Genomic DNA, 143,469 nt, shown 5'->3' with positions numbered 1-143,469 from the left:
AGGCTTTTTTTTTCCTCTTTCCCTTTGCCAAACATGGAGCAGTTACCATGGCAGTGGAAAGTAAAGTTTAAAACACACACACACACACACACATGCACACACAACCAAGTGGAGAGGCACGCCTTGCCCCAGCTGTGCCACGGGAGCCGACCGAAGAGGCCGCTCCCCGACCCATCCGGCCCCCGACTGGAGACAAACATGCTGGAAGGCTGGCCGCCGGGCGCGGGGAGGTGACTCCGGGATATACGGAGGCCCGGGCCGCTGTCCGCAGAGAGAGGGCCCGGCTCCCAGGCCCCCGGGGCCTCCCACACACCCCTCCCCACCCGCCACCGGCCCCCGCCCTCTCTCCCTCTCCTTTCCTGAGGCATTGTGGAGGATGTAATGTGAAACGGAAAATGTCATGATTTCCACTGGGAATGCGTCCACGGTTTTGAGAAAGCTCCAGAAACCCGGGGCCGTGGAGCACTAGAGAGGGCAGGAAGGAGGAGGAGGGGTGCGGACGGTCACTGTGGCCCCTAGTCACCAAGGTGAACCCCAGAGCCAGCGGCCAAGGCCTGGAGGGCCCTGCGGGCGGCTGGAGCAGAGCCTGGCCGTGACCCTGGGGTTCCAGGCCATGGCGGGGGAGGGTGGTTGTGGGGTGCCCCACCGGAGGGTGCCGCGGCCTTTGGCGCAGTGGGAACCCGACTGGCCACTGGGTCCTGGAACCGAGGGGCAGGGCAGGCCTTTCTGCCACTTGGCAGAGCACGGGTTGTTTCGCTTTACTAGGGGACTCTGTGAAGAGTCCAGGCGACTATTTTTAATCGGGTTCATTTTTCACCTGCTGGAAAGTGGAACATCTCCTGGGAGGTGACAAGTCATGATCAAAGGCCAGTCTCCAGGCAGAGGGCTGGAAGGCTTCCGAGGTAAAGGTTACTTGGAAGTGGAGGCCCGGTCGCCCGCGTTCCCCACTGCACAATGTGACACTCCTCACCCTCAGGGCTCAGCAAGATTCTCGGAAGGGCCTCTTCTGGTTCTAGGAGGTGTCGCGGCAGGGGCTGACTTGGCCATTTCCTGGAGTCTTCCGTTGGAAGCCGGAAAGGCCAAAGCAGGGGCCACTGTCATGAGGCCTGCCAGGGCCTCCCTCTGCAGCGGCTGCGCCACAACCGGCCCTCTGAAAGGGACTCCTCTGCCTTGCGAGAGCGGGCGTGCCTGCCTCCCCTGTGGGCAGCAGAAGTGCCAGGCAGGAAACAGCTCAAGGTCATGGAGGAAAAGGTTGGCAAGTAGGAGACAGACCCCAGAGTCCCCGTTCCTGCTCCTCTCTGCTTCTATCCCAGGCCCAAGTGCCTTTCTCGAGAAGCATGGGGCTCCCTGGGGCAGGTGGGGGCGCCATGACCTCTTTGGGGGATGCCCCCAGGCAGAGCAGTGACCTTCAGAGGGCAGTTCCCCTCACGCATCCCTGTTAAGCAGAATCTTAGCCCTCTTGCCTCCCCGGGCCCCTCAGCCCCTGTACCCCACCCCTGCCCTCACTGTCAGCAGAGCCAAGGATGTAGCCATGTAGGTGGTGACGTGAGGAGGTGAGTCCCTTTAAACAGCACCCACAGCCCTGTGGTCGCAAGGGGGTAGCAGAGCCCGGGAGCGTGGGAGCAGGAGGTTAGCAAGGGACGCACTTCTGTGGCAGGCGGAGAAGACAGAGCAAATAAACACTTGCTGACAGGCCCACCTGGTCTGAAGACAAACTCCACTTGCTTGTGACTTAGGAGACGGAAGGGTGGTCTGGGGCTAGAAGCAAAGCCACGACCTTGCCGTCCCCTATCTCCACAGGGGACTCCGAAGCAGGGGCAAGCACTCCTGGGGTCGGTGGAGTAGCAGCCCAGAAGTGGGGAGGGCCTGGCCCGGTACCTGGAGCTGACTGCCATGAAGGAAACGCTCACTAGTGCCTCTCGAGAAGCAACTTGGGGTCCCTTCGGCACAAGAGACCTGGTATCTTGGGACGTCTGGTCCCATGAAAGGCGGCATGTCCCCAACCCCATTCCCTCTGCCTGTCTCGCCAGGTGTGTGTGGCCTAGAAGACAGCCTGGGGCCGCACTGTCTGAAGCCGTTCTCCTCTCCTCCAGGAGGGTGGAGATCCAGGTCCCGGCCTCGTGTTGGGACCGGCGGTGTTCCATTCTCCATCTCAGAGAAGGCCAAGTGGTGCAGGGGACAAGACAGACGCCCCCCCACCCCAGGGCAGCGGCAACCCCTTGTCTGCCTCACCCAGCACCTCCACGGGGCGGGTCACCTGGCCCCACAGAGGTGAATCTGGTTCCCCCAGGGGCTCCTCCTTCCTCAGGATCCATGAATTTGACGGGGCACACATGAAACAGCAGAAAAACCATTACCCTCACGTACAGATTAATGTACGTTTCCTATTAGGTTTGTCAGGCAGACAGAAAAGGAAGATCCTGGGGGATTTTTCTTTCCTGAGAAACCAAGGGAAAGCAAAAACAGATCTATCTGTAGTGTGTCTGTGCGTGTGTGCATGTGTCTCTGTGAGTGTGCATTGTGTGCCTGTACATGTGTCTGTGTGTGAATGCATGTGTGTGTCTGTACGTGTGTCTGTATGTACATGTGTGTCTCTCTCTGTGTGCATGTGCGTGCGTGTGTCTGTGTGCGCATGCATGTGTGTGTCTCTGTGTGTGCGTGTGTCTGTGTGACTGCACATGTGTGTGTGTCTGTGTGTGCACATGTGCGTGCATGTGTGTGTCTGTGTGTGGCAGGAGGAACGCCCAGCATCAGAGGCCTAAAGCATGAATGGTACCTGCAAACACGTTAGCTGCTCCAACTCTCCTGTGATCCTGTATTTCTGGGCCTGGTTATCCTCCCTCATTAAGAAGCCCAATTTAATTTCTTGCCTCATCTGCATGGTTAAAAATAATGACATACAGATGCGAAGCCTTCACTAAAAATCAAAGTACAGAGAGGTTCTACCTGTCATCCCAGCACTTCATGGCCGTCCTGGAAAGCATTTAAGACACTGGTCCTTGCAGACACACAAGTGAGACTCGTCACTAGCCCCGTCACTGAGAGAAGCCTTTGTATGTCCGTGAAAGCCAAGGGTGGGAAATTCAGATCAGGCTCTCATGTGGATTTCGTGGCGCCGGGGGCCTGGTGGTTGGCCAGGTGAAGGATTCTAGGATGACCATGTAAAGAACAGTCCAACTTCCGAGGTGGTCTCCAAAGTAGCACGGTGACTGTCATGGGTACAGGACTCCTCCTCCTTAGCCAGAGCTTGAGTCTGAACCAGAGAGGGGCATAAAAGATGAGGCCTTGCCAGCACCAGCACCCCACACCCCCACACATACCCCCTTGTTCACCCCCTCTCCTGCAAGCGGCTCTCCCCGGAGTCCGGGCATCTTCAGCTCTAGGGGCTTAGGATGGGTCATTTGCCTGGGGAGGGAAAGACTGTGGCCCTTTGTATCCATGTCTTTAGGGCTCCAGCCTGTTGGGTGTGATGAGTTTGAAGACTGACCCAGGTGCGGGGAGCTGCTTATAATAGCCATCCCCAAATCAATGTTTTGGAGCTCACAGAATTAGCTGTGCCCAAAGAAGCCTCTGCGGCTGTTTCTAGCAGGAGGGAATTAGGAAAACTGCCATTTATCAAACTGGTTTTGAGGATTTTGAGAAGACACTCGAGGGTTTGCCCGAATGTTTGACTGTTCCTAATACACTGTCCTGAATCGTGTATCTTCCTGGGGCAGGCGGTCACAAGGCGGGTCAGCTGACGCACGCGCACGTGAATCTTTGGGTAGAGTCATATGTAAAATCGTGCCACCTAGGATTAGTCAACAGGTTCATCTTTCTTATCTCTACAGCTGGTTTTACGAGTGCCACCAGACAGATGGAGAGGAGAGCTCTGCTATCTTTGTGCACAAGGCCAGTGCACACCCACCCTGGGCCCATGACCCTCCCCACATCCCAGAAGACCTCAGGGACAGTGTCTGTCCTTCTCTCTTCTCAGATGAGGATGAGGGGCAGGGGTGGGCCTAGGGCCCAAGTTCTCTACAGGCCCTGAAGACCACCCATGAGGTAGGCCCAGATAAAGACCCACAGAGGACGCTACCTGGCTCCTTCCCTAAGGAAGCCCGACCCAGAATGCCAGGAGGAATGTCTCATGTGACCACAGGCCTGGCCCAGATTCTTGGGTTGCTTCCTGGTCCTTCTGTACTTGCACAAGAAGGCATCTGTGAAAACTAGGAATGTACTTTCTGGCCACAGAGTGAGTCTTGGTGCATAAATCTGGGCTGAGGTCACACAGCGCTTCCATCTGCCCGTCTGTGACCAACATGGGACAGGACCGGAAGGGGAAAAGGAATGTTTCCCTCACATGTGTGCAGAGAGGGGCCTCGGGGCTCTAGAGGGGAAGCGGACGCTGAGTGAACCTCCCTGGAGGGTCAGGCCCAAGGGCTTAGTTCTGGGGTCTGCCTGCTCTTTCCTCCGGCCTCGGGCTGGCTTCTCAAGGCCCCGCAAGGCCCCTCCCATAAACGGAGAGCCTGGTGACCTTGGGAAAATCTCACACTTCTCGGGTTGTCTCAATTTCCCCACTTAGGTAGGTGACATCTCTAAAACATTTAATGATTAAGAGAGAGCTACGGGCCAGAAACTTCACAATGGCCCGTGGCAATGGATGGGGTGCCAGATGGGTAGGGCGGATGGCAGAGGCCTGCAGGTTTGGGGCGCAGCAGGGGGGGTTGTAGGGGGAAGAGGAGAGAAACGCTTACTAACTCTGTCAGTGAATGAGCCAGATTCTGAGTCTGCACTGCTGGACCCGGGGCTCTGTCCCTATAGGTCCTACATGTGTCCGGGAGCAGATCCTGCTGCAGAAGTCCCTGGGGTGGGTTCCCTAAGGGCTGGTGCCGTGCTTGGCGGCCTCTGGGCTCATCTTGTTTCTTCAGCCACTGTGTGAGCTCTTAGAGGGCTGAGGCTGCATTTCAGCTTTCCCCCGTGTCCCTGTAACCAGCAGGACACAGTGTCGTGTGGGAAGTCCCAAACATCTCTTCTTGGCAGACTGAACATTAAGGGAAGGGTAAGCGCTCGAGAGGCACATGGGCTTCCCTATGTCATTTGGACTAGGGAACAGTGACACGGCTCCTCAGATGACCGAGTTTAGCCTTAAAGACAGCAGAAAGCCAGGTGGTCTCAGGGCCGCCCTACACATTTCTACCACTTTATGTGCAACGGCAGAGGAGGGGTTGGTCTCAGTTTTTTGTTTTTAAACATAATAGAAAAGGCTCAAATGTTCAGCGGGAAGGTATCCTTGCAGACCGTGTAGGTTTTTACCAAGCAACTCTGTGTATAATCAGGAAAAGGCAAATGTGTGTGTCACTGACATCTCCCTGTAACTGCGGCAAATACCAAGCAGAAGGAATAAAGGCTTCTGTCTATCCAGCCCTGGCGTGCCCTCCCTCCCCTTCCACAGATGTGGATGGGCAATGCTGGGCCAGGCTCCTATTCCCTGAGTCACAGATCACCTTAACATCTATGCTGTTTTGTATCTGTTGGAGTTTAGGTTAGGCCCATGGAGTTCTTCCCGCAGTTCACAGGCTGGCTTTGGCTGTAAGCATTTTTTCCACCTCATGCACATTCATTGAACCTTATATGCAAAGCCCAATGCAAGGAAATGTGACCCTTAGGGGTCAGGAAATGTGATGGAAACAGCATGCCTTGATTCTTTGGGAGAATTTCTGATTTAGCAGTATGACCTGATTAAGGAGGATGATGCCTTGTCTCCAGGTGGGGATTTCTGCCCACACTCACCAGCTACAGTTGAGCAGGAATGTGGTCCTCGTCAAGTTCCCCCAGAGACATTTATTGCATGCCCACCCTGCGCAACTGTCCACAGCAACCCCGATCTGCTTGGCAACAAGGATAGACTGCCTACCTGAGGCTCAGCTTCTTCAAGGCTGCAGTAGGGGTGAGGAGAGACTCTCCATGGCACATCCAAACCCAGAGATATTCGGCCTGACTCCAAGGGAAGAATCTATAGCTGTATTTTAGGCCATAGTAGGGGCTATTGATGGAAATCAGTGGATGAGCTAAGTGAAATCTGGGAAGTAGACCCAACCTGCATTGCCGCCGCCGGCACCGCAGAGAACGTGGGTTTCTGAGCCAAGGACTCATTGTGAGAATGGCTCTTAGGTGTGTTTTCTCCCTCCAGGGCAGCCTTCTTTTCCTGCCTTCCTTCCGAGCTAGGGCAGGGGAAGCCTCAGGCTTGCCTCTCCTGGAGACGTACAGTCCCTGGACTGGATGGTCAGGAAAGCCTGGCAGCTTTATCACGACAGAAGGAATGGGCCAGCCTGGGATCAGTCCCCACCAGGAGGAAGGAACCACCACCAACCAAATTCCTTACCACGTGTACACTTTACAATTTCCAAAACACTGTCAATGCTCTGACCTCAGAGGGAGAGGCAAGGCTCGTTCTCTCTGAGCACGTTCCTGATTTCAAAACCGAACCACCAGAAACATGAAGAGCAAACAAAAGGAACCACCAGGAACAAGCAGGGTACCCAGCCTTTCACGGGACCCGCTCCACATTCTGATGGCGAGGAAGGCAGAAAAGACCCACGGGCGGATGGTCTGCAGCGCTTGCTGGTCTGAGTCTTTTACCATCAAAAAGGAATGCGGTAAGACCAGCAGGGGAGGGAAAAGGGAAAGAACAAGAGTGAATAGGCAAAAACTGGTACCACGTTTCCTGTGCTGAGTCATGAATTTAGAGGGACCCGGGCCTGCGGCCTTAACTGGGGACAAATCATGAAAATCCACATACATTTCTCTTGGGCATCGTCTCTGGCAAGCAAGGCAAGAACTGACCTATTGGTCTATATTCGCATCGACACGGCACATGAGAACTCACCAAAAATATTTAGACACCCAGCTGGTCGTGCAGCAACCGCCGAGTTTGCAGAAGAGCACTGTTGACAGCGCTCTCAACAGGACTCTTGAGATACGCAGAGGATGTTGGGACAGAGACGGAGCTTGGTCGGGATTCTCAGCCCACCCAGCCCGCCCAACCCTGTGCAGGGGGCCTTGTGGGGCCTGGTTCTGTCAGGATGCTGTCCTCTCCATCCCGGATCGCCCCTACGAGGCATTGTTTGGTTCCTAATCTCCCAGGTTTGGCATCTTTTTGGTTCCCAATCTCCCAGGCTGCTTCTCCCACTGGCACGCCTCCTATGGAAATCTGGCTTTTTCAAGTGTGCTTTCAGGTCCTTCGTTGGACATGGTAGACACAATGTTGTCCCCACCCTGGGCCACCAAGGAGAACTTCCCTGGGAACCTAAATGTCCCCTTGGGCCCTGGGCCCACTCCCAGGGAGTTCCCAGTCTAGCCGGCAGAGCAGAGAACCAAAACAGGATGGGTTGGCACCTGGGCAGGCAGGGTAGGCCTCTCTGCAGAGGTGACCTTCAATCCTGGATGGGGGAGGGAACCAGCTCTACAAGGTGTGGGGAGCAGCATTCCTGGACAAGTGACCTGCTGGGTCGGGGCCTCAGGGCAGGAATGGGTCTGCTGCGTATAAATCAGAGCAAAGGTGACTCAGGAGGAAGGTAGGGAGCCTGCAGGACTTCCAGGGTATGTCCTGGCTAGGATGGAAACCGACCAAGGCTGGAGGGCCTTGAGGGCCGGGTTGGGTTTGATCTGCGGTGTTTGGCCATCACTTTGGTGGTTGTGTGAAGAAGGTGTGTGGGGGGGAGCCCAAGGGGAGGCAGGAGAACAGGCTGGGAGGCACGTTCTTGGTCCCAGCGAGGTGGAGAGCTCTGATGGTGGCCTCCACAGGACCTTTGCCGCCACAGGGGCTCTAGCACTAGCCTTGGCAATGCTCCACTCGGTTGGGAGGCAGCGCCTTTCCCCATGTGCCCTCCTCCCAAGCTCTCCCACCACAGAGCTTGATTAAAGTCAACTGAAGGAGAGTGCTCCATCATTTCTGGCTTTCAGTGGCCTCACAGAAAAGATACACCTTGCCAGAAGCTTCTCTCACTTAACCCAGCGAGCACCACACGGCCACTTCTCGGCTTCCCAGCCCTATCTCATGCAGAACCTGGCTGCTGCTGGCGTCCGACCCTTGGTTCCATCTCCTGGCCTCTCATCCCAGCTATGCCCCTCAGCCCATGGGCTCCAGGGACAGAACATCCAGCAAGGACCCTCCCATTCGACTTGGCCCAGTGGCTCCAATACCGGTCCCCACCATCCTCCTGGGAGGTGTATCTCATCCAGGCCTGGCCTTGCTGGGAAGACCACCAGACCAGGCTCAGAGGTGAGACAGGAGAAAGGAAAGAGATTCACCTGCTGAAGGGGGTGGAGGCAACGGAAACACGAAATACTTCCCTATGGCTCTCCAGAGGGGTATTCTAGAATGATTGTCAGAATAGTAATAAATACCACCCCTGGTTGAGTGTTTGCCCTGTGCCTGCTCCCGGAAGGCATTTTGCATTTTCTAATCTCACCACAATTGTGAGACGTGGGGATTGTCCCTACATCACAAATGAGGAAACTGAGGTTTGGACAGCCTTAGAAGCATGCGAGGATAGCTCAGCTAGCGGCGTGGAGGGACGCTCCATCCCAGGCCTGGGCCTCCGTCAGAGTCAGCCCTGCCTGCTTATCTGTCTGGTCTCTGTGGTCGTATTAATGGGCTCCAGAGTCTTTCTCAGGCATGTCTGTCCTGTTTCCCTCCGCTTCCCAACCTCTCGGGGAGGGACTGAACGCGAGGCTTCTTGTGTCTGGTTCCTCGGCTCCGGGCCGGGGGCTGTGGACCCAGGGAGCACTCAGTGAGGGCCATGGACTGGCTGACTCAGGCCCTGTCTGCCCACAAGAGCCATTTTGAGCAGCTTTGACTGAAATACGGAGGGAGCCCCTTCGAGTCGAGCCAGCCGTCTGGTCGATTCTCCTCTTGCTCCAGCCGCCTGCCGACTGCGGGTTCTCTCCTTCGAGAAGGACGCAGAGGGGCGGCCTAGCAGCCCTGCTCCTGGCAGAAAGGCAGTCAGCGCTCTCTCCTGCCTCGTAGCTTGTGGGAGGGATCCTGGTTCTCCCAAGTGGGCTGGCTCTTGGCTGGCGACGGTTGCCTCCCACCACCCCTGCCATCTTCACCTGGCAATGATGAGCGAACACCTGCTCCTTGCCAGGCAGAGAGCAACACGCACAACCTGGCTCACTGTGTCCCTTCTCTGTCATCCTGGGAAATGACAGGGGAGGGAGGTGATTCTTAAAATTAAAAAAAAAAAAAAAAAGAAAGAAAAGAAGAAGAAGTCTGTGATTATCTAAGAACTTACTTATTTAGTTTGTACACAGAGAGTTGAATCCAGTATAGACTTCATTAATAAAGTAAATTGGATCCCAAACAAGTCGGGAGATGTTCCCTGGGTAGGACCATCTCAATCCTGCAACCCTACTTTTTAGGACTTGGGATTGAAAGGAAAAAGAAAAAACGCACACATGCCTCTGAGCCTTTGAATGTGTCCAGTACAAACCGATGACAGGAGTCGGCTCTCAGAAGGGGAACGGGTGTCTGGGGCAGAGGAGCGGGAGGGAGACTTCTCACAATAAATTCTTTAAAATATTTTTAAATCATGATCATATGAATAGATGGCTTATTTAAGAAATAAAGAGACAGACTTTTTTAGAAAGCAGGAACAGGGAAAGCAGAGCTACACAGAGATGAAGCGATCGAAGCTCTCGGCGACACCAGCAAAGAGTCTCCTAAAAAACATGCCATTACCATAATAACCTCATCATTTTCAGATTTTGGTGGCACTTACAAATAACTTTTTCTGCAGGGACCAGCTCTTTGAGAGCTGCTGGTTTCCTTCCTCATGCTCGGTCAGGCACAGAGCAGAAGGCACGGGTAGTTACTGTTATGGGGAGGAGAAGCGGCGGAGGGGAGGTGAACCGTATTTGTGACTTCTCACAACTCTGCAAAAACAGAGCGGGAGGTAAGAGCAAAGGGGCAGAACGATTGCCTCTCCAGTTGGCCTCTCCCCAAATCAACCTTGAACAAGCCCCATCCTTGACCCGGCCTGTTTCGTCATCCAATGCTTTGGGCCCTGGTATGGACGGCAGGACGAGAATTTGCCAACAAGAGAGAAAGAGAAGCAGATGAGAGAGAAGAGAAGGAAGTGACCGGAAGGCCAAGGGAAGGCTGTGGGTGCTCAGCTGTCGGGGCCAGGAGAACTCCATCTTGCCTCCCCTGGCCCCCATCCACCTGCCCAACCCCAGGAAGTCAAGGGAGCTTGTAAAAGCCCGCAGGCTAATTCCCTAATTCCATAGACTTTAAAGAAAAAGTTCTCCTGTGCAAAGGTCAGATGCTGCGGCTGGTTCCCAGCCTTCCCCAGAGGCCCCACCCGCCTGAGGCTGCTCCTTCCACCGACAGGTGAGGGAGTGCAACCCGCGGGGAGGGAAAAGGAACTTCGGGGGAGGGATATCCCCCCAAAAGAAGGTCTCCTCTTCCCTCCTTCCAGAACCATCAGCTTCAGGGTGTCGTCACTCCTGAGCTGCTTTCCACTTACAGATAAAAAGAGAAGGGGGAGAGAAGCGAGCACAGATGTGAATTACTGGGTAAGGCTGAGTGGCTCCCCTACTGAGCCCGTTGCCATGGCAACACACTCTGGTTCTGGACCACTTTGGGAGGGGAGGGGGTGCAAAGAATCACGGGGAAACAGCATGAAAACAGCAGTGCGAGTCTGGGCCTAGGCTTTCTGTATTTCTGGAAGCTTTTTTTTTTTTTTTTTTTTTCCAGATGAATTTTTTTTTTTTTTAAACCCGGCCCCAGCCCTAAGCCTGTGTGCTGAGCCGTCATGGGGCATGCCCAGAGCTCTCAGACCTTCCCCACCTTCTTTTCTGTCCTTACACCTGGCCATCATTCTGTGTCTCTCCAAGCCTGTCTTCCCTAAATAAAGCAGGAGGCTGGGGGATGTTTCCTCCAAACATGCTTTATTATACTTGCATATTCAATGTTGCTGCAGTCAACCTTGCATCTGTAATTTGGATTTACTAAATTTCCTGCTTCTCTCACATTTCTACTTGGTGTGAGTTCTCTGAGTGTTCCTTTGTTCTGTGCCTTCGTCCTACAGTGACGACTCTGCAGTGTGACCAGGCACGGGGAGGCAGAGCTCTGTTTCTGCAATGCCAAGAGCCGACTCAGGCGACTTGTAGGGTGGGGGGTTGGCAGGTGGCTAGGAGAAGAGGGCGACGTCACTGCAGTCACAGATCTCAGACATGAAGAGGCCTGAGGGAGAACTGGTCACCCACCAGAGCATGTTCCTTTTCTCCTGGACTAGCTCTACCTTCGTCAGGAGAAGACGTCTCAATTACCGAGCCACTTCCTTCTCAAAAACGCAAAAAGTGCTGATTATCTCATGGGAGGGATTGTTCTCTCAAGTCTCCAGGTTCTTCTAGGATACACTGAGCACCCAGTGGGTGGGGATAATGTGCCTGGTATTCCATTTAATTCTCCTATAAATTCCACTGAAGAGAATCTTATCGTGCCCATTTTACAGATGGGAAAAGTAAGCAAGCAGCAGAGCTCAGACTGGGCCCCATCATGTCTGATTCTGAAAACCAGGCCGTTCTGCTGCCCCTTGCTGCCTCCTTGGAGTGTAATGATGACGAAGAAGCCAGTTGGAACCAGCTAGAGGGGGGAGGAGCGGAAGAAGGAGCCAGGCTCTGTCTGCCAGCCACTGACCTGCTCTCAGGGCTGCCGTTTAAGTTGTGGGGATCGGAGCTCAATGTCACTGAGCGAATTATCGACACACCTTCTCACCACCTCCCTCTTGCTAAACAGAGGAGCCACAGGGATGGGCAAGAGGGAAGCATGGCAGGTGCCAAAGACCATTCACCGAGTCCTTAGTTTATGGTCCGACGTGGGAAGGTGAGCTTCCGTAGGTGCTCCTTTGAGGTCATTGCCGGGTTATAGCAGCTGTTGGTGTAGACGACAGTAATTACAGTACCATGAAGTGCCATTTATTGAATGTTTACAGACGTCAGGCACTATCTTAGGCACTTTATAGTCATGACTTTACATACTGGCTTGAGAAGGTAAAGAGATTTGCCCAAGGTCCCACAGCTAGTAAGTGGCAGGACTTCAGCCTGGTCCACAGAGTTGCAGACCCCTACCCTTTGCAACACCAAGCACGGGCTCCCTGAGCCATCCATTCATTCCACAAACAGTTATTAAATACCTAGGATGGCAGAAGCTGCTTCAGATGCCAGGGATGTATCAGTAAATGAAGATTCTGGACCCACGGGAGGGGAGAAGGAGTGCTATGGAAAAAAAAAAAAAAGAAAAAACAAAAACAAAAAATCCCCAAAACCAGAGTGGGAGAAGAGGGCTGAGGAGGCAGGTGAGGCCAGTGAGGCCGGCGAGCTCAGTAAAGTAATTACAGTACCGTGAAGTGCCATTTATTGGCACTTCAGGGTGGGCCCACCGCGCCGGTGAGAAGGGACCTCGTGCTCAGGGAGGGACTTAGCCCCAGCACCGTCAGGGCAAGAGCGGCAGATCGAAAGAAGAGACGGGACAAAGGTTCCACAGGCCACGTGTTGATTACGGCGTCCCTGGGTAGCCAGAGTCCTTGCGGGGCTCCGAGCAAGTTAACACTACCTCCTTTACGCTTTCAAAGGGTCACGGCTGGCATGTTGAGAGTAGTGTCGGTGTCAAGGCTAGAAGCAAGAACGCCTGTTGGAGGTCACAGCTACGATCCACGGTGACATGATGGTGGGCAAGCGTGACGGTTCGTGGAGCTGATGAGCAGCAGTCAGATTCTGGATGTATTTTGTGGAAGGGAGGTTTCCCGACAGTGTAGGTGGAGGGGCTAAGAGAGTGAGAGAAGTCAGTATGCTCAAGCTTTGGGACTCAAACAGCTGGAAGGAAGATGTTCCCACCCGCTGAGATGGGAAGGCTGGGGATGGGGCAGGTTTGTGGGGGAGGGGCCCCGGGGCTTGACGAGGAACTCCATTCTAGACATGCTGAGTTTAAGATGTCTATATACCTCGCAGAGATATCAAAAAGGCCTTTGGGTATATTTTGAATGCGGGAAATATTTTAGGACATCTATAAATACGGATGACTTTTAAGATGTCAGGTGTAAGCTTCATTCACCAGGGGAACAAAAAAACGATACCAAACTTCTTATTTCGCATAAAACGCCTCATGGATTAAGTCCCATATTATTCAGTACAATAGAAATTCCTGACCAGGGTGGGCAGGAAAAAAGGAGGAAAATCACCCAGAAGCAGAAGAGGAAGCTGGGCTAGCATTAGTAATTTTTGTTCCAGGTAGTCAAGAGCTCACTGAATAACATTCAAAGAAACCTTACGTCTGAGGGATAAAGGACATTTGAAATGAGTACTTTATCTGCACGGAGAATTAAAATTTTCATATAGACCTGGAAATAAAAAGCCTGATTAACTTCGCATTAGGTTAACAAAACTCCAGGGACCTAGTCATTGACCAGAAGTTAGCCAGAGGGCCAACAGGTGATTATCGGTGGTGCTTTTTCTGAATTAAGAAGGGATGGGAAGTATTGCTGTTCTACCTGCTCCACACCAGACTGACATTAAAGTGCTTCCAAATTTCTTGACTCATTGCTACAAGACTCAGAAAAAGGGCAGAGCTGTCACCCAAGGGTTGGAGCTCCTGCTTTATGAGGTTAAGTTACCGCCCGCAGCGCCATTCCACGCTGAGCCCATGCTGTTCCGCGCACTTTTTGATATCTCTACTTTTTGATGTGTGGGAAAGAATCTCATCAATTCAGATCTTGGAAAATCACCAGCCAAGGCTGTGAAGTCTCGGGTATAAAATAATCATAGAGACTTTGAGAATCGGCCGTACCATCTCAGTCTGCACAAAGTTCAGAGCGCACATGTAAAACACTTCTCAGCAAAGCAGAGCTGAGACCTCAGGACGGCAAGCAAGATTTTAAGTCTTGTTTGGAGAAAGCTGGGTGCCTTGTCATTAAACCCACCATAGACATCTTGATGTTCTCATCGTTTTTGTCTTGGGCTCTTGATTCTGTTTATCAAAACTTTCACCGTCATCACCAGCAGGATGTATGACTAAGGGGGTCTGTGTGCACTGAGTTAAACAAAGATGCCTGGGCCTTGGTGAGCACTGGCAAGGTTTTTTGGGGGGAGAGGGACAAGGAAACTCCCCGAGTAGTTCATCTTGGCTCTTCTGTACACATCACTGCCTTGGCTCCTCTGTACTTAAGAGTGGCAGCCTCTGTCACTGCCCCAGCTTAGAATGTGGAAGGAGGTTTACAGGCTCCAAAGAACCAGGGGACACTCCTGACAGAGGGTGATGGGTGTCAGACCACACACACACACACACACACACACCATTCTCCTTGAGTATCGAATGTCCACTGACATTACCCCATCACTGCTAGATCTGGAAGCCAATGAAAACTTTTCCAGTTGAGAAACATTACATATACAGGCTTTCTATACGACGATGATAACTTTGCATATCCCGGTCCTCCCCAGTCTGTGAGACCCGTAACGACAAGGATGGGCCCTTCAACTTTATACCCACAGCAGACAGCCCTCAGCTGGTACACAGCGGGTACCCAATGAACATCAACTGCTTGGATGGGGAAACTAAGGCACCGGCCTTGTCCTGAGAGTCATTACTAGACCACAAAGTCTGGAAACAAGCTCAGAATATTTCCATTTGCCAACCAGAGGGCGGTTGAGAACATGTGCTCGAGGTCGACATGTTCCACAAAGAATGTTTTCTAAGCTCATTTCTAAGAAGCGGGCCAAGGAGCGAGGCGTCTTTATCCCCTGGACTCGGGCCTTTGTGCCTCTGCCCCGTGGAGGCGGTGCGGCCGTCCTGTGGAGTGCTGCTCCCGCATCGTCTGCTGGGAACGTCACAGTGGAGGCTGCCCCCCCAGCTGCAGGATAAATGTCAGGGGGAGGGAAGTGCTGCAGCATCGGCAGACCACATTCTACTCATTCTGCTGAGGGTCAGGCTTTGAAAATATCTCTAATTTTGTTTTCATAGCTTGTTAACCTTTTCCTTCCCAAAACAATGCCCGTGTTTGTTTTGGCTCTTTTCACGTACTGAGGACTGGTCTGAGTTGCTTGCACAAAAGCATTTTTCCCTTAATCTCATTACAAGGGCTCCTCAGTCTTGAATTCTTCCCAGGGCTCACTTACTGTGAAGTGATTTCCTCTTGGAATCGGTTTCTCTTTGTGAAGCTGGGAGAGCAAGCGTGTTTGGTTTTGTAGGGAAACGGGGACAGAGAGCAAGGACAAAGGCAAAAAAAAGCAAAAACAAGCGACACTAGGAAGGATGGGGAAGCTCCAATGTCAAGCCGACCCAACCTCAGACTTCTTCTTCCACAGCTTCCAGCCGCGATGTCCAAGTTCAAGTCTGTGTTAGGATGCCGCCCTGGGGCCACTCTTCTGGCTGTTGTTTCTCCTCTACCTGAAGTTTACAAAACATGTGAATGATATGGCCAAAGCTTTCACAGCGGCTATTTCCTATGTGTTCAGAGTACCTGATTGCATCCTTTTTGCCCCTCGAATGTTGGGCAAACATGCAGCATGTTGACCATGCTGGCTTGGTACTCACACACGCGTGCGCACAGACACACACACGTGACATTTCCAACATGTTCCTTCTAAGCACTCTGGACAAATTCATACTGAATTTTTATTCTTATGTTTTAACATTCACCTTCAGTTCTTGGGCAATTTTAAATGCAACCATGTTTGAGGGGTGACATTTTCTATCCTTCACTAATATTTCTTTTACCTTTCAACTGTGTCACAGATTATAGCTGCACATACAAAAGCGAAAATGAGGGCCAGAGTATTCTGGAAGATGAGTGGGGGAGCTGGGGGGAACTAACACCCAAAACTAATTAAACCAATCTGCCCTAGCCTGACTCACTGCATGACCAAGGAAAGAGCAAAGTCATGTTTTCCCTACCATGTGTTGTACAGACTTCTATAGACTATGTGTAAATCGGACGCACGCTATCATATAGAATGGCAGAAGTGCCTTCGCCATTCTCAGGCCCACACTTTACTTCCTACGGCGAAGAGAGAAATGGGGTGACTGCTCTTCGAGGGGCAGCACAGCCAGCGGTGAGAGCAGGTGCACTCAGCATTCTTTCTGGGCCTGAGCCCCAGCTCCTCCTGGCTCGTTTCTTCCTCATCTAGCAGGTGGGGCTAATAATAGTGCCTGCCACCTGGGACATCAGGTAGCATTTTTTTCTTCTCCCCTTGAGCATGAATCTGGATGTGAACCGAGAGAGAAGAAATAATAAAGCAGGGGTCCCTGCTCTTCAGGAGCTTTGAAGCCCATGAAACTTAGAAATGAAAGAAGAGACTACAAGAAAAATTCTTGACAGCATCTCCCATGTACTCACACAGGCTCGGCCACTATCTCTTTACTGAGTGCTCATGAGAAATGTGTGTGGGTGAGGGAAGGAGCCTGGGAAGCCAGAGTCCTGGTCCTGCAGCGGCTTATCAATCACCATTCGTCTTGGAGGCTCACAGCCCCCATGCCCATTTGTTGAAGGGGAGTGACTCATCCTGACGCCAGCCTCCATGGTGACAGTTAATTGAATTCCAGAGCTGACGTTTCTTCCTACCTACAGCAATTCTTCAAGCTCCCAGCTCAAGATTGCTCTTAGCAAGCGGCTGTGTTCATGAGAGAGAGGGGGAGAGAGGGTGTCTTTCTCAAGTGATTGAAAGGTCAGTGCTCATATGCAAGGTTTCATTTTGCTGTGACTTTCGGTCTTATAACTTACGCAAATTCTGTCCAGGACCAAATGGACCGGATGGTTTTTACGGCCAAAGATTGCTGTTTGCGTCTTCCCATGAGGTGCAGGAGAACGACAGACCCACAAGCAGCTGGCCCCTGTTTTGATAGTCCTTTATCTTCCCAGTGATGACCAAGGGCAGCTGTTATTTGCCAATTGCCTGGTTGCTGGTTGGGAGTGTAGAAACTAATTCATGTGTAGAGAATTTTTTTTTAGCTAAGATTTATTTCTAGAGTCCCTTCACAGAGTGTGTATATTTCAAAAGGAGAGTGACTATGCAAGGTGAGGAAGACCAGTATTTCTATCTGGAGCCCCTCGTGTTTGGGGTGGGCTTGACTGGGTTGGTGGAAGTCAGGTTGTCCTGGATTACAGAGGAAGCAGGTGGCAAAAAATGGGGGTAGTAGATGATTCATTGATGTGTTTAGCAAACGGCCTCAGAGATCATGTGCACACAGAAGCAAATAAACTTTTTGGGACATTCCAAGCTAGGCAGTAGATTCTTGGAAAGGGACCGCCCTCATGCCCCCACCATGTGGGAGGCTTGGCCCCCTCCAGATGGTTCTTCAGAAGCTCTGTCTGACGGCGATGTTTCCTTGTGGTTTTGTGGTTGGTCATGGCCTCTTTCTCTTTCGTTCCTGGTTGTTCAGGATTACCAGAGGCAAAATGACAACATAGGTGAGCTCCTTGGGGCCATCCCCTCTGGAAACCCTCTTTGTTCCGAGCGAAGCCTTGGTTCACAGTGTGCACCGGCCCAGTCGGTTAGGGACCCCGCACAGGTGGAGAGCTCACCACCGCAGGGGCAGGAAGAAGCGTCGGGCTGGGGGGATTGAGTGGGCAGAGGTGAGGCCAGTGTGCAGGGATGGTCTCGCACCCTTGCAAAACGACATAGGGGTCCCTCCCGCTTCTGACTATTTCCCTGAGGATTGGAGGAAAAATGTTGACACTGGCAGAAAGCTTGGTGACCCACATCTCCAGCTCTCTGCTGTTACAGAAAAGACATCTGACTCACACGTGTTCAAAATAAAGCTCTGCTTCAGACTTGTTCTAAATCCCTCTCAGATTGCTGGTAGGCCAACAGTGCGCCGGGAAGGGGGTTTGGGAGGGCTTGAGACCAGCTGGTTTGGTTCGGTGACATTGGTCTTCCAGTCATTTCTATCCAATAGAATCCTTCCTCCTTATTTTCCAATATGGAAATCCATGCGAGAGAGGCAGCTTTGTGTCCTGGTTAGTCATCTGCAGTTTCTTCGGAAAGGTTCTTAACTCTTTGGGGTCTTGGGGGTTTTCCCCTGAAAATTCTGGAATAATAGTGGTACTAATACTGCTAACGATAGGAACAAAACCTAACCGGCTGAGCTGTCAGGATTATTAGGAAGGGTCTAACAACATAACGAATATGAAATCCCTCAGACAATATAAAATTCTCAAAGCGTCATGTAGTGTCATCGACAATAAGAATTTTACTGCATTTTAATCCCGTAGAAACAAACAACAAAACCCTATTTCTATGACTTGAACAAAAACGGCTCTCTCTGGCCTTTACACTCTGGGATGTTTGCACCTCCCATGTTTTACCACCTGCTGTGCAGAAAGACCACAGTTGTCAGAAGTCAGGGCTGAGTCCTGACTCTGACGTTCACCTCTGGTGCGACCATGTTCAATTCCTTACCCCTATTAGCTTCAGTCCTTCTCCTGTGTCACTGATGTAATAATTCTGAGATGGAGGGGGTTTTGCCTTATAAGGGGGATAGCATCGAGTAAGTGTTTGACGGGCTTGTAATACGTGTTCAACTTGCATTTGGGTTTCCTAGCTTGGCATTCAAGGCCCGCTGTGTGGTCTGAGCCTGTCCTGTCTTCCCAGCCCCCTGTATCTCCCTCCATGTCTCACACTCTGCTCACACCCACCAACCAGCTGCTTCTGGCCATCCCAGTGCTGCTTCTGTGACTTCGCTCCCCTTCCCTCTGCCGCTGATGAGCCCTACGTGGTCAGTTCACAGTCCATCCCCCTTCTGAGACCTGTACGTTTGCTCCTTCTCACAGATTTCCCCGAGCGGCTCAGCAAAAGACACCACTTTGCTCTCTGTTTCCGTGGATCCTCTTTTGAATTTCTTTTACGCCACATTTTACTTTCTGTGCTGTGTTTTTAGATATTCATAGACATGTCCTCTCTCTTCCCTAAAATAAACACTTGCCGAACGAAGAGATGAATGTATTGCCTTGGAGTAATTGATTCATGTTTGTAGCAGCCTCCATAATTAGATTATAAGACTTTAACAGGCAGGGACCGCATCTTATCCACAAATATAATTCAGTGAAGCAAGACATTTGAGAATCCAATCCAAAACGGCCTTGGGTAAGGTGTTTTGGGGTGGGGACAGAGTATGGGAGACACATTCCCACCCTTAGGCTCACGGTCTGGCTGGAAAGGCAAGACCAGAAAAATGCATGGAGAAAACCATCTAAATGTCCCTTAGTAGAGAAAGAGATGAAAAAAATAATTCTGTACTTATGTAATATACGACTCCTCAACAATGAACATTAACAAGCTACAGATACATTCGACATGGGTAAATCCCAAACAAACGAAAGAAACAACCAAAGCAACGTTGAGCAAAAGAATCCAGGCACAAAAGAACATCTACTACCTGATTCCGTTCATATGACATTCTGGAAGAGGGAAAATGGAGCTAGGATCACAGGGATCGGGTCAGTGGGGGCCTGGGCTGGCTGACTGGCAGGGTGGTGAAGGGGTTGACCATGAGGGCAAGGGGCACTCGGGAGCTCTCTGAAGTGACAGGATGTTTTATTGTGTTGGGACGGTGACTGTGTTTGTGTGGTATGCACATGTATCATCAAAATGTATACATTTCAATTCTGGGCATTTTATTGTACGTAAATTATACCCTAATTAAGTTGATTTAAAAATAGCTAGAGAACTAAATAGTACTTTAAAAATGTAAATAACGGGGCACTGTTTTTTTACTGAGGTGGCTCAGTCAGTTCAGCCTCTGACTCTTGGTTTCTGCTCAGGTCATGATCTCAGGGTCGTGAGATCGAGCCCCCGTGTCAGGCTCCGTACTCTGCAGGGAGTCTGCTTGGGATCCTCTCTCTCCCTCTTCCCCTCCCCACCCTGCTCTCACGCTGTTCTCTCTCTAACGATCAAATAAACAAATAAGCAAACAAATAAATAGTAAATAAGAGTTCAAGACAATGGAAGGGTTATAGCCTGTCCTGACCAATGGTGAAGTTTATCAGGACGTTGAGAGTTGTGAGGACAGCACTGTCCCTTCAGGCCATGGCAGTCTTTAAAGCAGAGACCAGAGAAGAATCTGGAAAATAAGGGACATGGGTCAGCTGGGGAGCATCGGGTGCTCCTCCTGTGTCCATCACGGTGCTCATCACAGACTTAGAACCCCAGAGAGCCTTGAGATAATTTTTTTTTTTTTTTTTTTTAATGGATAGGTGAGCTCAAACCATGCCTTCTTCCACTTTCTGTGCAGGAAGTGTAGCCATATGCCAAGCGAAGGCCATGTATGTCCACACTCTGGTGGGCACTTTGTGTCTCTGCCCCTTGTCCCAAGCTATTCCCTCTGCCTGGAGCTCCCTCCCTCCCACTCCTCTGTCTGGAGAAATCCTGCTCATTTCTCAAGGCTCAGCGCTGCCTCCCTGGGGTCTTTAAGGGCCCACCCCTGCTGCCCTCCAGGCAAGGTTATCTCTTCCCAGGCCAGGCCAGGCCATCATAGCGACTGATTCACCCACCTTCCCGGTCCACCCTTTGCACCGCTGTTAACAGTCCCTGAGTGGGTCTGGAGCAATTCCTAACCGGGTGCTTGACAAGTAAGCAGAGTCTTTTTTTTTTTTTTTAATGTGTGCAAGAGGCAATACCATGTAACCCAGCCTTGGCTGGAAAGGTTTCATTTTCATTCCAACCTCTGCTCCTTGGTGAGATACTGAGCCTCTCCAAGGGCCCACCTCTGCAGGTGGCTGTTTCCTGTGCCTCCCTGCCTCTCCACTGTCCCAATGCCCGGTTCTCTAGAAGGTTCTAGAGGGTTCAAGGGCCCAGGATCATGAATTCGGAGGGCTGGGAACCATGTGCTGTCATGCACGTGTGCAAGTAGTAAACCACGTGTGGTCAATTTCCACTCGGTCCATCTTCCTGCCAGTCAGCCCCCGGCAGCCTCTGGGCAGGAGACCAGAATAGGGGCTATGGCTCACAGACTCATAGGATGTCGAAATGGTAGAAGAATCTAGAAGGCTTGTCTGGGCCAACAGATGGGGAGACCGAGTTTAAAAAGGTAGAACGATAGTCTCACTACGGGGACCTTAAAAAACGGAACAGAGATGCGAAAGAAACCTTTTTGCCCTCCTCTAAACCCAGGGGGTAGCAAGGGAAAAAAATAAATCCATCATAGTCACCCGGAACAGGACCCATCCATAAGGAAAGACATGCTATTTTCAGGTTTCTAAAAGGATATTAGTAACAGTCAGGGGTGGGGGGAGTCCACATAAGACCTGAATTGACAGACACCCTTTGGAAGCAGATAAAGGTGTGTGTTGCTGCCTTGTGGCCTTAAGCCTTTTCACTCTGCTTTGTGAAGATTAAGGTCCGGGAATGTGATTGTCTCTTCGTTCCAGCTGATACTGGAATTGTTTGCTTTGAACAATGTGACTTTGTTCCTTTGTCGGATGTGGCCGGCAGCAAAGCTGTTGCTTAGGAAAGATACAAACACAGAACTTGCTAAAAGTAAGACAATGTTTTGTATGTGGCAGGGTTGGCACACGAGCAGGGGTGCCAGCCCAGGCAGCTTGGTGCGGCTCTCGAGACACAGATCCCCTCTCCCTGTGGCAGGGAGAGGCCTGGATGACTCCCTTTCCAACGCCACCCCAAGGCCCATGTGCTGGCCCTGGCTTATTGCCAAGAAGGTTGCTTAGAACAATTGATCAGAAGCCAGCAAAGAGAGACTCATAATATTTAAAAATCATTTGCAATTGGCTTCCTCCACAGGAAGATCCATTAGCTGTTTTCAAAGGGCAAGAAGAGAAGCCCCCAAGCTGGGAACCCCAGCTGGTGTGAGGTACAACCACTATAAACTGTATGCCAGCCGCTGTGCTCGGAGCTGCCTATGACTTCCCCAGCTAAAGCTTCCCATAACTTCACTGGACAGGGTCAGGCGTGGACTGGAGCCAGCTCTCAGAGGGTCCCCTCTCCCCAGCTCCACATCAGGGTGCGCTGGCTTATAATTAGCTACGATGCAAGTATTTACACCACAGACATTGGCGAATGCTATCCCATCGGAACTACCTTCCTTCCTCTCTTTTAGAACTAACATTCAACATTTTCAAGCACACCACTGGACAGATACAAGAATGTCCCCACATTGCCGATGAGAAATTGAGGTCTTGAGTAATGTACCAGAGGGGTCTCACCAAGTTCAAATTCAAGTCCTCTGAGGACCAAGGCGTCTGCTGGCAACTCCTGCAGCGTGGGTTTGGTTCCTAGCAGAACAGTTAGAAAAGGCTGTGGAGGCCGGAGAGGAGGGGTAGGAAAAGGAATGCTTGCAGCTAAATTCTTAGGAAGAGGGAGGGGAGTGACTCTGTTGTCTGCCGCAGTTCCGCAGGACTTGCTCAGGGACACCTAGGCCACCCCAGGAGCTCCTGGGGACAGAGACAAATGAGATCTTTCTGAGATGAGGGACAGAGTGAGAGGTGGGCAGTACAGGAAGCCCTCGGGACTCCTGGTGAGCAGATCCCCCGGACCTGCTCTGAAGGGCCCCCAGGAAGCTAAGCTGGGGGTAGGGGGCGGTGCAGAGAAGTGACTGTGGCTGGCTCCCCAACCTCTGGGTTTTTTTGTTTCCTCTTTGGGACAAGAAACTGAGACTCCATTCCAACAGCCCTCCAGGTGCCCCGAGGCCATTCTTCGGTCCCCAATGTCTCAGGAGGGAGGCGGGGAAGGCAGGCAAGGCGTGTCCGCAGTGGCCACAACTCCGGTTTGCAAACCTCAGTGCTTTGTGACTGGCCGGGACGGGGCTGGGGACAGGCAGGTGGTCTGGAAAGTGGACCACAGATGGTCAAGACACTTCTGGGTGTGATTTCCAGGTCAACCGCGTGGACTTGTCACATGTGTCGGGGGAGTGCCATCCGGGAAAGCGAGGGACGTTGAGAGGACCTGTGCGTTCTGGGTGGGGGGTAAGGATGTAGCAGACACCAGGGGTTCTTGAGTGGAGCGGAGCAGCTGCAGAGGCATCTCTCACCCACCTCTGTCTCCCCATCCCTCCCTCCCCCTGCGGACAGGTTCCTGGATCCTGGCGCAAGGACGGAGCGCGGCCGCCGGAGCAAACTGGCAAGTTTACTTCTCGGCCATGAAGACCCCCAGACTATCTCCGGGGCTACCTTGGACATCCACAGTACATGACTGCTGGCTTTCCATTCAAACTGTGCTCTGGAAAACCCAGATTTAGGTCACAGAGAAAAATCGCCACACTTCCAATAAAGCACTCTGACAGATACGAAACACTCCCGAAATGCTGGTTAGCACCATTTTGCTCTTCCTTGTGTAAATCAGCACAGTCACGGGTGCCATTATAAATTGCCTCTTGTTGTGCATCAATAAACTTTACAAGATAATGGAGATAGAGTAGTGATGTGGTTGGTACGTTTTCCCTTCCTTTCTTAACTTTCTAAATCCTTCCTGGCTTTGTGGAATTGCTCCCTAGTACGGTCGTAAATGATGTATGAGATGAAGGATTGCCTGCCCCCAGCAAAACAGTGGTGTCGTCATCCTTGTTCCAATATTTATTATTTGGAGTCGTGTTTGGGTTGGCTACAGTCAGAAAAGCCCATCGATGTTAAAAAAAAAAAAAAAAAATTAAGCCAAGAAAGAAGGTGGGGAATAAGGAGAAAAGCTGAGAGAGATTCGCATAATAAGAAAAAGAGACTGGGCTTCTCATATCACAAGACTGGGTTGCCTGGCTTTCCGCTGATGTGGTACGATGGTCGGAGAACGGAGCAGAGGCCTTCCCTGTCACCATACTGCACACTCCGCCCTTCCCTGTTGGTCCTACTAGTCGGAGCAGATGGCTTGCTGCATCTGGGCCAAAGATGGGCAGACCTGGTTGCATTCATGGTTGAGCAAAATGTCACAAAAATGTGTAACTGGTCCATCGAGACGCAGGAAAAATGTCATTTTTTCCATGGGGCTTCCCCCACAGCAGTTGTGATCCACATGGTGATTCCTACCCCTTTCTTTTTTTCCCTTCCTTTTTTTATAAGATTTTACTTAGTTGAGAGAGAGGGAAAGAGTACAAGCAGGAGGAAGCACAGAGGGAGCGAGAGAAGCAGACTCCCTGCTGAGCGCAGAGCCTTATGCGGGACTTGATCCAAGGACTCTGGAATCATGACATAAGTGGAAGGCAGACGCTTAACCTACTGAGCCACCCAGGTGCCCCTTCCTGCCCCCTTTCAATTCTCACTCTTCATGTGTTTGTTGTCTGGGATCACGTAATTAGCCTCTGATCTGTCCATTCTTGAATTATCCATTTACAAAATTTAGCTTGTTTTTGATCCCAGCACCTAATAATTAGGACTAAGACACTCTAGGATCTTGTCTGAGTTCAAACTGAAGTTTTGCTTCTTACTAGATGTGTAACCTGAAAACACTCAATTCCTCTGTGCTGAGCTTCCTAGATGCGGAAGCAAATTGTAGCATATAATGTATTTGCAAAAGACATTCACTTTGTACATCACGTGACACCTCCATGTCTTCTTTCCAACTACGCCTCACAGACTATGAACTCCATACATTCAAGAATCATTCTGCAAATTTCTCATATCTGTTGTAGAATCAAGCACAGTTCGGGATGTTTATTGATTGACAAGCTGTTTGTTCAGGGAAGGACTGAAAGCTACTTCCAAAACTCTCTGTTTGTTTGTTTGTTTGTTTTTTCCTGTCAGTTTGGGTATTAGCCAGCACATTCTTATCAGCCAAACAATTACTAGAGTCACTAAAAGCAACACAAAATATGCTCCCGAGTTCAATAAGCAAAAGCAGTAGATCTAAATGACAAGCTCCATGTACCAAAGGAGGCCACACATTCATCTTTCTGGGTGATCAATTTTGGGCAGATGTGATATACTTTTCTTGTAAAACAAGCAGTGATTTTGTGTTCCATATAATGGATGTATTCTATTTCTACATTTGGAATCAACACGGGTTTCACCTGAGTTTACTAATCATTAGCTATATTTACTGAGTGTCTTCTCTGTTGGAACGTGCTGATAAGCAGGCTCTGGGGAGACAAAAAAGTAAGCCCTCCTTTCTAGCGTTTGCCGACTTCCATGGAGGAGACACTTACCATGTCTCGTTCCAAGCAACCGACGTGACGTCACAGAGCAGACAGACAGCTCTCGTCCTGGGGCAGCAGGGGCCTCTCCAGCCCCTCAACCTCTCCCCTACTCTGACTGGGGCTACCTGTGTATTAAGAACAATTTTCACAACAAACCCACAAGGAAGATATTGTGGTTCCCATCCTGCCAACGAGGAAATAGGCTTGGAAAATACTTTGCCCCATATCACATAGCAAGGAAGAGGTACGTTAGGGTTGAAACCAAGGTCTGCATGCCTCCCAGCCCACAGTCTGTGTGGCTCACTGCATTTCCTTGTCATATCACTGCGTACGGATGGATGGATGTGGGGGCCCCATGCCACAAATCGTGGCAGGACTGGGGAGGCAGGATTGTGTTCACACGAAGATCCGAGATTGCCCAAGAACTCCAAACCCAACCTTGAGAGACAGGAGCTTTCTCACAGCCGACAAGACGGGCAACTGTTGAGTTCATTGGGGCAGTTGGCACCTTATTTATTTCTGGCATGTTTCCACGTGATGTCATCAACCCGGTCGTGTGGGACCAGCAACGTGTCCAGTGGCACCGTGGGTTGTTACTGTGTCTGGAGCAAGGTGATGAAGGGGTAGGAAGGGACAGAATCGTTCCTGCCCTTCCAACAGCAACTGGCCAGCAAAGTGTGTCGGCTTTCAGGGGTCCTGTTGTGCTACCAGAAAGGACACTGTCAGCACTTTCCAAAAGTCTCAAGTAGTCCCACAGTGCAAGGGAACTTTCTTCTGGGAAGTCCAAGGTGGTTCCCTGTCTCTAAAGCTGGGAACAGTCATGCTCATGTCTCTGTGACCCTGGGGAATTAATGAATTAATGTCCATGAAAGCTGCAAACCCTTCAGATGACCAGAGGCACACAGACGTGGAGAGCTTTTATTTTCCTCCTGTGACTTGGTCTTTGAGACATCACACCTTGCTATCATAAGACTCAGATGTATCCAAAGCAAAATAATAATAATAATAATAATAATAATAATAGCATTCCATAGTTACTGCCGTTTTAAGAATCCTATGCTAATAAATAATGATAATGACAAGAATAATAAAACCTTGTGTTTAGAGAACACGGTTCTTCCAAGGAGCCCATGGCACTTTACAGACACAAGAAGAGCTATCGACAGACTATTCATAGGAAAAAAATTGACTGTGTTTTAAGAAGTTACTCTGTGGGAGATAATGGTTCTGTGATTTTCAAAAATCAACTGGCAAACGCAATCTCCATTTCTGGTGCAGACCAGGAATGGAAATGCCAAATGGAAGGAGGCAGAGAGAGTTGGGGAGAGCAGGGAAGTCAAGAGGGCTCCTCTTCCTAGTCATTTACTCAAACACGGTCTAGACACAGTCTGGGACAATTTTGACTCCAAGTGATCCCGGGACAAAGGGCCATTCAGGGGCGTGGACATTAATATAAAAGGACAACTGCCTGTTTTCTAGAACGTCCTTGGGCTTATCTCTGGGGTTCAGGTAGAGCCCATCAGATCACCACAGCAGACACTGGGAAGAAGGTTGAAGTTGGAAGGCCACCCCAGAGCACCTCTCTCTTTTTTTTTTTTTTTTTTTAAGATTTTATTTATTTATTTGACAGAGATCACAAGTAGGCAGAGAGGCAGGCAGAGAGAGAGAGAGAGGAGGAAGCAGGCTCCCTGCTGAGCAGAGAACCCGATGTGGGGCTCGATCCCAGGACCCTGGGATCATGACCTGAGCCGAAGGCAGAGGCTTTAACCCACTGAGCCACCCAGGCACCCTGCAGAGCACTTCTCTTAAACCCCAGACCCCACCTTGCTTTTTGAAATACATCCCTCCCTTCACTTCCCACTGCCTTCTGAGGACACAATCCTGACAATCCCCGCCCCGCACCCTCACGCCATGCACAGCAGGGGAGGGGAAGGAGGAGAAGGGGGAAAACCTTGCGTCCCCAGCATGCTAGGTCTATTACAGGTACCCTCCCTTTCGGTTCTCACCAAAAACAGGATGATAGAGACATATTATCCCCATTTTCACAAGAGGAAATCAAGGCTCAGAGAGGTTAAGTAATCTGCCAAAGGCCACACAGCTATGGAGAGGCAGAACCAGGATGAAAACCCAGGGAGGCCTGGTCTCCCAGTCCTGTAAGAAGTTTGGGAGGGGAGCTGTAGTAGGCTGGGGCAGCTGGCCCCAGAGCCCCCTGCCGTAAACATCACGGTAAAGGTCAGAGGTGGAGAACATGTCACAAAGCCAGGCACCTGAGGACTAACATCACACAGAAGGGAAACCGCAGGTGAGAGAGAGACTGGGAGCAGGAAGGAGCACGAGTCTCTGAGCTGACGTCACCTGGACAAGCGGGGACAGGCTGGATCTGGGGGCACTGCAGAGAAAGAATTTGGGGACGGATTGTCCGCGGGGATAAAAGACAAGGGTCAAAAGTGACCCAGGGCAGCGGCTCTTAATCTTCACTGAGTCCCAAACCCCACTGACACTCCTGTGAAAGTGGTGGACCCCTCCCCTAGAAGATGAGACGAACTCACAAATGCTGACGTCATCTCGTGGGGATGGCTCCTTCCAGGTTAGTGATCCTCGTTCTGGGAAGGAGCCTAATGGAGTGGGAACATCAGTACCGTGTATTTTCGGCTTGGAGGGTTTTCAAGACAATTGTGCATTTATTTTCAGAGAAGAGAGGAAAGCTCTCTTAAATAGAAATTTTAAATCTTCTTTATTTTTAATGTAAGGGAGGAGCCGCTTTCCTTTTCTGTTTTCTCTTCCACAAATCTGACAACAGGACAGCCACAGACACCCCTCAAAGCCACTTCCCAGCTCCTCGGGGGCCCCTAGGCTTGGAGATGCCTGTCCACAAAAAGGATAAAAATCCCAGTTACTGGAGAGAGAACATTTGGGGACAAGGGTCAAAAATGAGGGGGAGCGGCGGGGTGGTTCTAAAGACACTCCGGAAACGCTGGCGTCTCAGACTCGCCAGCAGACATGAGGCCTTAATACAGCCAAGTGTGCATCCGGGATACGGAGTGTTTGCAGCACAGGGCGGTTACGTAAGAAAACACCCCCTAAACACACGAGAAAGATCCAGGATGGGCAGAGCTCGGTTGGGAAGGGGGTGTTCTTGGATGTCCTTGGCAAGCCCTCTCCTCCCCTTCCCGCAGAGGCAGAGGAAAGGAAGGGAAGCTAAGGGTGCCGGGAGAAGACCACAAGAAAGTCACTCCGTAGCAAGAGAGGAGAAACAAAAGTCCCCAGATCCAACTTGGAACCCACTTTGCTTCCCGCAATCCCGTGTTGGGAGGGCAGCCCAGATCCTGCTCTCCACTCAGGGGACTCAAGTCCAGGGATGGAGAAGAGCCACTACACGGGGCAGTGCTGCCTGGAGCCCAGCCTCGTGATCCGCACACCAGCTTCTGCTGGAAACGCTCCTTTCCAGGGCTTCCCAGGGCATCTTCTGCCCAAACGATGCGCCGATCCGTCAGCCTCTTTCTCAAGCCAGGTCGACGGGTCTTCATGAGAGGCGGCTGGGCAAGGACCAGCAGGTGAGGCTGGTCATGGGTTCTCTACACCTGCTCCTGCTCGGCGCTCCATGCAAGGGGCTGTGTGTGTGTGTGTGTAAGAGCGAACAGGATGTGTGGGTGCACACATGTGCTAACCATCAGAGCAAAGGACAAGGGCCAGAGGCTTCCTTCACTAAAACCACGAGTTCCCATTTATAAGTACGTGTTCACTGTCTGTAGGACACTATAGGATGGGTGCTGCGTGTCAGCTCTCTGATGCAGGTGACAATGGCTTAAGCCATTACTCTTTCCAGACCTTTCTGAAGCCCCGAAAGACTGTAAGACTCCAGATAAATGGATCTTGTGGAATCTGAGGCACCATCTTGGGCCAGGAGGTGAAACAATTTCTTGTAAGAAGAGGAGAGACGAGTTCCAGAAGAGGTTGCCTAAAATCTGTCTGTACCCCAGCACTTTAGAGGGTGCCACTGAAGTACGGTTACTGGTCCTGCTGGCTCCCCCAAACCGGCTCTTCCTCTACCACCACCCCCATTAGCTTTACGTGGACACCGGCCAAGAGCAGGGCACACATTTGACCAAAAAATCTCAAACCGGAGCTGCTTTTCTAGAAACTTCTATTGATGTGATGCATCCTAGATCATGGCTGTTTAACTGGGACATACTAAAAATAATAAAAGCCAGTGGACACTGAGCATTTAATATGTGCCAGATTTGGTGCTAAGTGTTTTACATACATTACCTCATTTTGTCCTTAAAACAGCCCTATGAGCGAGATACTATTATTATCCCCATTTCTTGGTTGAGAACATTGAAGCTAGGAGTTCAGTAACTTGCCCAAAAGCCACACAGTCCGTGGCTTTAACGACTCTGTCCGATTCGAGAACTTCTGCTTGAACCTTCTCCATTGTACAGAACAATATTTTCTGGAAGGTTCCAAACCTTTCCTGCATTCAGTCCTAGATACCAGCAGCAGAATAGCCTGGAACACACAGCGGCAGGAACACACACGGGCAGCAGGGATGGGTGGCCTCTGTGACAGGTCAAAAATCTCAAAACCCCTCCCACCCGGCCACTCACGTGCAGCCCAGCCGCGCGTAGATGCGTCCCAGCAGCCTTTCCCTCTGGAAGGGCTGTGGATTTGACGACTGCCCCCCCACACTGAGCATGAGGTCCCCTCTGAAATGTTCCCAGAAAATGCTTCTATGGCCACACTCTCTCCCTCCCATTCTTCCTGTCAGCCTCTTCATGCCCCTCCTTTCTGCTCTACCCGAAGGACACCGCTGTGCTGTGTGACCTTGACAAGCGGTACCATTCTGCGTCTCCTTCTTCCTTCAGTTTGTAAAATGAGCGGAGTCATTCCCACCCCTCAGAGTGGTTGTACGAATGAAAGGCCGTGCAAAAAATATGTGTAATGTTCCCAGCACGTAGCAGGTGATCAGAAAAGGTGGGTGTCCTCCCCTTCTTTCTCTTTCCTTCTTTTTTAAAAATTGTCTTTGTTTGACAGAGAGAGAGAGAGAGCATGAGCTGGGGTAGCGGCAGAGGGAGAGGGAGAAGCAAGGCAGCCTGATGCAGAACTTGATCGCAGGACCTCCCAGGACCCTGGGATCATGACCTGAACCGAAGGCAGATGCTTAACCCACTGAGCCACCCAGGCGCCCTCTCTTTCTTTCTCTCTCCACTTCCTATTTTGCTCTCCTCCGGGCAGTGGACCACAATGGCAATTTCGACCCCCTGGATCTTCCAATCACTTCTGTGATGTTGTGAGTCATGGTCAGCGGGGACCAACCATGACCACCATCTGGCATCTTCCTTTTATAAGTAATGATTTTTGCTATCTGGGTGCTAATCTCGGTCTCGATGCTGAGGGAGCTCACATGCTGTGAACAGGTAAAAATGTGAAACTCTCTTCTAAAATAATTTTAAGATTTTGAATTGGAAGGTGACCTCCAAGAACACATCTTCCCCAGACGCTGCTGGGAAGGAGGGTGAAACAAGTCAGCGGGAGCTGCCTCAAATGGAGCAGCCTCCGGGGCCTCGGGGGAGGGCTCAGTCAATTGAGAGTCAGATTTCAGGGTCCTGATTCCAGAGTCCCACATCGAGCTCTGCACTGAGTGTGGAGCCTGCTTGGGGTTTCTCTCTCTTCCTCTGCCCTGCTCCCTAAAAAAAAACTGTAGCAGTCTCCATTTCTGGAAAGGTTCCATCTGGGCTGCATGGCGCAGCCCCTCGCTCATCCCCACCATATCCTTGGGAGATGGGCGGGCTCTCAGCCCCTCTCCCCCTGACCGCTCGCAGCCTTCTCGTGGGTGGCAGGGCATTCTCTCTTACCAAGATGGTGACCCTGGGGCTTGGCTGTGGTGGACTGAGTGGACCCAGGAGAAGGGGACTCACCCCATCAACCACAAGGAGCCGAATGAGGCTCAGACTCCAGGGGATGGACCAGGTGGGGACTTCCAGGCACCCAGGTTGGGGACATTCTGGCAGACTGGAAGGTGACCTGGGGAGAAGAGCTCTGAATGCAGGGTGGTGGTGGTTTTGTGTGATTTTTCAGACCATCGTACTCATGGGTTGATTCTTTCTGATGCTGCTCCAGGCCTGCAGGCTTCACAGATGCTCTGGGGACACTCTAACAGCAGGGCTAGATGTGTTTTTGCAAACCATAATCCAGAGCCCTGAGGTTCCCTGCAGAGTTATCTCTGAACCCTCCCCAGTCTCCAAGGACAGCTAGTCCTCCTTAGTAGTGGGTTTCATCATAGGAAGAGCTCTGCCACCAGGAAAAACTTGAAAGCTTTTGCCTAGACGATATCCAAGGTCTCTGCCCTCATTGTGAAGGTGACTCGTGCACCCTGGCTCTTTCTGGAAACACAGTCAGCCCCGGGAAAGTGTCCCGGGCTGATGCAGCTCAGACAGGCTGCCTCCCCAGCCCAGCAGAGCTGAAAGCTATGATTTTCATTTTTAAAAGCTTAAGAAAAAATGTGCAAGGGCCAAATGTCCCGGAACCTCTGCCGAGGAAGGCCCCGCTGTGTTAACTGCAGGCGGTCTTACCATGAGCCCTGAAAATGGATGCTGGGGACATGAGGAAAACCCTGCATGTCTACCTGCAAGAGCGTCCCTGCTCTCCTGCGAGGAGCCCCCCATCACCACCCTTGGGCTCTTGCTTAGCGTGGGTGAGGAGTCAGGCTGCGACGGGGATAGGGGTAACCCTCCTTTAGTCTGATTTCAGGGGTGAGGCATAGAAAGTTCACCCAGGACAGAGCCAGAATCAAGAGAAGAAGGTTGTCTAGGCTCAGGTTAGGAATCCCAGACCCAGGGACAGACAGCGTCAGGACACCATGGCCCCAGGTGATATTCCGGGGTTGTTAGGTTCCTGAGTTTGGCCAAATGTAGTCCAGACCCACCTGCGTTGGTGTCGTCAGAAACACAGTCACGGGCGGCTCTCTGCCCGGGGCTGCACAGAGCAGTGTAGATAGGACACTGCCCTTAAGAAGTTTACTAACGGCAGCCACTCCACGAGCAAACTCCCTCTTTCTCCCCGGACCCCGCAGAGATTATGATGCCCCGGCTGCTGGGACCCCACCACGCTCTCCCTCTCCCTCTCTCTGCCTCATCCATGTCCCTCTTTTAAAGCTCTGCTCCTATCCCACGGCCCCGCTTCTTCCAGATGAGAAGCAGATGTAAATGCTGGGTACCCATTTGTCAAAACTAACAGGAAGGTGGGATACGGGTCTGGGCGGGCTGGTGAGAGAGAGAGAGAGAGAGATGGGGTGACACTGTAGGGCTGGGGCTTACACGCTCCAGCAGGAGGGTGGAAGGGAGCAGGGAGGGAGGGAGGAAGCCTGCCAGCTCTGCAGAGACAGGTGGGCTGGGATCCCTGCGCGTCCCAGGAGCCAGAGCACTGCGGAGTCAGGCTCAGAAGCCCCTCACAGCCGGTGCACAGTCACCCACTCAGGGATGTTTCTCATCTTTCCTGTTACTTCCGGACGGCACATATATGTGGGTGTGTTGTAAACGTAAGCTCACAGGTATGTGTGCCTGTACTCTTACGATCAAGACGTATCCTCTGTAGTAAAAACAAATGAAACCAAAACAGTATTAATTGTGCTTTGGATTGACTCACAGAGATCTGGGAGCATCATTTAAATAAAAACTAGACTCGTGACTCCAGGGCTATCATTCTTATTTGAATTTTAACGGAATTTTCCAACCTTTCAGCCAGACCCACACTTGGGCGGAGGTTATTTCAGTTTTCAAAAGCTGAAATCATTCCCGTCGGCTCCCCACTTGGACAGGTCTGGGATTCTGGAGCTCTGGCCCGATCACGGCCCTGCGTGTGCGCTTCTCCCCATGGTGTCCCGTAGCTGCCTGCCTCGCAGCCAGCCCTCGGGTGGGCCGGACGCCCCCATCGTGTCAGCAGATCCCCCTTGGAATCGAGTGTACGCTCACGTCCACACTGCCCCTTGCTCCTTTCGGCGGGCCCGGGCCCCTGACCCCATTCACAGAGCTCCAAGCAAAGTCCATTCTGTTCTTCTGCCCTCCCGGCTCCCGGCTCACCAGACCTCCCTGGGGCCGGCAGTCAATGACAGGGACTCCTGCCCACCCTACTCGCAAGCCCCTTCCTGATACCTCGGAAAGGTCCAACGGTCCCTGGAAACTGCCTGGGGATTAGGGACTTGGGAAACCCTGCTTGCCAATGGATTGAGCCGAGAATCCCAAATTCAGCAACCCCTGTGACAACCAAACCATGGGGTGTCCCTTGACTTCCTCATTGTTATGGGAGAATATTTGTAACACAGGGGCACCTGGGGGGCTCAGTCGGTAAAGCGTCTGCCTTTGGCTTGGGTCATGATTTTGGAGTTCTGGGATCAAGTCCTGCTTCAGGCTCCCTGATCAGTGGGGAGCTTACTTCTCCCTCTTCCTCTGCTGCTCCCCCTTTCTCTCTGTCAAATAAATAAATAAAATCTTTAAAAAAAATTTGTAACACATGTCCCCTTATCTGTTCACATGGAAAACACAGGTATGTGTATTATATAACTCACACAGATACAAATACACAATATCTATATGCAAAATCTGTAACATACATATTCTAGGACCCAACAGAGACTCTCACAATAGCCATCCCCTAAGGCCTCCACAGCCCCCCATGTGTCAACCAGCCACAGGTTCCCAGAGGCCCTCCTTGCCTCCGTAAGTCAGCTCTGTGCATCCATAATTGTATCTGCTGCAATCCTAGGTGGCTTCCTGACAGGAGAGAACTTTCCTTTTGACCCGGTGTTAGTGAAAACAGAATTTCCTCTGTACGGTTTTACACATCCGATAACTGGAAGAGCTCTCCGCAGCCCGGATTCTGATGTCTCGCATTGCAAATTCTGGTCCAGGACACGGATGCCACGGGATCTGCGTGGGCTGGGATAGCACTCAGGCCCGTGGCTGCACATGGCGAAGCCGCGTGAGCCCGCGCAGGGGCCGGAGGGGTATCCATGGAAGCCCCTTCTATACCAGAACTGTAAGGGATGACTTAACGCAGCTGGGGAGACTATGAAATGCATGTTCATCTTACTGAAGCCACATTAAGTGTCCTGCCAGCTCCGTGTTCCCTCAGCCAGATCCCCAACGGCTCAAAGCCCCTTCGACACCGTAAGAAACTCGAGAAGCACATGGAGGCCACGTTAGGGCGGAAAAGGACAAACATCTTAACCTGCTTACTTTGCTTTTGCCAATTTTGCAAAACACATGCCCGTGCGACCCAATGGCTACAGCGTCTCTGAGTCCTCGGAAGGGATGGTGCATGGGCGGGGGGGCCTGAGGCTTCGGGGTTCCTGGGCCGCTGTTGATACAGGGGGAAGAAATGCCCCCCTGCAAGGCAGAGCAGGAGCCAGCACGCGGAAAGCTCGGGGCTGTGTGGAGCAGGAAAAGCGTGGCAGGTGGAAGACTTGCAGTAGATCCGAGAGGCAGGCCAAGTGCGAAGAACAGAGGGGGCAAATGCGGGGGAAGACGTCTCGATGTCAACTCTACAGCAAGAAGTTTCGAAGACCAAAACCCCTGGCATCATCAATGGTTCCCACTTTTTCTCACTCCCCGTATCGAACCCACCAGCAAATCCCGTAAGCTCTACCCTCGAAATACAGCCGGAGCCAAACCCCTTCTCGCCACCCCACCGCTGTCACTCACCCCACGCACCATGACCCTGTCTGTTGCCTCTTAAAATATCTCCACTTTTTGTCCTTCTACCATCTATTTTTCATCCGGTTGCTAAAGGCATTCCTTCAAAATGTCAGCCGGACGACTTCAATCCTCCCGTCAAAACTTCCAGTGGCTTCTCATCGTAATTAGAGAAAAAGCCCCACAAAAGCCCTGAGTCATTACCACAATGAGATGACCCATCCCATGGCCTCCCGTCCCACAGCTCGGGCTCACATCTGCACATCTGGCCCCACTGGTCTTGATTCTTCCTCCAACATCCACTGGGTTCTGTCTTGGGGCCTTTACCCTACAAATCGTCACACCAAATGTCACCCGGTCGAGAGGGCTCCCCCAGTGATCCTGTCACACAGACGCTCCAGCCCTAGTCTGCTGATTCGGCGTCCCCACTGCTCACCCACTCAGTGCTGCCTGACCTCACATTTTCCGACTCTTTCCTGGCTGGTTGTCTGTCTCTCCTTCTAGAGTGCAAGATCCATGAGGGCAGAGAGGGCTTTGATGGCTGCTGTTGTCCCCAGGCACGGGATAGTGCAGGCACAGAACATGGAACCCAGTGGGACTAAAGCCCCCACATCATGAGGTGCACGAGCACGTCTTTGTCTTCAGGCTGGTTCAGGTCTGTGGACGCAGGGAAAGGAGAAAGGGCTGAAATCCGCTGGTGAGACACATGGACAGATTCGGTCAGTGCTTTGGGATTCCAGGGGTCTGTGCCTCAGGACCCTTAACTTGTGGGGTCAGAGCCATCCCTGTCGGCATAGTGGAGGGTACATGCAGAGGTGATTTTAAGTACTGTAGGAAGGCTTCGGGCCCACAGACAGCTTCATCACCCACTAACCTACTGTCATATCTTCAGTTTCACCATTAGTAATTCTTTTCTTTGCTTAGTTCTCTTGCAAAACTTATACCCACTTGGCTCATGAGAAACCCAGGCATCCAGTCATCCAGCCCGTGTAGCAGAGCTGGAGTTCTGGGGTCCATGTCTTCTCCGCCAGGTCATCCCTAACCTCCCCTCGAGTGTGACTGTTCAGGAAGAGCTCTGCGCGGCTCTCTCCCAATATGATGTAGTCCTCGCAGTGCTAAGTTTTCAAGATGTGGAATAGAGGGCGATGGATGCTTAAGGAGGGGCGGAGGGTCAGTGTCTGGAGAAATAGAATCAAAAACAGCTTCCAAAGTGCTCCCTGGCGGTTTGGGGTTTGAAAACTCTTTGTTCTGCATGTCAGAACTTTGGGGTAAACCTGGCATTGTGTCCCAATGACAAACAGTCCTCACCGAGAAGAACGCGAAGCATCTTGGAAAGAAGTGGTTGCATCGAAGGGGCCCAGTTCTCAGTCACGTCATGGAACTGGGATGGAATTCTTCCAGAAACCCATCTCTCCTCTTCTGGTCACTTGAACTTTCAAAATGGTCATTTGTTTCAGCGCCACAAGGGTGACCACAGAACACGTCGTCCAAATAAGGGTGCTTCTGTGAGGGGAAGGCGGGGTATTCACAGTTACACTGGAATGATGGCAGGGGGGTCCTGTCCAGGCCAACGGGATGCCAGTCCCCTAGACAGCTCTTCTAACCAGGAGGAATTGAGTCATGATGTAGCATATTAATGCGCCAAATAAGGAAGTGAGAGTCCCCAGCCCCTCCTACGCTGTTCAGCCTCACCATGGTCACTGGCCCCCCCGATCTCTCCTTCTCCTGCCCTGTGCTCCTGGGTCTAATCCGGGCATTTTCCCTAAAAGTTACCCCTGCGTCTCCTGCATTACACATCAGCACAGGAAAGCCCATTTCACAGACCCTTTCCTCACCACCACTGGTTTTCCTGGGAGCTCCCCTTCGTAAGGGCCTTTTCTGGGTCCTCCGGGCACTCCCTAGTCCCTAGCAACATGCTGACCATCTGATGGGGGAGCCTGTCCTTCTGGTGTTGCCCCATGTCCCTGGCCACGGGCTTTGGAAAAATCTCTTTCGCAGAGCGCTGCTTACACGGATCTGTTTAGAAATTTGTTCCCACGCCCTGAGGAGGAGCTGAGCAGGCCAGAGCTGCTGAGTGCAACTTTGCTAAGATCAAAGTTAGAACTTGCTGAGGCTTTGTGTCTGCAACTACCCAGAAATCCCTTTGTCCTCCCCTGGTGAGCAGAAGATGGTAAGCATGTGTGCAGGGGACAGCAAGGACTTAGCCCCAAAGACCACTTTTCTGCAGACCACGGTATCTGCCAATGGACTGACCTCACTGCAGCCCAGCACACAGTAGGTGCTCAGTAAATATCACCTGCACGATCATCTCCACGGGCCTGGAGTTGTCAGGTCAAGGCTGTGGCCTTTGGCTTCAGGCAGATTCTAGAACATCGGGGCCCTTAGAGAGAGATCTTAGACAATGGTCAAATCCAGTCCCTCCTACGCTTCAGATAAGAAAGCCAGGTGAGGGTCCTGAGAGGTGAGGTGACCTGTTCGCTTTCACTAAGGTCAGAGGCAACACTAGTCACGGGCCTCCTGCCTGGTCCTCTGTCCATACCACACGGCCGCAGGCCAGCTGGCCCTCTGACACCTGGCCTCGTGCCTCAGACCCATGACCCAGAAGCTCAACCTCAGCCCCAGACACCCGCCCCTGGCCTGTAAGCTCAGTGCCATGGCTGTCCACACTCCCTCAGGGTCCCCTGCCCCCTCAATTACTCTCTCCCTCCTCCAGGTGTGATACATCCTCCTGGCACACTGCCGCCCTGTCCCTTTCCCCACCGTACTCCTGTCCATTTTACCAGGGATGATGTCTTTTTCATTTGTGTTCTCTGATGCTTCAATGGTGCCTACCCCTCGTTCATTCATACATGAATGCTGGGTGACCATGAGCCGGTTGTTCCCTGTCTCTGGGCCTTCTGTTGGATCTGTGAAATAAATACAATGCCGCCAACCTGTCATGCAGCAGGGCCCTGTTCTGCTAGGTATGCTATTGCGTGAATATCTTGGAAACACAGAGTCCGACGACGGTGCTCAATGGTAAATGGCTCGTGCTGAGATCATTTCTTGGAGGACTTGAAAGGGGACTTTTCTATCCAAGATGAAAGAAACAGAGGGTGGCCCTGTGCAGTTCTAAGCTCTGCGCACTCTGTGTGTCTGAGCCTTCAGCCCAGAGCCCAGCAGCGGCTCTGGGTAGGGGCGGGAGGAGGAAGGAACTGGAAAAGGTTAGGGGTGAAGACGTCGTGTGGAGACTCCTCTTTGAGGGGCCCCAAGTGCTCCTTCTCAGGGTCTGTCCAGGCCACCTGCCCCCAACGCTGGCCCGCGAGGGGGAGCGGCCTTCCCTTCTCAGTCGGGCACCCGGTGCTACGGATGGAGCTGGGAGCTGCTGTTAATTAGAGGCGCTCCTTTCCTGTTTTCCACTGGCGGCTGCTTTCTGAGTTTCCCGCACCCTCTGCTGCTTCCCAAAAGCAATTTTTTTTTTAAAGAATCCAAACTGTCTGGAATAGGAAAGGAGAAAGCTATCATTATGTGCGCTGCATGGTGGCTTCTGCTGGCTTCCCCAGTCATTTGGAAGTGGCCGACAGGATGACTTTATGGTCCAGGCATGGCCTAGGGAGCCTAGTACCACTTTGTCCTTCCCAGGCCACCAGCTCTGTTAGACCATATCGAGGACCTGCTACACACCAGGCCTGCAGATGAACCAATACTGTCTTAGCCTGAAGAAGCTTTTGGGTCTAGAACCTTTGCTAATAACACTGGCGCGCCAGGACAGAGGTAGAGATAGTGTCCGCCAGGACACAGAGCAGGGCCAAGGAGGAAGCAACAAGGGAACATCTAGCCCGTGGGTTGCCTTCACTAGGGCCTTGTGGGGAAAACACAGCCCTGCCAGGCTCAGATGCAGACTAGAAGCTGCTGCCTCACACAGCTGATGGAGCCCGTGTTCACTCAGGACGCAAGGGGCTCTGGGAGAGCTACCAGATTTAGCAAATGAAAATACAGGGTGCCCGGTTAAATGTGAACTTCAGACAAACAACACATAACTTTTATAGCGTAAATATGTGCTGAGTATTTCACGGGACATATTTTTCTTAACATAGTATTTAGGACATATTTGCACTAAAAACGATTCATTGTTGATCCGAAATTCACATTTAACTGGTCATCTCGTATTTTATCTGGCAACTCTTCTCTGAGGCCAACAGAGAGTCCCAGACCATAAACCAAAAAGTCCACTCGACCCAGCGCTGGGTTACATGGAATGTGTCCCACTTGGGGAAGATCCGCAAAACCAGGAGAAAGAAAGAGGCGAGCGGCTGCCGCGGGTCACCAGGGTGGAAGAAGACAGGGTTCGAATTTCAGAAGCATCCACATTATGGGTACCTAGGCTTGTTATAAACTATTAGCGTCCAAGGAGAAAATGCCAGTGATGGTCCCAGGTGGGGCCTTGTGGGTGGGCCTGGTCCACTCAGCAGGAGGAGGAAGAGGAAGGATGGTGGCCACGTATGAGAACTCAAGCCTTAGCCTGGTAATTCCCAGCCCTTCTCTTACTGCTGTTCCCATCATAGTCTGTTTTGATGCCTACTCTAGTCCAACCCCAAATATGTGCCATACGGCTGAATTGTTAATTTTCCCTTAGCTCGAGTTTTTATTCTGTTTGAGCATGGTTTCTGAATTTAGACAACTCTCGGACATCAAAAGAGTACAGTCAAGAATGTTTGCCGAGTGCAGAGCCTGACATGGGGCTCAAACCCACGACTCTGAGGTCATGACCTGAACCAAAACTGAAAGTCAGACCCTAGACTGACTGAGCTGCCCCTAAAGTTTGTGTTCCTTAAAAAAAAATTTTTTTAAAGTTTAAAAAATAATAATAATAAAATGCTGAGACTTTTGCAAAAAAAAAAAAAAAAAAATTCTGCATGGTAAACAGAATGTTCTAGAAGATCACCAAAGAGAGACAGGAATGGGAGCTGAGATAAGGAGGACAAAGCCTCAACCACCCAGGGTCTCCTTCTGGGGGAAGTGACAAAGTGGAGTCTGGAAGAAGAGAAGCAACCCGAAAACCAGCCGCAGCCAGGCCCAGGAGTGGTCTGCGGGGAGAAGAGAGGCCCCAAGCAGCCTCTCAGCCCCAGCACAGTACAGACCAGCCCTGCTTCTCAGGAGGAAGAAGGTGCGACCTGTTCTGACCTCTGACATTGCCGTGTGGACTGTGAGGAGCGCTCCTGTGCATTTCCTCTGTGCACTTTTGTTGTTTCCTCGGGGTTTTTTTAGAGAGAGGGAGAGAGAACCTCGGTCAGGCTCTCCATCCGGGGCCCGACTTGACTCAGGGCTCGACCCTCGAGATCATGACCTGAGCTGAAATCCAGAGCCTGACGCTTAACCCACGGAGAGGCCCAGGCAACCCCCCTCCACCTTCACCCCCACCCCCAGCTTGGGGTTCCTCTTATGTAAACGACAGTCAGCAATGCCCTGGGCCCACACATGGCATAAACCAGGTCTGATATTTTAAACCCTCTCTGTTCACGGGGCATTTTATGTTTGGCTTTGTTCTCCTCTCCAATTTCCCACTCCACGAACAGGGCTCTGAGGAATCACACGTGGTCGATAGGGAAGTGCCCTTTGAGCGGTTCTAAGAGGCCATCCCCTCTCTGGGCTCATCTCTAGTTTCGCGTGGATATCAATTATAGGCTTTTACATAAGAAGGCTAATGCATTTTCAAAGCAGGCAGATCACCCTCCCGTGTTTTGACAGTTTGGCTTTAGTTGAAATATAATTAAACTTCTCGAAGACAAGGGCTTTGAAACTCCATCTCCACACTGTTTACATGCCTTTTTTTTTCTTTTCTTTTTCTTTTTTCTTTCTTTTCTTTCTTTCTTTTTTTTTTTTTTCTTAAGAGTTAGGTTTTTACTTGCTGCTGTACAATTAACTCGCCCTTCACTTTCTGCACTCAAAACAAACACTGGTTTTCAGCACTGAGCTTTTATAGTCTGCAGAGCAGAGAGTGGAAAAAATAACATCTGAAACAGGATGGGCTTTTGATGCTACCTCCTTATGACAGACACATTTGAAAACCACCGCTGGTGAGTCACTCACATTCTGCACATACCCTCTCCAAGGAGCAGGAAGTGTGGGTATTTGAAACCCTCAGGCCATGAGAAGTTTTCAGATGCGTCTTAAGGCTTGGCTGGCTCCCCTCCCCATGCGAGCCAGCAGTGGCCTTGCTAAGTGTGGCCCAGCCTTCTGCCAGCCTCTCTTCCTTTGTTCTCCTTGCCCTGGTTTTGCTTTTATGCTAGCAGGCCGGCTCTGAAAAGTACAGAGCTAGCGAATTTCTAAAACCAACAAAAACTTTAAAAAAAAAAAAAAAATTAGCAATGACAACAATCAGAGCCCAGCGGTTGGTAGGGGCGGGTGGGGGCGGGCAGATGGTGCTGCAAGATGTCCTCAGGCGGCTCGTTGGGGACCCGGCCTTGTGGCTCTGTGGCCAAAAACAAATAAAGAAGTCGGGTCCCAGCCAGGGCTTTCACTTCTAACCCGACTCATCAGCTGTGGGTAAGGAGCCCGCGGGCCTCTGCTTCACTATCGCCAAAGGCCAGAAGGACAAGAAAGGGGAGAGGAAGGGTTGGGGCAGGTTTCGGGGTTGGGGGTGGGGGGCGGAGAAAGGAGATAGAACTGAACGGAACTGAAATGACTTTAGATGAGGGATTTTTAAAAAGGAAAGAAAGAAAACAAGAACTCAATGGAAATGCGCCAGATGTTGCCATGAAAGAAGTTATAAATCCTAACCCTGTTTGGGAAAGGAAGGAGGCCCCGGGGAGGGGTGAGCTGCTGAGGATGGCGAGCCCCCAGAGGGAGACCTCCGCTCCCCCGTGTGGAGGGGAGTCTCTCCAGAACACCGGCCTCTGATATCACCAGTGCGTGACGTGGCAGGCGGTGGATTCTTGGGACAATGCATTTTGCGCATATGCTTTTTCTGTTATTGGTGGTTTCCTTAAAGAGAAGGAGTCGGGTGGGAAACAGAAGGCCAGCCTCGAGCATCTGTGGCCCAGTAATGCGAGATGTGCCCTGAATGGCTTGGGGGCTGGGCAAGCCACAGGAGCAGCCCTAATACTACAGGCTACGAACGGCAGGCACCTCCCAGTCCTAGGAGAACCTCAAGCCCTCGTTGATGGAAGAAACTCCTGGAGTAGTCTCCATCAGCAGCTCCAGAATGGATGCAATGGCCGGGGGCATCCCATCTTCCTGGAGGGGCTGGTAGTGAAATGCACGCTTCTTGGGCTGGCAGTGGGGATGTGCGACCGTGGGGGTGTCCCAGCACAGCACGGGCTGTCCTGAGCATTCGGGCTCAGTCACAAGGCAGCATGTGGGACACACAAGGGGTAACTTCGTGTATCCTCTCTGTGCTGCTGCTGAAACAAATCACCATAAATTTGGCAGCTACAACAACACATATGACCTTACAAGTTCTGTAGGATAGATGTCTGACGTGGGACTCACCGGGCTATAATTGAGGGACGACAGGGCTGGGTTCCCCCTGAAAGCGCTGGGGAGAAGTTGTGTCCTTCCTTCCCAGTGTTTAGAGGCCACCTGCATTCCGTGGCTTGTGGCCTCCTCACTCTGCTCTGTACCTTTTCTCCATGATCACTTCTCTGACTCTCCTCTCCTGCCCCCTCGTCCCCTTGGAAGGACCCTTGTGATTACATCGGGTCCACTTGGAGAATCCCAGATCTTAAAGTCAGCTGATTCGCAGCCTGAATCCTTTCTGCAACCTTCTTTCTGCTTTGCCACATAACGGAACAACTTCCTGGACCCTGGGGAAGGATGCGGACATCTCTGGGATCCATTATTCTGTGGGAAGCCATGGGATCCTTTATCTGTGATTCTCACATGAGAACATGAGATCATTTTTTGTTTGTAAAATACAAATAATACCCATTGACTATGTGCCAGGCATTGGTTTAAGTATATCATGTGCTTTCAATCTCCATGACAGCTCTAGGAGGCAGGTATCGTTACTGTCCCCAAAATACTAATGAGGAAAAGTACAGACAATGTCCACGGCTATGAAAGGGTTCAGATAGGACCAGCACCCAGTCCTCTGGCCCAGTGTCCTCCCTCAGAGAGAGAAGGTTCCTTCTGTTATGCCAAAGGCCCTTCTCAGCCAGGAAAGGTGAGTTATCAAGTTATGTTCATCCTACTGGCCTTGACACTGTCCAAGTCCTGACCGCAGAGAGCTGAGTTTCCAGCTAAGAGGTCGAAGGAGCCAGAAACACAGCTAGGCCTGTGCTTCCACCAGGATAACATAAGCCCAGGGACAGCCGATGCGTGGAAATGGCTTCACAGCTAGTTTCCATGGATGGAGAGGGCCTCTGAATGGGAGAGGAAACGGTGTCATAAAATGAAGGATGGACCACCCTTCGAGGGACCCAAGGCTCACTTGGTTGACGGGGAGAGCTCAAAGTCTTGCAGGGGGGGGGAAGTTGGCTGCTCTTTTGTGTGGCCCTCGGCAGTGGAGCCCCGTGGAGACAGCAGGGCTGGCCTCTGCACAGGGGACCCACCACCCACCTCTGGTCTGCATGACCTTCCTATAACAACAGAGGGAAGGCAGAGCCGGAAATCCACACCAGAGGTTGCCTCCTTGGCTCAAGATGCAATGTACGGGTCCCGGTTGGCCCGATCAACCATAAACCGGAGAGAACGGAGAGCCAGTTTGAAGCTCCGCGGGGCCCCAGGGAAGCAGGACTAAGGGAACCTCAACCGCCAAGTTCCGCAAATTTCACAAGTTCATTACAAACCCCAGAAGTGTTTGGTTGCTTAAAAACGATTTAATTTTTGCAATCTCCCAGAGAGAGGGTGCCTCACATTAAAACTGGTGTTGAAAACTGTGGCTCTGGGGGATGAAGGATGTTTCTTCTCCAAGAAGGGGAACAGGCAGGCACAGAGACGTACCCCAGGGTCTGAGCCCTAGGAAACCCTGAGTTCTGACTCCTGAGGCATAAGATGCCCATTCCCATGGTGGAGCCAAGCCTCCTGGTATATAACCAGAATGGCCCCCTTCTCGAGGTTCACCAAGAAGTCTGAGCAATTCTTGTCCGAACTTTGTGCCTAGTGAGAGAGAAGACAAGGCAGACTCTTGTCACCGTGGAGAAAGGAGAGAGCGCTGATCTCAGACGGGACGGGTCTGAATCACAGCTCGGCCACTTCTTCCCCTTGCCCCTCTGACAGGTTCCTTAGTTGGGCCTCAGGTGCCTCAGTCGCCAAGGGAAGAGACACAGGCCCTACAGCACTGGCTGTTGGGGGTGACATTTGTGCCCGGAGGAGCGTGATTGCCAAGAGCTAGTGATCTGTGGGGCCCGGACAGTGGTTGTCACGACTCTGCTGCTTTGCACAGCCCCATCAGGATGACCTTCCTACGGCAGAGGTCACCTAGGGTCATGCTGCTTGTATAGTTGCCACGAGTCAAGGGGGCAGAGATACTGGCTACGTGAGGTGCTCTATGCAAGAAGCTCTGTGCAGGCCTGGGAGGGGCACACGGCAGCTGGGGAGCAGGGTTCCAGGCCCTCAGGCCCACGGGTATAGACAGATGGCACAGCTGGCCACTGCCACCACCGGCACCCCGCGGACATGTACCAGGGACATTCCTTCCTTTCCAGCCACTTCACTTGAGTGAAATGCTCAGGGCACAGAACTTGGTCCCCTATTTTCTTTCTTTCTTTTTTTTTTTATTAAAGATTTTATTTATTTATATAATTGACAGCAAAAGAGGGAACACAAGCAGGGGGAGCAGGGGAAGCAGACTCCTCACCGAGCAGGGAGCCTGACACGGGGCTCGATCCCAGAACCCCAGGATCATGATCTGAGCCGAAGGCAGATGCTTAACCAACTGAGACACCCAGGTGCCCCTTGGCTCCTTATTTTCTAGTTTAACACCAGCTCGCTGTGTGGACCAAGTGGCTTTTGACATACTTCCGTTGTTTGGGCTGCCTAACCCCATTCGAATCACTGGTGCTCCCCCATGTTCCCTGGTGCTGGCCAAGCACACAGGGAGGTTTGGTGGTCCGCAAAAGGACAGCCCGCCCTGGTCCGCAGAGCCCTGGCTTGCTGAGCAGTGAGGTACACGCAACGCACACAGTGCCTGCAGGTAGGAAAACCGAGTCATTTCCAACCTGGGGGTACTCAGCCAGGCAGCAGGTGGTACGGCCAAAAGGAAGCGTGATCAGGGCCTGTGGCAAATCCCACGTGTCCACCTCCGCTCCGTCGAGCCCATGGCCAAGTGCATGTGACCACGCGGTTGCTGTTTGCTAACGGCCTCTCAACCAACGGCAGTAAGGATACTCTGTGCACCCCTGCGGTGGGCACGCTTGGGAGACATTGCTCCGTGCCAGAGAGGGGGAAAGGCACAGGGAACGCACAGTGTGGGAGAACCAGCCGGGCCAGTTCCCGAGAATGGGGCAAACTCGAGTGGCCACCCACACTTGTCGAAGCGGTCTCTGCGGGAAAGAAAATTAGCAGAACGGGGCTGGGCGTGCTTTCAAAAGTTTTGTGTGTCTGAACCCATTCACGGCAACCCTGCTTCACAAAGGGGGAAACCGAGGCAGGTCAAAGAAGGGGCCCTCGGTTATAAAGCTGGTGAGGGCCGCCGCTGGGACCGGAGCGCTCCATCCGACTTCTGACGCCGGCATCCATGTGCTTCACCTTGGCAGTGACTTGGCCAAACACAGGACATCTTGCAAAGCAAAGAAAGAGGAATCTGAAGATGCCTACACCCTCCCCCAAGCACAGGGAAAGGGCCGCATGGTCCACAGCTGCAGGTGACGGAGCAAGAGCAGGTTTCTAACGGAGCCTCTGCCCGGGAGATCCCATCTTCCCTCAGAGTCTGAGAGGACCCGGAGAGATGGTCCTGCTTCCGCCCAAGTGCATCTCCCAACGGGCGGAGAGGCGCAGCCACCCCCTCCTGTTCCCCAAAACACTGTCCCCAGTGCCATTATGCAAGGGCCTATTACAGTGGCCTGTGGAAGTCACTTTCGTGGTCATGGTTTTCAACTGCAAATTAAAGAGGAAACCACTTCAGGAAGAACACATTTACCCACCCCGCGTCCAGGTGTGCAGGAACGCCCGCTGCAGATGAGCCTGGGGGCACTGCCGTGGGCAGCAGACAGCCTGGCAGATGGTCTGGCCTGGAGCGAGGGTGGGAGCCAGCGCGGAGGGACGCCGGCTCCAGATGTCGAATCTCCGTCTAGAGAGCAGGGCGCTTCCCGGGAGCTGGCCTCTGCCCCCCAGCCTCTGCCCCGTGGCCCCTGGGGATAGTCCTGAGCAAACACCCAGGGGCCTGTCCCAGGCCCTCTCAGCAGGTTTCCTCCAGCACACATCAGTGCTTTAACAGTCACCGCCATAGCTAGTGACATTCTGTCCCGGTGTCAGCCAAGCGGCCCAGGGACACTCCGGGAACATCCCCCGTAATTCCCACCATCTCCTGGAGCCTCTTCACAGCCTCTTGGGTCTGCCGGACATCTTAACTTCGGCAAGGGCTCCTGAGGGCAGGACGGGCAATGACGCACCAGGGGTCTTAAGGGTCTGACAACACTTGGGGCTGACACCCGGGTAGATGGGTTCACCCGGAGGGAGCGGACAGCAGAAGTCTTGCCGTGAGACGGGGGCTCATCACTTACCCTCAAGGAGGGAGGGCGGTAACGCCCACCCCACAGGAGTCTATGGGTGTAACATGAGGTACTGGTTTCTTCGTTCACCGAATATTCCAGCTTCCACTTTATGGAGATCCCTGGCCGTGGCAGGATTTGGAAAACCCTGGCTGGAAGGAGGAAGGGTGGTTCTCCTGGGGTAAAGGGGAGAGGCCTGGAGGGGCTGCTGGCCTCAGGAGCATCTGCCCACACAGCAAAGGGTATAGGAATCGGGGGTCTCCCACATCTTCGGGGTGCCACGTAGCTTCTGCCAACGGGGCCCCTGCTTCCCTGGCCTTTGGGTACCTTCCTCTGATCAGGCCCTAAGGGGGCAGACTGCCCTCTGTCCCTGGGAGCAGCCCCGGAGCCAGCTTGGGCACGACCCGCGTGCAAGCCGGAGGCAGACTGCACGCATGCGGCCGGATTCCACTCCTGTCCCAGGCACCACAGCCGTGTGGACACGCCCCACACTCTCCAGATGGTGCTCCAGGCGCCCCACAGCTGCAGACCCAAGACAGGCTCCGCGGGACACAACCAGGCCTGGGGAGCTCCCTGCTTGCCGAAGTCCCACCCCAGAGACCACCAGCTTCCCAGGCTCTCCCACTGGCCTGATGGATGCTGGAAGACGTTGGCAACTGAGGAGCTGACGTAGACCATCGCTGAGTCCAGGCACCGTCTCCCCTGTCCCAACCTTGCTCAGCCCCATCGAATGGGAGCCAACAAAGCAGCTACAAGTGATCCGGAAGGAGCCGCCTCTTCCCGAGAGAGGATGCCCACACCTAGAGGCAGAGGCAGTGTCTACGGGGGTTGGCCACAAGCCAGCAAAAGAGCGTTAAGCTAAACTCTGTAACCCCCGGTCTTGGGCCAACGCAGCTCCCCAGGACGGCAAAACTAACTAGGCTCCTCAAAGGTTCCCATGAGCCCTTTGCCCTTTAGGGAGAACATTCCAGATCTGATGCAGAGAGTGCCAGGCATGAAATCGGCTGATCTGAGCCTCTCCTCTGCCAGACTTACTGGCCCTGTGTCTCTGGGCAAAACTTTTTGTTCACCCCTGGTGTCTCCAATTCCTCATCTGTCCAATGGGCACAGTAATGCTTGTGGGTCAAAACTACATCCTGCAAAAATGCTTTGTGATTATAAGGAAATTTAAGAGCTTATTAGACACAGCCCTCCCGAGGGTTGGAGGGGAGCAGGTAGAAGGTGCCTACACCTGTTTATACTTCTGAATTCCTGGAAGCTTAGCTTGCTTTTGCATTTCCCTCCTAGCCCGCGACAAGCTCTTCATGAGCATCTAGTCTGCTAACTAATTCCCTTCTGGAACACGAGACCACAGTTGACCCCAGCCCTACATCCCATGCACGCTTCCAGGGTGGAGCCCGGAGTGGCATGAAGGGAACATGGATTGTGTGTCGGGACGGACCGCCACATTAAACATCCCTGGTCTCTACCTTTAGAGACCAGATAAAACTAGCTGGAACCCAGAATGAACTGGACCTTGGTCAGTGGGTACTTCAAAGTAGACTGAAACTCTAATCTATGTTATCCATGCCAAGCATCTCCACGCCAGCGACGCTCCCTTGCCAGGACACAATGCATCAGTGGGTCCTGAGAAGCGTGGGGCACTTAATGGGTTGGTGACCTTGGGCAGGCTGGTGAAATTTTGGACTCTGTGGTGCAAGGATCCATTAGGGAAATCCTACGCTGATCGATTGGCTCTTCTGGGTAAAGTTCAAGAAAGCAGAGGTCTTCTTGGTAGGGATCTACGAGAACTGATATCATGGTTGTGTTGGGAAGAACATGGCCTTCAGAGCCAGATAAATCTTGATATGGTGTGGTCTCCAGGGGGTCTGTGTAGACAGGGCTCAGGCCATCAGCTCTCTGAAAGGATGCGGCAGGGGAATACATAAAGGTTCATTTTATCCCTGCATATTCTCCTTACTCAGATTGTATATTTTGAGGGGGTCATGGGAAAGGGGGAGCTGGAGATTATGGCTGCAGTGACAGCCTCCTAACTGTCTCCCCACCCCCACCCCACTGATGTCACTGTCTTGGTTCAAATTCAGGAACTACTGTTTCCCATCTGTGTGACTTTGGGCAAGGAACTCAGCCTCTCTGAGCCTGTTTTCTCATTTGTAAAAGGGGAATATATTCCACTCTGGCAGGGTTTCTGGGAGGGAATTATCTGATGTAACATATGGAAAAGGGCTTAGTACAATGCAGGCATATCGTAGGCACTCAACATGACCAGCTATCACTGGTCCCCAGATGTCTTAGGATCCTAATGAAGTATCCAGATGGGTACCGAGACCCGGAAAGCTTAAAAAAAAAAAAAAAAAAAAAAGGTAGAAGAAGAAGAAATTAGTTAGATTTGCCTTTGGATTTGGTTGCCCACCAGCAAGTGTGTTCCAAGAGGATGCCACATCTGCCCTCCACATTGTAAGACCAGAACGCCAAGCAGCTGTCCTACTTGAAAGCAAGCCTTCCCAGACAGAGCTACCCAGGCAGCGCCAAGCCTGCGGATGAAAAAGTCGCCATAGTGAATGAATTAGACCAGTGGTTTTCCCCATGTCTGGAGGCAGTGGAATCTTCTTACCATGGAAGATTCTGGGGTTTTTTTCTGAGTTGCCCCCCCACCGCCACAGAACTCCCAGGGTCTGGACAAAACAGGATGAAGGAGGGGTACGTGATAAGCCTGATCTTGACACCAGGTTCTCCAGACGCAGGAGCAGTCTGGTTTGCGAGGGAGCTACTGAATTTGCCAGCGGCCAACACAATGAGCTCACGATTTATTCATTCATTCAAGCATTCGTTCAAGGAGCACTTGCTGAGGGAGGCCCCACAGCTTTCCTAGAGATACTAAGAGAACACGGACACGGTCGCCATCCCCACACTTGAAAGACTTGTCCCGAGAACAAACAATGCTGGCTGCGTTAGGAAGGAAAGTTGCAAGATATCTGCTTAGAGACCCGAGTCCATGCACAGCAGAGCTCCCTGTTGTGTCCTTGCGGGGAGCCAATCCCCCTCCCGAGAAGGCAGGTCGCCAGCTTCCGCTCCACCACACCCCTGGGGATGCACAGTGTCTGCCGGTGTCAGGCTCACAGCAGCCTCAGTGAATGACCCAGGGAGTCCCTTTCCTGCCTGCGAGTTGCAGCTTCCCACGGACTGGGAGTAAGGAGAAAAGCCATTTAAACAAAACAGCATTTGGAACACAGAGGAGTTCAAAATCTAGAAGAAAGAGTGCTTGGCAAGAGACATTTGGGATTGGGCGGCTTCTGCCGCTCACGTTGTTTGATGCTCCCATAAACCAGCTGCTTCCGTCGCTCCCTGAACATCAGCTCCCGAGGGACCAAGTCAGCCCAGGGCTCTCTGAGCAATAGCGGTTGCCTGGAGAACACGCAGCCCATCCAATCAGCGCTCAGCACGGGACCCCAAGGGAAGGCAGCACCCATCCAGAGCCTTCATTCCCCTCCTCTCCATGGTTTCCCTAACAACAGACCGCGCACACTCACACACACACACACACACGCATACACACATGTGCACACACACACACACACGCCCCCAGAAGTCAGTTCAACGAAGCATGGTTCCCAGGAGTCGACACAATAGACCTCTCCCCAGGGAGCAGAGCTGTCTCCGTACTTGGGGTTTCCAGAAGCCCCTGCCTCTAGGCACCACCGGGGGATGTGACACAAGCAGCCAGCCCTGGGACCCTCCGTCTTCTCCCACCAAGGGACATTGGTCACCACTCTCATCCCCAGACTGTTCTCTCCACGCACGCAGTCCTTGGCTTCCTCTGAGAAGCCCCAGCCAACAGGACACTTACCCTCGTCTTCTCTGATTCTGGGGCTCTTTCCAGCCCCTCCCCAGCACACCCCCAGTTCAAAACCAGCTCACAACCAGGACCTGACCTTTGGCAGGCTCTGATACAACAGCCCGAGGAGAGAACCCACTGCGACTTGGGTTCCGTGAGTCAAAACGGGATCAGAGGCTTCTGGGGAAGTTTGTCAAGCTAGGAGAGGCCTAGTCAAGGCCTCATAAGGAAGGAGGCTTCATGCAGCCTCAAGGCCACTTCCAGAGGCCTGGGTCAGAAGGAGAAAAGTAAGCCTTCCCTTCTTGGTTGGCCACTCCGCGCTGTGTGGTCTTAAAGCCTCGGAATCGGTGAGGAGGCCTCAGGCCAAAATTTCGGGCTCAGACCTCCAGGCCCAAATGGGTAGGCTCTCATGATGGTGGAAAAGGTATAAATTCAGGGGATGGTTTTTGTTTGCTTCTGTTTTTAGAATATAGATGGGGTTTAATACAGTTGTCTTGAGGGTTTGGAATAGAAAAACATGCCCAGCCGAGTTCTTGGCCCCCGACAGGAGCTCACGCCCTGGTAGCTAGCGATCTCTCCGATCTGGGCACTGGGATGGCTCCGGCCCCGCCCTGCCTGGTGTGGCCGGACTCCGCGGAGCCTGCCGCAGCTCGCAGAGAAGGCCGCCGGGGCTGCCGGGCCGTGCCTCTCCACCTGTAAGTGGGTCGTGTCTTACTGGGCCGTCTCATCCTCCGATGAGAGTGTCCACTGAGCACTAGGCGAGTCCCAGCTACTGCTCTTTTCTGGTGTGCTTTATGAGAATGTAAGGCAATCCAGCTTACCGCGGGGTTTCGGTGTCACCGAGAGTTCCAGGGCTTTGTGGCCGGGCGCATTCATTGCAGACAAAGCACAATGAGGAGCATCTCACCTTACCTAATCACAGGGCGGCCCAGCGCAGCCCTGGGCACGGCTGTGGTGTGCTCCAGCTGAAGCTCAAAGGGCTTAAAGAAAACCTTTTCTTTATTCGGGAGGTATTATTATCCGGGGTTTACAGCGAGAGATAGGGAGAGGTGGAGTGACCTGCTTTAAGACCACACAGTAAGAAGGGGCTGGGCGGCCAGTGGGGCCCAGGCAGCTGACTGATGGAGCTTCTTGGCAGGAAGAACACAAGCAGAAAGCTGCCCTCCCAGGAGCAGCCTGAACTGAGTTACAAAGGCCAGTGTGCGTGCAACTGGAAAGCCTTGGCTTGAGGAAAGGTGTGCAAAGGGCACCTTTAGCCTCGAGGAAGTGGAATGCAGGATGGGGCCGTTGCAGGAGGAGAACGTTAAGACCTGAAACTCCGGATTAGGGGACGTTCCCTCAGCCCCTAGCAGAGGCCCACAGCCTGCCTCAGGGACTGACCTCCAGAGAGGACATGGTGTCACCCCTGCTCCTGCATGACCTTATTTTTAACAATAATGACAAATGCAGAAATATTAGTAATGGATCAAAAAAGAAAAGCAGAGAGTGATTTTTTTTTCTTTTTCTGATCCTTCTATCGATGGTCATGCTTGTCCAACATAAAAAAGAAAGAAACTCAAACCCAAAATACAATAAATAGAACAATATCATAACATATCTAATGGATTTGAACTTTAAATTACATTAATTTCATTTTAGGGACACCTATGAATTTTTGGAGGAAAGAAAAAACCTTATACTTACATATTGGTGTATTGCAATAAATGCAATATTGATAGTTTCTGGTTTTGATACTTACTTTCTTTCATTTGTCCATGACTTTGTAAAATTGATATTCATGCTTTCATACTCACATGGCCAGTGTGACCAGATTTGTCCATCTACCTTTGCTCCTGGTTGATCGGAGCTCTTGATCAAAATCGGAGCTTTTGATTTTGAAACATGTTTTTCACATACAGCAATATCTAGTTATGAATGGTCTTAAACAACAGAATATGTAGGGCGAAGATTCATGAAAATCTAATTTCACAATAAGTTCTAGAAATTACAATACTGTTCATATCTTTGTTTCTCCAGGATCTATTCTGTTTTCGGTCAAATGTCTCCATAGCTGAAAAAAGATTTTTAAAAGATTTTATTTATTTATTTGGCGGAAAGAGAGCACAAGCAGGGAGAATGGCAGAGGAAGAAGGAGAAGCAGACTCCCCGGTGAGCAGGGAGACTGACACGGGCTCAATCCCAGGACCCTGGGATCATGACCTGAGCTGAAGGCAGACGCTCAACTGACTGAGCCACACAGGCGCCCTGAAAATTTTTAAATAAATAAAAACTCCAAGTGGTTACATAGATGGACAAAATTGAAGTAACTCCAGTTTCATGTAAAGTCACAGAGAGAGACAGAATAATATTTAAAATATATAAAAATAAAGAAAATTCAGAACTAAGGAAAAGAGAAATAAGAAGTCTAGCTGGGGAGGAAAAGTCACATCCAGCCTCTACACACAGACATAGCAGCTAGAGATGACCTATAAATGTAGCTCTACACTCTGGGCTTCCTGGCACCCAGAGGGAAAAAGGAAATGTGGCCAGTCAGGGCATTCACATTGAGAGAAAGGAAGTCACCGTGGGAGAACCCTAAGAAAGGCTCCTCGTGAATCCTTGCAGAGGATTCCCCTCAGGGACCATCACGTCTACCAGGGGAGATAAAGAATTACAAGACAGTGTGATTCTGCTTCTGCTTCCCATACAGTTTGGTATTGGTTTCAGACCTAGAAAGGATGAACTTAAAAAAAGGCAGCAGGGCTCCCCAAGGCCCTGTGAACAACCATCAGAAAGGAAGTGATCCAAAAAGAATAATTTTATTAAGAAATTTGGAAATTTATGGGGTCACCTCGGTGGCTCAGTTGGTTGGGCATCTGCCTTAGGCTCAGGTCATGACCCCAGGGTCCTGGGATCGAGCACCACATTAAGCTCCCTGCTCAGCCAGAGGCCTGCTTCTCCTTCTCTCTCTGCCTGCTGCCCTCCCCCACCGCCTGCACCACAGTTGTGATCTCCCTCTCTATCAAATAAAATAAAAATAAAATCTTTAAAAGAAAAAGAAATTTGGAAAATTTATATTTAGGACATTTTAAAAGTGGGGTTCAAAAAATGACACTGTTTTAGCCAAAGGACTAGGTCAAGAACAATGAAGAAGGTAAAGCAGAGAGCTGAGCAGCCAGGATGGCTTCACATTGCCTTTGAACTCCACTTTCGGGCTCTGAACTTTGGCTTTGGGCATGCGCAGACCTGGACCTAAATCCCAGCTCTAGGACAACTTCCCTGGAGGCAACGGCAGACTGGCTCATCTCAGACTATCTACCTGGCAAGAATGGATAATGTGGACAAGATACTTTTTAAAAATCTACTGGAAGCCATCAAAAAACTACCAATGTAATGAGAAACTAAAGAGCTAAAATCCCAGAAACAAGGCATGAGCTCCGAATGAGCATCAGACATGTTTTTCCCTGGCACCTGGCACTGTCCAAGCAGTGGCTGAGAAGCTGAGCGGAGCTTCCAGGAGTCTTATGGGGCTGGGGTGACAAAAAGGGAGCTCAGGGCCTGGCAGGGAGAAAAGGCCTGGTTAAACACCTCAGACTTGCAGCTGAGACTCCTCCAAAAGGGTGATCCAGAAAGAGAGCTAGCTGGAGGAAGAAATCCAGAATCATTTTGAAAGAGCCCAGTGCTTGACTAGATTAATGTGATGTAAAATGAAGCAATAGATTTCTAAACAACCCATGAGTCAACATAGAAATCACAGTGGAAATTGGAAAATATTTTAATGAAAAGATAATAAAACCGAAACATATCAAAACTTATGGGATGCAGCCAAAGCATGCTTAAGAGAAATTTATAGCCTTAAATGCATCATTACAAAAGAAGAAAGGATTGAGAAACAATGAACCAAATTTCCATCTTAAGATTTTTAGTAAATGAATTGCAAATTCAACTATGACATAATACAAGAATGGAAGTAATAAACAGCAGGAATTAATGAAGGAGAAAATAATAATACAACAAAGAAAATGGACAAAGCCAAAAATTGTCTTTTAAAGACTAGTAAAATTGATAAGCTCCTGACAAGACTGATGTCTTTTTAAAAAGGAAAGGCACAAATAATTAATATCAGGAATGAAAAAAGAAAGATATATCAATAAAGCCTGCAGCTATTAAATGAGAGGATGTTCTGAACCAACTTATAGTCTTTTATCTATTAAATAAATTAAATCCATAACGAAAAGTCTTTCCACAAGGAAAACTCCAGAACCAGATGGTTTTGCCAGTGAATTCTTCCAAATACTTAAGGATGAAATATAATTAATCTTATACAAATTATTCCAAAGAATAGAAAATGAGTAACCTGTCAGCTCATTTTTGAGAGATATATTATCTTAATATCAATTACCTTCATAAACCTGACTAGGAGGGAAAATTGCAGGCTATTTCTTTCTCCAAAACATGGAGGCTAATCCTAAACAAAACATTATCAAACTGGATCAACAAACAAAATGGGTTTTATTCTAAGAATATGAGATTGTCTTGATGTTCCAAAACCATCCGGAATGAAGAAGGAAATCAAGATCAACTCAATAGATTCAGAAAAAGCACTTAATAAAATTAACCCTTCATGATAATAATAAGAAGAAAGAACTTTCTTAGGAAACTAGAAAGAGAGGGAAAATACCTCAATATGATGGAGTATCTATAAAAATATCTCTAGTATATATCATACTTAATGTTCAAATAGTAATACTTTTCCCCCAATATCCAGAATAAAAGAAGGATGCTGGCTTTCTTTTGTTCTAGTCATCATTATACTTAAGGTTCTAGACTTTGCAATAAAATGAGACCAGAAAATTAAATTCTTAGAATACAAATGAAAGAATAAAACTGACATTTTTCACAGGCTATGCAATTGCATGTGTAGAAAGTACAAAATATTTTGTAGAAAAACTGTCAGAATTAATGAGGAAATCAAGCAAGGTTGTTGGATAAAAAATGCCAGTATACAAGAGTCAGTCGCATGTAAGAGGAACAAAAAGCAGAATGCCCAAAGAAAACATTGATAAATTGGACTACATTAAAATCTGAATTTTTGTTTCATCAAAAGAAATCATTAAGAATGAGAAGGGAAGCCACAGAGAAGAAGGTATTTGCAATCTATACAAGTGACAGGGGATTCATAGCCAGAAACTATAACGAGAAACTACATCTCCAAGAAAAACAGACCACCCAATACAAAAATGGGCAAAAGACCGAACCAGGCCAGTAGATATCCAAATGACCAATAACATTTGAAAAACGTATTTAATTTCTCTAGTCATCAGGGTGATGCAAACTGAAATACATTCACAAGAATGCTAAAACTTTTAAAAGCCCCAAAGTGTCAAAGGTTGGTAATTATATGGACACCCCCAGGCTCTCGTAACTATCTGTTAGGAGTACAAATTGGTGCAGATGCTCTGAAAAACTGTATATCTACTAGAACTGACATAGGCATATCCTATAATCCAGCAATTCCAGTTCTCAGTATGTACACCCCAGGAACATATCCCCTGACAAGATATAGAGGAGAATGTTCCAAGCAGCATTATTTGCAACAGATGAAAAGCTACCGAAATGACCAGCAGTCCATGAATGTATAAATAAATTGTGGTAAATTCATACATGTAAATTTTTACAGCATTAGAAATGAGAAAACTTCTTGTACCCTTAGCAATATTAGATCAACTTTACAGAGATAATACTTAGTGGAGAAAAGGCCAGAAAAAAAGAATACAGGGTGTACGATCCCATTTCTATACAATTCACAAACAAGCAATCAAATCTTTGGTGAGAAAAATGCTTACCATGGAGAAGAGGCGATTATTTGGAGAGGCCCTGGGGAGATTTCTCTCCTGCTGGTGAGATTCTGGCTTTGGACTTGGGCAATGTGTTCACACTTGTGATAATCCAAAAAGTAGCACACTATGTGTTTCTTTATGCATATTATATTCTTTTTTATGCATATTATATTTTGTTGTTAAGAAGTTTCTTTACTAGCCAACTGTGGAGTAATGCTAAGTTCCTTAACTATGTCGAGATTCTGTCCTCATGTGTAAAATCAGTGTAATAATAACTACCCCCAAGAATTGCTCTAAAACGCAAAGTAATGTACGTGAAAAGGACAACACAGGAGTGGCGAACACATGGTCCCTGCTTTGTTATCACCCATTTCATTACCTCCTTCTGGGGTTACCTGGGCTGGGCTGCTTGCAACAGCATCCAGTCCCCTTCGTGGGCCCACCAGCCGGCAGCAAGCCTAGGATTTTCAAGGTCTCCTGGGATAACCAGCCCCCAAATGTGTGCAGGCCCCAGGTTCTCACATTCACAGTGGGATCAGCTGTTTGGAGGTGTGATCGGGATGGGGCTGGAAATTAAGCTTCTGTCATCTCAGATGACTGCAGGCCTCGGGCCTCCCCATGGGAATCTCAGGGCCAGGCCTTCAGGAGGCCCCAGGAAGGGGAAATGTGGTCATTTGATCCAGAGCAAGTCCGCAGAGCAGAGGCTAGTGAAAGAGAAAGGGAGTGCAGACAGCAGCCCTTGCAGTCTGTCAACCCCTGGGAAGAGAGAAGGGAGTGCATCCAAGGAAAACCAACCTGGGACTTTGGGGGACAGGGGAGATCATAAGGAATGGATCACCAGGGCACCTCAGCAATAATGGGGACATTGTGATGGCATCCTGAGGAACACACAGACTCCATTCATCCTGCAGATGAACAGGCATCTGCAGACTCAGCTTTTTTTTTCTGGAAGTCATGGGAAATCATTAAATGCGGGCTACAGCTGCTTTATGCCAAGTCACTTTTTTTTTTTTTAAGATTCATGTTGTTTTTGTTCTTGGACCTAGCTTGTCAAGCTCCTTCTTCACCTAGGGAGGGAGCATCCCCAAGCCCAGAGCTTGCCCACATCTTTCCCAATTATAAAAAATCGCCTGGGGGGGTCTGATAAACATACAGATTTCTGTGCCTCCACCTAGACCTGCCTAATAGAATCTTTAAGGAGGGCATATCTGGGAAGCTACAGTGTTAAAGAGAGCCTCAGGTGATTCTGATCATTGTTCAAATCGGGAGACTCACACTCCAGCCCGGTGGTTCCTTACACATCCCAAGAACTTTCTCTGGCAATGCTTCTCATTGGGCAACATAACCTGTCCCTCATTTTTTTTGTTTGTTTTTTTTTAACCAAGTCTCTCTTCTTCTATGGAATGACCTCTCCCAGTGGTAGTTCCAAGCTCTGTCCACCAAGTTATGTAGCTCTTCCCTTCTGTTTAGACCCAGAGCCTCAAACTTGGGGGCTGTGGTCCCTACTTGCATCCCCCTGGTGCTGAGCTAATGCCTCCCCACCTCAGTCTCACACTCCTATGCTGGGGAAATCAACCAAATGATGTACTATAGCTCAAATGCAGTTGATTTCTTTTGAGGATTTTAGGATAGTTGGCAAGACCATGAGGTAACTCAAAGCCATCCTCCAGAATCATTATAGACTTCCACAGTGGTATTTTGGGAGTTACCAACACTACCACTAATCTTGCCCTAAAGCACCACTCTAGACCAGGGAAGGGTGCCTTGCCTCATCAGTATTTCTCACTAAGCATTTATCCAAGGGCTACTCTCAGACTTACAAGTTAAACTGAGTCTTAATCAAAGTTTTTGTAGCAATGAGCTGTGGGAGATAGCTTTACCTAAATGGGTTTCTTCATCGTTAACATGCACAGGTGGGAATGGTTTACCTGCTTTCCAGAGTCTTCGTCATCAGACGGGACCAAAGTTCTCAGTACGTGGACAACAAAGCTTTAATTGAGTAAGTGAAGGAGTGAGAGAGTGAGGGTATGGTGCTAGATTAAGAAAGTTTTGTTAAGAATAACTAAGAACAAATGTTGGGTCTTTAAAAAAAATAATAAATTCCATAAGGTACGAGGCTGAGATCCTCTGAAGTGGTGCCTAATTTAGAGATGGAGTCCTGCCAGGAGAATGTTCTTCTCTGCCGGTGTCTGTGCTGACCCTCTGTGCAATCTGCTGGTTGCCCGAAAAGACTCGTTGGCAACCTTCACTTGGGTTTCAACTTCTTTTGTCTCTGAGCACATTGTTGAATTGAGACTGTCAGGGAGCAGAATTTGATGACAGCTTTCGGGTTTGATTTGCCAGTGAGAACGTTTGGCTGGGTGTGGGGCTCCCGTGGTGTTGCTGGCCCATGGCCTTGAATTTCTTCCGGTTTCAGTGGGCCCACTGCATTCCCCAAATGGCCTCTTACAAATGGTGTCTCACAAATGAGAAAATGTGTGTGTGTGTGTGTGTGTGTGTGTGTGTATGTGTGTGTAACTGTGCATGTACACGTACATAGGGAAGATGGTCCTCGGGACATCCAACCTCTTAGACGCCTAGCCTTCATCACCATCTGCAGACATGTCTTGAGCATGTATTACTTGAAAAGCGCTATTGCAGATGTTGAGGAGTGCAACAAGATATGGGACCTGCTGTGGCCTTCAGAAGTTTTCTGTCTAAGTTAGGTGGATAAAACATATATATTTGGTCAACCAACCCTATTCCACTTGTATCAGATTTCTTCATTGCCTGCCCTACAAACCAATTCTGGATAATTTAAGCAGGATATGGAATCGTTGGCAAGGCTAACAGACCAGGCTTGGTAAATGGGTGTAAGCCAAGGGAGCCAGGAGGCAGAAGCGACCTTATGCCATCAATGGACACAGCCATGATTTCTGGGCCACCATCAATTTTAACCTCATCATCTCTGCATCATTAGTTCATTCACTGAGTAAATAATTTCGTAGGAGGCTAGCAGTGTTCTAGACCTAGGGATTCAAGCCTGTACCAAAAGACACTAAGCTCTGCCCACATGGAGTTTACATCGTTGTGGGGTCATCTTCTCGCTCAGGTTTGGCCAAGCTCTGTCATACAGAGTTGCTGTGGCTGCTCAGTGCCCCACAGGTGCACCTGGTGCACCTGTGCACAGGTGCAGTGAATTCCTTCAGCTTAGAAGAGGATATAGATACGTTTTCTACTATCCCTTAAGTTCCAATCCAAGTCTAGATAATGAACATAGAAGCTTTCAGGAGACGTCAGGTGCCCCTCCGGGTGGGATGACATAGTGTGGTCATGCATCTAGAATGGGCTTTGAGGAGTGTCATTTGCGGGGGGGGGGGGGGGGGGGGCGTGTGTCTAAGGGCCCAATTGGGAACGTGTCCTCCAAGCCCACTGTATTAGAAGAAATTCACAGAACGTGACTGTAAAAAAAAGATCCGGAACAAAATACCTATCCTTGAAGGGCTGGGTAGGAGAGTGTTTTGCCAAAGCTGCTTAAGTAGATGTGAACAAACCATTTATGTGTGACCTCCTCCTAACCCAGAAGTGGCTGGTGTGAGCCCCCGGCAGACGCAGAGGGCACGCTGGAGCCAAACGACCATCATGGCACTGACAATGACAGTTGAGATTCTGGACTCTGAGAGCAGCAATTACCCTGCAAAAGGATTCCTTGCCCTTCAGCAAGAAAGGGACGTAATGCCATCAAAAAGAGAGCATTTGTAAAAGGCAGGAGCCAAAAAGTTTAATTACATCTTTGTGTCAATTTGTTCTTCTGTAAAATGGAGATACTACACCCTTCCCTGCCAAAAGCAAATGGATGAGAACGATAAATGGAGATACGAGAAGTAGAGTGGGAAGGGCCCAGGATATGAGAAGACATGGCAGCTGGTGTGACGTCTGTGATTTAGGTCTGTGCGACCTTGGGCAAGTCATTTTTCTGAGTCTCGTCACTCATCAATAAAATGAAGATCGCAATTCTTGACAGGTGTGCAAAGAACAAATGAGATAATGTGTGTGAAAGTCCTTTACAAATTATAAAGGGCGTTGCCAGTATAAGGAAAGACACTTATTATCCTGTAATAAACGCATATGGATATTACTAGTAAACTGCGATGGAGGGTTTTGAAGACGTTCATTAGATAACCAATTCCCACTGTTCCCTTCCCTGACTTACAGTTCAGCTGCCAGCCTGCTGAGACCCCACCAGCCTCCAAAAACCTAGTGGCCACAGTACCCTGGAACCCTTGGAGCCATACGCTTCCTGGGCCAGCACGGTGTGATAAATCTTGCATATTGACCCAGGAAAAAGCCCCGACAACAAAGCCCAATTTATTATCTTAATAAATCACAAATTGTTCCTGCAGCAAATTCCTAAGACCATGCAAAGCATCCCAGTCCCCAGGATGAAAAAGGGAGGGCCTCGCTGGACCAGAGCTGAACCGTTGCCCATCGAGCGCAGGCAAACTTAGAGTACGCCCAGCTGACCACATGAAACAGTCCTATGAAATGCAGATGTTCAGTAGGACTGAGCTGTTGCCCACTCCACCCCCCCATAATCTAAAAGCCTTCTGTGCCTGCTGCTTATGGACAGACCTCTTCCTCCCCGGACTGGCGGAGTGGGTGAGAGAGGCTGTCGCTGGGGGCTCGGGTACCGGTGCATCATGGCGGCTTCATTTTTTTACATTGACCGTTCTCCTCCACCCCTGCAAGGTCCTGCCTGCCTAGCCCATATTTAATGTTTAAATTAAAGCGAATTAAAATTAATTTTGTTTGGGGAATTCCACAGCTCCCTCTTGAGATAAGTGGAAACACCCTGGGGTGATGTAAAATTGAGGCCGGGAATTGCAGTGTTGGAGTGCTATGCTAATGAGATGAAGGTCAGGGGTTCAATCCCTATGTGAAGGGAGCAGTTAATGTCACTCTGCCTCGTGGCCTCAGATTTCACCCTTAACCCTGGCCATCTGCCTCAGAGATGAGCCACTGGTCACCAGCAGGACAAAGTGAGAGAGAAGGGCTCGATCCGTGCAAATCCATCAATGCTATAGGAAGACAACCCAAACATGACCTGTGGGTAATGTGCCAGGATTTTTAATTTTGCAGATGAGAGCACTATTCATTATTACTTTATGTTAGGGTAAACACATAAAAATATGGATGGGTCCAATGAATCAGATGTCACGTGGTCCATGGTCTCTGCGGCATTACTCTTAGCTCCCAAGCCAACTTAATAAACGTGACGTGTATGTGATAGTCACACAGCCGACTTTTGTTTATCCTTCAGAGGGAGAGAAGTGGTGTGGATATCCACAAACAAAATACAAATATCCCTCCTATTGAGTTTGGAATAAATGCTCTAATTTAGGGACAACAGATTGCCCTTCTTAATTATGTTTTTCTTTAGCTAATAGTAATATAAATTTCCATTCCCTGAGCATGCTGACTGATGGCAGAAAAGAGAGCCCAAATGCTCAGCTGGTTAAAGAAAGGGAGGAAGTCCAGGATGAAGCATTTGTCAGAGATAATCCACAAAACAGAGATAATCCATGTCCTTAAATCAAAAGCTAGTTGTGTCCTGCTAATTATTGGCTTACCGTCATTCTTGTTGGAAAACGGAATTTCAAGTCATTTAGACTTCCCAAGTTCTCTCTCTTACTTTCTCTCTCAGGTTCTACTCATTCCCAGAGGCCAGTCTATGTACTACCTCTGGTCAGGTCATTACTAGCCTTTTCTGTCTTGGATCTTCTGCAGTTGACAATGTATGCTCAATAGTAGAATGGAAATTGTGGCTCCTTAATGCTTAAGGGCAGGGTCAAGTCTCAAGCTCCTATGTCTCACAGGGCCTAGCATAGCATATGGTGTTCCCTCAATCAATAACATGCCCACCGAGGGACTGATTTCACTAAGGAATTTGGAATAATGAAAGAGTTATTGCCCTTTCCCAAATTTTCCCATTCATTAGAAAAAATCTCAGAAAAATGGAAACTGAGAGAGAACTTCCTCAACTTGCTAAAAAGCACCTATAAAACCCCATGGCTAACGATAATTTTAACAGTAAAAGAAAAAGGAAAGAGCATCCACTCTCACCGCTCCAATTCAGTATTCTACTGGAAGTCCCAGACCACCAAAAAACAAAAAACAAAAAAACAAAACCAAAAACAAACAAAAAAACACGGTTTGGAAAAAAATAAAATAAAGTAAAATTTGCCCTATTTGCAGATGGCATGATTATATACAGTCAATCGCAAAGAATAAAAAAAAAATAGCCTAGAATTAATAACTGAGTCCAGCAAGGTTTCGAGAAAAAAGATAGACATGCAGACTACACTGATAGTCCATAGAGGCTGGAAAGCTAACCCATGGTGCTACCATTAGGAATCAGGGTATTATGGCTGGTGTTCATGGGCTACCCCAGCCGAAGTAAAGTCTCAAGGCAGGGAGATGCTGCAGAACAGGCAACCGGCAAACACTCTCGTTCGGTGGACCAAAAAGAACTGTGAGCCAGATGGGCCAGCACTCCAGGTCATCGTTCCCTGGGAGAGTCATCCCTCTGGAAAATCTATAAGGCCCAAGTGGATACTTTTATCCTCAGAACTCCAGGTCTATCTGATGGGCCTCCTGTCTCTGCTGGCACTCTATCAAATGGACCTCAGATATGGATGAAGGCATCATCTCCATCAAGTTGGGAAGTCATGTGAATCCTTTAGATAACTTTCTGTTTATTCAACAGATGGAAGATTATATCGTCTAACCTCATTCGAGGCTCACACTCCCAAAGGGTGCTCCAGCTGGACTGGAACTCTCTGCCTCTGACTTCTCATTTCCTTAGGACATTCCATACTTGACCCATGACAGAGACCATAATAGTCCAAGTGAGCAATGTATCAAGAGCCACCCATTCTTTGGAAAGCAGAGGTAAAGACGCCAGAGTAAAACAGTAACTCATTTCATACTTTCAACAAATATTTATTGAGCATATACTATGTTACCAGCTCTCCGTACCAGTGACCCAATGGTGAGCAAACCATGTTCTCTGTCTCACGTAACCTACAGTCCACTAAATCAAAGAGCCTGAAGAATATATTTGCTAGGATGTAGGTTCATCAGTTCCAAAAGGCCCAAGAATAATAGGATTTAAATAAGATAGAAATTTCTTTCTCTCTCATAGGTCAGTTTAAGGAGTCCAGGGCTCACGTCAAGATCCAGGTGTTTTCCATCTTGTTGCTCTGCCGTCTCCAGGATGTTGCTTTCATTCCTTTAGTCCAAGATGGCTGTCCACTAGATCCACGTTCCAACAGCAGGAAGGAGGAGAAAAGTAGAAGAATAACAGGCACACACCTCTCTCCTTAAAAGCGCGGAAAGCGCACACACCCCTTTAGCACGAGATCTATTTAAGAAATTAGTCACATGACCCTGCTATGCTGCAAGAGAGCCTAAGAAACAGTCTCTAATGGCCATGTGCCTAGCCACACTGTAAGTTGTTGTAGAGAAAAGCAAGAGTGAATAGGGGGACAAGCAGTCATCTCTAATTAAGCAGGGAGGTAAGGAGTAAGAGGACACACCTCTCCAAGAACAAAACAGATAAATGATCCAAAGCTGAGGAGAAAAGGGAAAGCCTACAAATACGCAAGAACTAGTCAAGAGGGAGAATGGAGGGGTGTATCAAAAGACAAAGGGAACGGTGACTCTTAATCAAGGCTTTGGAATTTCTAAGAACTTCGTCTGTATTTCCTTCTGAGATAAGCATCACCTCACACAACAGGACAGGAGGGAAAGGGATGAAGGGGTCGTAGTCTGCGGCAGTTCGGATACAATGAGCTCCTCAAGGGCTGACCCTTCTAGTTCCAGAGCTGCCCATTGTGAAAAATCACTCAGAAAACTAATGGTGCCGCCCCTTGCTAGTTCCAGCCCATTGCCTTGCCAGCAGTCCCAATGGTCATCATGATGCTAACGATGATGCCAATGTTGATACTGGATGAGCCCTCTGTCTCTCTGGAGCAGTGGTGAATTCCTTAAGCATCCTTGGCTGAAAGATGCAGTGAAGTAGAAACCTTAATTGGAGCAAGGGAGAAATTCACATTTGTGGGCACTGCTCACAGGGGCTGGACCTGTAGTGGTCCCTCTGACACTGGACAAGCCCAGACTCCCAAAACATGCTCACCACCCCTCACTGGGTCTCCAGTGCATTTCAGATTTATCTTGCTTCTCATATTTTCATATAAGAAGCACAACAATAGTCCATAACAGCTTCCAATGATCATGCCCTACTATGTGCCAGGCACTGTGCTCAGTACTCAGTAGCATTTCCCATGGGTTTTCAGCTTTGCAAAATGCTTTCACAACATCCTCATTGGTCCTTGCCCTGTAGGATAACCATACTGGGAATTAGTTATTCTTGTTTAATGGATAAGGGAAATGTGATGGGTGATTCACCTAAAATCACGTAGTCAATCCATAACCAAGCCTGGCCAGAACCCCTCTTTTCCCTCTGTCACTTCCACTGAACCAGCCTCTTGTTTGGGACAGTTCACTTTGGACTTTCTTCTCCAGTACCATTTGGTAAACTACACAGTGATTTTCTAATATAGGTCAAATCCCAGAGCAGGTATATTCCACTCATTATCTCTAAACACTAAATTATAAAACAGAAATTAGAGGGTGACAATTCTCTTAAAAAGAGTGTGGTTTGCAATAGTAACAGTGCAATTACAATATCGTATACTCTAAAATAATTCATTTTCCATTCTGCTGTCCGGAATGCACCTGCTGCGCGGAGGGAGCACACAGGTTGGGGAACTTGAAGGCAGCACCATGATGCTTGGATTGCACTGAGTGGTTTAATGAAGTCAAATGTTAAGTACACTGTGGTTTGGGGCTTGGAATTTTTTCTGTTAACAGTTTTTGGCGTCTGTCATCAGTCAAATACTGAGGGAGTGAACAGTGCCCACTAGCTTTGGGCTGCACAGGGCTGGGCTTCATCTCGGTTCTCATTTTTATGTGACCTGCTAGCAACATTTGATCCAGCTGATTTCTCCATCCTCCTCCTTCTCCTCTGCCTCATCTTCCTTCCCCTCATCACCTTCCCCTCCTTCAGTCGGCTCTGTCCCACCTGCCTGGTTTTCCTCCTACCTTCCTGCTTGCTCTTTCCCACCTCCTTTTCTGGTTCCTCCTCTTCCCTCCCGACCCCACCAAACGCCTCAGCGCACAGTCTTTGGATCTCTTCTTTTCTCCGTCTACCTTCCCAGTCTCCATCAATGAGCTCATCCAGCATCAGCATTTCAAATGCCTTATCTACACGATGATACTGGTGTCCCATCTCCAGCCTCCACCTCTCCCCTCAGCTCCAGACTCAGAGATCCAACCATCTGCTCGGCATCTCCACTCGAATGTTTGACTGGTATCTCCAACGTAACGTGTCCAAAACAGAGCTCTTGCATTTCTCTCCCAATTATCCTTTCCCCTGGTTTCCATTTCAAGGAATGGAAATCTCATTTTCCAGTTGCTCAGGACAGCTCCTTCTCTAACATCTCACATCCAATGGATTGGCAAATCCCACTGGCTCTAGTTTCACTCAGAACCTGACCCCACTACAGCCCTGAGTTGAGCCACTGTCTTCCTTCCTGGGATTACTTTCCCAGCCATCTGATTAGTCTCCCGGCTCTGTCCAGGTCCTCTCGGTCTGTCTTCTGCCCAGCAGCCAGAAGGATGCTGTTGAAACCTCAACTGGATCATGTCACTTCTCTGCTTAAAACCCTGCACGGCTCCCATCTCCGTGGGAGTACATTAAGATCCCAGGGACAGTTTACAGGGCCCTTTGTAATCTCTCTCTCCCTTTGCAAACCCTCACTCCGACTTCACCTCATCGTACCTTGCTGTTTCTAGAACATACTGGAATGTTCATGCCTCTGGCCCATGGAATTCACTGCTCCGTCTGCCTGGGACCCTCCTCCCAGAGCTCTCTGCTGTTTTTCCCACCTCCTTTAGGTTTGTAGTCACATGTTACCTTCTGGATGAGGTCTTCCTTGAACCCCCCCACCAACAAATTGCAGCAGCCCCTCACCGCCCCCATCAGCCCTCCCCCTCCCCCTTCTCTATTTTACTTTTCCCCTCATACTTACCAACCCCCAATATACCATATATTTTGTTAATTATCTTGATCACCATTTTATTTCCCTCCACTAGCACTGAGGGTCCAAGAGAGCAGGAATTTCTGTCTGGTTTTTACTGCTATTCTGAGTGGCACTTGGGGCTTGCCATATAGTAGGCACACAATAAATATTGGCTGAATAAGTGAACTGAACTAGTGGATGTGCCACTTTTTAGCCTTAAGCAGGATACCCGATCTCGCTGAGTGTTCATTTCCACATCTGTGAAATGAAGATGATAATACCCTCCAGTGTCCTTATAAGGCATAGAGACAGCATGTGCAAAAAGCCAGTGCAATGTCTGGCAAGCAGGAATTCACCCCTCCTGCTGTTACTATTTTAGAGGAAAACAGAGCTACTTGAAACACACAACCCTACATAATCCAGTACATGAACATTTTCTAGTAGATGTCAAAGCCCCCTTGACCTGGTTGATCCCTAGCTGGGATACCATTACCACTGTACTCTCCCTGCCAGGAGAGAGGGGTCCCAGCTAGGATGAAGCCCCCATTGCCACTCTGTTCAACAACTTAACTATAGCATGTCCGTCATTCCATCAGTAGTATTTCTTGAAACTTACAGTATCTCAGAAGCTGCAAATCCAAAGAAAAAGAAGAGTTTGCCCCTGTCCTCATGGAGCTCATTCTCCTTCACAAGGGATGAGCAGACAGCTGAAGTCAGAAAGTACGGTAAGCTCCAGGGAGTGCTGGGGCCAGTCCGTGGCCTGCCTGACACCTCCCACCCCACCCCCATCTCACAACTTCACACACACAGAAGATGTTCATGGTTCCAGACAATCATAAATAAAACAAAACAAAAAATGGACACACACTGGCACATCCCAACGGCAGACACGTTAGTCCGGGAGCCGCAGCAACGACACAAGCTCTTGGGGATTCTTCTCAGTGCTGGGAGTTGAGTGCTTCCCCCCAGGGCTTCAGCACTGTGGCCGCAGCCTTGCACTGAAGTAAGCTAGTCTAGAACAGAACGATGGTCCTCAAGGAAAGGGTTGTATGTGCCTCTCTGCGCCGACCCAAAACCCTAAGGGAGCTTAAGGGAAGGCCAGGGGAGGTCCTGGCTGGCCTTGCTCCCCAGTTGAACGGGGAATGCACCGAGCGTTCTGGCTCTTTCTGGACACAGCTTCCTTCCCCCTCTGCCTCCTCACGGAACTTCCTGCCTAGTTCCATAGGGAGGTGGCCTAGGATGATGGAGAAGCACAGGCTTGGGAGGGTGCCCATCCCCGCATTCCCTGGCTCTGCTCCAAGGCAGGACTCCAGCCCTTCACGTCTCGGCTGCCATTTTGCCTGTGGGGCCAAGGTCTTTCCTCAAATGGGTGCCCAGCTTGGGGGGCAGGGGAATGATTCCCCTGAGGGATGTGGGACAGCCTTTGGTACTAGGGCATTTGGCTCCCCCGTAAAAGCTTAAGCAAGGACTGTTGTCATGAGGCCATAGCCGAGGGCTAGCCCTTGTGTGCTGGGGAGAGTCTTTGTTTGACTAGGATGTTTTCCTCACTGTTGCCGAGGTGCCAGCAGCTCCTACAAGATTCCACTTGATAAGGCAGGGCTGGGAGTGGGGGCGGGAAGGGGAACACAGGGATTCTGGTTGGCAGGTGGCAAGTGGCAACCTGCGGAATATTTTGGCACCCCAGGCCCTCCTGCTGCCATGCGCAAGTGGCTCTCCTCCCAGAGCAGGCTCCGTGGGGCACATCCGGAGTGCACGTGTATGGCCCCAATACAAGCCCTCCCCCTTAGGAGTGGAAGGGGCAGAACTCAGCGTGGTCAGCAGGGCCCCGTCGAACTTCAGAAGCTTCCCTGGGTGCCCCCTAATACGGCCATCCGTCCCGAGACACGCAGCCTCTGGAACCCCAGGGCTTGGAACCGCCCGTGGGGCCAGGTCTGCACCACCCACAGCTTAGCTGGGAAATGCACCTCCAGCAAATGGGAGGGGTGCACGTGTCGGTTGGGGGCCAGGGCATGGGGGCAAATCGGGCTCAGCTTTCCCGCAGACCCACCACCCACATGGTGCCAGGAGTGCGGGTTTGAGTTTTAAGCAGACAGCACTGGGATCTCAGCAGCTGTTGGAGATCGGATGCATTCTGGCCCTTCTCGGAGGCTCATCTGAGATGGGGTGCTGACAGTGATGTGACAGTGTTGTCGCAGGAAGGGAGGAGAGGGACTGTGTCCTGCTGCTGACCTAGTGCCCGGGGAGGAGGCGTGAAGCTGGGCCCCCAAGAGAACCTACTCTCCTGCTGCTCCCACCCAGAACAGGCTTCCCCCAGCTTCTTCACAGAGCAAACTGCAGCATCTTCAAGGTTTCCTCCGTGTTGCCCAGAATCCCCCAGGCAGAGTTTGCAGTGCCTAACTTATAATTTTGGCACAACACTCTACGTCCTGTATTCACGGTGTCTGCCTCTCCCAAGTGTCCCCACCACGGGGGTGTAGGGCCTCCGTGTCGCTCAATGTCATCTCTCCAGGTCCTGTCCCTTCCTTAGCACAGAGACACCCATAAATGCGAATCTACCCTGGGCTCCAGCTCTGCCTCAGAAAACACCAGCAGCCCCAGGAATAAGGATCAGGCAGGTTCATGCCTCCTCCAAGCCTGTCTCAGTGGGGCAAAGGCACTCCCCACTCCCAACCACACTTCACTCCCCACCGGGCAGATTGTGGTTCATCGGCGGAACCCACGGCATGCGGGGAGGGCAGGAGAGTTCTCAGAGGGCACTGACCATGGGCGGACTGAAGATGAACACCCAGCTCAGCGCCAGGCTGAACCCACACCACATTTTTTCCCACCACCAAATGACAACCTCAGACCGTTCCCCAAAAGGAGGGGCATGATAGAGCTCAAATCTGGGTACCTCCTTGTGCAGAGAACGTTTCTGTCATTGAAACTAGAACCAAAAGGAAGCATGTCTCATCCTCATTTCAGCTCTGTGTCCCCCCGATGGCTCTGCCTGACCCCAGAGTCTAAGCTAGGTCCCCTGGCTCTCCTCGGTCAACATTCTCTGGTGTTCCAATGCCATAGCACTCACCAAGGAACCCAGTCATGCCTTAATGGGTAGAAGTATTTGTTTACTATCCAGTGCTCTTCCATACTCATAGAGACGAGGGTAGTGACATATCCAAAGAGGCCAGCTTACCACACAATATATAACAAGCTCTCAATTTATCCGTCCAACAAAGAGTTAAGTGTCTTCTACATGCAGTATACCACTCTAGATCTTACTCAACAGAAATGACAGACGGATCGTTTGTTAAATTAATACAAGACAGGAAACTGGGCTGTGTGACTGTATTAGCTTCCTGTTGCTGCTGTGACAAATTTCTACAAACTTAACGGCCTTAAACAAGATAAATTGATTTATTCGAAGTGAAAAATGCATCTCACTGGAGTAGGATCAAGGATCAAGGGCTGGTTCCTTCTGAAGGCTCCGAAGGAAGAGTCTGCTTCCTCGAATTTTCAGGTGCAGAGGGCTGCCCGCGTTCCTGGCTCTTGTCCCTCCCTCCATTTTCCAAGCCCGCAGTGCAGCAGCTCTAAATCCCTCTAACCTCTCTAACCTCTGCACCTGCAGTCACGTCTCCTTCTCGGATTCTGAGTCCTCCATCTCCCTCTTATAAGGACCCTCGTGATGACATTGGGCTCACTCAGATCATCCAGGATTGTCTCCTTGTTTCAAAATCCTTAACCTAATCCCATCGGCAAAGTCCCTTTTACCATGGAGAGTGACACAACCCCAGGTTCCAGGGCTCAGGACGTGGACATCTCCTGAGGGGCCACGATTCAGCCTGCCATGGCGACCTGTGTAACACATGTTGGGAAATCTTTGAAGGAAGGAGGCTTCCCAACCTCCAGCAGGCTCTCACTCCAAACCTCAAAATGTTTTGGTGAATTGCATATCCCATACTCGGAAGTCACATCTTACTCAAGCTGGAGGTGAGGTTTCCTCATCAGCTCGGCATGTTTGTGACACACACATGTGACATGACTACCCGCATAGGAGCGAGGGGACCCCTCCTATGTGGGATGAGTTGTGTCCCCCAGAAAGAGATGGGGACGGCCTTACTCCACTACCTGTGAACGGGACCCTATTTGGCAAGGGGGTCTTTGTAGATGTAAGCAAGTTAAGATGATGCTGGAGGAGGGTGGGCCCTAAACCCCATGGCTGGGGTCCTTATGAAGACATCTGCACACAGACAGGGACAGAGGGAGGAATGCCACGTGATGATGACGATAGAGATTAGACCAAGGCAGCCACCAGCCAAGGAATGCCAAAGATTTCCAGCCACCCGCAGAAGCTGAACAAGGCAAGGCGGGATTCCCCACTAGAGTTCATGCAAGGAGCGTGGCTCTGTAACACCTTGATTTCAGACTGCTGCGCTCCAGAGCTGTCAGTGGGTACAGTTCCAGTTTTCTAAGCCATGTGCTGTGCCGCCATGACGGAATCTGGAGGCACCCCTTCCCCAGCCCCTGCCCCCGGGGCCCCATAAGCACCCGCTGAGGACCCCGCAAGAACAACAGCAAAGCACTTCGACCTCCCAGGCTCGGCAGCCCTTTCCTTCACTGCCTGTGCACTGGGCGACAGGGAAAGCTCTGCACTTGGGAATGAACCACTGACTGCCCCTCGGCAGACTCAAAGTCACTGCGAGTTCATTTTTTTTTCTTATTTCTTGGAAAGCACCTCTCAGGACCATTTCAAGAAAAACAAATTATGAGTTTTGCTTCGGATCTGTTTAACGTGAATCATCGGTGCTCGTTCCAATAACAAACCAGAGGCCGGTCAGAGCTTTAGGACAAGATGGGAGTGTCTGGAAGTATGCGTGGCTTGCCCAGGGCTCCCGCACCCCCATCATCCCCATGCACCCCTTGGTTCGCTGGCCGCCTTCCCAGGCCTCTGCCCAAATGGACATAGAACTGTATAGTCAGCAAACACAGACTTTTGAGCAGTATTGTTGTAAGGTTTACGGTGTTGGCTAATTTAAGGGGAACACTGTGAACTCATACAGTTCCTTTCACCCCAAAGTCCCACACTGCTTGGTTCCCACCGGTCCTGTGTGCAAAGCCTCTTGCTAGCCCCCCAGGGGCTCCACCAGGTGAGTGGGAACGCTCCATCTAAGAAGGGGGCACTCAAGATGAGACCTAAAGGAAATGAAGGAGCCATGGGATGACTCAGGACATAGTCCTGGAGGCAGGAAGAGTGTGTGCAAAGGTCCTGAGGCTGGTTTCAAGAAACTGAAAGAAGACCAGTATGGCAAGAGTGATGCAGGAGCACAGAGCTAGAGAAGCTGGAGAGGGGGCAGGGGCCAGCTCTCACAGAGCTTTGCTCGATTCTAAGTACAATGGGAAGCTGTTGAAGGGTTTTGATGAAGTGCAGGGAAGGATGATATAATAAATTCTCCTTCTCCTTTTTTCCCTCCTCCTTCTCTTCCTTCTCCTCTTCTTCCTCCTTCTCTTCCTTCTTCTCCTGCTCCTCCTCCTTCTTGCCCCCATCACTTTTGCTGCTGTGTTGACAGTAACTAGAGATGGGCAAGAATGCAGGGAAGGGGGCATCTTAGGAAAGATGGGACAGAGCCTTGCACTTGGCTAGTGGCCGCAGTAAGGAGCAGTGGGCACAATCAGCTGTGGACCGGGGATGGATTGATAACATTTGCTGATGTGCTGGGCAGGGGCAGGACTGGGGGAGACAGTGATAGACCGTGGCTGCCCTTCACCAGGTTTCTGCCCCAGGGCCGAGAGATACATCCAGCTCACCAGCTCATAGGTGACCCTGGGGAAGCTGTCCCGAGATGGCTGTCAGAGTCCCACCAGGCCTCACTGTCACTCATCATGTTAGATAGCCCTGCTGCTCCCTGGAGCTCTCCTCAGTCCTCAATCAATGACATTCACCTCCCATATGGTAGTTTTCCCAGATTTGATGCTTTCCCTTCATACACAATAGGGCCACCTTCCATTTTTTAATTGGCACTAAACATCTTGCCTGGAAGTAGCTCCCTGCCCTAAGCAGGGTTCTACCTCCAAATCCGTGGTGAGCTGGTAAACCAGCTAAATGTTGAGGGAAAAGAAAACCCCGATTTGTAGCATTTACCAGTTTCTGTGGTGCGAATCCTCTCCCCAGAGCCGCATTCACGTTATCACCAGTTAAGTGACGCCCAAGATTCCTGAATCGTTGACCGTTGGTTCTGGCCAGTGGGCCACAGCTGGCCCCGGTACAATCCTGCGCGACTCCTGGTCCAGAACACTCTACCAAGGGACCCCCTCTGCTCCACGGCATGCAGAGTCACCCAGGTCAGAAGCAGAGCCTCCAGGAAATGTGGTGATACACAGAGGCCATGCAGGCCAGGGGATAGACTTAGTGACAAGCATAAGTATAGCACAAAACCACACCTATTACTCCGCCGGCGGTGACGAGAACGGCCTGGTAGAACGTTCCCCATAGGTAAGTTTGGGGGGGCGCATAGAGAGAGTCAGGAAAGCTGGGTGCCAGCGCTGGTTCTTCTCCAATTGGCTCAACGGCTCCAGACAAGTCATATGACCTGGATGAGTCTTGGGCTCCGTGTCTGCAAAATAAGAGGTAGATAATGTCTCTGGACTCCACGTCGCCATTTTCCCTGCAGAATCTGCTTTTGACCCACGCCCCCGAGGCCTGAGAGGCCCGCAGAGATGGCCGAGCACAGACTTTTTGGGGTCAACGGCCATAAGTGTTGAGCTCAGTCTGTCCCTTCCCCCTCAACACTGTACTCTGAGACCCAGGGCAGAGTGAGGGGACAGGAAGGGAGAGCAGACAGACAACTCAGGGAGGGGTAATGAGGTCCGGTGACCGGGTGGGTCTGGGAAATGCCAAGTAAGGACGCCAAGGTGGCTCCCAAGGTTGACTAGACCAGTAGTTTCCTGGGCCGCATGGCAGATGGTATGAGCATCTTTGGGATTTCTCTGGACAGTGGAACTGTTCAGTGACTGTCAGAGGTGATGAGGAGCCCCTAGAATGTCCTCCGGTGCCCCTGCTATGAGATAGACCAACACAGCCCTGTGACCTCGCCCAGAGGGGCATGGCGGCAACCACAGTCTACCGCATGAGCCTAGGAGGCCATGGACGGATCTGTGCTGACAGAATTCGCCCACAGGTCACTGGACCCCCCCTTCACAAGCAACTCCCCATCCCCCATCCCTTCCTCTCCCTCCCCAAGCACACCTTGAGCCTTCCCTCCATAACCTACACACCCAGTATCCTCCTTCTTTCCAACCTGCCTTCTCTCCCTTCAAAATCACAGAAGTGAAAGTCGGCAAAGGAGGTCAGAGGAGGGGACTGGAGGTGTTGGAACACCTAGGGGCAAGGACTGAGCCTTTTCCTTCCTTCTTTGCCCTCAAGTTCGGCTGTGCATCCTTGGAACATTGGCTGTTGACACAAAATATTGAGGCCGCCTTGTTTATGCTCTTGGTGCCTTATTTGGGTGAACGTGCATTTTCAAAATCAAGATGTTCTGGGGCTCTTTTTAATAAAAAAAATATGAAAAATATCCCCCAAACAGAAAGAAGTCGTGAGGGTAACCATATAAAAGCAATTTAAGCCGAAAAAAAATAAATAAATAACAGTCCCACCAAGTTCCAAAGAGAACTTCGGTTTCCAGGGCTGGTTAAAAGAGTGTCGAGCTCCTAGCACTGGGTGGCATGGGACGTTTGCTCTCTGTCCAAATAAGCAAACACTCTCCCTGAACCCAGCATCCGCACCCCACACGCTGTCCTTCCAATTTGTTTCCTGTTTTCGTCCTCCCAGAAATACATCTCACAGCCCTTTTTTACTCTCAGCTCCTCACCTTGAAAAGCACAGATTTGCAAGTGTGAGTAGCTTAGCAGGGAGACAAAGCCAGCAGGCATTCAAGACATTCAGGCGCGAAGAAATGCATCTCATCCGAAAATTTCCACCGCCAGCACTTTTTTTTTTTTTAATTTCCAAGATAAATGCGTTTTTACTTATAAGACTAAGGACCCCATTATTTTTCAAATACTTCGCTGCTGCCAAGGAGCTAAGAAAATTGCTCATGCACCTGGCCAGCTGCTCCAACCGCAGAAATCTTCTGACCTTAATGAAAAGGGTCTAATTTTTCCTCCCCTTTAATGAATGTTGCTTTTCTCCTTCCCGGCAGCATTCAGCGTGTGGGGCAGGCAGGCACAGTGCCCAGGTCGTGCAAAAGGGCAGGAACACCTGATTCTCCAGGATTCTTCCCACTGCCTCCAAACCAGGGCTCCCTGCTTGGGAGGGGTTGGGAAGGGGAGCAGGTAGATGACTCAGCACCTGACTCCAGGGGGCCAAAGAACAAAGACATTCTGATGTGGATTTGAATGTGCGCACAGGCGTGCGTGCATGCATGCGTGTGTGTGTGTGTGTGTGTGTGTGTGTGTGTGTTTAAAGACCAAAGTCTTAGAGAATGCTTGAAGGTGTCATAAAAGCTAATTCAGGTGGAAAACTCCCTGGAAAAGAAATTCATTCCCCTGCCCTACAGATGCCTCCATCCTGTCTTCCAGAACCTGGGAGAGAGAAGCCAGGATTTGGATTGGGGCCTGCAGGCAAAATTTGCAATTTCCCAAAGAATAAATTGCAGCCCCCGGGCTAGAACAGGCAGGTGCTATGAAATCGGGCTGACAGGTCAACTTCAAGGTGATCTGCTTGCCGCGTCTTCTCTCTGTTCAGCTAATCTCCCAGCACACCTTTGGTGCCTGGTAAAGGTAAATCATTATGACTAAGTGTATGAAGCAGGAGGGTCTTTGCACACCTGTAATTACTACCTGACAAGTCTCTGCAGAACCTGGGAGTTTCCCAGAGGGCCAGCGGGGCTGTTTCTGGAGACGTTAAGTCAAGGTGGGTCCCCCAGAGAACATCTGGCTCCAGGAACCAAAATTCAAACCTACAGAACTGGACGTATGTTCTGTTGCACGGCTGGAAAACTCAGAGTCCAAGTTTCCAGGCTCCAGCGCTGTGATAAACCTGGCTGAGATGCTCACCTATATCTGTAATTGTGTCAGAATAAATAATGCATCCTTCTCTTGGAGCAGCACTGCCCCATAGAAATAGTGTAAGCCACATAAGCCATTCTCAATTTTCTAGTACCTATGTTCAAAAAAGGAACCAGCGCCTGGGTGGCTCAGTCCTTTAAGCGTCTGCCTTCAGCTCAGGTCATGATCTCACGGTCCCGGGATCGAGCCCCGCATCACATCGGGCTCCCCGCTTCCTTCTCCTTCTCCCTCTGCCTTCTCCCCACTGCTCATGCTCTGTCTCTCGTCAACCACTTTCTCTGTAAAATAAATAAATAAAATCTTTTTTTTAAAAAAAGGAACAAGACTAATTATAAACGATATAACTCGATTGAAAAAATATAAAATATTAAAATATTTATAATAAATATAAACAATCATTAGTGAGATATTTTACTTTTTTTTTATCCTTTTTTTTTCTCCAAACCCAAGAGCATGTTATATTTCCATTACATCTGAGTTTGGAGTAGCCACAAATCAAGTTCAAACAGCCACAGGGGACACAGGTACCATGCCAGACAATAGTCTGACACTGACATGTCTAACTCATGACATTTTGACTTCCCATGAATGCTGCCTATAGAACGAAATAAATTGTGATACATGGCATTTTATTTGATTTAAAATCCTAGTGCTCTTAATAAAAGAAGAACTTCTCAAAGTTTCTTTTGAGTTCTACCGAACAGGTCTGAAGCCCAGACCCGGTGGACACTTTCTCCCAAGTGCCGGTAACTGCAATCCAGTCGTCCTGACTTAGGCTCATCATTCTGTGCCGCTTGCAATAGAGAAATAAAACCGCCCACATTTAGTGCTGTCTGCCTGGGACTGGGTACAGCCTCCTGACCCCCAAACAGTGGGACAATGTCTCAGCGTGCATATGCAGGTGGGGTGGTGGCCACAGGAGGCTCTATCCCAGAGTCTGCCCTGATAGGAGACGTAGGAGACGCGGGCCCTGGGCCCTGCAACATGACTTCGAAGCTCTGCAAGGAGGGAGGCAGAAAGGAGGAAGGAGCCAGAGCTACACAGCCCGGAAGCACCCTGCAGTCCCGGACATGCAGGACAAGGACGCATGGTTGCAGGGACTGTCTAGAACCACACTGTCCCCCACAACACAGCACAAGGCGCGCATGGGACCGTTTCTAGTAGCTCCATTAAAAAGTAAAAAGATACAGGTAAAATGAATTTTCATAACATTTTATTTAACCCACTTTATCCAAATTATCATCATTTCAACACGTGTCATTTTTTAAGTAAGCCTCGAATTCCCTGGCCTCCCGAGTGAGCACTGACAGCCCAGCTCCCGTCTGGACAGCCCCCCTTCCAGACCCGCAGGGCCCCCGGTGGCTGCCATATATGCCCCGGCAAATAGAGACCTGGGGTTGTGTGTAAGGAATAATCAAGGGAACTTAAATTATCAATAATCAAGGGAACTCAGACCAGCTTCAAGGGAGGGGTAGGGATGAACAGGGAGGCGAAGTCATCCAGCCTCTTGCGCCTGTGAAACTGGCTGGGCGCGGTCACCCGTGCCCGCCGAGGCCCGCAAGCTCGGCTCACAGGTCCCCGAGTCTGTGTCAGTAGCGCGAGGGTGAAACCCGGCACCAGAGAACTTTTGCTAAATTTTGCCAAGTGCCTGGACACCCGATCACAAGGGCGACCCAGAAAACAGCCAGAGCACCTGTGGGGAAGGCTTGGCTCCGAGCCCGCCGCGGAGGTCACCCGAGGTCACGGCCAGGGGCGCGGAGTGCGGGGAGGCAGCCTAATGTGGAAATGTTCGGGTTGGAGCGGCGCAGGCGCGTGGGCAGCCGCGGCCTGGGGACTGGCCAGGCCGGCAGGGCCCGGAGCGCAGCCCCTGGCAGTAACCAGACGCGCGGGGACGCCGGAGCCGCCGCGCCGCGCCTGCCAAGACCCCGCCGCATCTTTCCTAATAAGTCTGGCCGCGCCCTGCTCCGGCTGCGGATCTCCCCTCCGCAAGGGGCGGGCGGGGCGCTGCTGCAGGGGGGAGCGAGCCAGCCCAGCCAGAGCGCGGACAGCGGCTCTCCCTCCCCCGGGCCTCCCCCTCCGCAACAGACCCGCTTAGTGAATGAAGGGGCCGTTTTCTCCAAGGTGGTTCTCCCACCCTCGGGCGCCCGGGGGCGCGATCCGGATGCGGAGCTGGGCTCAGCGGCTTCAGCCCCACTCCTGGGGTAGGGAAGGGGCGGCCCCGGAGCCTCCCTGCTCCCCTTCGGGCTCCTCTCCTCCAGCTCCTGCTTCCCCTGCCCCGGAAGGGCGCCACCCACCCAACTTCAGAAGGAGGTCTCTCTCCCAGCCACTGGGTCTGGAGGGTGGATCTGGCCACTTGGAGCCACGTGGGGGTGGGGGGTGGGGGGGAACATCCGAGCGGCCGTCCCAGCCCCGCACAAGGGAGGGCAGGGTTACAGTCCGTGTTTGGGTCAGCAGTACTTTTGAACTATGGCTCCGGGAAAGAACAGCCTGTACAGCCACTCAGAGTCTCCCAGCAACGAAGAATGTGCGATAGATTAGCCCTCGCTTGCAAAACAATTTGGGGGTGGGGGGGGAAAGTGCAGCCTGGTCTCTTTACAGGGTCCTGGAGCAAGGGTGACGGGATGGAAAGGCATCCTCCCGCCTGGGAAGGCAGAGCATGAGGGTCACCCTGGCCCAGCGCTTTCTGACCTTGGCTGATGAACAGCCCTTGTAACACCCTCACGGTCTGGGTTTCACCAGCTTCTAGGTCCGGTTTTCGTTGAAGGTCAGCTGCCAGGGGACAGGGGCTCTCCCGCCACTGGGACAAGGTTACACAGAATAATTTCCCTGCCCCAGGGCTTGTAGATGATTAACACGATTCTGTTAACCGGGAGTTAACAGTTATTCAAGCACGCTTTGATAATGGGGGCGGAGGGGAGAAAATGACTGTGTTAGCCATTCATGCAGGAGCTGCCAGAAACATTAGGATGGAAAGCACAAAGTCTGGGAGGGGAGCTCACAGCCAGCCCTGGCGGGGAAGGAGAAGCACAAGGAGCCAAGGGAGGCCATAAAGTTTGTGCATACTTAGAGCAGGGTTTTTTGTTTTGTTCTGTTTTTTAAATTCTTTTCCCTGTCCCATTGCTCAGAGGAAACAGAGTAGGGCTTGACAAACTGACCAGGGCGGGTGCATTACAAGTAAGGTGGGTTTTGTTGGCTTTTGTGCTCTAGTCTCGCTGCGCTGAGTCTGTCCCCCCCGGGGGAGTCCTTTCTCAACCCTCTTTGGGAAGTGGGAGGGGAGTCCCAGGGAACTCGTGCTGGAGGAAAGTGAGGGTGTCCAGGAGGGCCCACACGGAAAGGGGCCACCCTGACCAGGGCTCTGATCCCTGACCCAAGTAACCCCACTGGGCCCCAGTGCGGCCTTGCCTGGAGGAGAGGCTGCCCATTCCCTGCCCTCGAGATGCGCAGCTTCTTGCTGCCTGGCTGCTATCCCAGGAACCGTGCGGCCATGAACAGCTTCCCAGCAGGCCTGCCTAGGCCCCGGGAAGACATAGGGGCAAAACTCCTGCTTTGCACAGCCTGCCGGCTTCTGGGCACTGCTGACGGCACTGTGAGTCTGTGCAGGGCCAAGAGGAGCTTGCGAGAGCGCGTGTCCCTCTGCAACCATCATGCAGAATGGAGCCTTCTCTCTGTGCAAAGCTACCACGGAGCGCTTGCAGGGGAGAAAGGCCAGATCCGGCCCTCAAGGGGCCTACAGTCCATTAAGGAGGGAAGAAAATCGATAGTAAGTCTGGAAAAGCAGCACATGCTGCTGAACTGCAGAACAAAGTCATAGAAAGGTGCCCCCCCTTCCTGCTAGGCTGGTCATGGGGCTCAGGTTGGGCATTGAACTGGGCTCTGAGGCTGGACGAGGCTTTGACGGGGGGAAACGAGAGACACAGAGGGATGGCAGGAAATGTTTAAGGAAGAGATCTAACAGGACCAGAGAAGACAGGAGGAGAGGTGGTGTTCTAAACAGAAATTCAGGCCTAATCTGTGAGGAAGCTTGCAGGGCCCCGTACATTTGTTCTGCTCACTGGAAGGTTGGCAAGAGGTGTGGAATGACCACATGGGCGTGGGAGACGGGGGGCAGCGCTGAAAGATGAGAATAAGCCGGTCGGCTGTGAGGCCACCAGGATGGCCCAGGGCCTGAGCGTGGGGCCTGGGAGGCAGAGACATTTGGTGCGAGTGACGGCTGGGAAGTCAGAAGGGAGGATGCGCGCGGGTTCCAAAGATAGCAAATGATGGAGGGTGCCACCTGGGAACTGGGACTAATGTCATTCCAGGGGCTCAGGCTGGGGAGGGGAGCCTGAGGCAGAATGAAGCCTCAACCTTCTGTGTCCGAAAAGATAAAAGATCAAGGAGTAAAGGCCCTGAGACCTTTGGGGAGCCACAGAGACGGGGGAGGCCAGCCAAGGGATCTTGCTCTGGAGATCCTGGTCTCATGGGTGGGGGCTGGGCCATCTGCTGAGAGCATGGCAGATGGGGGCAGGTGGGGGAAACTTCCACAATTCCTGGGAAGGAGTCAGGCCATGAGGGGGGCTGAGGACGGCAACTGTGAACTCATGGGGCCAGTGGGCCAGGTTATCTGGCTCTTTCTAGCATTCCAGGACTCCAGACAGCCCAGAATAAAAACAATTATTTACTCCTTGACACTTAATGAAAGCTGACTGTGGGCCAAGCACTATTCTAGGTGCTGAGGGGAGCTGGCGAGTCAGAGGTCATGTTCCCTGTTCCTCACGAAGCTCGTTGCAGACCCAAGACAATGGAACAGGTGGCTGCTATGCGGCATATTGGGTCTTGGTCCAGCACATCAGTTTCACCTCTGGAGATTTTTAGAATGATGGACTCGTGCCGACTGTCCACCACCACCACCAAAAATATCCCTTAGGATCAGGCACGAGCAAGAGTGGTTTTCAAAGGCCAATTCAAATGCAGCTAGAATCGTGAAAACTTGTAGCATCCTGAGTCCAACTGCCTCAAGTCCAGTTCCCGCCACTTACCAGATATGTGTGTATGTGACTGTTCTCACCTTTGCTTCCTCGTCGGTAGAATGGGGGGATAATAATGGCATCTTCTTCTTAGGGCTGTAGTGACGACTGAATGTGATCATGAGTAAAGCCTTGAGAAACAGCCTAACACAGAGTGAGTGCTTAGGACGTGTGGGCTGTCAGCTAGATGATGGTGCTGGGGTTCTGTGGGGGGTGGCATGGTGCTGTGGGAACCCAGGTGGGAAATCTGCCCCAGATCGGAGGGTCGGGAGAGGTTTTCTGGGGAAGGTGACTTCTGGGCTGCGACACACAGAGAGTATGGGGTTAGCTGAGCCAGAGTGGATGAGATGGGGAAGGGGGTCACATTTCAGGCAGAGGGAACAGCGCGTACAAAGTTCCCAGGCAGCAGAGCCAAAAGCACAGAAGGGACAGGAAGTGGTTTGGTGAGACGGGAGTGCAGGGAGAGGCCAGACCGCAGAGGGAGCGGGAGGAAGACGGAGACCCAGCAACGCGTGATTTTTATCCCGAGGCCACAGGGATAAGGAGGAGAATGCTCAGATCTGTGCGTTAGAATCATCTCTCTTGCTGCAGTTTGGATGTGGAGTTGGAGAGGAGAAGCCTAGAGAGTGAGGTGAGCTCGGGGGAGAGGCCGGCGTGATCCCAATGAGGGAGGCCAGTGGCCTGGACCACAAAGGACCATAGAAGACAGCAGAGAGACAGAAATGGGCGAACTAAGATGTCCCCGGACGGTCAATTGGAGGGAGACTAAGGGAGATGAGCTTGCCAAGCACAATACCCGGTCTTGGGTTTGAATGACCTCCTGGGTAGATGGTGGCACCATCATGGCAAGAAAGGGAACATAGAAAAAGAGCAAGTTTGTTGCGGGCAGGGGGCGGTGCCTGGGTGGCTCAATAGATCGAGTGACTGGTTCTTGCCTTCTGCTCAGGTCCCGCATGATCTCAGAGTCATGAGACTGAGCCCCCTGTCGGGTTCTATGCTCAGCCAGGAGTCTGCTTGAGATTCTCTCTCCCCTCTCCTTCCGCTCCGCCCCCCACTTGCTCTCTCTCAAATAAATAAATAAAGCTTAAAAAAAAAAAAAAGACAAGTTGGGGAGAGAACAGTGAATTCATTTTCAATGTGTTGAGTTTTCGGTGCTCATGAGATGTCCTGGCGGAGCTGTGTGTCCAGCAGGCAGTTGGACATCAGGGTCTAAAGCCCAGGGAATGTGACTGATTGCAGGTATGTCTTGGAGCAATTAGAACCGAGGCTGGGGGAATGGTCAGCAAAGAATCAATGAGACGTGGAAAGGGTCTCCTGTGCTCAAGGAGCGGTCGTAAAATGGACTGAAAATGGCCTAGAGTGGAGGGGGAGGTGGACAGGCCAGAAAGAGTTCCTGGCAAGGGGCAGCAGCAGTGAAAGTCTGTAGTCAGAGAGGGAGTCCTCTGAGTCCAGAATCTTTGAATCGAGGCAGTTCTGAGCACCGGCCAGGGAAGGCCGACTCCAGGAGGCATATCCCAAGAGCACGCAGCAGCGGACATTCAGAGTAACTCATCTACATGTGCAACATAGAGAGATGGCTTCCCTTCTGTGCTCTGTCCCTGGCTCGCTCCATCAATGACAGCCTTCAGTTTTCCATCTGTCAAATGGGATGGTGACCCTTGACCTCTGCTTGCCTCACTTGGACGCTATGACTGTAAATGTTTTCCCAAGGACTTCAGGTTCACATTAAAAGGAACGACCTAAACATGAGTGCTCTCACCGCTGGGTTTCCTTGGACGACTGACTCAAGTGGATAATAATACATGCCCCTACCTACCTCTGTTGAGAGATTAAAAGAGAGAGAATCCCACAAGGCCTTGGTTCTAGAATTCTCTGTTCTATAAAATCTCTTGGAAGACGAGGGCCCAGGGCCAATAGATGGCAAGAGCTATCTCTGGAATTGACTGGCTTTAAAAATCCCTTTCCCTGAATCATCTAGGCTAGAGCATTCAGCACAGAAGAATGAAAATGAGGATGAGTAATACTTGGGACCATGTAGAGGCGGGCGGACTCCACATTCGGGCCCTCCCTCCCTTACTCATTTATTCTATAAAGATTTACAGAGCATTTCTCAGGAGCTCCCTACAAAGTATCCAGCAACCAAGCCCAGGGTTTGGGTCATCCCTGTTTGACTCCCGCCCCTGGGACAGCTGTCCCGGCCTTGGGTCTCCCTCAAAATCAGGTCATTTGGCCGGCAGCCTCACACCTGCTTGCATTTTGCTCTCATTCTCCGTGGTCCATGGGGTAAGGTGGCTGCCAGGTAAAAGAAACTTGTCTTCCAGGGCGTGCGTGTGTGTGTGTGTGTGTGTGTGTGTGTGTGTATGGGAAAGAGAGACAGACAGAAAGACAGAGAGAGAAAGAGAAAGAGACCAATGGAGGGAAATAACAGAGACCTCCAGCATCCTAGGATGGGATTTCCTGGGGCGAGGTGTACAGAGGGCCTGTCCAGGTAAAATTTCTCATGTCCCTAAGGAATATATAAGTTTCTCAAGCATAAGGATCTGAATTCCCTTATCTTGGGGAGGGCTGTTTACACAGGAGGGGTTTATTGAATGGCAGTTGAGTAAATGATTTACTCAGTGAATTCGAAGAGCAGATCATTCACTGTAAGCTCCTGTGAATGGAACCAGAGGCCACAGAGGCTCCCTGTTCCTGCATGATATGGTGGGCTGTGGCTCCTGACCTGAACGACCGAAAGTGGAATGCACAGAAGGAGAGCAGCAGTGAAAATGCTGTCCCTGAAGAGTTTGTCCCTATAAATTAATCCTAAACTTTGAATCATCTAAATGGGCCACCCCTTGCCATGGTCTGTGAAACTGAGCGTTAGAAGAACATAAACAGAAATGACCCTTGGGTCCCGTGCATCTTCTCTTCCCGCTCAACGGCTTAAAGAGGCCCGGGACCACTGGAGCTTTCCAAGCCTTTCCTGTCACCGGCTTCCATGCCCAGTGTGGGAACCCAGGGCAACCTGGGACTCACCTGAGCGTAGCCAACATGGCGGCTCGCCTTTAGGAAGAGCATTTTATGACCAGATCTGCCCAACAATAGAATGGCATGAGTCCCTAAATGGGGAGGGTGGGCCCCGTGTTGGCTAGCAAAGGCTATGGCTGTCACCCACCTGGGGCACTGTAGAATGGGTTCCCACCCTGGGTCACTTACACTGAAGCCTCTTTCATCCTCTGCTTGGGGGTCATGGGACTGCGGGAAGAATGTGATGAGTCACAGACTGACCCCACAAGAAAGAACAATGGGTTGAGAAACACAATGGATTTGGTGTTTGGGACCATCCTAACCAACAGATCCAATATGTGCACGCGTGGGTCATGTGGTCGAGTGTGGAGCAGTTTCGGTGACAGTGGATGGTCATGGCCTCAGTTAGGCAGAAGCCACCAGTGTTCCCATTTGGCACGTCTCCGACCTCACCCTCCTGAGTGCCTTGTCCATTGATTGAAATACACAGTTGGTTCACAATGTGTGTGAAAGGCGCTTGCATAAAAGTGATTTTATGGCTCTGGCTTGGGTTTATAAGCCAAGCAAACAGAAAAATCTCAGGAATAAAAGGGGCAATAAAATAATCACGTAACTCTTTGAACTCACACTAAATACCACCTTTATTTCAAGGCTCTCAAAGTGTTTTGCAAACAAGTTTAGAACTGTCATCGTATCCCCCCTTTTGTCGGGGAAACTGAGTCACGGCACAGTGAGGGTTGGTTGGAGAGCACACAGGGTTTATTTCAAGGAAGAACTCTGGGAGACACCTCTGAGCTGGGCCCATGGGAAGCACCCCATGACCACATCTTTGTTCCAAGCATAAATGTTTAGCTGCTTCCCCACAGGTATAAATTTCACCCGCACAGCCCGACCCAGCGGAACGCCAGTGGATGGCTTGTTGACCCTGGAGTTAACAGCAGTAGAGGTCATGCTTATTGTTCGCCAGACAGCGGCTCCCCTACAGCTCCCCACTGTCCTGTGAGGTGGGTATCCAAGTCCCCGTGGGTGAATGGAATGAGGCTTGAGATGTCACACTTGCAATGGACCCAGAGCCTACCACTTATGGGCCCAGGCACAAGGACTTTCAAGAAAGAGGACCTGGGCCAACATTTTTGTTCCGAGCCAGAAACGTTAATGCATTCCTCCAGTCTTGGAGGAATACTTTAGAATATGGAGAAGGCCAGGACGGATTTGGATAGGTTTCCCTGGGAGTCCAAGGAAACATTTTGGGAGACAAACAGCTAATGAGCGAAACCATGAGGTGAGCCAGACAAGTGTTTCTAAAATTATACATATATAAAGAACTCCAAAAAAGCCCTGAAAGACTGTTAAAATAATGGGAAGAATTCTAAAGCACTGTTTTTTTTTTTGTTGTTGTTGTTTTTTTCTCCTTGGTTTGGGGCTTTTTTACCATTTACCATTTGAAAATTGTTCCACTGAATGTATTTTCATTGTCCAACCGGGGGACGGAATTAGATACCAGTGACACAGGCACCCACTCTGGATTGTGTGGTACTCGGCCACTCCTCTAGGCACACCCATAGCTCCTCATGTTCCCCAAGGGGACTCTAGCTGGCTGTTCACCAGACCCGTCTCCCTCTCTTCTTGGGCTCACTCGCCTCCATTTCCCAGCCTTCCTTGCGGCGGAGTAAAGCCATGTGGCCAATTCCGACCAATGGACTGCAACGTCCAACCAATGCTCTTTAGATGTTCCTGGGCCATTCTCCACTGTCTTTCACTACTATCAGTCTCCTAGATGTGAACACATAGGGGGCCTGATCTCGGAAGCCTAGCATCGAGGATGGATGGTTCCTCCATCGGCCTGGAACCTTAAGGAGTGGGTGGGACAGAACCCTTCCCCGTGTCCTGCTGCTGATTGAACAGTTGATGTGGTGTGTAGAGCCGTCCTAATGAACAGATCCAGCATGTGCAAACTAATCCAATCCACGGGGGAGAAGCTGGTCATTTGGATGACTGAAAACAAACAAACGAACTTGCACAATTTCGACAACAGTTGTAATATGTTATAAAATGTCATAAAATGTTAAAGTAGCTGGAATAACCTGAAATTCATAGAGCAACTTAGAGATAAGAATCCACGCTCTCCAGGCTAAAAATGAAAGGTTCTGTACCATCTCCCCGCGACAGAGCAGAAAGAAACCTGAGGCTCAGAAACAGCCAATTACTTTCCTTCTTTGTTGGTAGTGACCTGTGACAAGACCCAGCTTCTTCAGTCCCCCTCCCGCATTCTGCAGGCTGAAGAGGACAAATTGCCTTTGCCTTGAAGCCACCTCCGTGTGACCGCTGGTCACTACCTGCACTGGGAAGGACTCTGAGGCCAAGTCAGGAAAGGGGACAGCGATCAGGAGGCATCTCGCTGAGCCTGGGAAGAGGGGAGTGGCCACATCCGCTCTTGTGTCAGCCAGCAGCTGCCCTAAACCTGCCCATGGACACATTCCTTATCATTTGGGATCCCTGCATGGTGGCCGCTCAGTCTCCAAGCCCCGCCTCTCACCATCCCAAGATCTGCTGAATTGAAATCTCTGGGTGTGGCCCCTGGAAATATATATTTTTATAATCTTTCCATGGAAGTGTGAGAGAGAGTTAGCTCTAGAAGCCACCTGGTCACAGGCAGGCACCTCCTGGATGTGCAATAACTCAGTAGTAGAGTCCCGGGTGAGTCAGCTGTCTCACCTGTGAATTAGGGGTAACAATAGCACCTTCTTCGTAGGGATAGTAGGAAGACCAAGTGAGATTCTCCATAAAAAAAACAGTGAAATTATTATCTTTATTCTCTTACCTTCTTCTATGAGTCTGTGAGAGGCATTTTGCTCGCTGACCCTGGTATCGGTGAAAACACCATTTCTTCAGATTTCCAGATGCCCGGGACAGCTTCCTCACATCCCCAAGTACCAGGAAGGGCAAAAGCACGGAGAGCTCCGGGGCACATGCTCTGCACTCCCCGCATACCGCTGTGGGCAGCCCTCCTTCACCACACGCAAGCCGCATCAGGAAGGATCCTGGATGGGGAGCAACCTGCTGACAGGAGCCCGGGGGAGACAGGAGGTTGGGCACACATCGATGCTGGTCTAAGTCACCACCACTGGCTAGAGTGCCAGGGGCTATCATGCCGGCGAGGACGCCGGTCATGCTGACGGCAGGGAGATCGGCCACAAGGCACCACCCAGCAACGTTGCGGATGTGGGTTCAGCACTGCTGGAGACGAATGAGCTAGCTCGTCTCAAACACTAGCTCCTAACCTTTTCAGACGTCCCGCATTGTGCCATGCTTTTACCATCTCCGCTGTACCCTGGTCTCCTCAGAGTCTTAGAACCCATCTCTCAATACTGGGAGGAAAGAAAAGAGAAACCGCTCTCATTCTGCAACTTGGTCCCAACCAAATACAAACAAAACCCTTGACTCTGGTATGCTTCAGGAAGGAATTTGCTGGAAGGAAAACTGCTAACTCACAAACAATCCCGAGGTTTCCAGAAATGAGCGGGAGGCCGAGTGCACTCGGGACAACAGTTCTAACCACAGCCAAGGTCAAAGACAGCAGCAATCTGATGGCAGAGCCGCCTCCTCCATCCCACTGGCCCCGCGGCACCACCGCTGACAGACCTGGGACGCAGGCATCTCCACCTGCTACCCGGTAAAGCCCCCTCTTCGTTCGTATCAGTCACTTTCGTCCCCTGCAGCGCTGTAAACTGGCCGAGCTTGGGTCCCATGCCCACAGCCTAGTGCCGGCAATCTAGGAGAGCATGTTGCCGGCCTTTTCTGTTAATCCTGGGAGATGGAAGAGCTTAATCATAAGTGGGTTTAAATGCAGGGCAGATGAAATCCAGGAAATGTATACTACCCCACGGATCCTGGCTGCTTTCAGCTTTTCAGGAAAAGCAGGAAACCAATGTCTTGCTTCTCTCTCCTGATCCCTCTGTGACCCGTATAAGCAGACACTGTGAATCAGTGGGACAGGCCTCTGGGAACAGAAGGACATAGGTGGCTATTGGACACATGTGCTGAGGGCCTTTTCAAAGCAAAGCCTTTGCTGCTGGACAGTGGTATCTCAGGGGCCAGGGGACCTTGGCCAGTTCTAGATGATGGGTTACCAGAAGGCTGTGGCACGGCAGGACCCTGAGAGGTCAGGAGCCCGGACGCGGCCGATCCCAGCACGTTCCGTGGAACCGCTCGCCAGACCAGGAGCCAGGATGTCTGAGCTCTGGCCCTGCCCTGTCTTCGCTCCTGGCAAAGCTTTGAGCAGATCTTTCAACTTTTGTGACTCAGTTTACTCGACTGCCAAATGGAGGTAATCACGTGGAGCTCAAAGGACGTTAGTAATGCTCTAATGAGTGTTTATAAAGCACTTTGTAGGAGTTTATAGTTATTTGAGCTGGGAAAGGAATTACAAATTATTCAGGAGTAAACAGTATTTAGAATCTGGATTTTTACAAGACCCTCGCAACAGGACAGCCTGAGGGTCCATCGGGACAAACTGGTTTCGTTCGAAGCCCTCTCCTCCCTGAGGAGCACGTTCTGGGCTTCGGGAAGCCATCCGTCTGCGTGGCATGCATCTCTCGACAGATGAGCCACCCAACACCTGGTTTCGGAATGGAAGCCAGACGCTCAAGTTTTGGTTTATTTGTTTCCTATTGTTTTGTTGTAGGGATTGAGGGTGAAGAGGTAATGGATAATTCTCCCCAGATACATCCGAATTGCTACACACTTGGTTCACAAAGAAATGTAACTTTCTGTCCCTCCCGAGTTTGGAATAGAAAAGGTAGAGTACTCATGTGCAGGGAGAAAAGAGTCGATTGCGGTGAGTCCCTGAGCCAAATTGTGTGTTTCTGTCTGGTTTTGACTCCCTTGTTTGCACAACTCTGTGAGGATAGATACCACCATTCTGCTGATGGAGACGAAAGCTCAGGGGGGCGAGTGGCCTCAGAGTGAGGGCTCACCAAGCCAGCACGTGGCGGAGTTCACATTCATGCCCACACTCATCGTCCCTTCCTCTCTTTCATGACTGTGGTCACTGCCCACCACTGTCACCTACGTCCCGCCGCTGCATTCCCAAGTGCTGTACAAATCTGCCAGCCTTTTTGGGGTTCCCTTGTGCGACAATCAATGCCTTCAGCCTTGACCAAGCCCCAGAGGCAGGATGTGGAGAAGACGGGGAGAAGCTGAGCACTTGGGCAAAAGTGGGTGCTCTCTGGCTTTTCTCGGGTTTGCTAGAGCAGAAGGGAAAAGAGAGATCCTCGGGACTTTTCGTATTGGGAGAAAAGCCAAACTCGGTTCTTGTTTTGCTGTCTGTTCCAAAGACCAGCCTGATTCGGTAGAACCACGTGCAGCTGTTCTTCTGGTTAACATGAGTCAGGGCTTCCCCCCCACCACCACCCCAACCCACGTGGAGGAGAACGAATATATGGGAAAAATGGGACCTCTCGTCTCAGGAGATAGTGTTCCTGTCCAGACACCATGCTCATATCTATGATTCCAGTTAAGCCTGGAAAAGCAAGAAGAGAGAGAGGGGACACTGACCAGGAGGAGGCAAGTTCAGAGCATTTCCCACAAACCACTCAGCCTGGCCCTGGGGACCCGTTGCGATCTGACAACGAATTTCCACTCCCATCAGAGGGTTTTCCATTCGGATTCACTCAACAAACCTCTACTGGGAATCCTTACCCTATTCTAAGTATATGGTCTATAAAAGGATATGAAGGATGCTCCCTGGCCTACAGGAGATGATCATATAGAAGGGAGACAGAAAAATTATATCCATTCCAGAAAATTGCTTTAAAGGTGAGATGAATTCCTTTAAAGGTGGCACAGTTGGTTAAGCATCCGACTTGTGATTTCAGCTCAGGTCGTGATCTCAGGGTTGTGAGGTCAAGTCCCTAGTCGGGCCCCACACTGAGTGAGGAAATCTGCTTACTTGCTCACACGCGCTCTCTAAAATAAATAACTAAATCTTAAAAAAAAAAAAAAAAAAAGGGAAAGAAAAAGAGGTGAGATGAATAAAGTACCGTGGAAGAACATTCCATTCTGCTCAGCTGAACCAAACTCTTCACAGCTCGAAAAACCTCAAAGGTCTAAGCTCAAGGCCTTCGGTCATGCCACCTTCTCTGCCTGGGATGTCTTCCAGGCTCCTGTCCCCTTTGGTTTAAGTACACACACACACACACACACACACACACACCAGCTATCACAGCACTGCCTCCTCCAAAAAGCCCTTCACCACGACCCTCACTCTCTCCTTTGAAATTTTATGACTCGTAACTAGTGTCTCCTGGATGACACCTCTTATTTTCCACCCAGTTATCTTGTCTTAAGGCCCACAGAGCACTGTAACCCCCATTAAGGGCAGGGACTATATCTTACACAGGGTAGAAACTCAATAAATATTTTTGGGATTTAATTAGATCCTATTGAAAATCCTAACGAATAGAACAATGAGGAAACATATTTGTACTTACTGGCCTTAAAAGATTCCTATCACCAAGTATTGTTAACTTTAAAAGCAGGGACCCAGATGGAATGCATAGTATAGCAGCACATATGTAAATACAGGGGGTATTGTTTTAATCAGGCCCGACGCAGACTCTATCTGGTGTGGTTCCTATAGAGGAGATTTAGCGAAGGGACCCATCCCAGAGCTGTGGACAGCTGAGTGAACAGCAGGAGGGTGACACTGAGACCAGCAATGGTGAGAAGCCATCATGACCCCATGAGCAGGAAGAACAAGGATGGGGTCATGTGTCCCGGACCTGGTTAGGACTGGAGCCATCCAGGAACGGTCAGAGGTAAACACTGAAGTCCAGAAGGACAGATGACCAGGGGGTGGCCATGGGGAGGGAGCAGTGTACTGACTTCTTTTCCTTCCACAGGCTTCCTTCTGGCCAGTGCCACTCATCAGCTGAGTATAACTGGAAGCCGGGAAAGGGTGTGCAAAAAAGCCGGGTGTCTGCCACAATGGGTCAGCTCTCTGGGCACAGAGCAGGGTCTGGGGGCTCCATGGAAACCGTGCAGAACACACCCAGGGCAGTCTGGAAAGATGTGCTCTTGGAGACACATGGACGTATGGTTATGAGGGAGAGTCAGGCTTTTCCTCACTTCCTTAATTTATTTTTTTACAATGAGCATATGTTGTTTCAATAATCAAGGTTGGGGGGAGATAAGATTTATCATTTAACACTCTGACCACCTATAAATCCACGCAGGCAATACAAAGGGAAAAAACTACGTAAACATATTGTTTAACATTTTATTTCTCTATTTTTCTGAGAGAGCGAGCAAGTGCACAAGCAGGGGGAACCGCAGGCAGAGAGAGAAGCAGGTTCCCTGCTGAGCAAGAAGCCTCATGCTCCGTCCCAGGCTTCGTCCCAGGACCCTGGGACCGTGACCTGAGCTAAAGGCAGACGCTCAACCGACGGAGCCACCCAGGCACCCCTGAATAGTGATTTGGACTTCAAAATCTCTTTAAAACTTTTTCAATCTCTCAGTTGAAAAGCCAAAGGCATACTTAACTATTCATATATTCTCCACTCACTGATTTATTCATTCAATAAATGTTTTTGAACATGTCCTGGGCTGGACCCAGGAAAAGAAGGTGAGGCAGTCACAGCCTGCATGTACAGGCCCCCAAATCTAGGCCTGGAACCTGACACTATATGACAGAAGGGAAGGGTCCCAGGTGACAGGCTGCCGCGGGGGGCCCCACCCCACCGGGAGACGCACGGTGGTGCCCAGGTACTCAACAAGGTGGCCTCTCTCCTTGCCGTGAGAAAGGACGTGGGGGCCTACTTCCCACCATCCCATTCGATAATATGATTTTTTTCCCTCTGAAAGGTGAGAGGCAGGAAATAAGTCAGAGCCTCCATTTCTGCAGGGCTAGCTGTCCAAACAGCCTGGATCTCCGCAACATGAAAGTGAGTTTAGATAAAAGCGCATTTTAAAAATTAACAAATTAAGTGGGTGTTTCGTAAACATGTTGCCAAGCCACAGACCCTATAAATGAGTGGGCTGTTCCCAGGCCTCATTACACAGAAGCCCTTCCTTATTCCTACTGTCCTCTTGCTATGCCCCCAACACGGGAGGCCTGCGCCTGCCCTGCTGGGTCTGCGATTTCAAAGGTTTGTCCCCATATTGGCCTTGGATCTGCTCCGTATCAGTAGCTCCCATACTCTCAACATGGGGACCCCTTTGTAAACCCCCAAAATGTGGCTGACTCACATGTAATAATGGTTACATGTTTAATATTTCTGATTAAGAAAATACTGACGGAAGTCCATACAGAATTCAGGTATGCTGGAGTGGCTGGGGGGCTCAGTGGGTTAAGTATCGGCCTTCGGCTCAGATCATGATCTTGGGGTCCTGGAGATCAGGTCCTCCTCAGCGGGGAATCTGCTTCTTCCTCTGCCCCTCCTGCCCCCTGCTCATGCTTGTATCTCTCTCTCAATAAAATCTTGTTTTATAAAAAAGAACTTAGGTATGCTTACCCAAGCCAATGTACATTTTATTAACCCTAACCACCTACATAGAATCTGCCACATAATAGCTCACACGGGTGGGAGGGCTATCATTCGGACTCCGCAGGGAACACTTGGCCGGCACAGGTCTCCTCAGGTGCCCTGCAATGGTGGTCCCCCTCCCCCTGGGACCTGAGGCTCCCAGATTAGAAACCATAGAGTGACAGAGGTACCCTCACAGGATCAACCCGCCTCGGCTCCAGTCACTTGGGACAAATGCCTCCTCTACGGCAGGAAGGGAACTGGCACATCCAAGAGAGGCTTAGATTTCCAAAAATTCTCTGGCTAATTAGAGACATAAAGCAATGCAGGAAAATGGGAGTGAGCCCTGGCTCTGCTCACAGGCTGCGGACTGATCTCTTGCAGCCCTTGTTTCTGTGTCATCAAAATGTGTCCTCACCACCTGGACCTCCACCCTGTAGCCCATGCAAAGGGCGCGAGTGTAGCCGCTTCACCGAGGACCAGGACAAAGAGCCACTAAGCTGCCTTCTTCCTTCTATTGCTGTCCGTATTTCCGACCGCTATTAGGCACGGCATTTAGACTCAAAATATTTATGCTTTATCGAAATGCTGTGTAAATTGTTAAGAGCTTTCTCTAGGACTATTTCCTCACCTGGGAGGCTAAGATGAAAACAACACAGAACTCCTGGGGCCGCCCTAGGAATATGTGTCACCATATTCCTGCAGAGGTCCTGCTGCGGACCCCAGACAGAAAGCATGAGCCAGCGTCCCGCAGGGAGAAGGCATCCATGATTTTACTGGTCGGTTTGTTGATCGACTGATCGATCTCCTGCCGTTGGTGCAAGAGAAGCACAGAGAGCCAGCCCAGGGATCACAGCCCACTCTGCCGACTCTGTTTGCCCACGGGCATGCTAGGGATGGTCCGGTCCATCTCCCAACGACAGGAAAGCCAAACCGCAGGTCAGGCTCCTAACACCGACATAATCGGGGGCTAAAAAGCAGCCGTATCTGCTGCGGCAGCCTTGGGTCTGAATAATCATTTTCAGAGGCAGGATGCTGTCTCCGTCCTGAGAGCCTCAACCCAAACAAAGCTCGCCCTGTGGGCCTACTCGGGGGGACTTGCCTTTTGTACCAAGTGGCTTTCCCTTTGCACGTGGAGGGGAAATGCACTGACTACTCTGGACTCTGGGAACACTCCAGACCGTGCCAAGGGCTTTTGCCTGCTGTACTTCATCCCAGCGATCAGCCGCTCTGCAAGACGGGCCTGGTTACCTGCCATTTTCCAGACGGAGAACCTGAAGGCCAGTGAATATGAGGAATTTGCCCAGAGTCATGCAGCTTGTAAGAGGCCAAGCTGGGATCTTTAACCTTGGTCCAATTAATTCAGAATTCTATACTCCTTTGTCTTCATTCCACAGACTTGGCGAGGGCCTCTGAACGCTGACCCTTATCTGCAAAGCCCCTTCTAGTCTTCAAAGGGAAGAATCCACAAACCCTGAGGCACTGGGCACTTTGCTCCTTCCTTCTTCAGCATCTGGATCCCCAAACGGCCCGGACGAGTGGCCTGCCAAACAACCAGGTTCTTCAGCGGTGGGGCAGGGGGGAGACTTGGGTCAGTGTGAGACATTCTCCAATCAAAAGCTAATGTGCATGAGAAGCCCCACTGAGGCCTCTCCTTGGTTAAGTAAGGGGCTTAATTCCAACAGCAAATTGAAGGAAACGTGGGTCCGGAAGACAGGCCTTTTCAGAAAGAGGGATGCATGGTTTGTTTCAAATAAATGAGAGCCAGCTGTAGCCTTTAAAAAATTTTTGAAATTTGAAAAAAATTTTGAACTGACTGGGTGGCTCAGTCAGTTAAGTGTCTGCCTTCGGCTCAGGTCACAATCATGATCCCAGAGTCCTGGAATCGAGCCCCACGTCAGGCTCCTGCTCAGCAGGAAGCCTGCTCCTCCCTCTCCTCTGCCCCTCCCTGCTCATGCTCTCTCTCTCTCTCTCAAGTAAATAAATAACATCTTTTTTTTTAAGATTTTATTTATTTATTTGACAGAGAGAAATCACAAGTAGGCAGAGAGGCAGACAGAGGGAGAGGGGGAAGCAGGCTCCTTGCTGAGCAGAGAGCCCCATGCGGGACCGATCCCAGGACCCTGAGATCATGACCTGAGCCGAAGGCAGAGGCTTAACCCACTGAGCCACCCAGGCTCCCAGTAAGTAACATCTTTAAAAAAAAAAAAATCTTTGGAGGATAAATGATAGGCATCGAGCCTATCATTCAGTATCTATAAATCTGTAATTAAACTCCAATCCACTATGAGCCCCTGTTCCTCCTAAGAGAGATCTACTGAAGTCAACTACAGTTCTCAAGCCAGTAAACCCTCAGGATCATGTGCTAGAAAAACAGTAAACTCCTTTATCAGCAGAGATTAGAAATTTCTTAACTCTGCCAAACCAGGAAATATCAGCCCATTAAATGTCATGGTTAAGAGATGATGAGGGGAGTCGAGTGACTTCCCAGAGTCTTGTTGCAGGATTTCAGAGATGTTGGTGCCTGGAGGGAACTAAGGTGAGCAAACAGGGTTTTCTGGTGGCCACCTGTCCAAAAGTCACGTCATGATCACCAGGCACCCTGATCATTTAATTCAGGATGAATGAAAATAATTGTTCGCTTCTTGCTAGGGACACCTCATTTCTTTAGGTAACAGACCCTGTAATCAAGGCCATCAGAAGTGGGCTTGGAAGCCCCAAAGAAGAAATGGGGGGATTGGGGGAGCCTCCCACTCCCATCGTCTGCACCTTCCCTGAAAAGAGCAGGCCAGGCTGTCCGCAGACCAGCGCGACCTCAGACCTCAGCTCCCCCTTGTCTTTCCATCTCAAAGCCAGCGAGGCTCATTGCTGATGTGCTTGGTTCAACCCCTCAGCTCAGAGATGTTCTAAGAGATCCAGTCAACTGTAGGGCACCTGAGATTTGGCCCTTTTGAAGGCTCTCCCAGGATGTACTTGGATAACGTGAGTTCTGCATTCCAAAAGTTAAAATTTTGTAAGTCCTGGGGATCTCATGTACAGCAGGGCGACTACAGTTAATAACACTGTGTTGCATATTTGGAAGTCATTAAGAGAGTAAATCTTAAAAGTTCTCATCACAAGAAAAAAATCTGTAATTATGTGTGGCAACAGATGTTCATTAGCCTTACTGGGGCGATCATTTCGCAACATACACGAATATCGAATCCTTATTCTCTATACCTGAAACTAAAATGATGTCCTATGTCAGTTATACCTTGATATAAAAAAGATAACTCTCTGTGGGTTCCATGATGAGTAGGAGCTCAAGGAACCCAAAGGGCAGATAATAATATAGTAAAAGTTGTCGGACCTAAAACGAACTTAAAATGTTTTATACAGAAGCTTCAGCTTTCAAATTACACGTTTATCTAGGCAAACACATAAACCTTCTCCTGGTCCCAAGCATTCGATGGGGAATGGATGTGACTACGTGCCTCCAGGGTGACAGTGAGCCCCTGGCATCCTGGATACATCACCAAGCTGGATGTTTCGGGGATAAACCCCGCTGTCTGACTGGCGAGACTGAGATCAACCCATCTTGAGTGAGTAACCCACCGGAAAACAGACAGATGTTTGTTTGGAGTATGAACATGGGGAAACTCTTGTCTTCTCTTTCCATCACTTTCCATCAGTGGGTTCTCTGTTATCAGTCAAGTGAGTCAATGCCCAGCCTGAGCCAGTGGAAATTCTTTGTTGGCACCATCTGTAGCTTCCCTCGGTGTGGGCAGGCTTGCCCTACTGTGTGTGCAGACTCATGCTCCCATTATTTTATACGAGAACACAACGCTAACCTCCTGACCAGCTCTCGGGTCACCCTGAGTAAACTGCCCCCAGATCTCACACGGAGCCAAAGGGGAAAATAAAAGCCTCTTGAGGAAAGGTTGGTTTAACATAAAATAAAAAATTGCCTTTGGAGACCCAGACATACAGCCATACTTCAAGGTGTAACCAGGGAAGGAGGGGAATCATCTGGGCAGATTGCTGGGATAATGGAGCTCGTGAGTATGTTAATAAGAGGGAGAAAGCTTCCTAAAGTCATCCAGTGACACAGCCCTGGCCTCACCTGCCAGGCTGATAGGTAACAACCTCTCAGTGTAGCCGAAGGCAGAACCACCCGGATCCCAAACGCCCAACACAACTGCCAGGGGTGCCAAGCGCGCATCCAAGCGCTTCGCTGAATTCCGTCTAGATTCGTCTCTCCTCTGAAGTCCAGCCAAAGAGAAAACCTGTTTCCAGACGAAGCGGGGCTTTTAGAAACGAGGTGACTATTCCCAAGGAGACACTGAGGACATTTGCCTGCGTGTAAAATAAATCGTGATCAAGAGGAATCAAGTATGAACCCATCTGCAGCTCATTAATGTGACCTGTTGGAAAGGAGGCCAGATTCACCAAGTCAATCTGAAAATCTAAAAATAACACTAATGTGAGCCTGGCCCAGTGCATGCAGGGCAATAAAAAGATGTCTACATCTGCTAGAGCCGGAGTCCCTGGACGCTCCCTCGCTCTTTATTACTCATCCTCAGCGGTAATTGGGAAGGGAGGCATTTATCTGCTTTCCAGAAAAAGCAAAAAACATTCCATGAGGATCCCTGTGGCCAAAAATATCATTCTGTGCTGATGCAGGAGGATAAACGGACGCTGTCTTCCCATCGAGTAAATCCTACATGTTTCAAAGATCGCAGGAGGATCTCCTCTTAAATTGTTTGAAGGGAGACATCTCCCTTGGAGAGATGTGGGGGTCACTTGGGTGGCAATTGCCAAAGCACCGTGTGGGCACTGATCACGGGAGGTACACAGAAGAGAGATTTTTTAAAGAGTTGATTGTTCATCATGTGTTTATGCAAAATAATATAGCAGGACACACCCAACCTGTGACTCCAAGACGTTGCTTGGGAATTAAGACAGACTAAAACAGATTGTTAGTCAAAAAGTGCAATTGTTCAAATATAAAAATGCTAAATAAATTGGTACAGGGGGTCCGCCAAGATGGGAAAAAGGAAATCAGAAGGCACAAGAACCCAAGAAAATTGGAAAACGCCGTTCTAGGCCGAAGCCAGATGGGTTCCCATGGCGTGGACAAGTGACATGATTCACAGTCATTTTCACAGCCTCACTGAACACCGAACCACCAAGATCTCCAAGTGCCCAGGGACCTTATCGCCGGTCTGAGACCTCGGTAAGATTCCGAGAACCACTTGGTTTCCTCACTACCTGAAGAAGTTTTAATCCAAATGAATGGGGCGACAGAAGAGGATTCCTTTTGTGATCTACCATCTCCGAGCCCAAATCTCTGACAGTTGAACCAAGTGTGCCCAAGGGGACAACAAAGACCACTTTGCTCTTTTGAGCCAGCCTGAGGCTACAGGTGCAGGGAAGGAGTTCCTGCAGACTTCTGACAGTCTCTTCCACCTCCTCATGACCCCATCCCTGAGACAGCAAGCAAGAGATTTTAAACCGCACTTGTTCATGTCCTGGGCTGTTGCAGGATGCCCTAGTAGGAGGCAGGTGGACCATAGCGGCACCTGTATGGGATTGTGGTTTCAGAGGGAACCTGCACTTTGCTGGGGCGGTCAGCTTGGGGAGTTAGCCATCAACTCACATGGAGGAAAGAAGAGTCTGATGTCTTTTTAGTTCCCAGTAAAGCTCTGGTCTGTGGCTTGTGCCATGACGAAGAGTGTGGCAGTTAAAAGCAGTGAGCTAGAGCAGACATGGAAGCAGAGAAAAAAGAAGGAGTTGCAGAATAACATTTTAGCATGATTTTCTTTTGTGTAAAAAGAGAGGATTTCAATAGGTTTGCATAGAACCCAGGGAATTTCTGGAAGGATTTACTGAAAGTGTTAACGATGGTTGCTTATCCAAGTGGTAGGAGAGGGGGCACCACGTGTGGGAAACACACTTTTCAGCTCCATTCTATAGCTATCTGTGTGTTGGCAATTTTTGCAGTGATCTGTGTGCTTTGATAACAAAGCCTTTTGAGAGATAGCAAACAACGGGAAAATGTCCCAAAGCTTACATCGATGCCGCAGGCATGTTAGTCCATGGGACGTATGGTAGAGTGAGCCGTTCACTTGCACTTACAAAATAATTACCATGCATAATACATATTACCGAGTAAGCATTATGACATAGTCTCACATTTACCTAATAATCACGATCTGGAATGCATACTGCATAACCATCTTATGGATGGATCCTCTTCATGCAGAAGAACAGAATGGACAGGGAGCCCTTGCAGTAGCTGGAGTGCTCATGAGCCTGGACCTCCCACCCCCCATGGCTCCCGCCAATGAGACAGCCCCTCCCCTGCCGGCTGTAATCGCAGAAGTGCCTGGTCCATGTCAGGCACAACCTTAGCCACATCACATGTGTGAGCTCTCATCCTCATGGTGACTCTCGGACATAGGCTCAATTTTTATTTACGCATAAGGAAATCGAAGCTTTAGAAGTTTACCCCATGATCATGACCGAGAAACTAACTGTCCATCACCACACACGCCCTCCTGGCCACCGCACAAAGTTCTCACTGGGATTACGTTTCCCTGCCTTCCACTTAGTGAAATGTGGGTGTCACTTCAGGCTAACGTAAGTCACACTTTCTCTCGCCTTCCATACAGAGCTCTCCAAGGTCCTAGGGGACAGCAGAGCCACAAGCTGGAAGGAGCCTGGGTTGCTGCATCACCACCTGAGGATGGTCAGTCCCGGATCCAAACGGGATGTAGACATCAGTGTGAAGGCTCTGAAGTTGGAAGCTTCTTTGTTATGGCTGCTACTGTTACCCTGTGTAACGCAGCAAGTGAAAGGAAGTGCCAAAATGCTGGTAGATTTCAGAGGCAAGATCCCAGGGCCATTCGCCTTCCAAGCACCCTCTCTCGCCACCGTGCTAAAATGCTCCCAAGCCACACTACATACCCACTCAGCTTCTCTGTGGCCTCCACCAGCCACCTGCCAAAGGGGGCCCTGGGGCCAGAGCTGAGTGGAGACCAGCATGGTCGGTACAAGTAGCACCCCAGCCACGCAGCCCCACTCAGCTACCTTTTCTCTGCACTGAAGATGATTGGAGGGTGGAGATGCACCCCCCCCCAGATGGACTGCCATGGCCAGCAGTTCCTCCAGGGCGCCATCGGGAATCGCTACGCCAGGGAAGGCTCTGCTCCCAGCTTCACCTCCCATCACCTGTCTCTGCCCCTGCTCTGCCTCGGCGGACACATGAAGCACTGCGCTTCCTGCCGCTGCACCTCTGGGAGGCTGTGGGGCCTGGCCAGTGACTGCCTTCTTGTCGACCCCCTTCCCACACTGACCCATGCCCCTAGCCCTTGTCTAGTCATAGATATAGGGATGCAATGAGGTCCCGAGACTGTCTAGTCCAAAAGGGACTGGGGATGTGGGGGTCGGGATCCGTGCTCCAAAAATCTTTTCTATTTTGGAATCATCCCCGGCATGACCAGTGGCCCAGAAAGGTCTGTTGTGCAGTGAGGGGCCCTCTTGCTGAGCTGTGGGGAACTGAAAAGCCAGCATCTTTGAGGACCACGGAATGTTGCTCCAATGATAGGTGTCGTCTTTGGCTTCCTTGTCCAGACATGGTCACTGCAAGTGAAAAAGGGGTGTGTAGTGATAACCACATAAGGGGAAAGAAACAGGGAGAAAAAAGGCAAGGGCTCCCAGATGACATTCGGGGGCACCCTGAGAGAAAGCCTCCGCCCTCGTTCTGTTCATTAGCCCCTGCTCTGGTGGTCTACATGGCATCCCAGCACCCTCCCTAAGAGAGTGGTTGTGCTGGCAATGGACTTCATATCTGTGTGAGGCCCCGGAGGGGTCAGAGAGAGCCACACCACCTCCCACTGCATGACTTCCATGAAGACAGCATGGCTGGCTGGTGGTCAAAAAACAGAAGTGATGCCCAAGCCCGGGAGACAGAGGAGGAACTGCCGGGTCAAAACCAATCAGAGTCCACTGGGGAATGAAAACAAGCAACAACGTGCTGCTGTGGTCAGCCTATAGAGAGGCTCTTTTCTAACATTTTCCAAGACCTCAGCTTGTTGGGGGTTTTGTTTGGTTTGGTTTGGTTTTTTTATGAAATCCTAGGCAAGAAAATGTTACACAGCAGCCCTGTTACAGCAATGTCTTCACAAACGTTACCTCACATCCTCAGTGGTGAGATTAGCATTTAACCAAAGAGAGAACCAATAGACACAGATATCCTGAAAATTCAAGTAGTTAATTTCCTCTTTCAATGCTAAGGGTTTCAGTGATACATCCAGATGACTCCATGACACTTGTTAAGAAGAAAGGTAATCAGTGATGTTATTTTAGGAGAAAACAACTAATTAGTTTTCTTTAAAAAAGAGGAAAAACTGGGGCGCCTGGTTGGCTCAGTGGGTTAATGATCTCAGGGTCCTGGGATCGAGCCCCACATCAGGCTCTCTGCTCAGTGGGGAGCCTGCTTCCCCCCTCTCTCTGCCTCTCTGCCTACTTGTGATCTCCTTCTCTGTTAAATAAATAAATAAAATCTTAAAAAAAAAAAAAAACACATCTTTTCCCCACTCTAGTTTCTTAAAGACCTAAAATAGTTGGGAATAGTTCTTGATTAAGTAGCTAGCACGAGTGCGTTGATCCATGGTATCATTTTCTGGTTTCTAGCAACATGCTTGTCAGTATGTTCATCCACTCACTGTCCTGACAATAGATGTTTCCTCCAGTTGTAGGAGATATTCACCCTTTGGTCCAGACTCTCCTGCAGGCACTGAGGATCCTGGAGTGATCAGATCAGCCCCGAGGAGTTTATATTCTGATGGAATAGAGAGATGAGCCGGAAGAAGCCGCCATGTTGATGCCGACTCAGCTGACCACACTTGCTGTAAGGTATGACATTTAAGCTGTATATCCAAGGGCCCCAGAAACGCAGCGGGGAACTTGGAGCAGCCCTCCTCGTGACTTCAGGCCTTTCCTCAACTCCAGTGAGACAAGCCAACATGGTTCAGCTCCTAACACAGGGCAGATCTCAAATATAACATGTGACTGAAAGCAGTCAGTGAGATATTGCCCCTTTGGCGAGTGTCTGATTGGTTCCAGAGGAAATATTTTAGACAGCCTGGCTCAGATCACATGTCTGGAGGGGAGTCCTTGGGCCCTCGGTTTCTGGCAGGCATCTGGACTGAGGGACTAGCAGGGCCGTCTACGTGCTCACATGTGAAGTCCTATGAGACACACAGCCTGTGGAAGCCAGCAGGGCTGTCCGTGGGGCCAATTCACTGTCCACCTGCAAGCTGCTAAGCTCACTCCTCCAGCCCCTGATGAGGGAGGCTGGGACATGATTCCAAGGAGTGGTAACCTCTTAAAGCTATAATCCTGTCAATCGACTTGAATTAACCAATATCACAACAATGGAATCTTCAAGAAAAGATACAAAAATGGTCGTGTTATCATAGAGCTGGGCCCATTAAGGAACGTTGACCGTCTTCCTCTGGGCCAAGCCAAGGGGTGAGTCAGTCAGGGACAGGCCGGACATGTGTCTTTCAGTAAGTCATATTTCCTTTGATTAAAAAGGTAATGGAGAAGCCAGACACAAAATGACAAAGTAGGATTCCACTTACATGAGATCCCTAGAGGCGTCGAATTCAGAGATGGCAAGTAGCATGGTGGCTGCCGGGAGCTGGGGCAGGGGAAAGGGGGAGCTCATATCGGATAAGGACAGAGTTTCAGTTTGGGAAGATGTAAAGGTCCTGGGGATGGATGGATAGGGGTGATTCTGGCACAGCAGTGTGAACAGACTTAATGTCGCTAAAAAATGGGTAAGAAGGTAAATTGATGTTAGGTAGGCTTTATCACAATAAAAAAAAAGTGATGGGACTACTTGTTCTGATTCTTTAATTAGATCATTTGAAGATTAATTGTGTTCTGTTTAGCATTTTCCTTCTATATATGTGCTGGCCTTTCCACGAGGCATTAGATAGAGATTCTTAAGGACAGGAACTATTTATCATTTATCGTGGGAGCCCACAGCACCAGTACGAAGCCCTAATCCATAATGCTGGATAAATGTTATTTGAAAGAAAAAAAAAAAAAAGAATGAATGCATGACCCAGCGTTCCTTCATCTGCAAAGGCCATGCCCCTGCACCATGTTTGCAGCAGAGTAACAACAAAAACAGGGATGTGATTGCGTTGCAGTCAGAGTAATGAAGACTTCCAATCCAAAAAAACACCAACGTTAAGTACACATCTGTAGTCATATTGAAAGCTTCTTGTCTTCGTTTCCCACAAAGCCTTCCTCACTCCACTAAGAAGAGGAAAGACTGATGAATGAATGAATAAATGAATGGCTTCCCTTCCCGGTCCACAGGGCTAGATGTCCCCAACCAGACATCAGCAGCTTCCAAGCAGAGAGCCTTCCTGGTCCCTGGAGAGGTAAAGGAACCACCCAAAGCTGGGCCGGCGACAACGTCCCTTTCCGGGGCAGCTCCTTCCCCTGGGTGAGACAGGAAGTGATCACCAGCTGCCCTCCCGCTGACTCAGCCATGAAACCTTTACAGTAATCTGACTTCACGGCTCTGGTGCTTCCCTGGGCAAAGACTTTCTCATTTTCTGGTAAAGCGGATCTCTGAGGCGCGGGAAACTCAACAGCAAAAAGAACAGAACAGCAGAAAGAGACGCTTGCATTATTCAAAGCTGGGGAGCGGGCATGGCACAGGGGAACTGAAATACTTTTTTCCTCAGTTTGCTTTTCAATGCTGAGCAACCATCCTGGTGTCCTCAAATTCCTAAGATTTTTTCTTTTTTAAACATCTCACATTTTGGTACTAAATAAATCCAACCATTTGCGCACTCCAGTCATTTTTAGCAAAGAGTACATTCGTTGTTTTCTCTGCAGAACAAAACCCAAACCTCATCTAAATTAAAAACTGTGCACAAAAATAAGGGGGGGGATCTTCTGGTTAGTGCTGCAGAATTGCCTTGAGCTTGGCCAGGCTTCCTGGCCCGCTGAACCATTTTTTGGTGGCATTAAGTGCATTCACCGTGTTGTGCAACCCTCCACCACCACCCCTCGCTAACGACTAGGGAGATCTCAAAATATGTAATCATAGTGAGAAAGCTTTTTCTGGGCTCAGAAATTCAGAATGACAGAAACTATCATTTGTGGCATTATCATGGAGGAGAATCTGAAAAACCTCCGGCCACAAAATACCTAGATATGCTGTACAAAAATAACAAACACAGTTTTAAAAGCACAGCTGAGATCAGTAAAGGAAATCCCTGAGGCCAAAGCCGGCTGAACACCGGGGCAAGGTGCTGACGCTTTGGCTGCCGGTCACAGCGGGAGCTCTGGCAGGGAAAAGAAGTCACCTTGAGTCTCATAACCTCAGGCCGCACTTCACACAGCCTTGGGGTTTAAGCTGACACATCTGTACTGTCTGGGAACTCCCAGCCTACTAAATAACATAGAGAGAGTCCCGATCTAATCATATCCCACAGCACCTCCTGGAGCAAATAACCAACTTCTCTGTGGCAACCAATCCCCGACCTCAGCCACCCAAGATCCCCTCCGCGAGCGTTCTTTGAGAAGCTCACAATCAAAAACTACAAAAATGCTTCAAGGGACAGGAGCACGAAGGACCGGAGTTAACAGACACAACAGGCAGCAAGGGTCATGAACCTCGGGAACCCCAAGAAGGCCGGGTAATGAAACTATCGGAAGAGGCTAAAAAATTATGGTTAAGATCATTTAAAAATGTAAAAGGGAGGATCGAAATTATGAGTAAATAATCAGACTCTGCTTTAAAAATTTTAAAAAAAAAGAGCAAGCATATTTGAAAAGGGACCAAATACAACTTCTAGAAACAAAATGTAGGTCATCAAAACCAGAAACTTAATGAGTGGGTTTCATAGATTAGGCAGCTAAAGAGAGAACTGTGGCCCGGGATATGGTGCGGAAGGAGATCATCTGGAGGACAGCACAGAAAGACAAAGAGAATCTCAAAATGAAAGAAAAGTTAAAGATGCGGAAGATAAATGAAGCTCCAGCGTGCACTGCATAGGCGCTCTGGAAAGAAGGACACTAAGAGGCAATATTTTAAAGATCGGGGCTGAGAATTGTTCTAGGAGAGGATTCAGGAAGCAAAATTGGTTTGAAACAAGATACACAAAATTAGATCCATTGTAAGGAAAAGCTGGCAAAGGGCGAAACCCAGGGTGGGGGGCAGCTTGACTGTAGACTTTCAGTAGCAGCAACAGAAGCCAGGAGTCGGTGGACACTTTTCAAAGCACCAAGAGATGCAGGATGATCCTACTCTGTTTACAAACTAAAAATAGCAAAGGAACAAAACTAAGGCTAAGTCATAGATCATGCTTAGGGTTAGTCATCAAGTTACTTCTGTAGAATGACACACTTCGTCGGGGGGATGATCTGTACAGTTGCACAGGATCCCCACTCTTGGCCCGAGGCTCTGCTGTCACCAGCCTGAAATTTCCTAACCATGCTGAACAAGGAGCCCTGCAATTCCAGTTTTCACTGGACTCTACAAATTATGCAGCTGGTCCTGTATGCAGCCCCTGAGGACCTGGTGCCCGTGAGAAGCAAGCAAGCAACATCCTACACGATGTGTGGTCAAGTTCATTAGAACAAAGCAAACACCATGCGGGAAAATCGAAGTCTTGTAGCTTGAAAGACAGAGAAAAGGATTTATGACAATATACTTGATAGCGTTTTTCAACTGCAAGTCTCTCCTTGTACATGGGGAGAGAGGGGAAAACCAAGCTCCGTCAGGGTAGTACCAGAAAGGAGTGCGATAAATTGCCAAAAACAGACACATGTTAAGACCGGTGACTCGCACAATGCACCCAGGAGCTGATTAACACAGTGGATGGAGCTGATGGTGGTGGAAAGAAAAATATCTTTCTCAAACATATCAGTAGAAACAGTCCACGGGAAGCGCCTGGCTGGCTCAGTCAGTTAAATGTCTGTCTTCGGCTCAGGTCATGATCCTGGGTCCTGGGATCAAGCCCTGTGTCAGGCTCCCTGCTCAGGGAGCCTGCTTCATCCTCTCCCTCTGCCCCTTCCCGCACTTGTGCGTTTTCTCTCTCTCTCTCTCTCTCGCTCGCTCGCTCTCGCTCTCAAATAAATAAAATCTTTAATAACGAATCTTTAAAAACAGCATCACTGGTGAAATCTATATATTGGTCCAAATCAGACAGCTAGAAACACAGTAACACCAATCAAAGCAATCTAGAGGAAGTCCCTCCTCTGCTCCTTCAGGTTATAACAAGTAATGATGGGGGAAAGCTGCTTTAAAAAGTGTCCCGATGCATCATATTGTTTAATCTTTCTTGTTATCAAGAGATTCTGGTAATATCAGAAGGTGCCTTACAAGGCAAGAAAAAGTAGCAGAACTGGTATGAAGCTACCCTATTCATTATTTTTTCAAAGACTCAAGTTTAAGGCCTTAATGAGAGTGGGCTCTCTCCAGTAAAACAGGTTTTCACTATTACTCTGACGTTTGAAGAAATAGAGAGTTCATTAAACCACATGATTTGTATTTGCAGCCATTTTGGTCCCTTAGGCAAAAAAAAAAAAAAAAAAAAAGTATCAAACATCTCATAGAAAGTACCATTTTTCAGACTAAAAATTCAGAGTTGCAAAATAGACAGTCTTGTAATATCAGATTTAAAATGGAAACTTTTCATCTATAGTTTCTGAGGTTACGTGGGTGGGATGGGGAAAGATGGTGAGCCACGGCAAAGTGGCAGATGACAGAGAGACACACACAGACAGAGACAGAGACAGAGACACAGCGAGAATGATGGTTGCAAGTCTGCACTGGGTCCTGGGGGCCACGTCTGTAGTTTTTCATCTGGAAATACTTTGGGGGGCAGGGGGGACTGCTTATGACTATCCTCATGGAGGCAGAGAGTGAAAATTTTCCTCGGATATGAAACTTACAAGCCCTAGTAAATGACCCAGTTGTTTATAAATGCTGATCTCCTTCAGTGAGCCGACTGGAAAGGGGGCAGTGCAAAGGGTCCTTTGGAAGTCTTTCACAATAATTTAACTCTTCGCTGGCCTGAGACATTCCTTCTCAGATGGGACATCTGTCATGTCCCCTGGGACAGCATGGCACAAGGAATGGAAATTGGGGGAGTGGGAGGGATGAGTTCAGAAGGGGGATTCCAGACCGGCCGCACCTGGACGTCCCTAGAGTCCACACACGCCTGTGTTTCTCCTTCCTTCTCACTCCCTCTGTTCCCCAGAGAACTCTCTGAAAATGGCTCTCTTGGCCGGTTTCTTTCCCTCCCAGGACAAGCTATGGCGGGAGGTGGGGATGTTCCCACATACGAGGTTGAAACAGGGACATTTGAGATCAGGACTTGAGTAAAGACACAAAGAATGGCCTTCGCATCACAGCTTCTGCCTAGCTTTTCAGCCTCTTCCTCCTTTGAAGATTCCTCCAGTTCGGCTTTGATGGCCAAATGTCCACTCCTTCCTCTTTCGGCCTTCCTAGGCATCTTGAGTAAACAATGACACTGGGATCCAGCATGTGCTTCTCCTTGTGCTTTGGGGATGTACATTTTGTGGAAATAAAAAAGAGAACCTGTTTCTACTGGTTTCCCATGCAAGGGAGGTCGAAGTTTGGGCAGTGGTTTGCCGGTTGGTTTCTAGGCCAGCGGCCTGGATGAGCCACACAGATGGGGGCTTTCATCAGGAATAGCACGCCACCTTTGCTAGTCCAGTGAGTCGGACCTAATTAAAATACAAGGTGAGCACGTGGCAAAAACGCGAGGAGGAAGAAAAAGAGAGAACACGACAAAGTAAAATGGGTCATTGAGACAATGAAGACACAGGGGAGGAAGGAGGTGATTTCGCTGGTGGTACATTCTAGAAGAGTCGCTGGCTAACCCCCTTCTCCCATAGAGTCCTGCTGTGAGGACAGCCACCCAGGGACCAAGGCATAGCCCAGAACAAGCAGCCAAAGCTTCCAAGTCAAGATTTTTTAAAAAGCTGGTGCACAGTGGACAGAGAAGGACTTTTTTCAGAACGTGGTAGAGGTATGCAGGAGACATTTGAACACTTTCAGAGCACTGTGGGTAATGCAGACCAGAATGCAAGTTGACCCTCACGTTTATTCCTTATTTATATTTAGTATATGTACTGAATGTGCCTCCTACAGTACAGTCCATGGGCATGTACAAAAAATGATAATTTTTTCTTAAGTGCAGTTCCTGCTATTAGGACTTAGAACCCATTATCTGAACATGCATGCCAAGGCAAGCTATTTCCGGGGATCATTTTGTATGCCTGCCTGCCCATTTTCTCCTACCAAAGTTTCTGGGAATGGCTGCACGAATGTGTCATTTGACAGAGACTTTCTGTAGCCAAGGTTTCCACAACTTAACACAGGACAGAAAACACTGGGTAGACCAGTAAGACGAATCCTATTTAGGCAGAGCATTACAGAGATAGAGAAGATGTGTCTACACAGTTATAAATGCAGCCTGCCAAAGGACAAACATGTTGTTAAATAGTATTTTTAAGCTAAAAAAAAAAAAAAAAAAAAAGAAAGTTCTTTAAAAGGCACATTGTGAGGAGCTTAGTACAAAGAGCCAAAGCCATAAGAATGACATCTTTAAAAATGCACAGGAGATAGGGTGCTTTGGGTGGCTCAGGAGGTTAAGCATCAGACTCTTGATTTCAGCTCAAGTCATGATCTCAGGGCTGTGGGATCAAGCCCTGCGTCGGGCTCTGTACTGGGTGTGGAGCCTGCTTAAGATTCTCTCTCTTCTCTCCTGACAAGTTTGCACGTGATTTCTCTCTCTCTCTCTCTCTCAAATAAATAAATAAATAAATGCACAGAAATGGCAAAGCAGAAAACTGTATAGACCTCGTGTTTTGGTAGAAAACTTTCGAGGACCAAGTAACTGAAGGGAAAGCTGAATGAGCGCATGGACATTGTCCCAGCCTAACCACCACGGGCTCTTGGGTGGCCCCCGCCCAGCCCAGAATAGTTGTCTCCAGAAACGGTGAATCACAGCATTCCCAGCAGCTGGCACCACTGCCTACCCCCACTCAGCATTCTTTCACTTCCCCTTCCGCTTTCACCCACAGTCTGCAGCAGGAGGTGAAGAGAAAGGAAGAAGGAGCCAAAGGACACAGGGCTCATGGAGGAACTGAAGCCGCCATATGACCTCTGGAAAAAAGAGTGATTAAGATCTGTGGCTCTGAGTCTGAAGCCTGCTGTGCCTTCAGGAGGCTTATACTTCCAACAGCCACTACCTACGGCTCTTTTTCAGACTACTGCCTGCAAGCCATTAGACAGCTTGACTTGCTTATATAAGGAACCAGAAAACCATGGCAATGACTAAAAGGCAGCCCTTACCCAAGGATCAAGGGCTGATGGCAGGAGTATAGAACCCCAATCCCCTTGCTGCCAGTGGGAACACCCCTGAAAGGCATACACTTCCCCCTTGCAGGGCACAGTGCAAAATGGAAATGCCGGTCCCTTGTTTCAAAGTTATTAAGGAATTCAAGACATCAACAGCAGAGCATCGAGCCAAGCACAGGGCTCTTCTGAGCATGGAGCCCCACGTGCCAGTGCCTGATACAAGCCCACAAAGCCAGCCTGGCCTGTGGAATCAGACCGTAGCCACCTGCCCCGAGATTTCTCTGAGATGGTCCCTACTGGTTCACTTCCCAGTCTGGCTCTCTGAGCAGGTTTCTCCAGGAACCACTTCCCTACCACATCACCTCATCTCTCGAGGTCTGCTTCTGGGAGCCTGACCCGAGAAAGGGCCTTGGAGGTACTACATGAACTTCTTGAAATCTCGGTTTCCTTCGTCTGCGAAAATGGGAGGAAAATAGAGTGTCTTGTTGAGCTGCTGGAGAGTCACGTGGGATAATGCATGAGAAGTATTTAGCATAGCTTTGGGTGCATAACACTTGCGCCATAACATTAGCTAGCTAACAGTGTTTTTATTATAATTACCGACAAAATTAAGTGCGCTTGCCTTCATAAAGTGATTGACCTCCCTCTCCAGCCTCTTAGACTTCTTTAGGCCAAGGTGGGACACCAGGTTTGAGCCATTCTGCTAGGAACATCCACATATCATTTTTGCTTTAGAAACCCCTCCATTCACTGGAAAGCATATTGCTAAAATACACAGTCATCACAAAACCCCAGCAAGAGCCAAGACTCCAGCCAAGCCAAGACATCCTCCACCACTTCGAACCAAACAAAAGAAAGCAAGATTTAGGACAGCAGAAGTTGGTTTCTCTTTATCAAATGGGTATTGACTGAACTGGCTGGCCCTCGCTCTGTGTGAGGCATTTAAGGCTACCAAAATATCTGAGACACAGTCCTGCTCCCCAGTGAGATCATAGGTTCAGCCAACTGAGTCAGGGAAGCCCAAACGTTCTCTGACTTAGGAAGACTTGATGTTTGGATGGCCCAAACATCAAGTCTTCCCAAGTCAAGCAATGTGGCATTTGCCCTCTGCTCTTGGTTCCTGATATAACACATAGAAATGACTGGCTGCAGCATGGTCCTCCCTGAGCACCTTGCAGCACTGTCCCCTATCTCCCACCAGACACCCCTCACTGCTGCTGTTCAGATCAGAAGAACAGTCATGACATCCCTGGTGATTTCCTGGTGTACAAAAGGCAATGACTGACTCAATAAATGAATGAATTGCTCAATTCACCAGCCAGTCAACCCACTAACCAACAGAGATACTTGGAGTGCACTTTCCCAAAGAAACAACATAGCGGGTGGCTAGTGGCCCCAAGGCAGCCCCATGCCCTGTCTCCACCTCTAACACAGTAGAGGTGAGCTGGAGATAACTGGTCCATTTCAACTCTCCTTAACACATTCTTCTCAAACGAACTGTGGGAGCCCAGTTGCATTCACACACTATAGACATGCTTCATGAATGGGTCCTTACCTGACTTTTCCTGGCCAAGGCTTGAGTAGAAGGAAATGCAGTGCTTTGAGTCAGCAAAGCTGCAAGCTTTCCATGAAGGTGCTCCCAAGGCTTAGCAAGGGGCCCCTAGAGACAGCCAGACCCACTGAATGACAGGTCTATTTCATGAAGCAGCATTGTTCAGAGGAAAACTTGGGGTTTCATTTGACTCTCACCTCAAATAAGGTCCAGGAGCTTATCACTATAATGTGGCACTAAGGGGCAACTGTCCCCAGTTTGGAAAGGCTATTTTTTCCCCTTAGATTTGCTTTACAGTCAAGGCTATTGCAGCTAATTGGGGTGAATTAATCATGGCCAAGGCGATTTGCAGTCTCCTCTCACAGGGCACTGTCAGATACAAGTAGAACCCCTCAGAGGCTCTCCAGTCCCCAGGAGTACCCTCAGCTACTCCCTTGCATCCTTGCTTGGCGACCAGTCTCCACACTGTCCTCCCCAGGAGCATCTTTTGTGTCATGAGCAGAGGACTGAGATAGGACACCCTTACCATCCCTGCAGAGGGAGCACCATGTCTGCCACTGAAAATGGGTACATACCACCCCTGATCACAACCCTTCAGAAAATGTATCTCTGTAAATAGAAAATCAGAAACACTGTGCCTACCATTCAGAGCTGTTGCAGGAATCATCACGCACAGACTTCCAGCCTGCTCCTGGCTTGAGGTAGAGGCTTCGTGTTGTACACTGAAAGCAGTGGCTTGTGTTGGGCTAGATGAGCCATCCTGCTGGAAGAACGGACCTTATGCTTGGAGATGAGGTTTTCCTCTCTGACCTACCAACCTTGAGTATGTAGAGATCCAAGCCCAGGACCAGGGTGAGAATTTCTGAATTCTCAGATTCAACTCATGACTCACATGCAGTGAGGATCACGTAAGAGGTGTCTGCATCACAGAAATCCTGCAGATGATTCTCCTGTTCTCAGACACCTTCGCTTATGTTCTGGCCACATACTTATAGAAGTCATTTGCCACTGAAGAATTTCATCACCAGGCTCAGAAATAGAATTTTTCCCCTAATGTCAGGGCTCTCCAGAGGAACAGACCAGTAGAACGGTCTCAGGCAATTGCTGACAAGTCTGAAATCTGCTGGGCAGACTGGCAAGCTGAAGACTCAGGGAAGACTTACTGTTGCAATCTCAAGTCTGGAGGCAGAAGTCCTTCTTCTTTAGGAGCCTCAGGTTTTTTCTCTTAAGGACTTCAACTGATTAGATGAGGCCCACCCACATTATGATGGGTAATCTGCTTTCTTCAAAATCCACTGATTTAAATGTTATTTATATCTAAAAATACATTCACAGTGACACCTAAGCTAGTATTGGGGTACTATAGCCTATGCTGGGTCATATGTAAAATTAACCACTATACCTCTGTAGTATTTGTTTGAAATCCTTGTAGCTGAGTGAAGTTGACATGGCTATACAGAGGAATGAAGTATAAGAGATGAGGTATGGAGACTTACAGGGCAAAACTTCTTTCAAAATATAAGCTCCTCATTGACTGTAAGTTACTAGAAGGAAGGGGCCATGTTGGAATGGATCCTGATCTCCACTGCCAAGCCCAGGGCACATGAGAGATGCTTCATGAATAGTAAGTGTATCATGGACTCTGGATCCAAATGGCCTGGGCCCCCATTCCAGCTCTGCAATGGACTGGCTGTGTGATCTTGTTCCAGTTTTTTAACCTCTCTGTCCCTCGTTTTCATAAATGAAAATAGGAACAATATAGTGAAAACAATAACTGGTAAGAGGATTAAAAAAACTAATATTTGTAAAATGCTTACACCAATATCTAGGTGTTTGTTAATAGAATACAACTCTTCCCCAGCTGTGGACCACAGATGATAAATCATTGCTCATTCTGTTGCACCACCATCCTCAAAATTTGAGCCTGTTCCCGTTAAGCCCCTGATGGAAGGTCCTTGCATCCTCTGGTCCACAATCAAGAGTCTAAGGGTAGAACACACAGATGTTTGGTGCTGAGCACACCCACCTGCCCACACACAGCCCTGGTGCTGCTCACAAAACACAGCCATCCAGCCACGGAATTCTGCCCAGGACACAAGATCCTCACAAGCTGTAACTGCTCATAACCATCAGGAAGAACAGAACACAGGGCCTTCTGAAGATTTGCCTTTATCTTTACAAGGAATGTGGAATAAATGAGTTCTTCTACCTGGAAGGCCATTTTTCCTATCTTGAAGATGAGTGGGTTGTGTTGGACCCAGTGTATGGAGCTTCTCCTAAAAAGGCTGATTATGTAATTTGGTATTATTTTGCAATGGTGGTAAGGATAATGGTGCTGGCTTCCCCCATCAACATTAGATTCAACCCAATCTGGAAGCCAAAGGATGTGATGATGATGACAGCAGTGATGATATTAAAAATCCTCTTATTTCTAGTATTCTTAAACACTTTTGAGTAAGATGATAACAGAAGCACCAAGGACCCTTAGTCCTTAGATGCAAAAGGAAATTTAATCTGTAAAAGTATATAAGGAGCTCAAGTACTTTTAAAAGTGCCTCAACTTGATTTGAGTGATTCCTGAGTTTCTAATTCTTCCCAGAGACACTACTGAGTGACTGGCATGGCTGGCTGGAGGATCTTTGGTTGCGTGGCATGAAGGGAGTGGGGAGAGGGTGGCCACAACAGCGTCTCTCCATTATAGCACTTGGGGAAAACATCAGCTTTACACCACTGCTGGGCCTTCCAACATGGCACTGATTGTGGCAATGGGTTGGAGGACCCTGCTGGGCTGGGCAGGTTGTGGAATCACCTTCACAACTGCCTTAGCTCTCTCTCAGTTCTAAGCAACTCTAAGCTTTCACCACCTGATAACACCCCTCAATGGGACCCCTCAAATCCACTAGGATCGACTAGGAGCAATGGTGGCAGGTGTGGGGTATGGGTAGAGCCAGGGGTCTGCAGGTGCTGCCAATTCAAACCTCCCCCCCCACCCAGGGTGGAAGGATGAGAAACAATGGAATGGAGAACCCAGACTCTTCCACAATAGAATTCATTCTTCAAACCAAAACGTAGTGGGAGCAAAGCAGGTGAAGGCAGAGCTATTTTCATCAAAGCAAGGGGAGTGTGGAGTCCAGAGCTCTGCTTCTGTTTTCCTTGCTGGACCCGGGGTCAGCCACTTACCAGCTGACTATCCTCAGGCAAGGTAACTGGCCCCCAGAGCCTTCGTTCTTACTGGTAGAGCAAAGAGGCTTCAGAGGACTTGTTAAGAGGATTACGTAAACTGACGTACAGATGGCACCAAGCATAAATGAACCAGTACTGGCGAACCATTCCTTTCCCTCCTCTGACTTGTGGTAGGTGAAGGTGAAGAAGAAGCTAAGCTTTGTTCCCTGAAATTCTTCCAAGTCCCAGATGAAGCTCCAAGCCCATGGCTGCATAAACTATATGAGAGACTCCAGAAGCGCTGGGCTATTTGGGGCTGGGTCTGCCTTACACTGCAACCAAGACAGAACAGAACATGGTAACTGTCCCTCCTGGGGTCATTAAATAGGCCACCTGTTAATTCCATTGTCCTCCATCTCCAAGAGAACAGATGCATGATGAATCTCCATTCTTTCCCCGTGTTCTAAGATCCCTCCCCTGGTGGGCCCCGATGAGTAGTTCTGGAAGCTAAGAATGCAGACCTTGGTGGCCAATGCCTCTGCATTGCCTTCTGTAGCCACAGGCTCTGTAGTGGGCATGAAACTTGCTTCTCACTGCAATCAACCTTAGGCATTTTCCTTCTGTGCTTTGGGTCTTGAAGGAATACGACCACATACGCATTCATCACAAATGCATTTCCAAGTAATTGGTTCTTCTTTTATACCTTTTAAATCTTGGCCCAAAATGGAGCTTCTGAAATCTCCACCTCACTGAAGAGAATTCAGTAAATCTCAGGAGACACACTCTTTAGCACTTCCACCCCAATTATGGCTTTCCCCAAACCCACTTGTAGCTGCCTTCTTGTGATTGCTGAACCATCCATTTTGGATAATTTCCCAAATAACATTGTTATTTTTTAAATTAAAGGCTTTCTGAAGAAAAAACAAGTACAAACAATGAGCTCATTAACGTAGCTTGGTACACAACCAACACACTGGATACGAACAACACTTAGAATCACAAAAAGCAATCTGTTGGAGGATCCAGTGAGGTAAAAGGGTATATCCTTCAAGAGTTTTTTTTTTCTTTTACAATGGCAATACATCTTCAAAAAGCCTAAGGTTCATGCAAGATGTCTCAGAGAAAAACTGTTAAGAAATGCTAAAGAAGAGGGGTACCTGGGCAGCTCAGTTGACTGAGTGTCCAACTCCTCATCCTGACTCGGGTCTTGAACTCACAGTTGTGAGTTTTAGCCCCATGTTGGGCTCTGTGCTGGGTGTGGAGCCCATGTTAAAAAAAAAAATGCAACAGCAGAGTAGAACCGATGGAAACACATACCACATTCTGAAGAAAATTCATTATCATGTCAGTATCTCTATGATAATTAACATGATTGTGTCCATTATGTTAATTTCTAAACAATGTGACTTCAATAAAATTTCCACTTTTTTTAACTAAGTAAGCAGATTTTGAAGTTCACATAGCAAATGAAGCAAACAAGAATGGTCAGGAAAAGGAAAAAGAAAACAGAGCAAAGGGGGGAAAAGGGAAGAAGGAACAGCCATCCCACATATCAAAGCAAGTCATAAAGTCTCAACAAGGGTAACAGCACTATACCAGCTCACGGACAGACAGACCAGTCAGTGGAATAAACTAGAAAGAGACCCAGTTCTGGTCAGTAAATTACAAAGGTAGTATGTCTAATCATTGGGGAATGGGTCAATAAATGCTATCAAAACAACTGAAAAAGAGTCAAGCACACCATACCATACTTCCTATTATGTCTCAGCATTAACTCCAGATGAATCAAAGATGAAATTAAAATGAAACCATAATAGTACTAGAAGGAAACACGGCAAGTTCCTGTAGAACCCTGGAGTATGGAGAGCCTTTCTTTTGTATCCGGAATCCATTAAAAAAAAAAGTTTACAGTATCCTACCACCTAATTTTTGTAAATCTTATACATACACACAAGGTAAGAAAAATCAAAAGACAACAAGTTGGGCATAAATATTTGCAAGTCGTATCACAGAGAGCTAACCCTTCCTCGATAGGAAAAGAGCTCCTGGAAATGATTAAGGAAAAAGAGCCAACAAGACGATCTTTATTTAGATGCAAGAGGAGACACAGAGGGAGCTCAGAGAAAAGGAAAGGCAAAGTGGCTCCTTACACGAATGGAATGATGTTCAGTCTCACTTTAAAGAAGAATGCAGATGAAAACCACCATCAGGGGCGCCGGTCTGGCTCGGTCGGTTAGACGACTGACTCTTGGTTTCGGATGAGGTCGTGATTTCAGAGTCCTGCGATGGAACCCTCAGTACAGGGTCTGCTTGAAAGATTCTTTCCCTCTGCCCCTCCCCTCACTCATGAGCACTCTTTCATATAAATGCATAAATAAACCTTAAAAAAGAAAACTGCTGTGAAATGTCCATGCAGTGAGGCTGTGGGGAACAAGCATCCCTCCTCGATGACCAGGAGCTGTGTATATGGTACAACCCCTTTCAGAGTACCTGGAAAGCCTTATAAATATCACAAACACACTTGCTTTTGACCCAACCATCCTACTTACGGGAATTTATCCTACAGACATACCTGCACATGCAGGAAATGTCCTTGGGGGTGGGGAGGGTGGGGGTGTTGTTTGTGGTAGCCAAAGATTGGAAGCAACCCAAGGGTCCATCAATAGGAAACTAGTTAAATAAATTTATAGCGTATCCGTAAATAGGACACTATAAAGCTGTAAATATGAATGAAGACACTATTTGGGCACTGACTGGAAAGATCGCCAAGATATTCAATAAAGTGAAGAGAACAAAGTCCAAAGCCATTTGCGTAGAACGCTGACTTTGTCAGGCTTGCCACGAGAGCATCCCACCATCCACATCCAATGTGCATTTCTCCTTCCTTAAGCGAGACTGGGGATCCTTCCAATCTTACATGAGCCATTCACATTTCCTTTTCTGTAAAGGGGGGAAGAAAAAGAAAAAACTACACACACACACACAGAAGCACCATAAAAATGCCCAAGAAACTACCCTCAGTGTTCACTTGGGTTGGGTTGATGGGAGCAGGGGTAGAAGACAAGCTTTTCACGGTTTCGATTCTTGTACCAAGGAAATGAATTATCCATTCAAATTTAAACGCAAACTAAATGAAGTCTTTCCCTACCAATTCTTCAGGCTCCCTCTAAGCCTCTTTCTACATTGGACTTTGGAGGACGGGGCAAGGTCAAGGGTGAACGGGCAGCTGGGGATGCCCCACAAGACCCATCAGGATCACCCCATGTGAACGGACTCCTGCGCGTTTGTAAAAGATGAAGTCAGCGGCGGGGCTATTTTTGCCACAAGAGGAACCCACGCCTGCTTTGGAAAGAAATGGGCCACCGAGTCAGGGCATCTAGGCAGAGTAATTGTGACCACGGATGGCACATTTCGGCCGCCAGCCCGGGCAAGAGAAGGCTCCCGACCCCAGAATGTTTCTGCTCCAGCCTCCCGTGCTGCAGCTGGACCCCGACTGACCCGACTTCCCTGCGGGGTTTAGAGCTTTACCCGGATTACAGATGTGCAACTGCTCTTAGGTTTGGCTCAGTAACCTGCATTTCTCTTAGAGCATAGCCTGTCACCCCCCCACCCCCCACCTCTAAATATTTCCCAGCCTAAGGGACCCAGGACCACAACTTTGTTTTACCTTCCTCTGCGGAAGGGCAAGACCTGGCCGTGTCTGTGCAGGACAAGCCAGCGCATCTGATGGATGCGGAGGGAAGAAAGCAAACGTGTGTCTCCAAAGCGCTGGTCCCCGCGGGCCTGGGCACTGGCAGCTCCCCCTTTGCTGCCTCTGATTCTGTGAGCTCAGAGCACAGCACACTGGAAGTCAGCAGAGCAGCTGCCCCAGGAAAGAATGTGCTCGTTCCCCCGTTGGGACTTCAAGGGCAAGGGCTGAGGGGTGTGCCGGTGCTGGGAGAGGGGGAGATACCAGTTTCTCCAGTTCCTACCAGTCTGAACGCGGTCTGCGTGAACAAGCTGGTTTGGCTCAGGGAGGCCCCCGTCCCCAAGCTTTGGCAGCGGGCTGGAGAGAACGCATTTGTTCTGTCGCTAAGGGAGAAGACAGATGTATTCCCCTCCCCCCCCCCCCCCCGGTGCCGTGAGGGCCGTGTGAGGGTCTTGGCCCAAAGGGGGCAGGAGACATGGCTACTGGCCACCCAGGAGGGGTCCTGGGGACAGAGGGCTTGAGGCTGGGCTGCCGTCTGCCTGGGCATCAAGCAGAGCCACGGCCCTCTGGCCCCTCCACGGCCCTCCACCGCCCGTAGCAGCCCTCCATGTCCACAGTGCCCCCCGGTTTCTACGAGGCCACTTCGACTCCGTAATTAAAAACTGCAGAGGAAGGAGGACTTCCTCTGCAGGAAGGGGGCCTGGTTCACAAGCTCAGTGACAGAAAGGGGATGCCGGGTTCCCTGGGGCCTGTGACTCATCCGCCCTTCGGAGAGGATGGGGCACGGCGCTGTGTTTTCCCTGCTCTCCGCCAAAGTGCTAAGGAACCAGGGACTGTCAGTCAAAGCAAATGGGCCACTGCTGTCCGGCGTAGCCAGGCCACACACCAAGAGTCCCTGGGCAGGTCAGTCAAGGTCAGGACCTTCCTCCCGCCAGCCCAGGGACGTTCCACACAAGGAAGCACAGGACTGGGTGCTCCAAAGAACTTGTCAGAGTGTGGCCCACCGGCCGGGGAGGGCCTCACCCTCTGATCCTCATCTGAGCCATCTGGCTGGGACTGGGTGACTCCTGGGACCGGCAGTTCATCTCCTCCCCGAGGGCCGTGGTGTGTCTCAGCATCTATGACGCCCTTCTTCATGACACAGGTCTCACAGTGGCCCTCCCACCGGTGGCAAACCTTAGCTCCTGAGAGGGCACAAGAGGGCCCATGGATGATTTCCAGACTATGACACGCCTGGGGGCCTCCCCGTCAGAGATAGCATCCTCAGCGCTCTCCCGGCCCCCCTCACTTGTCATCAGCTCCCCCATTCACCCCACAGCCGCTCCCGTTTTCCCACACCCCTCTGAAAGTGGGAGCCCCACGGTGCCATCCCCTCCTCAGGGTTCTCTGAGCAGGGCAGAAGCTGTGAGAGTGTGGCCCCTCAATCCCCCGTTGCCTGGACATGTGCCAAGCTCTGGGCTCTCCAAGCTCTTCAAGTCAGGTTTCTAGTGTCAGAGGTCTCTGCCAACCCCCAGACAGAACACGTCAGACCCAGATTCTCTGGCTTAAAACTCAGAGTTCTTGGTCCCTCATAGTGCCTGTGAGACCAGGTCTTTGTGAGTCTCAGGTGGCCTCCTGCAGCCTCGGGAATCACAGGGGGAAGTGAAGCTTTGCGGGGAGGAGGAGGCGTGGAGCGTTCTGGAAGCCCGCCGGCTAACGTGTGTCCTCCTGCCAAGTTGCCGGCTGACTTCACCACACGCTCCATGTCTGTCCCCAGGCCCAGGGACCTCGGGAAGGAGTCCTCCGGCTCCCACACTGCACCAGTGTGCAATGAGCTCTGGGGCCTGGACTCCTACGGTGACCCAAACAGCAGGAACACAAGGGACAAAACGTCCCCCAGCAGCCTGAGACAGCAGACAGGCCAGGATGTTGGAAGGAAACACTGGAAGATGGAACCTGTACCTGAGTCCAGACTGACTCGTAAGGCCCTGCATGCCTGCCACAGACAGATGAGTTCTCCATCGCCATGTAACACAGGAGCCCAAACTGAGCAGCTTAAAACAGGGAAACCATTGCTTAGCTACATTTTCTGTGGGGTCAAGAACCCAGGAGCGACTCAGATGGATGCTTCTGCTTAAGGGTTTCTCTCCTGAGATTATCACTAAAATGTCAGCAGAGGTGACAGGCCCCTGAATGCTTGACCGGGACGGGAGTGTCTGCCTCTACAATGGCCCCACTGTCACACACTGGCAAGTCACTTCCGGCAGGAGACGACCTTGGTCCTTACTACAGGGACCCGTCCGTGAATCTGTCCGCAAGCATCCTCTTGGGACAGCTGGCTTCCCAGAGGGACTTAGCTAAGAGAACCAGGCAGAGGAAGCCTCAGTATCTTGTAGGACCTAGCTTCAGAGGTCACACTTGAGCATTCCCATAATCTTCTGTGGGCCACACGGGTCAGTCCCGTTCAGTGTGGGAAGGCGCGACCACCAGCAGGAGGCAGGACTCTGGGGGGTTGCAGCCAGCGAGCCTGACCGGCCGGAATGGTCTGACAGACAGCCAGCATTTGCATCATCCAAGGCCTCTCCACATCTCTACTCCCACATCCCTTTGGGTTTCTTTCTATAAGAGCACATGGGGGATCAAGCATGTGTCAAGGGACACCCAAGCCTGCTCCACAGGGGGTGGACGGATTCCAACTCCCCCAGAATAAGGGGGCACGTGCTCGGTCCTGCCACAGAGCCACCTCCGCCACAAAGACAGGGCAGAGGCTGCATCCCGCCCACCCTCACCCTGCCCTCCACCGAGGGCCTGCAGAAGCACGTGAGCGTCATACAACAGTAGCCAACTGTCCGGGGAGAGGGACAACTTGGGGTGCGATGCTGAATGCTCTCACATGTGTTGTCTCTCCACACAGCCCCTGGACTTGGTCTTAAATTCTTGCAGCGCGGGGGACACTGGAAGAAATGGTACAAATGAAACTCAGGGCTGTGGTTCTGAGAAGAAAGCAAGAATTACCTGTGTTCAGTGTAAGCTGGTACTCTCGGGGGAGCGGGCTGCCCCCTCTTCCCATCAGGGGACAGGCAGCCATGGAGCAGATCACATCAACACTAGGAAGATAGCGAGAGACACCTCGGTGTGGACACGGCGAATCTCAAGGTCCTTCCGAGCACAGCAGAGGCCCAGACGGCAGAGCAAAGGCCTCCGAGGGGCAGCTGCCGTGCAAACTCTCTGCCACCAAGGAAAGTCCTCCTGGGACATTTACCCTCCAGAGAAAGGGAGGGCCTGGGTTCTAGAAGTTTCAGTGGGCCTTCAAGCCAGAGCCTGCTCTTAGTGGGGGACACTGCCAGTCACAGAACACAGACCCCTCCACGGCCGGGGAGACGCAGCTTGCCACGGCCACTGTCCAAACTGGTATCAGGTCCAGAAACAGCCACAGAACGCTGATCTAGAGCTGCCTCGGTTTCTCTCCTGCAGAGAAAAAAAAAAGGTGAAAAACAGTGTTTTCAAGCCCGAGAGGCCAGTGCCCCTGGGACCAGCAGGCTATCCCAGGGCAAATTCGGCCACACCAGCGCTGTTATGCATCTCAAGGCACCACACAAAATGGTCCACACCACTCACACCAAAAATTTTTACTTTACTCCCCCTAAATTTGAAACTAGTGTGCTATGATGGGAAGAGTTTTGAGCCAAGAGTGCGAACGTCTGGTTCGGTCCCCCTTCGGCCGCTGAGGGGCTCCGTGACCTCAGTCAAGTCTCTGAGCTTCAAATTTCTTGACCGCACGGACGGGATGGTGTCAGCCAGCTTACATGTCCGCATTTGCATAAGTTGCTGCAATCTATATTTTTTATGTCACTCTTAGTTATTCTTGTCACCCTGGGCTCTGAGGAGGGCAGCGGTTCCCGGCCCACACATAATGCAGGCCTGGGCAGCGCCATCTTGAGCCCGTACGGGGGGGGGGGGGGCTCAGCCCTGGGAGCCCGGCTGAGCACATGAACGACTTAGCAACAGCTCATGTGTTGAGGGGGCAGAAAGGGACACCAGGCACCGTCGATGCAAATGCCCCCCACCCCTCCCTGCCTCCATCGTGGACGTGGAATCCAGGGCCAGACAGCCGAGCCTCTCTTTACCACCGTGTCCTGCTCCGGGTTCCGGAAGGCAGCCCAGTGAGCCAAAGAACAGGGTGCCGGCACTGCCAGGTGTGTTGGTACTTCCCCTGGAGGAAGACAATAGCTTCTCATTTCTGGCACTTTGTATTAATTCTTAAGCCTAAATCTCACGGCTGGCTCGCCCGACACGCTGGGGCCTTCCTTCCTGCTGGCGCCTGTCTGCCTGCCCGGCTCACCAGGGCTGCACCTGCACCAGCTGCCCGCGGGCTGATCTGGCCCTTCTCCTCACTCTCGGCCTCCCTGCTGCATCAGACAGCAGGCCTCACCCCCAGCGCCCCCAGGGCAGGCCCCACTAGATCCCCCTCTGGCCCCTGTCCTCTGCCCAATCCGCTCCTCCTCTGTCAGCTTCGAACCCCTGAAATGTTCCCTATTCCGGTCCTCCATCCTCTGTGCCACCCAAAAACTGAGAAGCCCCCGCCGCGTCTCTGCAGACAACTCCCCAATCAGGGGACCAGGCCTGATATGGCTCCCCAGCGGCCCCGTCTCCTGGAGTCCGAACACCAGCACACTCTCCCCTCCAAACCCGCAAACCAGCTCGTCCCACACCGGCAAGGACACTTTCTCGTGCTTCACCTCCCCCAGCACCTCAAAGTCATCTTACACCCCTCTGCCCGCCCCCCCAACCCCACATCCAATCACTATGAGCTCCTGCAGGGGCGCCTTTCCTAATGGCTCTCATAATTACTTCTTTCTTCCCATCCCGTCAGGAGGAACCTCCAGGAATACTCCTACCTACCACCTTCCTGTCATCACGACGCTCTCCCTGCACTAGTTTATTATTCAGGGGAGCCCAGCATTCAGAGGCCTGGACGATGACCCCGGCCCGCTTTTCCATGCTTACTTACCCTTCCTTGAACTCCCCACCTCCACCCGACTACCTGCTCACGTGTGGTTTCGAACCTGATTTATAAGTGACCACTTCTTGTATTCCTTTGCCTCAAGAACTAATAACAGGAGCCCACGTTTCCATGGCAAGTCCGTGTTTCAGGCACTGCTGTAACCACTATCCACACACCACGTTGTGGAATCCTCACACCAACGCTAGGAAGCACAGAGACGTTAGGTAAGTTGTCCGAGGCCACCCAGCCAGCGAGTGGTGGAGTCAGCGTTCAACCCTGTGCCGTCTCTGGCTCCAGGGCCACAGAACCAAGAGACCCACACCGACAAACACACCTGCCTGCGCAGAGGTGTGCCTCTACCCTTACAGTTCAGTATTTTAGCATTAACCAAGACCGGCATGGTGTTAAAGTGGATTTTAAAGTGTAATTCCTAGAGGAAAGAAAGTTTTCCCACTGACCTTCAGGCCCAGGAGAGGATGATGAAACGGTAAGTCATCCTGCCATTAAAATTAAGTCCAATCACCCCTAATGGAATGTCACCTCCAAGATAGCCATTAACGCCACCCGCCTTGCACACGGATCGGGGGGTCTGCATATATCACCATTACCTTGTTTAACCATTAGCCATTTGTCCAAGCGGGGAGACCTGAGGAGACACTGAGGGACACTGGGACCCGCACAGTACCCAGCGGCGAGGAGCCTGCTGCTTTTTCCATGCGACAGAGGCTGGTGGGGACAGCCGGGAAACACGGGCCTGACTCAAACGCGGAGTTCTTGCCTTCAAGGGGAAATCAGGCTCCGGGAATTCGCAGGCACAATGAGAGAAGGTGGTCATTTTTATCCCATTTTGCAGAGGAGACCAACAAGATTCGGGGATGTGAAGGGAGGGGGTAGAAGTAATTGGGGTGCGGGGAGAGGGCTGGAGAGGGCCGTCGGCCTCACCGCACCCTGCGGGTCCTCGGGCCCCTACGCAGGAGGCATTTGTGATGTCTATACTCGGCCCCGTAAAGCAGACAGCATGATGCCCATTGCGAGAAGGGAAACCGAGGGCCTGGCCTCTTCCCCTGAGCGCACAGTGCCCTTCGCGTGCCACATTGCCACAGCAGCCAGTCCTCTCTCCCCCGGAACCCCCTGCGCCTGCCACAGCAGGAACGACCAACCACCCCAGCGCCAGCCCCCTCGGCTATGGACCCGAAGTCCCGTCCTGGGGTCCAGCCCTGCCCTCATGGTCTCCCCCTTGGCTTTGCTGGTCTTCAGAGGCCTCCCCCACTGCCCCGCTGGGTACTCTTTGTCCCCTCAGCACATGGCTCCACAAATCCCCCAACATGCCCAGCGCCATCCACTTCCCTGCTTGGACCCACTCCCTCGGCACCACCTGGCCGGACCCTAGCGCCTCATCTGCCTGCCCCATGGGTCGTGCCCGGCGCTTTCAGCCGAGCCACTCTCTGACTGTCGTCCCTGGGCTATGTGGGCACCCGCACGCCCCCCAGCAGACGAGATGATACTCTCGCCACTGATGCCCAGGCAAGTCGGCTTTGGATATGGGCCTTGTTTTGCACACTCTGGGCTAGGTTTTGACCTGCCTCTGCAGGTGGAGGCTTGCCCCCTGCTTTGATTCCCCTGGAAGCACCTTCAGGAACCTGCGGCGTCACTGAATTCACAGATGGGTTTCAGACTTTAGTTAATTTCTGGAGCCTTCTTCTCCCGAACTGTGTGCTTTTCTGTGTCCAGTCTAGCAGAGGGATCTGGTGCAGCAGGAGCAGCCCATCTCCTCGGGGGCTCTGGGACCCCCTTCATACCAGCGAGGGTTTCCTGGGCAGGGAAGCAGGCAGAAGCCCCGTCCTGGTTGACCCACAGGTTCCCTAACAGTTCAGCTGGGGCCCCCTCTGCTGCCCTCGAAGATAGGCCAACACCCTGTCCTCTTCTCAGATAAGTCAGGCCAAGGCAAGAGGCAACCTCGATTTCAAGCAAAGGTCCCTACGTGAGGAGTTAACCTTCATGAGGTGGTTATTGGTGCCAAGCACTGTTTTGAGGATTTTTAGCTGGGTTAACCCCTTGAACCTTTCCTGTGAGGAAGGTACCATTATTTCCCCATTCACGACGAGGAAAGCTGAGGAAAAGGAGCTAAGTAACTTGCCCAGAGTGAGTAATTTGCTGGATGCTGGGTTCAAACCCAGACGGTCTGACCTGAGAGCTCGGTCTTGGGCATCCGCTCTCATGTGTGAAATGTAATCATGGTGCTGAGGGAAGAGGAGACTTCGGGGTCAGAATGCTAATTTTCCTCCTTATTCTGTAACACTGGCAAGTTATTTAACCTGTCAGAATTTTGGTTCCCTCACAGGTGAAAACTGGGCTAATAACCACTGTGTGACTATATCAGGTAGGGCTCATTAACGAAAATTAAACAGAACAGCTTTTGGAAGTGTCTAGAATAGTGTGTGGTGGGTGTGGGTCACTGTTAGTTCCCTTACTTCCTCTCAGAGAGTCTTCAAAGTGCTTGCTGCCATGGTGATCACCTCAGGGCCAAGTACCTCAGGGTCAAGAGGTTTTTTAACAGCTCATTGAACTGTTCTAGAAGAACACTTCTGAGTTTCCAGAGACTTTTTTTTAAAAAATCATCTGACAAGAAAAAGAAAAGAAAAATCTTGGTTTTCCCTAAGATTGGGTCTAGATTAACTGCATTTCTGATCATTTCACATATATATATAATAAAACACGATGGTTCTCATATAATATATAAACCACCAAATAACCCTGTTTGGTCAGTGGTCTGGTGTTTCTAGCTTGTCAGGAAGCCAGCATAAAACAGTCTGTGTCTACTTCAGGAAGAGAAACTTTCTCTGAGATAAGGCTTGTTGCCCTTGGTGCCCAGTCCTGAGGACCACAGGGGTGTTGTGAACAGGCCGTAGATGATTCTACTCACATGTAGACCAGGCCTGATGGCTCCTTCTGGAATGCAGCAACTGTGTGCTCCCTGAACCGGGCCTGGATCTTCTATGACTAGCACAAACGAGACTTTTAGAGTTACTTCATGGAGGAATGAGTGTCCACATGGGCATAGAGTAAAGTTGGGACGCTGACCTGCTTCTCAGAGAATCTGCGGACATAATTCTAATTCTCTTCCTCCCCTTGGACAAATCTTTTAACCTCTCCAAGGCCTATTTTTTTTTTAATCATGTGAGAAGTTTAAATGACATTACAAATGTCTCTGAAAATACAGGGTAAAAAAAAAAAAAATACCGAGTAAATACAATTTCCCTTTCCATATATTATTCTGTATCCCTGGACTATGTCTGCAATGTTCTTCCCTCTTCACCTTCTCCCTGCAAATTCCTATGCATCCTTCAAGGCTCAGTTGAGAAGCTGCGTCCTCCAGGAAGCCCTCTGGTACACCAGCAGTCTGACATGGCTGTCCAACCTTCCTTCTTCTATAGCTGGTAAAACGGGCCTTGGCCCCCTGTGGACTCCCAGAACCCACACAGGCAAGGCCTGGCAGGTGGTAGACTTGCCAAAGAAAAAAAAACAAAACAAACCAAAAAACCCAGCTTGTCGAACCAATGAATCATAGAGCTGAATTCCATGATCCAAGCCATATTTTCTCATTCACTCTCAATACAGCATATGTATTACACCTCTAGAAATAAATAAGTCAAAGGTTGTGAGATCAGGGAATTGGGTCAGAAATCAAGGAGAGGGGTAGGACAAGCCACCACCCAAACACGCCAGGCCCTCGCTCCGGGCAACCTCACTCAATGACAGAGCAACACGGGGAGGTCAAGGGATAACCTTTCTGTCCCTTGCCAAGCTGTAAAAATTGACGGCAAGAAGTCATGCCCTAATTTCTCTCCTCAGATCATGCCAGCTTATGGAATTTAACCACACGGATGTTGATAAACCCCAGAGCAAGGTTGGAGGACGAAGTCAACGTCTGGCATCAGCCAGTCTCTGGATGGATCCCCAAAACTGCAGAGTCACGCTGAGTCTACAAGGTCATCTGATCTGCCCTCCCTCTGGGTACAAACCCCTCTGGAGCCAAAGATCACTCCCAGCCATGGGGGTTCCAAAATCCGAAGACTTTGAAGTTTCAAGTGGCAAAGAGAAAATTCACTCGAGGCGGTGATGTGTTGGAACATCGATGGGACGCTTACTATGCACAAAGCACCGCGTCGGACGTGCGCGACACACAGATGAAGAGTATCCATCACACCTGCTCTCAAAAAGCTCATGCTGTGGAGGGACCGAAGGCCGGGGCAGCGGTGGCATAATTGAGGGCGCCTGTAATAAGGGCTGTAAGACAAGCATAAATGGGAAGACAGAGGCAGAAGCCAAGTGTGGGAGTCGTGCAGAACAATTGGCACCATTCTTTCAAAACCTCAACTGAATCAAATGGTAGACTTGATTCAAAGACATCAACTGTTTAAAAAAAAAAAGGGGGGGGGGGAACAATTGGAATCTCAGTATGGGTCAGGTATTGGATGATAGCAAGGAATTGGCGGTAATTTTTAGGTCCATAACCATGACATTGTTATATCTGAAAATGTCCGCTTTTTTAGAGATGCAAAGTCTAGCGTGCCGAAGTGAAATGACACGATGCTATAAAAAATTCATGGAGAGAGAGAGAGAGATGAAGAGAGTGTGGCTGAGTCTTGATTCCGGATGACACGTGGGTAGTGCCCACCATACTCTGCTCCCCAGTTTGGGGCATGTTTGAAAGGCTCCTCCTGCAGAAAGGTTAAAAATGGGGAGGGGGGGAGTAGGGGCGCCTGGGTGGCTCAGTGGGTTAAGCCGCTGCCTTCAGCTCAGGTCATGATCTCAGGGTCCTGGGATCGAGCCCCAAATCGGGCTCTCTGCTCAGAGGGGAGCCTGCTTCCTCCTCTCTCTCTGCCTGCTTCTCTGTCCCCTTGTGATCTCTGTTTGTCAAATAAATAAATAAAATCTTAAAAATAAATAAATAAATAAATAAATAAATAAATAAATATTGGGGGGAGGGAGGCGGCAGGCACAGAAAAGACACTTTCAGCAGAGTCTTGAAAGGCGAGCAGTATCTCACAGGTGGAAACGGGACCGTTGTTGGGGAGGGGCGGGGACCAGCCCAGCAGAGTCCCTGGGGCAGGAAGGGCCAGCAGTGGCTAGGGTGCCCCTGTGTGGATCAGGCCCCTCGGGTTAAAAGGGCCACCTGTGTGTTGACCTGTTTCTCAAGGATGTGGTAAGTGCTGATCAAGAAATAAGGCAAAAGAGGCGGGAAATTCTGGCCCCTGAATGGAGGCTGAGGGGGAGGGCGCCAGAAAATTTTCCAAAACAACTTGTTTATTCTCACTGGGCTGACCCTTGCCTCTAGGACAGTCTCCGCAACCATCACAGCTTGCGTAATTGCCCCTCCTGCTGGCTCAGGGCTCCCTCTACAAAGACCACCAGCCCCACATAAGACTCACTGTCTTCTTGGGAATGCAGTTCCCATCATCCTTCCTTCTGTGGATTGGTCAGCATCTCTGGAGAGAGCAGACCAGAGGGGACCACACAGAGCCCACCTGCCTCTCCCGTCCCCTACACCTGCCCAGTGATGCATCCACTGCATCTCCCCTCCCCCACCCACCCCTGCCCAACTCTTCCCACCCACCCACCCACTCCCATCTGGATCCTTCTGCTGGGGCAGGGTGGGTTTTCGGGACCTGCCAAACATCCTCCCTCATCGCTGAGCCTGATGTTTCTGGCTTATCCTGTTCTGCTGAGATCATGGAAAAGTGAACCTGGGTCATATCTACGGAGTGGCTCAGTGTTCTCCTCATGGGGTCATTGCATTTGACAGCCTGAGAATCACTCGGAAATTGCCCTCGGTTCACAAGGGCCAGATGGGAGGTTCCTCTCTTGCAAGCTTATCTTCCCTTAGCAGCTCCAGTCACTAACTGCCATGGGTTGCAAAATCAAAGAGAAAATACTTACAATGCGAGCTGGCCTAAAAAAAGGCTGAGATGGGGATCAGCATACTTTCAGCTGGGCTTGACCTCTTCCCGACAAAGCCCTGGGGAGAGGGGATGCCATCTGGTTACAAAGAATGTGGCTTTCAGAGTCAGCCTGAGACTGGGTTCAAATCCCGCCTCCCTACCTAGTCGTTTGGACGACAGAGCTAACCTCAGATTGTATTTCCTTTCCCGGAGGGCTTTGCAGATTAACTGAGAGGCATGCGAGTGAGAGGCCCGGCGTGGGGTAGCCACGTTGCCTCCTCCTCCCACTATGGACATCTGGTTCTCCATCTTTCGGATAAGGGAGTTGGAGGACATGAACACCAAGGCCACTTTCAGCTCCAACTGTCTGCCATTCCACCAAACTCCAGGAGCAGTGAGTCACTGTCCTTGGAGGACTTGGCGGTTCACAGCCTCTGTCACCTTGCCTGTCACAATGCCCTGGGCACAGCTGGTCCTGTGAAGCCACAAAGACACAGAGACCCGGATGGAGGCTTGGCCGCACATCCAGACAGGCTCCCAAGCTCCCCTTCTCCACCCAGAGGATCTTCTCTGTCCCACAGCATGGCAGGCTCCTCCTTCCCTCATTCCCCACACCACCCTGAAGGTCACCAGTTGGGTAGAAAGGCACTGTCAGAAACTCGGACCTTAGCCATTTTCCTGGTCGGTAGCTTGGTGGATCGAACATTCCCTCAGCAGATGCTGGGAAACGAATTCCTCCCCGCAGGCCGAGGGCTTTGGGCCCATCTGCTCCTCAAGTCCCTCACCTCTCAAGTGGTAATCTGCCCCACCCCTCCTTGGAAGGTCGCTTGGGGTCCTGACATTGGGGCTTGACATTCTGGAAAGTATAATACCCAGGAAGAAGGAGCATGAGGATGACTCCAGTTTGGTCTCCAGACCTCCAGAGAGGGTCCCTCCAGCAGCAGAGGAACCATTTTCTCACACAGCTGCCATTGGCCAACACTCTTCCGGGAGAAACGGTGGGACTTTTTCTCCCCTTACCCTATACCCTCCTATACCCTCATGCAGTGGCCTGGCCACCCTTCCCTGGGAAACCCCATGGGCTAATTTCCTCCACCAGGCTCTCATGGCCTCCAAGGAAGTGACCATATGTCTCCTCTACCCAGACCATCCCAGTTTACCCCCATTACCCACAGTAATTACTAATAGCCTCTCCTTTCGTTCTCAAAAAAGGTCCCACCTTACATGAGAAAGTTGATGGTCCCCCTACCTCTAGGCCATGGGGCCCCTCCACAGACCTGCCATCTAGCTGCACGACCTCACCACTGAGGTCATTTCAAGGTAGCTCACTCCCTTTAGAGATCATCTAACACAGATGTTATCCCCTATTTTGCGGCTGCCAAAGGGGACGCGGCTGTCAAGATAACAGAACAAAGATCAGAAGGCGCCAGGCCCAGGTGTGCCCACGGCCATCACCCAGGAGGGACGCAACTCTGTTTTGCTCCCCTGGAGGAACATTTTTCCTCCTCCACAATTCTCCTGCCCCATTTTTATCTGAAGCGTACCTCTGCCATAGCAGCCCCCCTCACCCAGGGCTGCCCCTGGTGGTGGCTCCCAAGTCCTAGAAGTGGCTTCAGTCTGAGGAGAGGCACTTGGAGCCAAGGACGTCATATGCCAGACAGACTGAAGCTCCCCGTCCCTCGGGCTGATTGTCCTCTGTGGTTACCACACCATGACAAGAGAAACTTGAAGGGTTAGGATGCCACAGATAGTTGAACTGCTGATGTCTGGACATTTTTTTCCCTCCTCGGCCAGCAATTTTGTGGTTTTTCTTATTGGACTGTAGAGGGAACAAAATGCCTTCTGGAGCACTTTATGTCTGCAACCATTTATAAATTTGTGACTCCCACACACAAGCACCGGGCCCATTTTACAGGTGGTGAAACTAAGTTCAGATAAGGGAGGAAATGCTGGTCTTTTTAAGTTGACCTAGCCAATCAGGCTTCCTTCTGGAAATAATCATGCCTTTGACCAAATTGTTCACACACACACACACACACACACACACACACACACATATTCAAACCTATTCTCTCTCTCTCTCAGACACACACACTCACACTTCACACAGACTCTGCCATTCCCTGGGGGACTTCATATGGTTTCCCTGCTCTGGTTTTACTCATGATGCTTTCCTACTTCCTGGCTATAAATACACCAAGGTCAAAGCTGTCTTAGTTTCACTCGACCAGCCAAAGAAGCAGTTACTCGGAAACAGACAGCAGGGAGCGGCCAGCAAAGGGAGAGGGGACAGATGTGCTCCACGCAGGACAGAGACAGAACTGGCTTTGTATCTGGCCTTTCGGATGTGGCAGCTAGAGCGCCCTCCAGTGAGGCCAGGCCCATCACACACTCCTGGTCCCCCCAAAGGCTTGGACTGAGCAAACAAGCGTCCCCAAGTTACTCTCCCTGGAGATCCCACCTGCCATGGACTGGCTAAGGAGAGACCCCCTCCTTGTGAGCCACAGGGCTCCCGCTGGGAAAACCCACCTCTAGCCTTTTGAGGCAGGGCTTCGAGGCCATACCCCAGAGAAGCCATTTCTCCTCGATACCTCTGTCTTCCTCTCTCCTCACATGCCCAGTAAATTCTTCCTCCATTCCTCCTAGACTTAGTCTCATGCTTCTTTTGTTCTTGTTGTTTTTTGTAATTAAGACACAGCTGTAGGGGTGCCTGGGTGGCTCTATGGGTTAAAGCTTCTGCCTTCTCAGCTCAGGTCATGATCTCGGGGTCCTGGGATCGAGCCCTGTGTCGGGCACTCTGCTCTTCGGGGAGCCTGCTTCCTCCTCTCTCTCCGCCTGCCTCTCTGCCTGCTTGTGATCTCTGTCTGTCAAATGAATAAATAAAATCTTTAAAAAAAAAGACACAACTGTAGCAGTTGTATGATTATGGAGTAGTGACATTAGCAAGGACTTGCTGGCTGCTTGCTACGTATCTGGTGCCCATAGTCCGTGATCCTGTATAACTTTCCCAGCAGTCCTGAAGTATAGGTACTACTGGTGGTGAGTACTGTTGTCACTGTCAGTATACAGGTGACAAGACTGGCCTGGAAGGTTAGGTCACGTGCCCAGAGTCACACAGCTACTAGGCGTGAACCGAGGTTAGCCAAATCTGTCCTGAACCCTATCCTCTAAGACATGACGCCCCTTCCTGCCCCATAGCATTGGCGGTCCCAGGGCTGCCAAATGGAACCAGACAGCAACAGGTGCTAACAGCGGCTTCCTGACCTGAAAGGGGTGAGGGAGGGGGAGTCTGGGTCAAAGAGGTTTCAGAAATACTCCATCCCCGAGGTTCTCAAACCTTTTGTTTCAGGAACCTTTTACAGCCCTTAAAAATTTCTATTATTAGAGTGCCTGGGTAGCTCAGTCCATTAAGCATCTGCCTTTGGCTCAGGTCATGATCCCAGGGTCCTGGGATCAAGCCCCATGTCAGGACCCTCATTAAGTGGGGAGCCTGCTTCTCCCTCACCCTCTGCCTCTTCCCGTTCTTATGTTTTCTCTCTCTCTCTCTCCCAAATAAATAAATAAAATCTTTTTTAAAAATTCTGTTATCAGGGTACTTGGGTGGCTTAGTTGGTTAGGTATCTGCCTTCAGCTCAGGTCATGATCCCGGCGTCCTGGAATCAAGCCCCACATCGGGCTCCCTGCTTAGGAGGGTGCCTGCTTCTCCCTCTCCCTCTGTTCTGCCCCCTACTCATTCTCTCTCTTTCTGAATCAAATAAAATAAAATCTTCTTTTTAAAATTTCTATGATCGAAATCCCCAAAGGGCTTCTGTTTATGCAGCTTATGTCTATCAAATGTACTGTCTTAGAACTGAAACTGAAACAATTTTAATATTTATTAATTCGCTTACAAACAATAATAATAACTTCCCACGTGCTAACACAAACACCGTATTTTGGCGGAAGAGGAGTGTAAACCAAGCTAGCAGGAAGAGCGGCAGCGTTTCAGGGTTTCGTGAACCTCCTGAGTGCTGAGCCCCGGGACCAAATTCTCGTTTCTGCTTCTGAAACCACTGTGTCGCCCTGTCGTGAAGTGGGTGGGAAAATCCACCACACGCTCGTGGGAGAGCAAAGGCAGAAGAGACAAATGATGCCTTAGCGTTGTTGTCAAAGAGCCACAACATCCCAGAGTCTGCCTAAAAAGCAGGGTTGTCTCCTTGGCGTGATGGGAAGCCCCAGAAGGGGTGAGGCGGAGAATGGCGTGTTCCGAGTTACACGGGAGGGAGTTCACGTGGGGGTTGTATCTAGCAGAAATGGAAGAGGGACAAGGGTGGGAGAGGAGGGACCTGTCAGGAGACTCCGGGAGAAGTCAGGGCAAAGACAAGCGTGGCCTCGGCCAGGAGGCAGGGAGAGACACACTGATTCTGGAGAATGCCACACGCATGGCTCCACGGCAGGAAGGGGAGCTGTGCAGGAGGGACGGAAGCCTCTAGTGCCACACTCGAAGAGGCCTGATGCTGCCAAAGGGCTTGAGGGAAGAGCCTGCCCGGACACACGGCCTGCTGCTCACTGCCACATCCTGGGCTATGCTCAAAGCGTAGACATCAGACGGTCGCGGGCCTCGGCCATAGAGATGGGCCTGCCCTTCCTAGAGCAAGAACAGGCCCAGCAGGGCCTCAGTGGCCCCCTCCCTGCCACTTACTGATCCCTCAAAGAATGGTCAACCTCATGCCCATGCATGCTCTGGACACTGGAGTTAGCTGAGCCACAGCCACATAGAGTCCCCAAAGCCAGGAACCAGCACCTCTCCAGACCCTGCATGGAGAACCTGCTAATCTCTCCCAGAAAACTAATATAATCAATGGCGGCATAGACCTGTGGCCTCCTGCTGCCCTGGGCCAGTGCCCCAATCACTGTCCTCCAGGCCCTATCATGGCCCCCAAAAGTCTATGCCTATGGGAGTTGCCCATGGTACAGTGGATTGCACCATCAGCCCTGTTCTTCTCCCCTTATGCATGTAGCCTTGCCATTGAGGAATAACCTTGCCCACCCCTTGGACTTGACCATGTGACTTGTTTTGGCCACAGTTATGTGGATAGAAAGGCCATGTGCCAATTCCAGACCTGGGTCTTGAGAGTTTTGTGTGTTTCCACTTGCTCTTTTGTTGCTCCGTCATTATCAAAAGAAGAGCTACTGCCAGGTCACTGTGGCCCCTTAGTCTGGGACCTGGGATAAACAACCATGGAATAAGAGCAGCCCAACTAACCCTCACAGACCTACAGCCTGAAACTCAACCATCCCATTTAACCCACAAATCCCTGAAGATGCTTATTGTCATTCACTACTGGTACTTCTGGAGGGCTTTGTTACACAGTGATAGCTAGCTAATACACCTGTTTCTTTGCCTATAGTCTCTATAAGACTATGAGTTATACAAAGGCTTAGACCACATTTATTTTTTATCTTACTCCCCAAGAGCCTAGCATGTTGCAATTATTTAATAAACATCTTTGAACATACGGAGGAATTTACATATACACAACTAGACTCCTCCAGGAACCAGACTAGCCTTCCAGGAGACCTCTGACCTGAGGAGGGTCCCAGGAAAGACTAAAGAATACCAACCACATACCCCAAGGAGACACACACACACAATCTCGGGGGCTGGGCCAGCATTAGGCCAGCCCTCAGAACAGTCAATGGACCAAGCAATGACTGTTGGGATTGTGCTTAGCTGACCGTTGAATGGACTGGTATCCTTGGCTTCGTTCTCATGGGTCAGAGCAAACAGCCTCTCTTAGAGGTAAACCCTAATGATTGCTGGCCCTATAGAAGGCCACCCTTTCTGAGGCAGAGAGCTCTGGAGAGGAGCTCCACACCTATGTACCTGCCCCATGATATTCTGAACTGAATGTTTGTGTCCCCCCACGAAGTTCATATATTGAAACCCTAATCCCCAGTGTGATGACATTAGGAGGTGGAGTCTTTGGGAGGTGATTAGGTTATGAGGGTGGGGCCCTCCCCAAAGGATTAGTGCCCAGAGGCATAAGAGTTTGCTTCCTTTCTCTCTGCAACTTGAGGACACAGCGAGAGGATGGCCGTCTATGAACCCAGAAGCAGGTCCTCACCAGATACTGAATCTGCTAGTGTTTTGACCTTGGACTTCCCAGGCTCCAGAACCATAAGAAATAAGTATCTGCTGTTTTAAGATGTTTTAAGTATCTGTTGTTATGGCAGCCCAAACTGCATGATACCCATGGAGTGGCCAATGTCCCAAGAGGATCCCATTCGTCATAAATAAAAGGAGATGAACAGACCAGGAGAGGCCCTCCTAAGAAGCAGAGGGAGGTTGGAGCAGCTGGTCTGACATCCTGAGTTCTCTCAGACTTGACACCTCTGGATACAGAGCCATGTCCCCATGGATGTGTCCCCCTAAAAGGGACAGGCTAAGTGGGGTATAGGAGGGAAAGTGGAGCTTGTCTATGACTGATCACACTCACCGGCTCCATGGCACTGGGGACCAAACGCCCCAGTGCTGAGGGTCAGCAGCCCAGAGGGCAGGGTAGGTGTACCCTGACTGAAGTTAGGGCTCCTTCCTCTTTCCCACTGCCTGTGACCTCTTGGATGACCAGAAGCACAGAGGACCCCAGCTTTACCTAGAACGTTCAACGTTATTACTGTCCCTGGAGACAGTCCAGGCCTCGCAGCAACCTGGGAGCAGGGGGAGCCTCAGAGAGCCATAGTAGTTGTTAGATGGCTCCCTTGTGGGGAAAGTACCACATCTGAACTTCCAGTGGACCTTGGCCTTGAGGCAATCTTGACTGTGAAAAAGCTCCACTATTTCTGGAAATTAGTTTGGGGGGAACACTTATAACTTACCTCACTTATCACTGGAAGGGCAATCCCAGCTCTTTTGAAGGAGGCTATGAAATAACCCTTGTCACCTTCCTCCGGGTTTGGGATTGTATCTCTACTGTAAGTCAACGAAAAGCACCACGTCGAATCTGGATCTATGAAGACGGAGTAACCAGGGCTCACGTTATGAACGAGTCCAGCAGTTTGGTGCCTGACAGCTGGGATGTGGGGAGACCCAAAGCACCATCCCCCTGCCCAATGCCAAGAGATGTCGGGCCAAGCTGCCTGGCTCACAGAGGTGGGCACAGCAGAGAAACGCAGGCAGCACCGCACACTGGAAAGAGAAAGGGGGGTCCCTCTGCATTCCATCTTCTGGAAAGAGGATGTCTACCACAGCCCTAGCTCCTCTACAGCAATGCTCTTGTTTTCAGCTTCAGCCAATGACCCAGCACAGGGAGGCTCCAGGGCGTCGAGCTCTGCATGTTCACCGAGAAGCTGGAGGTGAAGCTGAACTCCGAAAAGCTCCCCCTGTGCTGTGCTTGCGTCTCAATTCTGGGAAGTTGGGAACCCAGTGACATAATAGAAGGGTAAAGATCCCAGGACTCGTTACCTGTGAGCCCATCGTCGGCCTAGCAGATGCCACTTGGGTGAAATCACCCACAGCAGACGTAATGGAAGGATGTCCCCCACGATGAAAGTGGCACCTTCTGTCCCTCGGGGCCGGCACAGTAAGTATGGACAAAGAGGGGGTTGACATTTCAATTTAAAGCTCCAGTAACCTGCAGGTAATGTTTCAAGGATGCTCAGAGCATGGGAGACGAAGGAAGAAACCCAGGATGGACCTTTACCCCTTCACCTCTGCCCCCTGTTGGCTGGGACCTTCTCAGCCACAAGTAATGGCAGAAGGCACCCCCAGGAAAGGTGGGGGTGGCGGGGGGCAGTGTTGGGAGGTTTCCCAGCCTTGGCACCAAAAGCCAGGTGTAGTCACAGATTGTTCACATGCAAGAACACGTTGCTTGATGTATCTGTTCCTTCCGACTTCCATTAACGGAAACAAATATTTATTAACTCTCCGATCTGATCAAAAATAAATATTGAGTACCTGTGTGAGGCTTGGGCCAGGTCCTCAAAGAGCCTAACACAAAGCAAACCCACCTAAAGGAGTGTAGAGCCACTGGACACAGCAGGTTGAAAGAGCTAATGTAAAGGGGAATCAGAGCTCAGCGTCCGGGGACCTGGGGCAGGGGATTCATCCTCTCCAGCAACAGTGCGTTCAGGTCTCACTTAAGAAATGGATGTCCTGGGTCCCTGGGTGGCTCAGTCATTAAGCATCTGCCTTCAGCTCAGGTCATGCTCCCAGGGTCCTGGGATCAAGTCCCACATTAGGCTCCCAGCTCAGCGGGAAGACTGCTTCTTCCTCTCCCTCTCCCCCTGCTTGTGTTCCCTCTCTCACTGTGTCTCTCTGTCAAATAAATAAAACCTTAAAAGAAAGAAAGAAAGAAAGAAAGAAAGAAAGAAAGAAAGAAAGAAAGAAAGAAATCTAAGTCTTGCCGAGCATTGATATGACATCGTTCTAAATATCCCACGCCAGCAGGTAGCAATAGAAGCCCACGTGTCTAGGTCAGCAGGCCCCGGCACACCTGTACGCCCCCCTAAGCTGGACTCAGGCTTTTCCTTTGAGGGATAAGCGGGCGTCTAAAGGCAGAGAGAGAGGAGGGCGCACTCGAACGCACCCTGTAGCAGGAGAGGTAAGAGAGAGGAGTGGTATTCAGGAGAAGAGCGCAGAGGTAAGGAAAGGCAGAAAGATAGCTAGGAAGAACTGAAATCATGGGCTCCAACCAAACCAGGACATAAAAACGAGAATCAGTTCACTTTCCAGCCAGACTCTTCACCAAACCCACCGGCCTACCCCTCAGAGTCACTGGAACAATGCCTCATCTCTGACCTGTGTTCTATTGGATGCTGATAACAATCCTGCAAGATAAAGCAAGGATTATTCACCCATTTTACAGATGGGAAACGGAGCATCGTGGCCAGGGAGCTGCCCCACAGCTGACAGTTGAATCACCATTACACCATGGAGTCCGAGGCCCATTTTGAACTGAATCCCAAAATACATATTTTTTCGGAGTCTAAAGGCCTTCTAAAAACTACTGAACCAAGACATCAAAATACTCTCCAAACATAACTGTCCTTTCATCCATTTCTGGAAACTTCTATAGAGAGGACCACCAGATAGCCCTTTGCCTGAGAGTAGGGGCAAGCCCCTGAGGTCAGCTGGGAGAAAAAAAAAAGCCCCTCATCCATCAGTACAAGGAGACCAGCCCTCCACAAGCCCAGAATCCCTGCTGGAGTATAAAATAAATGAGATCTGCAGGAATGTCGAGCTTCAAGATGGGATGAACACACACACACACATACACACACACATACACTCAGTGGACACTTCACTTGGGAAGCACACCTGTACAGAGGAGGTACAGATGAAATTGTGTAGGGACGACTCAGGATCATGGACTCTGGATCACAGGGAACCTGCGCGAATCTCTAGCCCAACAGCCTTTTCATTTTGGGAAAGAGAACACGGAGAGAGACCTAGGAAGGTCGGATGCTTTTCTCAAGGTCATAGAGCTAGCGTTCCCATTCATCGCCAGTCTGCCTCTCCAGACTCCAGGCCCTTGGCTCCCCTTCCTGGAGCCAAGAAAAGCCCCTGCCCTTGCTCTTTGAGCCACACTCTGCAGGGGAACCCATCACTGGGGCACCATCAGCCACGCATGGCTGCTGAGCCCTCCCCGGGGTCACGCCCAGCAGGGCCACTGCCAGATTCCAGCCTGCAGGCGAGCGAGGACTGGAGGGCTGGCATGAGAGCGGGGCCGGGAGGGGGGCTCGCTGGGAAGGGAGCTGAGGTAGGAGGGGGCGGAGGTGTGCCCGCCGGACTAGGCTCCGTGTAACGACGTGAGCGGCCGTGCCCCATGAGCGACGCACCCGCTGGGCACAAACAAGTGTGACTACGGGATCCCCGCGACGCAGAGTTCAAGAACAGGCCAAACTAACCTAAGGGGATCCAACTCGAGAAGTGGGGGCCGTCAGGTGGGCAGCGGGCTGGCTCCTGCCAAGGAGTAGGAAGAAACTTGCTGGGATGGCGACATGCTCTCTAGCGCGACCTGGGAGGTGGTCACACACACGCGTGCAAACGCAACCGTTCAGTGAGCTGTGCCGTCACTGCGTGTTCCGCATGTTTTATTGTGTATAAGTTGTGCCTCAAACAAAGTCCGCTGGAAAGATAAAGAATGGGCCGAGTCGGGCTATCCTGCCCCTGGAAATCCTGGACATGTGGTATTTCACTGTTCAGCTGGGCCTTTTGCAGGGGAATATGAGCATCAGGATGAGAAAACATACGTGAGAGTGTCCTTGTCCCGAAAAGGAATGTCACAAACCCATTGCTCAATCTGGTGACATAAGTAAACATGGGTCCAAAGAATTTAGCCCCGAGGTTGCTCGGTTTGAACACGGGCGGGATCGAGGATGCATCTGCGATGAGGCTGGAGTGGAACATGCTCGGCCACGGCCGTAAAACAGGTACGAGGAAAGTCCCCCAGGAGGCTGCCTCCGTGGACTGAACACGACAGGATCCAGGACCTCCCCTCCGAGCACCTCCCAGGCTCCACACCCGCTGTGTCAGTCCTCACTCCGGCCTCGAGAGGAGGACACAAATACCCACTCACCAGACAGGAAAACTGAGGTCACACAGCTAGCGAGTGGCCAAGCGGGGAAGTCAGTGAATGGCCCGTGTTCGAGGAGCTGCTGCTACAGGGGAGATCCATGTGGGCACCTGCCCTCATGGGCTCTATGGTCTGTGGGGGGATGAGGGCGGACAGTGAAACAAGAAACCCCAAAGCACTGTGGCCAGTGGGAGTCCAGGTGCCTGGGGGCTGACAGAGGACATCCCAGAAGAAGTGGCATTTGAGCCAGGATGACCAGAGGAAGGATGTCATGGGAGCCCTCGCCCAGGAGATACGGCACAGCCAGAGGGCCGAGGGGCTCGACACCCCACCCACACCTCTAACACTGCACACCGCCAGGCCCGCCACACCTCACTTGGAAAGCACTTGACAATTTTCAAATCACTTTCACATATGTTTTCTCATTTGAGTCTTATAGTGGTGTTATTAGCCCCACTTTGCGGATGGAAAAAAAAAAAAAAATGAGACATGAAATGACTCAGGAGGGCACGCAATGAGTCAGCATCCAGGCGAGGTGAGCGACCCTGCCACACGGTGCCCAGGCCCGAAAGAGGCCCAATCGCATGTCACACATGCCACAGAGAGGAAGACCAATGATGCCCAGCCGAGGAAAACGCCCGCTTCTCTTAAATGCCCCCAGATTCCTCCTCCCTTCCTGCTGTGGTGGTTTTCCACCGAAATCTGGGTGGGCCGCGGCCGCCCCTGGATTCTGAGAAAGCCCAGAACCTTCTCAACAAGGGAGAGCCTGCTTCTGCTGAAGACACCCGCTCCCGGAAGGGACGGCGACCCAGCCTGGAAGTCTGGAAGCCCGGGGCCCCCAGCGAGTGGAAGTGATCAGGACGCGCCCCAGACCTTCCTGCAGCTGCGACAACAATAGCCGCGGGGAGCAACGGAGACCTCGAGGGAGGCTTGGGCTGAAGATCCCGGGTACCCAGATCGGCCCCGCTCTGGAAGGAAGCCACTTCTCATGTGCACGTTTCAATAATGCTGCGGGATTTCTTTGTTTCCACTGAGATTTCCACTGAAGAGCAGCTGTCAGCAGCTCAGGAAGACGGCGCTGCGTTCCAAGTCTTTCTTCTTTGCAAGCGATCGTCAGTAAACACGCGGCTGCCCTTTCCAGCAGGGGCACAGCGCAGGCAGGCGCCGCTGCCCGAGGAGGCAAAACATTTCCGCCTACGTTCAAGCCTTTGTTTGTGCCTCCGTCCGAGGGGTCACCGTTCCTCCATGGAGAAGACGGGGTTCCAGAATACACCACTGAAGGAGGCGGTTATCTGAAGCACCTTCTACTCTCTTCTAGAACCTTCCTTTGGTCTTTACAAAAGTTTCAGTGGAATAAATGGTGCTTACCAGGGGTTGGGAGAAGCAGGGAGAGGGGTGAGTACTTCACGAGGGCAGAGTGTCTGGGAAGATTAAAAAAAGCTCTGGAGACAGATGGTGCTGAGGACTGGACGGCAGTGTGGACACGCCTGATGCCATATAACTGTACGCTTGAAAATGGCTCAACTGTGGGCCTGGGTGGCTCAGTCGTTAAGCATCTGCCTTCGTTCAGCTCAGGTCATGATCTCGGGGTCCTGGGATCGAGCCCTGCATCGGGCTCCCTGCTCAGCAGAGAGTCTGTTTCTCTCTCTCCCTCTGCTGCCTTTCCCCTTACTTTTGCTCTCTCTCTTTCTCTCTCTCTCGCTCTCTCTCTCTCTCTGTCAAATAAATAAATAAAATATATTTTTTTTAAATGGATCAAGTGGTGCCTGGGTAGCTCAGTGGGTTAAAGCCTCTGCCTTTAGCTCCGGTCATGATCTCAGGGTCCTGAGATCGAGATACTCAGCAGTGAGCCTGCTTCCTCCTCTCTCTCTGCCTGCTGCTCTGCCTACTTCTGATCTCTGTCAAATAAATAAATGAAATCTTTAAAAAAAAATTTTTTAATTAAAAAAATAAAAATAAAAATAGATCAAATGGTAAATTTTATGTTAAGTGTATTTTACCATAAAAAAAAAAATCATGCAAAAAGAAAAAGTGTCAATGAAATTTTTAAAAAACTGTCACCGTGCTGGAAAGAATCTGAAAGCATTTGCAAGCCTATTCTGTTGTGCTCTTCATCTTTAAGAATAGCCTGTTTGAATGAATTTACCTAATTACTAATTCTGCCTTCAAAACACCTGCTTCGCTGAGCACCCAGGGGAATTGCACCTACCCACCCACGGCCGAGCCTGTGTGGGAGCCGTCGGCCTCGCGGTGTGGCTGTTCCAGTGGCTTCCTCCTATGTAGAACTCTCTAGACCCGGTCTCACCCGGCCTTTCATCTGGACGGCTCCATCCACCCCAAAGCGTTCAGGTGACCTGACTGCGAGATCACAGTGAAAAGTCAAGAAGCAGGTCTTCCGCTTGGCTCCGCTGGCCAGGGCTTCCACCGCTGTCAGTCACAGGGCTGCCGACACACGTTTCCTAGAGGAGAATGGACAGCCAAGCACGCCAGCATCCTGAGTCAGTCCCCCATCTGCTGACAGGCTGGACTGTGGCTCAAGGGCCTGCTTTGGGGCGGATGTCCCTCACCCCGTGTCTAGGAGGAGCACTGTGGGGGACTCACCAGAGGGGCACCTTATGAGGGACAGTGAAACCAGAAGCTCAGACGTTCCTGGAAAGACCTCTGCTTTCTACTTCTGGAAACTCTTACATCTTTCTTCCGTTAAAATTTTGAAATAGGTCCTCCAAAGTTATTTTTCCACTGGGGAAGTTATATTGACTTTTCCAAGGCCTCACCCAGAGGCAAACTCCATGGTAATAACAAAACAACAATAGTTTATGGATCCCCCACCACGTGCAAGCAACTTGCTCTAGATCTCTTGCAATATCCCCAACAGCCCTACAAGCACTCTTACGGCCATTGGAGAGAGAAGGGAACTGAGGCTCAGAGTTGTTGACTAACTTTCCCCAAGTCACACAGCTAGTGAGTAGCAGAGCCAGAATCAGACCCAGATCTGCATCCCTGCAAAACCACACTGCGTCTGAAAAGGGAAGCGAAACCTTAAAGACTCCCACTGAGGCCAGGTCCATTTAGGACACCAGATACCTGTGTCCTTGAAAAACTCTGGGGAGCTATTGGAAACGTTCCATTCTTGGAACAGATGCCATCCCAGGCTGTGAAAGCTCCGTGGCCCCTCATGGCGCGCCTGTCATTCAGGAGACCTTCAGGTCCCAGAACTCGGAGTCGAACGCTCTTGGACGCGCCCACAGTCAGTAATGCCATGAGCGGGATAATAAACCACAGGAAAGGAATCAGCACACCCTCTGGAAGGCTGCTTGACAGAACGCGACACACCAAGTCATCCGGTTTCCCTATAATCAGGGCCACCCTGCGGGACGAATAACGCTATCTGGGTCCAGGCACCATACTGGTCTAGGCACCATGGCCGTGTCCGTTCAAGAAGTATACTCCAGCCGCACACCTGGGTAACCGCGGGCCCATCCAGCCACGAGGCACCGGCTGCCCTTGCCCTGGGAAGTAGAGCCAAGATGAGAGCAAGTGCCTGTGCTCAGGCTACAAGAGAATGGAATGGCACAGGGCCTGCCCACTTCTGCTCCCAGCGAAGGAAGGGGGCAGCTCTTCCCGGGGGGTGGGGGGTGATGGAGGAAAACAAAGCCCGGAACACTGAGCAGAAGCCCTTGTCTGTGATGGGGGGAGGGGCTCGAGGGTGCTGGAGCCCTTCTCCTGTATTCAGGTGGGTGTTTACTCAGCCCCAGGACTCAGGGCTCTGCACTGGCCTCCATGGCTCTTAAATTTGTAAATCCTCCTGGATCACACCCGGGAGCAGGCAGGCATCACAAGGCAGGCAAAGGAAATGACCTTGAAAGACAATGTTTTGAAAAATGTTTCTAACTCAGAGGTTCTCCAACTTGGTGGTGCGTCCAAATCCCAGAACGCAGATTGCGGAGGCTGCCTGTCCCCAGGGCTTCTGAATCAGGAGTCCCGGGTGGGGCCAGGGATCTGTGTCTCCGACGAGCTCCAGGAAATGCTGAGGCTACTGTCTCAGGAGCCACACTTTGAGAACCACTGTTCTAATTATTTAAAGAGAATGATTTAAGGGCATGAGAACATTGCTCTGAATAACAAGGATATTATTATCAAATGCCTCCCATGTGCTGGATACTTCACTGCCTTTGATATTTACAACATTCCTGCCAAGAAGGAATTAATATCCTGCTTCACAGACCAGAGTGCTGGGGCTCGGGAACTCGGGGACATGCCTAACATTACGCAGCTAAGCACCAGCACGGTCGAGACTCTAACTGAGGTCAGAGAGACTGGAAGCTCTCCTTCTCTTTGTCTCATATCCCACCTCATCTGGTGAGCCTGGAGCTGGCTGGTGGGGCAGGAGGCGGCTACACGCGGAACAGGGCATCATACAAAGCGGCACAGAATGATTTGCACTGACAAAGCCTAGTGCCATGCAAGTCAGTAGAAAACCAGGAGGGATTGTGTTGCCCATGGGCCTTTGCCAACTCAAAGGAGAGGGAAAGGAATGCAATCACCATTTACTCAGCATCTACTATGAGCCAGGCTACTTCTCATACCATTTTAGGGGTAAGGAAACTGAAGTTCCGAGAGGTTAAGTAACTTGCCCCAGGCTCCACAGCAAAAAACCTGGGAGATGGGACTTAAACTCAGGGGTCCCAGAAGGGAGAGTGTGCACTCAGCCCCTGACTGACCATACAGAATCTCGGGTGCAGAGTGGGTCCTAAAAATCCCTAAAATCCCTGGCAACTTCGTTACATAATTGCATTAAAACTCATCAGACCTCCAGCTCGCCTGTGCGCAGGGATAATCGGCCCAAAAGTGAGTGTCCACCCGTTAAGGAACTCCAGGAAATCTCTCTCTGGAGTGTCTAGCCTGAATTTCCACTTTCACCTTTCCCCCCAGAGGGTGGTCCCCTAACATGTGAGAACATTTTAACACCCGGACCGCATCCTGCCAATGGGGAGCTCAGCAAATGGGAGTGCCTACCGAATCCATGTGAATTTCGGGGAGCTGTGGCCAGGCCACAGGCAAAAGGGCCCCCTCCCTCCATCCTCTGCTTCTCTGCCTTCCAGCCAGGAGAGAGGGCTTTTCTCTGTCACCTGGGCCACCGTGGACTCTGAGCCGGGAGCTCACCTCTACAGAACTCACCACAGGAGAGAGCCCCCCACAGTCACAAAACCCTGATTCAGGTTGAGCAATGATGTAGGATCACATCTGCACCCCAGCAGCCACCACCACTGTGCATTCAGTGGTCAGGCTCCCACTGGGTGACGGCGTACCCACCAGACATCAGGCTGCTGGGCCCTGCACGTCCACTGGGCTCCAGGTCGGCTTCTGCTACACTCTCAGCCATGGAG

General features: G+C 50.4%; 3 long non-coding RNA genes across 3 annotated transcripts; all 3 read right to left on the bottom strand.

The window, feature by feature from the left end:
• Positions 1-69,392: 69,392 nt before the first annotated feature.
• LOC131829064 (uncharacterized) lies at positions 69,393-78,385 on the bottom strand. Its single transcript, XR_009352703.1, has 3 exons — positions 77,445-78,385; positions 75,345-75,528; positions 69,393-72,798 (listed from the first exon to the last, which is right to left on the bottom strand). It is a non-coding gene; the product is annotated as an uncharacterized LOC131829064 (long non-coding RNA).
• Positions 78,386-83,881: 5,496 nt separating this feature from the next.
• On the bottom strand, positions 83,882-87,618 carry LOC131829063 (uncharacterized). Its single transcript, XR_009352702.1, has 2 exons — positions 86,087-87,618; positions 83,882-85,980 (listed from the first exon to the last, which is right to left on the bottom strand). It is a non-coding gene; the product is annotated as an uncharacterized LOC131829063 (long non-coding RNA).
• A 27,362-nt stretch (positions 87,619-114,980) lies between these two features.
• On the bottom strand, positions 114,981-116,993 carry LOC131829062 (uncharacterized). Its single transcript, XR_009352701.1, has 2 exons — positions 116,580-116,993; positions 114,981-115,852 (listed from the first exon to the last, which is right to left on the bottom strand). It is a non-coding gene; the product is annotated as an uncharacterized LOC131829062 (long non-coding RNA).
• Positions 116,994-143,469: the final 26,476 nt, after the last annotated feature.

Source organism: Mustela lutreola, chromosome 4 (genome assembly GCF_030435805.1).
Source record: "Mustela lutreola isolate mMusLut2 chromosome 4, mMusLut2.pri, whole genome shotgun sequence".
NCBI lineage: Eukaryota > Metazoa > Chordata > Mammalia > Carnivora > Mustelidae > Mustela > Mustela lutreola.
The sequence above is the reverse complement of the archived record's forward strand: the minus strand, read 5'-3'. Positions and strand labels throughout refer to the sequence as shown.